The sequence below is a fragment of the Chrysemys picta genome, chromosome 3 (assembly GCF_011386835.1).
Source record: "Chrysemys picta bellii isolate R12L10 chromosome 3, ASM1138683v2, whole genome shotgun sequence".
Classification (NCBI taxonomy): domain Eukaryota; kingdom Metazoa; phylum Chordata; order Testudines; family Emydidae; genus Chrysemys; species Chrysemys picta.
Genome location: NC_088793.1, coordinates 48,592,221 through 48,736,399, shown reverse-complemented (window position 1 = coordinate 48,736,399; position 144,179 = coordinate 48,592,221). Strand labels below are relative to the sequence as shown.

General features: G+C 41.7%; 3 protein-coding genes across 8 annotated transcripts in view; 1 reads left to right on the top strand and 2 right to left on the bottom strand.

The window, feature by feature from the left end:
* HMGCLL1 (3-hydroxy-3-methylglutaryl-CoA lyase like 1) overlaps nucleotides 1-58,566 on the top strand; it is a 128,263-nt gene extending 69,697 nt beyond the window's left edge. For 2 of the 6 annotated variants that reach the window (XM_024101610.3, XM_005300202.4), the window contains exons 8-9: nucleotides 25,601-25,726; nucleotides 30,021-30,706. In XM_024101610.3, coding sequence (XP_023957378.1) covers nucleotides 25,601-25,726; nucleotides 30,021-30,122 — 228 coding nt within the window. In that variant the 3' untranslated portion in view covers nucleotides 30,123-30,706. Of the gene's footprint in view, nucleotides 1-4,066; nucleotides 4,196-20,567; nucleotides 20,743-25,600; nucleotides 25,727-30,020; nucleotides 30,707-56,491 lie in introns of those variants that run through there. The other 4 variants (XR_002888141.3, XM_065587839.1, XM_005300203.4 and 1 more) reach the window with 4 other exon arrangements.
* On the bottom strand, nucleotides 36,282-71,094 carry GFRAL (GDNF family receptor alpha like). Its single transcript, XM_024101608.3, has 10 exons — nucleotides 70,650-71,094; nucleotides 65,620-65,754; nucleotides 61,833-61,985; nucleotides 59,940-60,353; nucleotides 58,405-58,461; nucleotides 55,480-55,810; nucleotides 52,226-52,476; nucleotides 47,418-47,513; nucleotides 40,183-40,264; nucleotides 36,282-39,147 (listed from the first exon to the last, which is right to left on the bottom strand). The coding sequence occupies exons 1-10, from the start codon at nucleotides 70,669-70,671 to the stop codon at nucleotides 39,075-39,077; spliced, it is 1,614 nt and encodes a 537-aa protein (XP_023957376.2). The 5' UTR covers nucleotides 70,672-71,094; the 3' UTR covers nucleotides 36,282-39,074.
* Nucleotides 71,095-76,637: 5,543 nt separating this feature from the next.
* HCRTR2 (hypocretin receptor 2) lies at nucleotides 76,638-143,680 on the bottom strand. The gene is made up of 8 exons (XM_008163760.4): nucleotides 143,232-143,680; nucleotides 110,200-110,378; nucleotides 108,448-108,691; nucleotides 100,660-100,775; nucleotides 93,016-93,236; nucleotides 91,143-91,264; nucleotides 86,464-86,664; nucleotides 76,638-77,892 (listed from the first exon to the last, which is right to left on the bottom strand). The coding sequence occupies exons 1-8, from the start codon at nucleotides 143,455-143,457 to the stop codon at nucleotides 77,699-77,701; spliced, it is 1,503 nt and encodes a 500-aa protein (XP_008161982.2). The 5' UTR covers nucleotides 143,458-143,680; the 3' UTR covers nucleotides 76,638-77,698.
* Between the last annotated feature and the right edge of the window lie 499 nt (nucleotides 143,681-144,179).

The following is a 144,179-nucleotide window of genomic DNA, read 5'->3' as shown; positions in this document are numbered from 1 at the left end:
TTGCAAGGAAGCCAAAAAACTTCGTCAATCTTGCTCAGAAGGAAAAATGTTCCTGATCCCCAAAACGGGCAATCAGGGAGTCCTCGGGAGGGTTGAGGGCAATGTTTCTCACAATGCTGTAGGGGGAAAGAAGGTTTTATAGGTAGGTGGCTGCCTATATTCCTGTTTGAATGATAAACCTAATCCTGGGATTAGCAGCCTGAAACCTTGTATAGGCATCTTTTAAAATTATTAAATGTTAAAAAGCAAAAATAATTAGAGTAGGTTTAGTGAAACTATTGGCATTATGTTACACGTAGGTTTTTACACCAGCAGGGAGGCATTATGCCCAATGCATGAGGCACAAGCAGTCATAAGAGCTGGCTTCTATTTCTGGCTCTGCCACTGACTTGCTGTGTGGCCATCGGGAAATTACTTCTCCATTTCCCCCTGTGTAAAATAGAGTTGATACACATCTTCCCTTGTAAAGTGCCATTAAATCTATGGATGTAGAGCACTGTAGATGTGCAAATTATTATTATTAGTGCAGTACCAATTCAAAGGCTATTTTCAATGCATAATGTGGAAACTATAGGACAAACTTTTCTGAAACTTACGGGGGGTGTTTTTTTGAATAAATGTAATTTTATGATGAAAAGAGGAAAGAATGAGAGGAGGAAGGGCAATAAAAAGCAACAGAACTATTAAGTTGTGTAAACATGCCAAGTGACCTAATTATCGTCACTCTTGCCCTCCTTTCCCCTCCACATTCTTGTTTGTTTCTGACCTTCGCCAGTGTTGTGTTGAATGTAAGTTGTACAATTTTGGGGGGAGGGCATCTTGTTTTGTAAAGTATCAGAGGTGTAGCCGTGTTAGTCTGAATCTGTAAAAAGCAACAGAGGGGTCCTGTGGCACCTTTAAGACTAACAGAACTATTGGGAGCATAAGTTTTCGTGGGTAAGAACCTCACTTCTTCAGATGCTTGTTTTGTAAAGCATCTAGCTCATTGTAGGGTGCTTGAAAAAATACAATAGTATATCTGCTTTGGGAAAATAAGTATAGAAGATGGACAGGTTTTAATAGACAGTATCACAATTCCACTTTGTTCAGTAAACTGCTATTTAAAACGGAAAAGCACAGCTTGAGTAAGAATAGCCAATATGGGATTCAGGAAGGGATGGTCATGCTTCACTATTTCACTGGAATTCTTTGAGATGGTTACTGCCAAAGCAGACAAAGGATATATAGTGACCATCGTCTGCTTTGATTTTTCAGAAAACAGTTTACAGTGTTCTTTACTGGAAGTCAATGTTAAGGCGTGGAAACATGTAATAAGTGGAAAGTTGGCTAAATGGCAGGAAACAAATGGGAGCTGTAAAATGGAATTTTTTCAAGCTGAAAAGAACATACCAGCAGGGTAGTGGAGGGCTCAGACTGTGGATCCCAGGTTTTATTACTTAAACAAATGACTTACAGTATCATTGATGCTGGTATAGAGGGCAAGTTTTCAGCCATTAAACTGTGAATAATCATAATGAGAAATGAGAGAGTTGGACACTTAAGTACATAGACGATTAGTATTCTGCAATATGCCAAATAAAACCAATTTTGGAGCAAAAACATAAGAATAGGAACATATGCCGTTTTAGAATCAGTAAAAGACCATTTAGTCCAACACGCTTGTCATTTAAAAATTGTATCTCACCCTCACCTTTCTGCTTTTTAGCTTTCTTCTCCAGGAAATGATCTCGCATAGGTGCCTTGTAAGGCCCAGCCTAAATTTGAAATTGCCTTAAGAATCAGCTTAAAAAAGATAAAGCTTATGAACACGGACTACGCCTTTACATTTTCGCTAGCAGATTGAAGACGTAATTAGCAAGATAACAGCATTTCTCAGAGAACATGAGGGAAACAACTTTTTTTCCTACCGTTCAGCAATTATATAATAAGCTAGGAGTTTATTTGGTTTAGAAACTTGAGCTGAAATCAATAAGTAACATGAGATAGGGAAAGCATCCTTAAGGTTTCTTAACACCAGCAGTTAACTAAGCAAAGAAGAGTAAGACTATATCCAGTGAAAGTGGAAATTGAGAGGAAAACAGACAAGACAGACAAGAAATGGCAGGTGAACTGTGAAATGAAGAAAAGGCTCCAGATCATAAGGTTCCAGTGAAGAAAACCAAAAAGAGGGGGTGGAGTGCAGGAAACCAGAAAACCACTGGTACCAGGAGACCTAGTAATACCTAACCAGGCAGCTACTTTTATAAGTGAAAAAACCCACACTAAAGCAATGAGCAAAGCAGACTTAATTATGGAAAAGATTGGGAAATATGGAAAACACAGGTGTTCATATTCACAATAGTAGAGATGTTTGCAACCTTTCTCCTGCTATTTGTGTGTTGTTCTTTTTTGTAGGAACTACTTTTTAAAATGGAAGAATATGTTGCCACAAAACTCTGTAAAGAAAGGGAAAGAGCCTTTCACCTGTTTGTTTGTTTGTTTTTAAATAAAATTTGTGATTATAGCAATAAGTCACTGCAGGTATGTATTAGTAGTCAATTGGTGCTCTTCTCAAGTGGTCAAAGCCTTTGGCCCCTGTGCTTCAGAGCATACCAATAACCTTCTAATACACACATCCATTGCTTATTGCTATAAGCACAAACTTATCCCTAAAACTAATTATGTAGATTCAGAGAGGTTAAATTGTGAGCTCTTCAGGGGAAGGTTGTTTATTTGTATTAAAGTAGCCTCCAGAGGTCTGAACTGAGACTGAAGCCCTATTGTACATACACATAGCAAGATGCAACCCCTTTTCCCACCCACAATCCCAAAGAACATACAATCTAAATAACATGCTTCTGGTTCAGTGCCCAGCACCTTGTTAGCACTTAAAAAGTAATAACAAGCCCTTTTTCTTCCAACACCACCCACAGTTTAATGATTGTGTCTCAGAAATTTGGAGCCCTGGCAGTTACTGAGCCAACAGACCTGCTGACTAGTTCGGTTTCAGTGTACTATTCGGACAAAGAGATTCTGCAGCCATTATGGATTATCCTGATCTTCAAATTCCCCTCACTAGACTTTACTTTGAGCTGTAGGCGGAACTGCAACTCTCTTTGGCTTAAGTTCAAACCTCAACTGTTTGTCTCAATGGTTTTTCTCATTCTAGAATTTCTCATTCTAATATATGAGAGAGACACACACACACAGAATGCACCCAGGGGAATTACAGTGGCAACTGGGAGGTCGAATCTGTAGTGTTTAGGGGATTTAAAGGCTAGAGGTCAAATACTTCCCTGCTGTAATTTCACTGAAGTCAACAGATTTACACAAAGGATGAATTTGGCTCTTTCTCTCTTCGTTTTCTCCATATCTGCTTAAATTGTTTTCTCCTGGAATTAAATTTTTATTGTACCCACGGTTCCATATTAAATATCTACTCTTTCCCTACTGTGAATTTCCCATGCATTAAGTGCCATCAAGTAGCATGTCTCACATTTTGCGAGGTCTTCTTTTCTGAATTCCAGTATTTTTGTGCAGTTGTCTGGTCAGCAGCCACGTATCAGCATTTAAAACCTGATAATATGTTCTTCAACTTCATTTATAACTTTCTGGTGTGTTTCTAGTTATTAGATCCAGAACACTCAGGTCATTCTGATCTAGTTGGCTTTTCAGCTAATATGTAATTAAGCAATCTTGTACTACTTCCATTAACATGCTTCCTTCCTTCCATCTCTTCCCATGAAAAAAACATAAAGAATGAGACAATGTACGTCAAATGGTATTTAGCTTCCAAGCAGATTCTCTTCTGCTACATCCTTTTTTGAGATACAGATCTGGGCAGGTAGCTAGTGAAAGGAACAGAAACCATGAACTCATAGTATTATCAGAGGACAAACCTGTCGACCTTGGTCAGTCCACACTCAAGATTCCTGGCTCCTTATCCCTTTTTCCTCACTCATTAGTTACATGTCTTGCGAAGTTGCTGGTGCAGCCAATGTTTGCACCATTTCCATCTAACACTTTTTGGTTTCTCTGTTAGGATTCATATGGGCCTTAGAGTAATTTATGTATGTTTTACCAGCAGATTTTTTGCCTTTTTGAGGGCAACATGCTCCATAGAATACCACATTCTGTGCCTCTTCCTTTCTGCTGGTAACCTCCAATCCCTTTTTGCTTTATATTGCCTCCGTCAACATGTAAGTGGAGTGGAGAGGATGCCAGCAACTCCACAGGGAGGTAGGGAAATCATAGTAAGCAGATGTCTTTCCCATACATTCATTCCCTCCACTCTATTTTGCATGGCACTTGTGTGAATTTTCTCTCTTCCACTGTTGTCTTCCTAGTCACCATTTGGTAGTTGTAATCCCATGTGCCCACAGCAATGGCCTTTTTAGAGACCTCCTTTTATCATTTAAACTGTATCTTGTTAAACTTGACTATTTAAATGACTAAGAGTCAGTATAATCCAGTTCTGAAGTGGGATGGGCAGTAATCCAGCTCTTTCTCTTAGGGACAGATATTCATTTTTTGGACTAGAAATTAATTACTTCCAAATGCTGAAAATGCAGAAAGACTTTTTAAAAAGTTGATCGGGTGCTTATAGAATCAAGTTAATTTGAAAAGTTTTCAGAATGTAACTTAATCACTTCAAAAATATTTAAAAATTAACTCTTTAGTATTTACAGAAGGTGCCAAAATTAAAAAAACTGAAGTCCAATATGCACAGAATAGTTAAAGAATAGGGAATGGTAGGGTCAGCTTCTCTGCATGCCACTTTGCCATTGAGACTTAACTGATCTTGCAGAGGTGAAAGGGTACTTGACTGGCTTCTCAACTGAGATTAACAACATGGCTGATAGTAGGTTTGGGAACACGTAATTGGACTATTTATTTTACAACTTTTAATCAAGGGCATCTTGGTTAGATTAACCTGGAAGCAGATGGTGGGGGATATTCTGTGTATTACCAAGATACATGTATTTGTTTTATCTTGGGCTTCACTCACTTCCTGAATCAAGTGAACAAAAATTTATTGTTTTGACATATTGTGTATATATTACACACACACACACACATGCACAAATATAGTTAAAATAATATTATTCAGGTTGCAAAGTCAAATACTCAAAAGTTAGGAAATGCCGGAATTAAGGTTGCCTATGCAACCTTAATTCAGCCCCCTTGTGCATGTGCATTATGATTCAGTCTTTAATTATTTAGTGTTAGTTAAGGGTTTGTTGGCATTCTTTCATATGCAAGAGATGGTGGGAGTTGCAACCTATGATGTAGATGGTTTGCAATGTCTCATGTGACTGAATAGTCCAATCTGAGATTTGCATGATCTTTGGCAGTTATTGCAAACGTATGTATCTTGGTTGGGGGCTGCTTGCTTCCTACAGCTCTTTTCTCTTCAAGCTGTAGGAGCCAGCTTCTGTCATGGACTTTGATACCCTGATGCAGACGATGGTGCCACTTCTTACAATCACTTGCCAAGATTTCCTATTGGTCAGGATCAATTCCAAATTCCTTCATATCTTGCTTGCATGCGTCCTTATAGTGAACACTGTTGTTCTTGTTCCCTTTGATAGCTCCCCATATAGCATGTCCTTGGGTATGCGTCCATCTTCCACTTACTCAGATGGCTCAGCGAGTGCAGTCGTCTTTGCTTGAGCAGAGCTATCACATTTGGTAAATTTTCCCTTTGAAGAACCTATGCAGTGTTGACTTTATCTTGCCATTTGGTGTGGCGTATGCGGCGTAAATAACGTAGGTGGAAACTATTTAACCTTTTCTCCTGATGAGCATAAATTGTCCATGTTTCCCCACCATACATGAGAGTGCTGAGAACACAAGCTTGGTACACTAGCATTTTGGTGTTGATGGTAAGCTTTGAGTTGTTACATGCTCTTTTAGTTAGTCTGCTAAAGGTGGTGGCAGTCTTTCCAACATAAACATTTAGTTCTTTATCCAGTGAGAGGTTGGTGGTCACTGTAGAACCTAAATAGCTGAACTTTTGGACTACTTCTAGCTGGTTTGCATTTAAGGTAATTGAAGGATCTTGTGGAACCCCCTGTCCAAATCAACCATTTTCTTGATGCCGTTGGTGAGAACAAATGCCTGACAGCCACTTAAAAGGCAGTCCATAAGTTCTTGTTGTAGATGTTCATTGTGAGCTATAAGGGCAGCATCATCAGTGAATAGAAGTTCCCTGAATAGCACCTTTTTTACTTTGGTCTTTGACTTAAGTTGAGACAGGTTGAAGAGTTTCCCATCTGATCTTGTGTGGAGATACAGTCCAGCTTTCATGTCCTTAAACACACAGTTCAAGAGTACTGAGAAGAAGATTCCAAAGAATATAGGGGCAAGAACACATTCTTGCTTCACTCCTCATTTCATCTCAGAGTTGTCCAATGTGGATCCATCAAACTGGACAGATTCTCTCATGTTGTTGTGGAATGAAAGTTTAACAGTTAATAAGGTCGGTGGGCATCCTGTCTTTTCTAGTATTGCAAATAGACCTGCTCTGCTGACTGTGTTGAATGCTTTGGTTAGGTCCACAAAGGCAATCTACAATGGTTGGTTTTGCTCTGTGCACTCGGAGTTGACGCAGAGAAAATTTCATGTCTATAGTTGATCTTCCAGCCCTGAATCTGAACTGTGATTCAGGGTAGACATGATTCACCAGTTGCTGTAGGCGCACTAATATGACATTTGCTAAAGCTTTTCCTGCTACACTTAGTAGCAAGATCATAGAATCATAGAATATCAGGGTTGGAAGGGACCTCAGGAGGTCATCTAGTACAACCCCCTGCTGAAAGCAGGACCAATCCCCCAACTAAATCATCCCAGCCAGGGCTTTGTCAAGCTTGACCTTAAAAACCTCTAAGGAAGGAGATTCCACCACCTCCCTAGGTAACCCATTCCAGTGCTTCCGAATCCGCCTAGTGAAAAAGTTTTTCCTAATATCTAACCTAAACCCCCCGCCACTGCAACTTGAGACCATACTCCTTGTTCTGTCATCTGCTACCACTGAGAACAGTCTAGATCGATCCTCTTTGGAACCCCCTTTCAGGTAGTTGAAAGCAGCTATCAAATCCCCCCTCATTCTTCTTTTCTGCAGACTAAACAATCCCAGTTCCCTCAGCCTCTCCTCATAAGTCATGTGCTCCAGCCCCCTAATCATTTTTGTTGCCCTCCGCTGGACTCTTTCCAATTTTTCCACATCCTCCTTGAAGTGTGGGGCCCAAAGCTGGACACAGTACTCCAGATGAGGCCTCACCAATGTCGAGTAGAGGGGAATGATCACGTCCCTCGATCTGCTGGCAATGCCCCTACTTATACAGCCCAAAATGTCGTTAGCCTTCTTGGCAACAAGGGCACACTGTTGACTCATATCCAGCTTCTCGTCCATTGTAACCCCTAGGTCCTTTTCTGCAGAACTGCTGCCTAGCCATTCAGTCCCTAGTCTGTAGCAGTGCATGTACCCATGTAGTTGTTGCAGTCGCCCTTTTCGCTTTTGTTTTTCTACAAAGTGATGATGCTTGTGTCACAGGTATTTTTAGTAAAAGTCATGGACAGGTCACAGGCAGTAAACAAAAATTCACACCATGACATGTACTATATACCCCTGACTAAATCTTGGGGGCGGCGAGTGGCAACTTGGGACCCCCGTGGGTGTAGAGAGGGTGGCTCGGGACCCCCATGGGTGCTGGGGGGGTTGGCAGGCAGCGGCACGCAGCCCAGGACCCCCGCTGATGCTGGGGGAAGGGGGATTGGCAGGCTCCCTACCTGGCTCCACACCTCTTCGGAAGCAACGACATCCCCCTCCTTCAGCTCCTAGGCAGAAGCGTGGCCAGGCACTCTGTGCGCTGCCTCCACCAAGATCGCAGGCTCCAGAGCTCCCATTGGCCGGGAACTGTGGCCAATGAGAGCTGGTGATGCGGTGCCTGCAGGTGGAGGCATCACGAAAAGCTTGCTAGCCATGCTTCCGCCTAAGAACCAAGGGACGGAGATGTTGCTGCTTCCAGGGAGCCTCCCGATGTAAGCACTGCCCAGAGCTCTCACCCCATGCCCCAACCTCCTGCCCCCTCCCACACCCAAACTCCTGCTGGGGATGGGGGGTGCGGCTCCAGTAGTGGCAGATATTGAGCAGCCACGGCAGAAGTCACAAAGGTCACGAAAAGTCATGGAATCTGTGACTTCTGTGATCTCTGTGACAAACTCACAGCCTTAATTATATGATCACATACTGTTTTTTCCACAGAACCCCATCCTCATCCAGTGCGGAGAATGGATGTTGCTCACTTAACAAGCAGCAATTCCGTATTTTGTTTTCTCCTCAGTGTGTGGCCCTATGCCTTATTTACTATTCAAACCCTTCTCTGAAGACAGAATCATTAATTTCCTCATGGGATTTTCATTATAATATCTGAGTGCTACACAAATATAAATTTATTTTCACCAGACCCCTTTGAGATGAGGGGGTATTATAATCTCCATTTTAGGAATGGAGAATTGAGCCACAGAGAAATTAAAGTCCGAAGTATCTACTAATTATGGGCACCCAATTTGAGACACCTAGGAACTGGCTTTTCAGAGTCCTTAGCATTAAACAGCACTTGATATCTTCAAAGCACAGTTCCTATTGACTTCAGATGCAGCTGAGAATGCTTAGCACCACTTCTGCAATCAAACCCCAGGATATCAAGTTGGGCACCCAGAAAATGAGAATCAGAGTTAGTAACCATCTCTGAAATGTTTGGTTGGTGTTACCCCACCAGCCTCCATTCCCAGTTGTGTGCGCCCTCTCCCAGCTCCTTATTCCAATCTACTCCCTCCCACCCCTCCACAGCCAACACTTACCCCTCAGCATTCAAATCAGGCAATTTCTCCTTCATGCTAGGTGAGGAGCTGCTTAATCTAGCCAGTGGGTGATGCTGAGGTGAGGGGTGTGTCCTAAGCCTTGCCCCTTTCATCGAGATAGATGCCTAAATCCAGGCTACTGCAGGAAGGTGCCTATCTCTACTAGCCATCCATAACTAGGAATCCTTCTCCTGGAGTCAGTCTGCTTAGATGCCTAAGATGTGAGAATGAGTTTGGTGCCTGCCTCACCGCATCATTCCCCTCAGGACACCTAGAGCCATAAGCCACTGTGTTACCCCTCTGCCTCAGCAAGGGAGAGCTTTGCTGAGACTTAAACTGTGTGTCAGGTTCCTGCCACACCAGTCTGTCCACCACACCATCAAACTCGAGAATCTGCGAGTCTTAACCTTCCATTGCAGGTAACAATCAGTGAACCTCATTTCCCACGTTTCCCAAAGACGTCTCTCTGCTGTGTCTAGTCCCTCTCACTGGACACTCACTGAAATTAAGTTCACTGCCACAAGAGATAAATACACACACCAGCCTGTTAGGTTAGCTGAAGACTCACTCTATACTTCAGAATAACAGCACTGAGATGGTTTATAGTAAAATGAAGAATAAGTTTATTAATAAAGAACAGAGATTTGAATGATACTAAGAGAAAAAGGGACAGATGTGGTTACAAACAACAGACAACAAAACATGCTTTCCAGTGACTAAAACTCAATTTTTGCAGTTACAAGCTTTACCTAAGATGATTTCACTCTTACATCCAGTTACCAGCACCTCTAGGCCAGAGAATCCAATCTTCACAGAATGAGAGGGTGCTGTCTCCTTTGTTCCCTAAGTTATTGATAATTAAGGGCTTCTCTCGTTTTCTTTTTATAGTCCAGTAAACTTCTGAAATTTATTCTTTGAAAATTAAACTGGGGGAGGGATAGCTCAGTGGTTTGAGCATTGGCCTGCTAAACCCATGGTTGTGAGTTCAATCCTTGAGGGGGCCACTTAGGGATCTGGGGCAAAATCAGTACTTGGTCCTGCTAGTGAAGGCAGGGGGCTGGACTCAATGACCTTTCAGGGTCCCTTCCAGTTCTATGAGATACGTATATCTCCAAAGTTCCTCTCCTGACTAGCATGTAGATGCCATGCCATCTTCCTCCCATTCTAGTTGATTTGCTTTTTCAGTTGGCTTAATCACTTTGTTAACCTTAGTTGTAAATGAACTTCCATTGTCTCTGGCCTCAACTTGTTTAATTTACATTGGAAACACATGCAAACAGGTGTAACAACAATCTTTGTCTATGACAAACTTGTTTATCCACTCTACTCATATTGCTTGGTCTGAACATATTTTATGAACATATTTCCAGTGTACATACATAATTCTTTACATTAACCATATATATATCATACAATAATATTAATGACCCAGTATGTCACCAGTTTTTATGAGATATCATACAGTACATTGTTTGGCTAAATATTCTGAAAACAATATATTGCATGTGCCCCTTGCCAGTTGACATAAAGAGGTTCTTAAGCTCACACTCACTCCACACCAAATGGTGGTAGTGAGGCCCAGCTTGTAACTTCTAACACAGTAGTTAGAGCACTTAGCTGGGATGTGGGAGATCTGGGTTTGATCCCCCCCCCCACCTCGTTTAATAAAAAATGCTTTTCTCTCCCTTGTTTTTATGTGAAAAAGTCACACAAATGTGAGAAACTGACTGTAAGTAGAAATAGTGTATCTAATTTATCACAAAATTCTGTCAAATGTGCAATATGACAAAAATAATATGAGAAAAATGTTTTTTCTAATCCCTTCAGTTATAGAAAATGTAGCTGTTACTTGTAATAGACTTAAGCACGTGCATAAGTGTCTGCAGGATCAGGGCCTATGTTAGTAAATATGTAGAGTACTATAGATAGCATTTGTGTACTGATAGAATAATCTGTTGATTTCATTTCATAAGATACTGTACATTGCAGAATAGAATCCAATATTCATACTTGGATATGTAAAACAGAAATACCTGATTGTATGTTCTCCAATATTTGAACATAATATAATGTCTGTTACAATATTGCCATGGTTTTTGGTTAACAAAATAGAAATCTAGTCTACAGTTCCCCTATAAAATGAAGTATTCTATCATAAATGTGTTTGGGTTTTTGCCATGATTTTCAGAACACCAAGTATCAGTGGAGAAAAATCAATAAATGTAACTATTGAAAATATTTTAGAAATTGTCCATCTGAAGTCCCTCGACCTTTGGTAATTAGAGGCCATACTGTGGAGATTGACAGGGTAAATTAGAAGTTAATATTTACACAACAAAACATATGCCCAGTACAATATCCTACACTGATGTTACTGAAACCAGAGTCCAGAAAAGTACGGTGGAAACAAGACCTGGTACTTTTCTTGTGCCAACACAAACAGCAATTACAGCACAGTGTGAGAGGAGTCGTAAGAAATACTACTGCGTATCAGTAGTTCAACAAAGTCAGCACTTTTGTGTAATTGCGGGAGTGGGGGGGGGAACATTTCAGATCCCAGCAAGAAATGGCCATTTATACTTTTAAACTGCTCCTTGATAAAACAATGCTGGGGTCACAAGAAGGCTACTCTGCCAATTTTGCTTCACTGTGGGATCCATTGACATCTGGCTGAGCTGCGGAAGCTGGGAAATTTCTTTAATATTCTCTTGACAGTAAAATGGACATGTGGAAAACATTCTAATCTGTTAATCTTTGGTGCTTCTGAAGAAAAGACATTTGGTTTTATACTTTGTACTGATAAGTATTAAGTCTCCAGATCTAGTTGTAAATAAGTTAACAGCATCTGACTGGAGAATGCAGTCCTTGTTTCTCAAATATGGCAGAAGATAAATATGCACCTGTATAATCGACATGATGTAATAAACGCCAAGAGTTATTTTTGTTTGAGCATATTCTTTGGCAATTTACTTCTCTTTATAGTGAATATGTTTTATCAATGAATATCAGTGAGCAATAGTTTAATTTCTTCTTACATCCTGAGTGACAAAACAGACTACTCTAATGCACAGTTTCACACAATCAAAGGAGTACGAAAATGTAATTAAACAATGTAATAACAATTGTACAAAAAAACCTTCTAAGATACCTTTTAGTTGACATATGTAATTCATTACATAGTTTGTTTAGCTAAGACTGAAAATAATTCTTGCATGTAAATATATAATTATGATGAATAATGGGGATATATATTTTATATGGGTACAGATAGAATATATGATGTTTGGTTTCTGGCATGACATTTATCTTCATAAATGAGGAAAGGAATAATAAATCACTTATGAAGAAAAATGTGAGCATATACTGTATATGGTGAATACAAAGCATACAGTATATCTTTTAATTAAAAATAAGTGGATGATACCATGCAAAATGGAAAAGTATTAAACTGGAGTTCAGACTCTTGCAGATTCCAGCAGTATATTTGTATTCATCTGAAAAAAGTTGGAAAATAAACAAAAAATAACGAATTTATGGATTAAATTGAGTTTAAAGTGGTTCCCAAATTCTAAGTAGTGAGTTATATGGTTATAATAAGTTTCCTAGTGGAAATATCAGTAGGCTCCTTTGGCATACTTAATGGAGCCTCTATTGGTTTTGGTTGTAGAACAAGTAGCTCCAGGAACTAATAGTCCTGTTCTTTTTTCCAAAACTTAGTTGCTGACTGAAACCAACAGCAACCAACTGAAGTTTTGCTAGGTCAGCAAATTGTCTCTTATACAGAAGAGAATCTGACTATTAATGAGAGTGATTTAATACTTCTCTGCTCACTAGTGCATCCTGGTATTTCATTAGTGTTGATCTGCTAATAAGAGCAAGAGGAATGATATTTGTCCAGCATCAACTTCCAGTTTGGGCACTATTTAAACAATCAGTTCATATTGTCATGTTCATCAGGCCCAATCTGCAGTTGTTACTCAGGAAAAAATCCTAATGAATGGTAACTTTAGCTGAGTAAGTAGAGCAGGATCAACCCAGATTCTGATAATTAATGAGTGTTAAGGTAGCACTGGTGAACGAACAGATTCTGTGAATGAGCTAATCCAGGTTGGTGGTGCTTTAAATCTAGCTGCTTCAGAAGCAGATATTTGCAGGAATGAGAAGTGCAGGAGCAAAAGAGATGAGCTGGGGGCTGGGGGGAGATACAAGAACTAGATACTTCTGTTATAATAAAAACAGACATGTTTTAAATTAGAGAGCAGAGAAAATGCTTGAGTTTAGTTCTTATGGCTTGTCATCTCTACAAAACTGTGACCGAGTTAATAACCATGTAATTTACAGTTGCCTCATTGATACACAGACAATATAGTGACAGAAAATTAAATGACTTCCTCAGTCCAAGACATTATCTAGCGGGCCCTATGGTTGGGTCACCAATCCAGTATTGTTTATTTCCTGTAATATTTCTGTAAAGAATTGGTGGCATTTTTTAAAATGGTCTTTCAATAGTAAGATGAGCTGTGCTGCAACAACTGAGGGAGAAGGGTGGCTTCAGGGAGGACTGTCATGTAGCCCAACAGAGAACAGAAGAAAACCTAATTCTCTGAGCATAGCCTGAGGTGGAAAGAAGGGATGTTGCAATCTGGGAAGCATGAGAGGTTTCGCCATCAGCGTATTCTTGGCTCCTCAGCAAGAGAGAAAGGGTGTTGGCATACATTAAAACATCAGATTGCACAATAATATGCACAAAGAGTGACCATTCTGCAGATAGCTGTGGCTCAGCAGCTATCAATCGGTTGCTGCAGCAGGCCTGATCATCAGACACCTTCTCACATTACAACTGGCTGCTGGTTTCTCAGGCAGCTGTCCACAAGGAAAGGGATATAGCTCCCCACCTTCAGGCAGCCCTGTGACTTCTCTGGGAAAGAAAGATCATCAACATTGCTGTCTCTAACCATGACAGCTATTTACAGGAAGCTGCCTGTGTTTCACTATGAAGGAGCAAGTACAGAAGAGAATGTGGTGATGAGATTTTGAAAATTAACCCATAATTTTGTACGCTTCAGCTTTTGGGAACCCAATTTGAGACACCTTTAAAGGGGCCTGATTTTCAGAAAATGCTGAGCATCCGCTTTCTGGAAACCTTTATGGTGTCTCAACTTGGGCATCACAAACAGTGAAGTGAATTCTATCCTTACTTCTGCCACAGACTTCATGTATGATGCTGAGAAAGTCATTAAAACCAAAGATGTTAGACGTGACCACTGAATGTTACATCTTTACTTATTTTTATAATATGCACTATCTTAAAAATGATGAAATTAATGTAATATCCTCTTTAATTCACATTTGCAACTAAAATTAGAAAATAAAATGAATATCAATGGAAACAGTAATTCGCATTTTTAAAATATACGGTAATGGGCTTCACATCCCCCACTGGCTGAACTGCAGGTGGGTGTAGTTTGAGAGAGAGGCTAGGGGATCGGAGAATCAAAACAACATGTTCTTTTGGTGGGTTGTGCCACCTGTCACCAGCTCTAGGGGAGAGTTCTGACTGTGTTAAAGTTAGCTGGATTTTTTAGACAATGTGGTCTTGCCTCATTCCTTCGGTTACCTGTGATGTTACACTCATGTTAGAAAACCAGCAGCAGGACTGAGATAGTCACCTGCTTTTGTGACATCAGACCACTGGTGTACCTCTGCTCCTTTCATGTCAGGGAGGGAGCTTAAGAACCACAACAGACCAACTGCTAGGGACACCACCTGGGGAGGATAAGACAGAACTTGGGTACCTTCACCAGCTGCAGGACTGAATGGAGCTGATCCATTAACACATCCAGGAGAAGTGGAAGTGGCAGAAATGGCAGTTCAATGTACAGGTCTTGGGGAGACACAGTTTGCTCCAGGTGACTGTCTGTTCACCCAAGAGAAAGAGGGGACGACTTCCAAATCTCATGACTGCCTGGGAAGGTCGTTGCACCATGCTAGAGAAACTATTGGATGTGGTGCATTGAGTGGAGCTGAGTTGCTGGAGGACTGACTAGCACCATATCAATCCAACAGGGGACTTGGCATGAGATCTACAACGGGGAAATAACATGGAAGAAGAGGGACTGGAGCCAGTTTGAGTCATCAGGCTACTGAGGAATCCAGTATTGTTCCTGAAGTCATACTTCCAGTTCCCTCAACAAATGGACACCTGCTGAGCAATCCCTGGCCCTCAGGCCACACCCAGAGGATTTGCAGGCCACCCAAGGCGTACCTGTGTTTTGTGGGTTCTCAGGGCCATGCCTAGCCATATGGAACTACTGGTTCTACTGTGGGAGGCCAGCACACCACAGTCAGAGCCAAATGTGTCTGGGGCGGGGGTAGGGGGGAGTCTTCCTCTCCCCACTGGCTATATGGCAGGTGGTGAAGTTTGAGAGAAACTTGGTGCACGGGGAGGGGGGAGGGAGTGAAAATCAGGAAGTGTTTTTGTGGTGTGTGTGGTGGTGCTGGCACAATCTCTAAGGGTAGCAAGTGCTGCTATGTGAGGTCTCTGGCTGCAGTGTAGTCTCACCTCATTCTTTTGGATATTATGATGGTACAATATTGTAATAATAGTAATATGGAATGAAAGAGTACTGCTGTGCTTTTCAGTCCGTTTTTACACAATGCTTGCAATGTATTTAAACTTTCAGAGTCTATTCTACTAAATAGATTTTTTTTTTCACCTCGCTAAGGCAATTCATAGGAAAAAGTTTCTTCTCTTTAATATACAATTATAAACTAAAAATATTAATTTGGCATTGTTTGCATCTTGAAATTAATATCCTATGTGCAAGTGTAAATAACAGTATTGTCAAGGAATTGTCTATATGTCATATTTAACCAGTATATACCATTTAAAAAACAAGGAAATTCCCATCAATTAAAATTCCCATCATTAGGGATGCTTAAGGAAACATCCATCCACATAAACCCTTAAAAGCAAGGAAATGTCCAGTTAAGACATCCTTTCTTTAATACACCTTAACTCCCCCACACCACATTCCTCACAGTCACACTACAACACAAAACCTTAGCTTTGGCCTCAAACCTCCTCCTGGGAAACTAACACATCACATAGTTCAGTGATGCATGGATGCCAAATGCATATGTATGATGATGAGTTTAGCATTAAAGTTCGGGGTTATGGTGTGATCGTGAGGAATGAAATGTATGTGATCTTTTGGCACCATGTAATATAAGAACATAAAAATGGCCATACTGGGTCAGACCAATGGACCACCTATATCACCCATATCTTGTTTTCCAACAGTGGTCTATGCCAGATGCTTCAGAGGGAATGAACAGAACAGGGCAATTATTGAGTAATCCACCCCTTGTCATTCACTCCCAGCTTCTGGCAATCGGAGGCTAGGGACACCCAGAGCATGGGGTTGCATCCCTGACCATCTTGGCTAATAGCCATTGATGCACTATCCTCCATGAACGTACCTAATTCTTTTTTAACCCAGTTATACTTTTGGCTTTCACAACATCTCCTGGCAATGAGTTCCACAGGTTGACTGTGTATTGTGTGAAGAAGTATTTTGTTTGTGTGTGTGAATATAATCTGTAGGCAGCTGGTATACCATTCTTATAGCGAGATATTGATCACTTACTCCCTATCAAAGCCTCTCCAGTTATGTCTCTGTCCATAATCCACAATTTGAACTCTCCATCCATTCTCTCCTCTTCTCTGCCACAGCCCAATCAATTCACTGCCCCTTATTAATTCCCTGCTGTCACCCCTGATCTCCAGAAAAAATCTCTGTATTTTTGTCATAGAATAAATTAGCTGCCCCTACCTCTCCTCTGCCAGCAATCCCAGTCAGTCCACCCTCTGCCCACCAACACTCCCCAATACATCCTCTGGCTCTAGCTCTTGGCCCCTAATTAATCACTTCTCTGTAGCTGCTCCCCAAGGTTCCCATACAGTTTCTTCTCTACCTACATCCCCCCATATGCTCCTAATCAAATATTTGCCCCCAAACTGAAATTTACCAATAATCAGGCCTCCAGTTCGCCCCACATCCCACCTTCTTTAACAGGTCATAGTCTGCCCCACCACTCATTCCAATTCTCACCCGCTCATTCCAGTTCTCACCCCTCACCATCTCCCATCTTCGAGCCTGCCACATCCACTGCAGTTCACTATAAACTTCCTAGCCTCACAACTCAGTCCATCCTCTGCAATCTACTTCCCACTCAACTCATCCCTGTGGCCCTAGTCCCCACTCAGTCCATTCTCTGCAAACATCCCTTAATCCATCCTGCATGACCAACACCCTTGTTCTGTTATATCGGACTGACACCCATGCCCTTCTACTCAGTCCATCTGCAAGACCCTTCAGTCAGCTGATTCTGTTTCCACCAGCAATTTGATCACCACCAACCCCAGTTGTTCCTCCTCCTCCTGCTGACTCAGCAAAGTTATCCTCTACCAAGGCTATCCTCAGCAAATTGATCATCACCAGCATTTAAATGAGTTTAAATTCCCAGCCCTCAAACTTATCTTCAGGGCTTGATTTCTTTGGTTGACATGAGACTGGGGGTGAGGGGGAAGAATGGGTCCCATGGTTGTCCTTAGTTGCTCTTTAGGGAAGGGAAACATCTTGGGGTGTATATCTTTTACACTCTACTAGCTGTGCCTAAGCCATGGTATCTCCTGCTCCTCCTGTAGGCTTCCTAGTGTTCTGATTGCCTGGCAGAGGAGCAACCATAACTGTTCTCTCCTCCACAGTAGGAAGGTAGCAGGTGAATAAGACAGGGTCTTCTGGACCAAAGAGTCTGCCACATTGTAATTAAAGACTGTATCACAGTGCACACTCACAAAGGGGGACACATTACATCTGCACTTGCAACCTTAATATTGGCATTTCCTCATTTCTGAGTGCTTGACTTTGCCAGTTTAATGCTCCTGTAGTGTGGCTTTTTGTATGTCATTTTCAAGATTTAAAAAAAAGCAAACTGAAAACCCCCCAAACTCCATCATATAGAATCATACTGATCCCCATCCCTACCCATGGGATATCAGCAGAGTTGGAACCTTTATATCCACAGCACAGACCTCTACCACTGGCGCTATGGAGTAATAGTAGGCACAGGGCGTCTCTATGTTTTTTGCCACCCCAAGCACGGCAGTCAGGCGGCTTTTGGCGGCTGTCCGCTGGTCACATGGATTTGGCGACATTTCTGCAGGTGATCAGCTGGTCTTGTGCCTTTGGTGTACCCACCGCCGAATTGCCGCCGAAGCTGTGGGACCGGCAGACCTCCCTCATGGTGACCGGCACACCACCCCCCGCGGCTTGCCGCCCCAGGCACGCGCTTGCTGCGCTGGTGCCTGGAGCAGTCCTTGAGTAGGCACTTCTCCTCCAGGTGGACCAGCCATTTAAGGGGGATGAGACACACACTTTACCAGTGGGTCTCACAATCATTTGCTCTACAGCAATTGCCGGGAAATACTTGCCAAGTCCTTACTGTCCTGGGCTGGATGTGCTCAGTGCAGATAGCATCTACAGAGAGCTGCCAGACTGTATGTAAGTAACCTGTAATCATCAAATGGTAATTTTCAAAGGCTTATAACTTGGCCCAAGCTCTGTGAATTTTCATTGAGAAAATAAAAGGCATCTCTCTGATCTCAGGGGTTCCCCAAGTTTCAAGTTCCTTCTCAAATCATGGACCTTTAAGAAATATTTTATATTAGCAAAACCTCATATTTTTTCAGCAACTCATTCTCAGATATGGTTGAACCTATTTTTACTGAACCTATCCAAAACACTTCAGCCTGAGGCAGAGACCTAGTGTGAAAAATGTTGGATCCAGTGTTTAAAGTTTGAAAAGTAAAAAGCAACTGAAAATAAGGTCTTATGATTTAAAGCACGAGGCAACCTTAACTATAAGTGTCACTGCCAGATTCGCCTATAATAATGGGTCAGAGGCTATATGAAAAGATGTGTGCAAGAAGTTAAAAAGAAAGTGCCATATTGACCAATGTTTTGCAGTACTGTTTCCCGTGGCTTGGTTGAATATTAAGTTTCCTTCGGGAGCAAAAACAATTTGTTTCTGAATGTATTAATTTCTCATAAGTGACTGAAACAGGAGCTTTGTAGATTTTAATGTAACAGTGACACCATGTGGCCAGTGGCATATTGGATTTTGCATTTCAAAACTTATTTTCTTGGTCAAATGTAAGCATTAGTATCCCAGCAGAGAGAAAAAGCAGCAGAAGGAAAAACCAGCAAATGACAACTTTTGCCATGAAAAGAGATGCAAAGAGTCCTATTTTATTGCTTTGCACTTTAAAAAAATATGTTTAAATTGCTGAAATGCTAAAATACTATCTGTTGTCTAATTACTCTTCTGTTGAAACAAAATACATGGCAGGGAAACAAAATTAGCTAGACAATTCCATAAGGCTCAGTCATGGCAAGGTCTCTTCTTAGGGAAGAAGCTCACAGAGGGGGCATTCTAGAAACCTTGGGTAGCCCAGGGATCAGATGAATAATCAAATCTATAATGTCAGCATGCAGAGTGATTCCCTTTGTGCTGTAACCTGGGCCATTCTGACACCCTAGCTTGTTTGGGGGCCCTACAAACTGGCTCTCCTCAATGACTACTCTGAAACAATGGAAGGGAGCTATAACTAGTTATAGGAAGATTAATTACTGGAAAGGCTTATGCTTGGAAGTACTCCATTGATAGATGGAAACATGCCATATAATAGCAGCTGCTCCCAGTTCTGCCTTCCGCAAGATATGCTCTTGTCCCCCAAAGCCAGAGGAGCCCCACATTATGTTGGAACTCCACCAAGGGCAAAACCCATCTTGGTGTTCATGTGTTAAATTCTAATTTGGTGAAAATGCTGGCAGTGGACCTGCGTTTCCTTTTATTTTTGTACAGGCCAAACACTTGCTGTACCTGATGGGCTATGCATTTCCCAAGTGGCAAATGGATAGAGCACTGGACTAGCATGTGAGAGTTCAATTACTGGCTCTGCCACAGAGTTCATGTGCAATTTTTTGGCATCTCACACTGCGCCTCAAACAGTGTTGCCAACACGCATCATTATATTATTGATAGTTTTTTAATATTTGATATTTTTCTTAAAGGCCTATTTCTGGACCCACGTAATTATGAATCTCAGCTTTCATTTAAAATTTTAGTAGCTGCTGTGGTTGCAGTGATAAGCTTGAAAATATTTTCAAAATCTCATGGTTTTAAATCTTTATTTAGTAAAGGCCAAACTAATGATTTTTCAACACTCGGAATTGAGGATATTGCATTCACCATCTTGAAATGTGAGATAACAATACATCTCTACCTTACAGCAACATATTAATATTTGTAAGGTGTTGGGAAACTACAGTCAATCATTCAGAAACCTTCAAACTTGTTCAAGCATCAAACAATCATCAAAAAGTCTGGATCATGTACATTTTCACTACAGGACAAACTTTTGGTTACACACATGCATGTTTGGCTATAAACAGCTCAGTGAGTGCTTGTTACAAATATTTGCCACGAAATAGACACAATTCAAACTCTCATGATTCCCTAGCACAATTTAATGCCTGTCAGCAAGTGACCCATAGCATGTGCACCTTTTAAAGGTCTGCTATTGGCAGTGAATATGTTTCAAAAACTGCATGTTCAGATTGCTGAGTTCCTTAACTCATGATCTCTTCTGTTAACAGGGTAAATATTTTTCATGCGATGAAGAAAAAGGCCTTGTTTTAAATACTTGACATCCACTTTTAGCCCTTCTTTATGGAACCCAATATGCCTTACAAGAGCATCAAAAGCAAAACAGTTTTGCAGCGGCTGAAGTTTACTAAGAAGTTACTGATTGAGTATAATTTTAGCCTCTCTGTACGTGGACAGTGTTTGCAGCTATGCTAACCCCAAAAATAGCCTTTGGTCTTTAACACTATCAGAGTGAAAATTATATCTATGTTTTGTCTCAGGAGCTTGTGAATGGGCCACTCAGGGTATGTCTACACAGCAATTAAATGCCTGTGGCTGGCCCCTGTCAGCTGACTCAGGCTCACAGGGCTTGGGCTCGGGGGCTGTAAAATTGCAGTGTAGACATTCGGGCTTGGACCCATCATATGGTCCCAGAGCTGCCGGAACATCTAGCCCTGCAGCCCGAGTCAGCTGACATGGGCCAGCTGATACGGGGTATTTAATTACTGTGTAGAAAGCCCTCAAGTCATGAGCTGCAGTGATTCTGTGTGGAAGCCAGAAAATTCATCTCATGTACTTGCCTTTAAAAAGAAAAAACATATGCAAGAGCAGATGGATGGATGCAGCTGCTGATTCTACTGTTGTTAATTTTACAGACATCTTGTTAGAGATGTTTATAAATAGGTTTTGAAGGATTACATTTTTATTTGTAAATGTTAGTAAACTTCAATTTCACCATACACAAACCAATGAAAAAATATTTCCATCCATCATAACACAAATGTACAGATAGGCAAAATAAGAATAATGGTGCTTGAGAACTTATTAGAGTTTGATTTAAGGATAGTTACTTGGTATATTTTGACATGTGATGTTAACAGTTTCTGTTTTAACAAGTATAAAGCATTAACTTTTTTAATTTTATGTCTACTGTCATTAAATAATTATTGTCTGACCTCCCCATAACTTCCCACAACTGTGAAAATTTAAATTGATAAAAATAAAAAAGCCTAAAAAGATTATCCATCAAAATTATTTAAAAAAAAATCTAATTCTGCCAAGCCTATTTATAAAGGATCTTTATACATAATACATTGAAGACCAGGAACCACATCCTCACTATAAATTTAGTGCACTGATTTAAAGACTTGCGTCAAATTCAGCAGTTAGTCTAAGCCAGGGGTCTCAAACACGCGGCCCGCGGGCCGCATGCGGCCCGTGGGGCTCTTTCGTGCAGACCGCCAAGCTCCCTGTGCTCCCCACCCCCTGCCCACCCCGTGTCGCCGCAAGCCCCGCGCTGCTCCCTGAAGCAGCTGAACTACTGTATGTCCTTGCAGTCCTGAGCAGGGGGGTGGGAGGCAAGTAGAGGGCTCTGTGCTCTTGCAGTTCCCATTGGCCGGGAACTGGGAACCGCAGCCAATGGGAGCTTTGGGGGAGGTACCTGGAGGAGCAGCAAGAGCAGCACATGGAACCATTCCCCCCCCGCCCAGGGACTCCGGCTGCTTTCTGGATCGGAGCGGGGACAGGGCAGGCAGGCAGGGAGCCTGCCCTGGCCGTGGGGCACGGCGCTGCCACCCCACTCTAGATAAGTGGTGCCGGGCTGGAGCCCGCACCCCTTCTGCACCCCAACCCCCTGCTTGGAGCCCCCTGCCACATCCCACACCCCTCCTGCACCCAACTCCCTCCCCTGACCCCCCGCCACACCCTGCACCCCTCACCCCTCCTGCACCCCAACCCCCTGCCTAGAGCCCCCTGCCACACACTGCACCCCAACCCCCTGCTGCACCCCTCATCCCTCCTGCACCCCATCTCCCTGCCCTGAGCCCCCTGCCACAAACTGCACCCTCACCCCTCCTGCACCCCAACCCCCTGCCTGGAGCTAACTGCCACACACTGCACCCCAACCCACTGCTGCACTCCTCACCCCTCCTGCACCTCAACTCCCTGCCCTGACCCCCCCTGCCACACCCTGCACCCCTCAACCCTCCTGCACACCAACCCCCTGCCTGGAGCCCCCTGCCACACACTGCACCCCAACCCCCTGCTGCACACCTCGCCCCTCCTGCACCCCAACTCCCTGCCCTGAGCCCCCTGCCACACACTGCACCCCTCACCCCTCCTGCACCCCAACCCCCTGCCTGGAGCTCCCTGCCACACACTGCACCCCAACCCCCTGCTGCACCCCTCACCCCTCCCGCACCTCAACTCCCTGCCCTGATCCCCCCACCACACCCTGCACCCCTCACCCCTCCTGCACCCCAACCCCCTGCCTGGAGCCCCCTGCCACACACTGCACCCCAACCCCCTGCTGCACTCCTCATCCCTCCTGCACCCCAACTCCCTGTCCTGAGCCCCCTGCCGCACCCTGCACACCTCCTGCACTCCCTTCCCTGAGCCCCCGCTGCACTCCTCACCCCTCCTGCACCCCACACCCCAATTCCCTGCCGTACCCTGCACACCTTCTGCACCTCAGCTCCCTACCCTGAGCCCCCTCCTGCACCCCCTGGGGTGAGGACTTTGGGGAAGAGGTTGGAATGGGGGCAGGGAAGGGGTGAGAAGAGGTGAGGTGGGGCGGGGGCGAGGCCTCATGGAAGGGGTGGAGTGGAGGCAGGGCCGGGGGCAACGAGGGGGGGGTGTCAGTGATGTGGCCCTCGGGCCAATGCACTAGTCCTCATGTGGCCCTTGAGGTCATCTGAGTTTGAGACCCCTGGTCTAAACTGACATAATTGCTCTCTCCAAATGTTTAAATCTGCATCCACACATGAAAGATGTGTTCCTTTAACTATGCTTGCATAGTATAAAGCATAAAAATGATTACACTGCTATAGCTTATTCCAGTTTGTGAGGCAAAATAAGCTATACATTTATAAAGTGCCTTACACTAGTATAACTGCATCCACACTACGGAGTTTGCTGGCATAACTATGTTGGAAAAACATCATACCTCTTACTGACATAGTTATGCTGCCAAACATTTTAAGTGTAGACTAGGTTACAACTCCCTTACTAGCTCACCCATGGGGCCCAATCCATGAGGTCTTCTCAGAGGTTGCCACAGAGCATGTCCACTGAAGGAGGTGGTGGTGTGTGTCCCCTCCCCCACCCCCCTAAATAACCATTAGCCCAGTAATTAAAGCACTCATCAAGACTGTAGGAAGCCCAGGTTCAATTTCCCCTCTATGTTTGATTTGGAGCAAGGAGTTGAATGCACATCTCTCACTGTCCAGTGAAGTGCACCAAACGCTGGGTTATGGGGGTGTTCTCCCTCTATCTTGTCTGTTGATGCTGCACCACTTTGTATAAATCATTAAACAGACATTGGACCACAGAAAATAGTGAGAAGGACTTTGCAGTTCAGATTTGAAGAAGAGCTCTGTGTAGTTTGAAAGCTTGTCTCTTTCACCTAAATAAATTGTTCCAATAAGAGAGATTAACCCACCCACCTTGTCTTTGTAGTTCAGTGGCTAGAGCACTTATGTAAGGTTGGAGGATCCCAGTTCAACTACATTCCTAACGACTTTAATTATTTATAAATATTGGAACAATTTCAGCAGGCGAAACTGAGAGCATCTAGGCAAGCATAGCCCAGTGATTAGGGCACGCACCTGAAAGGTGGGACATGGCGGTTTAACTCAGATGGGGAGAGGAGGAATTGAATCAGGCTTCCCATGTGCCAGGAGAGTGCTCTAACTCTGGACTAAAAGTGGTTGTTGTTATTTGGGGGGAGGGGGAAAGAGGGTGTGTCTCTCCCTTGGCTTTTTGTGAAAAAGGCCTTGGGGCCTAACTCCAGGAGTGGGGTTCAAAGGCGTGAATCCCAATGACACTAAATGAAGCATGGAAGCATGGCAGATGTGACATCCATATGCTCAATGGCTGCTTCAAGTCCTATGGTGAACTTGTGGAAGAGCATTTGACATTTCTCCTGTAGGCTAGGGACACCTCTGTGAGTAAGAAAGAAAAATGTAGGAGTTCAGATCTTGACTTTTCTAACTGCTGTTTAAAATTTCCATATACTATCTTTGTAATTGGCATGGGGAGGGCTAGATTCACAAAGGACTTAGTCACCTAACTACAGCAGTGGTGGATTAGCCACTGGGTCAATGAGGCCCCGTGCCCAGGGGCCCTGGCCAACTGGGTCAGACCCAGAAAAAAATCTGCTGCCAGGTGGTGGAAGCCCAGAGCCTGGCTGCTGGATGGGCAGGAAGGGCAGGGTGGGGTGGAGGAAGCCCTCGTGCCCCGACACCTCTCCCCAGCAGAAGCGCTGGGTGGGCGGAGTGGGGGAAGTCCCCAGTGCCCTGTCCCCGGCAGAAGCCACAGGGCAGCAGGGGAAGTTCCAGCACCCGGATCCCCCGCTGCAGCCGTGGGACTGGAGGAGTCTCGCTACCTGCTGCGGCCTCAGGGTCGGGGAACTCTCACTACCTGCTATGGCTCGGGGCCATGGCGGGGGGACAGAGCTTCTCTGGTCTTGGGGCCACAGTGTGGGGGGGCGGAAGGGAGGAGACCATGTGTGGAACAGGGGCATGGCCCCGGGAAGGGGCAGAAAGGGATGGGGCTGTAGGCGGGGCCACAGATGGAAGAGACAGAATGAGGGCGGGACCACAAGCTGAAGAGGTAGGGAGCCCCCCCCCCCCACTTGCTCTGACCCAGGGCCCCAGGAAACCTTAAGCCACCTATAGGCACCTAAGTCCAACATTTAGGCACCACTGACATTCACAAAACCACCACAGCTCAGATGCAGGTTACTGTGTTGTTTTTGAAGATATAAAAAAGTAAAAAAAAAAGTGAAATTGAACACCCTCCGCCCCCATAAAAATAACTTTCATATCTGCCAGAATCATGCAGTAGGCTGTTCTCTAGTCAGGACCTCCTGAATACTATCCCATAAGGCCCAGTATATGGAATGTCAAATAAAGAATAAAGTCCATTGGTTGGAAATTTATCCTTATCTTGTATTACCAATTGTAACTACTGTGTGCTGGTTAACATTGTAATTTATGAATAGCACTATGTGATAATGTTGCATTTGTATGTTATTGTTTTCCAGATGGGAGTTGGTGTTGTGGACTCTGCTGTTGCTGGATTAGGTGGCTGTCCATATGCGAAAGGTGCTACTGGAAACGTAGCCACGGAGGATGTGCTATACATGCTTAATGGGTTAGGGATAAATACGGTAAACTATTGCACATTTATGTTAGCATAGCTACATTTCTAAATACTGTCAGTCACAGTATGTTTGAATACCATAATAGTGTTGCTGTCAGGGAGCTATTTGTTGATCATTTCCGAAGATTATATTTGATTACAATACACTGAGATTTGTAGCTGAAAAGCCCTTGAATATGACGTGCAATAGACTGGTGAGAGAGAAACTGCTGAACAGGCAGGCTTAACCGCTCAGGAGGCTGATCCAACCTTGACTGATAGCAATTGGAGTCTTTCTACTGACTTTACTGAGCTATGGATCAGGCCCATCGTGATTATGGGACTAGGGAGTAGTTTCCTTCATCTGGCTTCAGATGTGAAAAATACAGTTGTGTTTGACACAATATTTGGGACTGACCTGTCAAACATTTACCACCTGGACTAATTCAATATCCCTTCAAGCCACTGTAAAACTATCACATTATTGTTCACAAAGGTGAGTTATGTGACGGTGAGATTAACTTGCTCCCCAGCTGAAGACCCAGTATGTTGTGTGTGACACTGAGTTTCTACTAACTGGAGCAATAGGACACACAATTTGACTTTGGAACACAGATGTAAATGGTAGCATAAAAAACACAGTCACTGTGGTTTCAGATCTAGTATGGTACACAACCTGTCCTAACTGCCTCCGTCTGTGGTTCAAGGCTGTCTCTTTTATTTCTGTCTATATGCAGGAAAAACAGTTACAAAGTTTTCTTTGAGACCCCGGCTTTATATGCCTATCCATGCCTTTGTCACCTCCAGATTAAACTACATGGTGCGCCTTGCATAGGGCCATGTCTTGGGACCATTCAGAAATTGAAGTCAGGGAAGAATGCAGCTTTCTGTTTATTAAGTTGTGGTGCACACACAGGGCTGGCTCTACTGTTTTTGCCGCCCCAAGCAGTACGCCGAATTGCCGCTGCGGACGGCGGGGGCAGTCTGTGTGCCGTTAGGGTGGCACGTGCGTTTCCACGATGGCAATTCGGCGGCAATTCGGCGGCAGCTTCTATGTTCAGCCAGAAGACAGAAGCCGCCGAATTGCCGCCGCGGGCAGCTGAACATAGAAGCTGCCGCCGAATTGCCGCCGCCGCGGAAATGCGCATGCCACCCTAACGGCACACGACAGTCCCCGCCATTCATGGTGGCAATTCAGCGCGCTGCTTGGGACGGCAAAAACACATGGACTGCTGCCCCCTTGCAGATTGCCGCCCCAAGCACCTGCTTGGAATGCTCGTGCCTGGAGCTGGCCCTGTGCATACAAAAAGCACATTACACCTGTCCTTAATGAACTGCAGTGCCTCTCAGTTGGTTTCCAGAAGAAGTTGAAGGTGCTGATTTTTATCTATAAAGCCCTAAATGATTTGGGATTTTACAACCTGCCTTCCATTTGTAATCTGTGGAGATGCTCACACTAAGAATACCCTGGTTTAAAAGAGGGGGTGGTGGTTAGTCTTTGGGGCAGTTTTGCACTACAGATGTGTCTTGACTAATGTTCTAAAACATCAAAGTCCTTGGCTTCATTTCTACACTTCTTGGGCAAAATGCCCATTGACTTCAGATTTTGCCCATATAATATTTTACTATAGCTCTGCCAGGGGAATTATTCAAGCAAAAATATTCAGCAAAGCCCATGACCGTATGAAATTGGTCACAAACCTTTTGAGCAAATGTATCAGTAAGTAAGTCTGAGTCATCTTAAGGGAGTTTAACTGGCACCATCTTTGTATTTGGCCCAAAATATTTACATGGAATCCTGTGAAGCAAAATTTCCAAGTTTCTCAAACATCCCTCTAAGCCTTTTCCATATTGCAACCCCTGCTGCAACAGAAAAAAGTCCATTGCCCTTCCACCTTAGCCGTAAAGAAAGAGAGGACGGTTATAGGCCCAGGTTGAAAAACCATTGCTCGGATAGGCTCTCATCTTAATGTGTAAAGATTCTAGTCCCCACCGAGTACATATTTGCATTTGTTTCACAGTACCCTATTCTGTGGTGTGGGCTCATCACCCTAATAGTCTGCTAATATTTCACTATTTTTATGACAGCACATATTGACATTATGTATAACCAAATGTTTCTCTGTGCAAAGAAATGCTCTGTTTTCATTTCAGCTGTGTCCTCATGCTCTCATTTTGTTGACTAAAATGTGAGCCAATGGATGAATGGCTATTTGAGGCTTCATTAGTGCTCTCTCATTGGCCATGTGCATCAGAATAATAATTAATGCTTGTTTTATAGTGTTCTCCAGAACGATTAAACAACATGATAATATGAAGTGAATCTGTAAGAGTTTGTCCACAAACACGTTGCTTGGTAGTACAATGATAAATGGGCAGTTCAATGTCACACGTGATTAATGGTCACAAAGGTTTCCAGCGAGACACGCACCTTATGCAAAGAAACAGTTTTTATATGGTTCAGATATAATTATAATAATAGTACCTGCTCTTATGATGCCTTCCCCATGCTTAACAACCAGTAAGCCTTAAAAAACTTCTGAGAAGAGGTAAGTACCATTATTGCCATTTTATAGATGATGAAGCTGAAACTCAGAGAGATTATAGTCCTGGTCCTAACAAGTGCTGAATAAGAACTGATTTACTGGAGTCAATGGGAGTTGTAGGAGTTTGGCATCTGGGCGGAGATGTTTCGCTTCTTGAAGGATCAGGCTCTATGTCACTGCCCAAAGTCAGACCGAAAGATCAGGGAAAAGCAGCAGACTGGCTGGTACTTCATCCCTCTCAAGGTATACAGTCATCTAGTTTAGGCATATGGCTGGTCCCACAATCCTCCTGCACACATGGCGTGGTCAGCAAGCATACATATATGAATTCTTCTATATCTGCCCTGAGCTATATTGTCCTAGCTCAGAGATCTGACATGCATCTATCCCTGCCCTTTCTCTCCTCTCTGACCCTCACACTCCTTTATGTGACTCATGAGAGTAAGGTCAGAGTTTTGCCCTCTGTGTGTAAACCATCTCTTATGAAGTATTATTGTTCATGAATGTCTTACAATATAAATGTAAAACAGAAAAGAGACCATTTGAACAGCACAGGCACTAGCCTAGACACCCCATGCAAAATGTGCATGTTGTTTTATTTAACACATCTAAGCATGTGTTTCTTGTCAACACCTACTGTACTATTAAATATTCATTACAATGTTGTGAATTTGGTATGTTGTTGGTCTCCACAGAAACCTGCCTACCAAGTCTATCTATGATGACATGTTTCTTATTTCTATCACATATAACAAAGACAGATGGTGCAAGGCTGATTGAAACTTTATTCCAGTTAAAAATGGCTTTTTGATTAAATGGAAATTTCTATGAGAAAATTTCCATTTTTGTTGAAAATTTTCACTCATCGAATTGACTATTTAAGGCAAAGGTTAATGCAAAGCATGCAAGTAAATAGGCTAAAACGGGGTGTGCATGGTTTAAGGGACTGGTAATGAGGCAGGAAACATTTTACTTCTAGGTCAGTGATTTTATTCTACCCTAACTGAATAGTAACCAAAATCACCAATGTTTTATGGGCTCTTTCTTTTTGTTTGGTTTGGGGTATTTTTGTTTGTTTGTTGGGTTTTGTTTTTTTTTAGCCTATGTAAAATGAGTTGCTTATACAAGAAAGAATGTGTCTTAGCAAGGAGAGATTAGTCAGTTGTGATTCTCCATACAATTGTAATAGTAATATAAATGGTAATTTTCTATAGAAGAGAGAATCTCCAGGGAAGAGCTGACAGTTATTATATATGTATTGGAATGTATATGTTATGTTATGGAATCCCACTTTCTGTAACTCCATGCCATTTTCCAAATCTGTCAGTGGGATACTTTTCTTACAAATTTGATCCTTCAAAGAGTACTATGAGAGGTAAACAAAGACATGTTTATATGAATTATTCAGCAATTTCATTTTGAGATGTATTACTAGAATCCCTCGCTAATCCCCATTTTTTTTCGCATGGGGAATTTTTTGCAAAGGAGAATCTTTTAAAATGGGAAAAATAATTTGTGTGACTATTGTAGTAAGCATTATGAGGCAGAGCGTCACCTAGTGTAAGTTGGCATAGCTCTACTGACCTCAGTTTACGCCAACTAAAGATCTAACCTTTTTTCTTCAAAATAAAAGAATGGATTGCAATGAAGAACGAAGTGGGTTTCTTCTAGAAATTACAGCCCTGGAGAGCAGTTCACCAGTGACATAAGCATTATCAATGTACATATTTTAATACTATAAATTAAATTAACTTATTTTCTCCCCCCATGTTTTAGGGAGTGAATCTTTACAAGGTGATGGAAGCTGGTAACTTCATCTGCACGGCTTTGAACAAGAAAACAAATTCTAAAGTTGCACAAGCTTCCTTCAATGTTTGAACTGTATATTAAAATGTTCTTTCTGCAATACACATTGTCAAAGAGCATTTACATAAAGAAAATCAATTGCAAAACCTTTTCAGTCAAGAAAAAAAGAAAGCATGCTATAGCTGTTCTTTATGGAAAGAGTAACTGTGTGTTAGAGTACTACATCTTGCCAAATGTTATTTTGGGGAAAGAATACAGCATTGCAAATAATAAATATAATGTCTATCAATACAAATTCATGTACTCGATACTTTTAAAAGTAAGCAAATCAGCAACTTACTGTCTATTTAAATGGCCTTTTAGCTTGCTTTAGAAAAAAATAATTACAGAGTTCCACAAAAAGTGAATACATTGGTAATTCTTAATCAAGCTGACTTTTAGTACAGTACAAATATTTGAAGTAGTTTATGAGATCCCACATTGTGTGTGGCCTGGCTATTATGTGTTTTATTTCTCTGAATCTCCACTTTTCATTTGCCAAGTCAATTATGTTATGAACGTGGAGCCCAATCTAAATTTACTGTAAGTAGTTTCTAGCAATAGCACTTTTGTATTTTTACAATGGTTAACATCTGTTAAATATATGAATGATTTTATCTTGTTCCAAGAGTTTGTGATGAATAGCAGCTTGCCATATCCTGCAAATCTAGTGCAACCTCTCTTATTTGTTACATACATTAAATTCACTGTAGTTGCCTTTTTCATCAGCTGTTTTAAAAAGCTGATTAATTATATCAAACAATGAAAAGAAGACAGGATATACTCTTTAGTGTAGCACACTGGGGGTAATTAGATTTTTGTGTAAAAGCCTCATGCACCAGTTGACATTTTATTTTATGATCCCCAGATTATCATTCTCACTCATTATCACAGAATCTGTCTTTCTGGGGATGTTGACACCTATGACTGACTAGTTTACACAGAGTGAGCCATCCACAGCCTCCCTCTAAGCTTTTGTGAATTTACTGTACCTGTAAATGTCTGAGTGCAACAAAATGCCAGTAAACTGCACCATCATCAGTAAATCAGCAATGGACAATTTAAAATAACTGCCTCATTGTTTTTGTAACCTGTTCAAATCATCCATGAAACTACTGTAATCTTCTTGCCTGAAACTTCAGTTCTTTTACTGTGTCTGTCTACACAGCCTTCTTCAGTATCTGTATCTTCATTATGTATCTGCTCTTGATCTGAATTTTGTTAGAAAGCAAGCTCTTAACACAAAACCCAATAACCTGGGCTATGATTTTTTCCCCATTGATATATACTTAGCTCTTCTCAGAAACATGAAAATTTGGAGAAGGATGAGATTTTAAAAAAGTGAAAGATTTACATGAAAAGAAAGAAGAAGGTAGGCTCACAGTTGTGTGCAGCCCAACTCTGTCAGACTACAGCACCCTTACTTGTGCCATTATCGCATGTTCTGGGGTTGTGCCATGGTCCGAACCAACTTGATTATGAGACATCCAGGTTGTCGGCTGATGTCACATATGGTTGGAGTTTGGTGGCTACTACTCTCCAAATTATTTTGCCCAGGAATGTGGGGGTTGGAGACAGGGTAGTCATTGGAGAGGTCTTCTTTGGAGAGGTCTTTCTGGCAAGTGTTGGCTTGCTGAGGACTGGTGAACTATTACTTTTTTCCAGGAGTTTGGTAGCTGTGCTTCTCTGAAGCAGGCATAGATTATTTCCATTAGTAGTTCACATAGTTCTTCTTCACTGTCTTTTACCAGCCTGGAGTCTCCTGGATCCATTTCACAGACTGTGGCTTTAATATTTTTCAGGGCTACCCTGCTTTGCATCAGATACAGTTCAGTCTTTACAGGTGGCTGGAAATTGGCCTTGAGTTGGCACATTTATATGTTAGTTTAAAATCTAACCAGACATCATTGAAAATAAGATTCAGGAAGGACCTGTAATACGAGTGCTCAATCCAAGGGTTGCAAAACCAACAACACCCCCCCATCCCACCCCCAACACATGGGCTCATGAACAGGGCTGGGGGTGGTTGTGATCATCTTTCCTTACTTTATTGCTAGATGGGAGAGGTTGATAACATTTGCTCACCATTGTAATATGGGATCATGGAATGCAGCTTGAGAATCACTGAGGTAGAATTACTACTATTTTGCTCCATGCTATAGAAATGAACCACTTCTACGGCAAAGGAATAGTTTATGTAAGATACGACTGTTTTCTCAGAGGGTTATTTTAAGGGGAGGGAGTGTGGCCTAGTGATCAGATCTGTGGTCTGGGAGCTAGGATTCTGTTCCCAGCTGGCTCACTGTGTGACTTATCAGGTTGCTCACCTAGTGCTGTGAGGTTTTCATTAATTATTTTTTGTAAAGCCAGTTGGAATGTTCAGAGCACAGAATTTAAAAAAGTATCCAATCTGAGAACTGTCCCAGCAACATTTCCCAGGCTTGGCTTGTTAATTATTTTTATTTACGCATTTATTTATACTATATTTACTAAATGGAAACATTTTTTCTTCAAATCTCCCATTTCCTGTTTCAGTTAGCATCTGCCATCATGATCCTAATGTCCTAGCAGGAGGGCATGATTAAAACCAATGTTAATGTAGCCCTTTGGGTCATCCTCCAGAGACACGGTATATTTGCTGAAGAACTGTCACCAGCATGGTTGTACTGGTTAAATGCACCTATTATTTTGCAGTGCATGGCATTAATCTTAAAGGTGAAATAAAACATATCTAAATGTTTGTTGAAACAGATATCCTGATGTATTATGACATGCTAGAGTTCAGCAACTCCAGTTAACTAAGTCACACGTAAGGCGTTAGTAAATATCAGCTGTCACTCCATCACACACTCTAATGTTTATGCCGGTAAGGTGTAATCCATTCTGAGTGCATTTGCTTGTGATTACCTTTATTATCAGTTGTTCCAATCTGCTTTAATGGAAAATGATACGCAACTGATGAATCTCTTCTACGTTACCATAGAAACATATTTCTTCCCTCCATTAACTAAGCATTAACTATGAGATCTTTGATAACTCAGAATATTCCTCTGTAAAGAAATATTCAAGTTATGGTAATCAAAGTTGATTCAGAGTACCACTCTCAGATCATTTAAATTTTCTTTTCAATTTTTATTTTTGAGCTTCTCTCTATATCACAAATGCAGAGCAAACATTTTCATTCCTGTTTTTATATTAGCTAAAATCACCCAAATTACCATCTGAGCCTGTACCGAGGGTCATCAATGGTAAAAAAATTGTAGATTGCAGTGGGTGTCTGAACACATCCTAATACTTTATACTATACACTGAGGTGGAAAATATGTTCTGGATCACACGTGTGACCTTCTTACTGTATTTTTTTTTGCAATTACTCCAAAATTGCATGCTCCAAAAACTGCATGATGAACAGCTGCACATAAGGATAGTAAGGTGCAGACACTCCATGCCCCATACACATAGAATGCCTTTCCTGAGCCGATCTGCAAAAGTCACTATCAACTTCTCTTTCAAATCCTTCCTGGAGACCCACTTTTGCTGTAATGTCTAAAAGACAGTAGCCAGCTAATTATCATTAGATAAAAGAGCAGTTGGTGACAGATTACATATACCACATATTATAACATTTTAAAATATGTACAACTATGTACAAAACCAAATCTAACAATATGTTTATATTAGCCATCACTCTGACCGCTGTGCTCATGTGTTACATCCCTGTCCCTCACTCTTCATCTGTTTTTCACACTGTAAGCTCATTGGGGCAGGGAGTGTGGTTTCCTGTATGACTGTAAAACACCTACCACATGTTATAGTATGCTATAGTACAGAAAATAAAAATGTACCAGTACATAATAAATTGCAAAGGTACTTCAGGTGTCTAAGGGACTTTAATACCTTTAAAACTGAAATTGCTGCTGGCTGGGATTCTCAGTTGATTATCTATTACTAATGTATTTAATATAATAGATATTTAATATATTTAAACTAGAAGAAGTGGCATTAGGAATCAGTAGCATGGTAAATGCCTAATCAGTGTATTCTCCTGTTGATGCATTCATAATTCCCAATAAAATGAATAATTATTTATGTTTTGCATACGTCTTTATTGTAGAAGACAATAGAAAAGTGCACATTTTAATGGCACTTGAAATAGGAATCATTAAAATCTCCAAGAAGCAAGTTAGCAAGGAACCCATTTTCAGGAAATCATCAGGGCCAGATGGTTTTCACCTAAGGGGTTCTTAGGAAAATAATATATGAAAAGCACAGGAAATAATTCTAAAGAAAACAAAGGACAAGAATTATACAATGTAGTGAAATGCACCTCAGTCCATAGGGCTTGAACAGGGCCCTGTAGAACATGTAAAACCCATGATGGAAAGGATAAATTTTTCATATCAGATGGGCCTAAGTGGTATGTAGGGCCCCCAGCCTTGAAGACTGGAAAATCTCTAAAACGGTCTATATCTTTAGAAGGCAACTAAAAGAGATCACAGGACTGTCAAAACAGACTGTATCTTGCCACCTTTGCATTCAACAGGAAGGTTTCCACTGACTTCGGTGAAAGACAGAGGAAGCCCTAGAGTCCTGGAAACTAATTAAGGAGAGAATAGTAGACTACTTGGATAAATAAGCTCTGCCATGGCCAAACAAATATGGTGGCCTGGATCCCCAGTTGGTGTAAATGGTCATCATTCCATTTAATTCAACAAAGCTGTGACAGCTTACAACAACGATCTCCCTTCACTTCTCTAATGGAAAATCATGCTTCTCTCACCTGTTCTTTGAAAGTGTTACTAAAACAAAATTTTAACATAGGTGACCCAATAATGTAATGCTAATTTTCAAAACACTTTTGATAATATTCTTTAAACAGGGACAATGACAGATAAAAGGAAAAAAGTCTTATTGAGTAAAAACATGCTACATAATAGGAAATAAAAAGTCATAGTGAATGGCTAGTCCTCACAGTGGAGAGAAATTAATAGTGGGCTATGACCAACTTAATATATTTATTAATCTATCTAGGGCAGTGATACTCAGACCCCAGCGGTTCAGGAGTCAAAGTAGCGATCAACATTACTCAAAAGAGCCACAGTAGTGTGAATGACAGAGAAAATATTTAGTTTATATATATAAACTTAGATTGGTTAATAATTAAATCACTGTATTTTAATATCATGTGCTGCAAAGAGACATTAAAAAGCCACTTATGGCTTGAGAGTTACAGTCTGAGTATCACTGATCTAGGGTTTTATAAGGTCAACCATCACTGTGATATTTGAATGCCTTAATAGACTTGAATTTTCAGGGACAATATTTGAGTCATTGTGGGACAAGTTAAAAAACCATCCAATGCCTGGTAATATTCGAAAAAAGGATCCAAAGCAATACAAAGAATATTGTAATAAGATTGCAAACAACCATATACCCATACTTAGAGTATTGTGTCTGGAAGTCAATCTTAAAATGCTTCTATTCATTTGAAAAACTTTCTTGGCTGAGGGATGTTTTCTATCCATTTAAGTACTTGTAGAACTGGTAAAAATGTACAACCCAGAAGGAATAGAAATTGTATCTGAAATGCAAATTTTGAAAAGGCCTGGAGAAAAGCAACAAATGCGTCCAATATGGAAAACATGTAATATGGCCTGAAAAGCAGGAATGTTTAAAGGGATCTAACCGAGATATTTGCAGGCTATGGCTGCCTAGGTTTTATACCAAGCTCACCATTGTGCTGTCTGAACATCTATCAGAATTATGAAGAAAAATCTATCAGTCCCTGAAAGTAGTATTTGCTTGGTGTGGCTCTGCAAATTTTCACTTTAGGAAAACTTGATTCTGAGTTTAAACTGCCCAGTGACAGTTTTCAGATTTAAGCTACTCTACAGCTGCACATGCAATGGTCTACATGCCAGGATAAAAGTCTACTAATGAAGTTACAACTTTCACTCAGTTTTTATAGGCTTTAAGTGCTGAATATCAGGGATCTGATGACCAAAGTAGGGGACACATGATAAAAAGGATCTGATTATTGTTACCATGCCCTTGGAGCATTGCATTCACTGTAATCATGACCGGCCTATCCCCTACTCACAATCAAACAGCAATCACAAGCTGACCCCAAAGGACTATTATGCGCTAGAGAATGGATTGAAATGATGATTAAGCTACTGGAATACCTGTGTATACAGCAGACATTTGTTTATTTAATAATTTATCCTACTCTTCAGAAGTTTACAACCAGAAAAGATACAATTACCCTAACAAAGCATCAGGCTAAATTACAAAGCCAAAAGAAGCATGATACAGAAATTTCATACGCATCTCATGAAGATACTGTAGTCTACTATTAAGCATTTGTGACAGCACTAGTTAACATATCCAATCAAGTTATCAAAGTAACACAATATCCACTAAACTTTTGGTATCCATTCTAAATAAACTGGGGGGGGAGGGAAGGCAGATAAAGGAACATATTCAGGTTGCTTAAGGCCCTAAAAGTAGGTGGTTTTAAATTTAAAAAAAATTACAAACCTAAAGCTTAGCAGAAATATTTACATGGTTCTTTTGTCTGAATAAAAAGAGATTTTTACAATCTGAATTTAAATGTAGCCCTGCAAGTTTTTGCATACATGCTCTTCAGCATGTCCTGAAGTCCAATGTCCTGTGTAACTAGTGGATGGGAGGCAGACAGTCAGATTGGAAACAAAACTGAGATATGTGTCTTTCCATATGTGACTCCATTAATGCATCATTTCTTTTCTAAAGTATGGAAATATTAAATATGCTAATACTAGTGGTAGCATAGTTCTGAGCTTGGTCTTTTTACACCATAATTTTAAGGCAACAGTGATATTCTAATATGTAATGCCCACTTCGTAAATGCTGGTAATTGATGGATTGATCTATAACTGTCTTTTAATTAGCAAATTAACTACCTTTCCTATCAATTTGTGTTTCTGTTTGTGTATCTGTATTAGTGTTGATTTAATAATATGATTGTATTTAATTCAAACTAATAAAATAGGAAGGAAATTATTACTATACAGGCCTCAAAGAGAGAAAAAAAGGATGGCTAATAATTAGTGAAACTTCTACAGTTACCTAACATAGGTTTTGCATACATAATAATTTTGCAGTCTTCTGGCCAGTCATTTCACAATCCACTAAAGCCAGAAACAAAAGTGTGTTTGAAAGGAAGGATTCCTGGCTTTCTAATAATGGTAGAAAGCTCTCATTCCTAACCCTGATGGGTTGCAAGATATCGGGCATAAAATCCTGGCTCCAGTGTAGTTAATGGCAACACTTGCATTGAATTCAATGGGGCCAGTATTTCAATCCAGATGTTAAACTTGTCACTGTATATTGTTGTAGTGGGAAGCAGAGAAAGTCAAAATGCATGATAAATACACTTAATTTACCACATGTATATCACGGCCACATAGACTACATATGTGGTGGCAGTGTCATAGAAACCCAGGAACTCCAGAAAAATTTGATTTTGTGGAAACCACATTCAAAAAAACCCATTTCAACGTAAAATTACTGTTCAGCTCTATTTATCTATGTGATAAGTTGTAGAGAGATGTGATAAACTGTATTTATCATGCAACTTTGAACACCTTATCTACACTCTGCTTACTAATCCATCTTTGCAAAAACTAGTTAAATTTACGTTAGCAATGTCAAGGAACTGCCATTTAAAAATAAAATTACCACAAATTATTAAACAAATTATCTTGGCCCGAGGCCTATGCCATTATTCAGTTTGCAGTCAGTGAGCGGTTTAAGGTGTGATAGCTTGTTTCCCAGGTGTGCCAGAAACAGGAGTACCTGATAACAAAGATTTCCAGGTTCTACTCCTATGAGTGGAGTAGACCTTACAATCTTGATATTATTATGTACAGAATAACTAATTTTAAAAGTTTAGACATTTCTAATGTGTATTTGTGATTAATTTCTTTCTCAAGGGCTGGACATTTGCACTCATAGTGCTAAGGTTGTCTGGGTGTGGGTATACAAAAAATAGTACCAGTAACATTCATAGATTCCAAGGTCAGAAGGTACCATTGTGATCATCTAGTCCAATGTCCTGTATAACACAGACCATAAGAACATCTCCTACATAATTCCTGGAGCAGATCTTTTAGAAAAAAATCCAATCTTGATTTAAAATGGTCAGTGTTGGAGAACCCATCCTTGGTAAATTGTTCTAATGGTTAATTATTATCACTGTTAAAAATGGACATCTTATTTCTAGTGTGAATTTGCCTCACTTCAATGCCCAACCATTGGGTCATGTTACATGTTTCTGTGCTAGATTGAATAGCTCATTGGTAAATATTTGTTCAACATTTAGGTACTTTTAGACTGCAATCAAGTAACCCCTTAACCTTCTTTTTGCCACTCTCAGCCATGTAGCTAGCCCAGATTCATGCTGATATAATATTTTTACCACAAACCATGGCAGATGCTCAAATGGAAAATTAAACATTAAAGATTCTCCAGTGTGCAACTGTGGTCACCCACAACAGACCATGTAACATATAATAACTCAATGCCTCAGTCACAAATACAAAGGAGGCATCACAGCTATACACTCTGCTACTCTAGACGCACTTATCTGGATTAACCATCTGAATCTAAAATTATAATTGCTGTTCTACCTTTCCACCAGCCATACGAAGAAGAAGAATATTTTACAATCATATACTGACTGTCCAGAACTATGACAAATAGACATAGACCGTATAAATCAATGAGCATGCACAGGGGATTGAGTGAGTGCAGTTTTAAAATTTTTCCATTTGGGAAAGATTTTGTACATGTAAGTAAATATAAAACTCATACTCTCAACCACAAAATCCCATCACAAACTAGACTTTATAACATACATTTTATTATGACATATCCACAACAGTCTGACTACCAAGAATAGCCTTAAAGAGAGTTTGCCACAATGTTGATTATCTATGACTGTTAATGGACCATAAGAATCTCAGATGAATGAACTGGTGAGGGATTTCTTGATGGATACGTTGCTCTGCAGGCTCTGAAAACAGAGAGTATACGTTTATTTAATAGTGCAGTTATACGGCTTTTGGGTGGAATCTTGGTTCCTTTGAAGTCATTCACAAAACTCCCACTCGAGTTCAATGGAACCAGGATTTCAACACTTATATTTGCAATGAGCATTGGAATAAAATCATTCCCTTCACAGTAATTAATGTACTTTCTTTTATATTGTTTGTACCCGTCTTTAATCCCATTTTATTTATACTCTCATTGACAGTCTCCAGTCACTGCAAACCAGAGATATGAAAATAAATAAACTGTATTCCACATATCCTTGACTTGTCTTTTGCAGCTTTCTACAAAATTCCTCTTTGATCTCTGTCTCAGAATTTAATAATGAAATTTCATGCAAACTCTACCACTATATCTCTTGCCACCTTAATTCTGTTCCCCATCCTTTGACATTGTGTGTCTTGAAATCTGGCCATTTAATGTGGCCCAATAAAATGCATCATATTTAACTTGTGTATTTAAACAACAAAAGTTTGTGCACTTGACAAAGTTAATGTGTATTTTTTGTTTTGTTGCCATGTTGTAAGATACAATGTGGTACATCCTTCACTCTGACAATTTGCCACAGAACCCCCATTAACAATAATGGGACCTGCACTGATAAAAAACTCCACTCATGGGTTTGTGAATTTATCCCAAGGTGAGTATTCAACCTGTTCATCCCATTTGCCAGAAGAGTAGGGAAATATTCCTGCTCTCCCCCAACATTTTGCACACAGGTTTCACCCTCACTTGAGATGGAAAGGGAAGCTGGAAAATGGAGTCCCTTTTGCTAAGCACAGTGCATTATTGATGTGCATAAAACAGCTTTCCATGCTGAGTCTCCTACCTCTGACAGGGTGGACCAGGTGGGTACCAGAAGGACTAATTCATTCTATCACTGGGATACACTGTACTGCATTTTAAACACAACTACAAAGGTAGAGTCAAAATGTGAGGAAAATAACTCTCATGAACGCCAATTTCCTAATACCAAAGATTTGTAACTTTGTCAAATTACCTGGTCTTTAGAAGAGCCACCAGGACTATTCCCAAGATGAGTACTATGCAAGAGGTATACGCAATAATATAGATTGTTTCACCTACGAATAAAAAAATAGAAAATTACACAAGAACTGTATTGTTTTAGTAGTAAGGATTCTTCCCTCTCCTGCTGTTGCAAAAGCTTTCACACCCACCCTGCAGTCAGTTGGCAAATATCCACTCCAATAGAATTTCATATATATAGGGCTACACTCTATCCCACGTGGAAGTTTATGGTGGTGCAGCATTTGACATCCTGCTAGGTAAGTGGTGTTTTTCCATGAGCACATTACACCTGGCTATCTGTTTGATTCCAGGTTGTTGTTAAGATGTTGGTTTTAACCTAAAAAACACAAATGGCCTGGGACCTACCTATCTAATAGACACCCCCCAACTCACCATGGCATATTACCACAGTTGCAGGGGCACCAGAGCAGGAGCCTCATTGGTATAAAGAATTCATGGGCGGCTGGCAGGGTATTCTCTATTCAGGTCCCGTGCCTTTGGCATTCTCTCCTTCCCATGAGCCTCTATCCAACAAATCCCATAAGCATGTATTTAATGTGACTCCTTATGTGCTGAAAATTAAATATGTGCATAAGAGATTTGCTTGGATCAGGGCCTGGGTCTGTAAAAGCCTATGTTCAATATTGCTAAACCCAAGCATTCAAAGAGAACACATCAGACCACCTCCCAAATCATAAGATTGCTCAAAAATAATGAGCTTTAAGAAAATAATCCATTTTGCATTTTTCTTATTTGCTTTCTGCTTTCATAGCCAATTTTGATTTTTTGAATGAAAAAATTCAAAACAAAAAAAAATGCGCTTTTTTGGTCAAAGAAATCCAAAAATTAGTCATAACTGAACCGTTTTCATGGAATAGTTCAATTCTGGTACAAAAAATGTGGACAAAAAGATTTGGTTAAAAATGTTCAGTTAGCTCTACTGGCAAAACGGCATAGTTGTTAACCTTGAGGTCATTCTGCAAGGCCTAGCTGTTCTCCTGGGTTTCCAAGAAATGGGGGATTTGGGAGTCTGGGTAGTGGCAGGGTACTCTTCAGTGGGGCAGAGGGGTGGTTGAAGAGCTTAAACTTGGTTCTATATGTTTGCTGTGGCTTGGGTGTTATACTGGGTTAATTGCGGCTTTTAAAAAAAGTTGTCAAGGGTGCCCAGAGCCTGCGATAGACATTCTTTTGAAAGGATATATCTATTATATATACACAGTTACCCTCCCCCATAAATATACTTTACAGAGAAGTCAGATTCGAAATATATGTGCAATTAACAAACAAAAAAGCACAATAAGAGGGGAAACAAATTGAGATTAAAGAAATATGTGGTTAAATTTCCACACAGAGCTCTCATGCGATGTCCCCACTCATTGTCTACTAATGGGCAGACAGGTATATCATTGGAATTAAAACAAGTTATGGAACTTTTCACATCATGAACAGCAAATGAAAATGTCATAGATTATGCATACGTGCTGGTTCCAGCCCTTACTCCATGAAGAAATAATAGTCTCCGTTTCAATAAATATTGGGGGGGAGGGATAGCTCAGTGGTTTGAGCATTGGCCTGCTAAACTCAGTATTGTGAGTTCAATCCTTGAGGGGGCCACTTAGGGATCTGGGGCAAAATCAGTACTTGGTCCTGCTAGTGAAGGCAGGGGGCTGGACTCAATGACTTTTCAGGATCCCTTCCAGTTCTATTAAATAGGTATATCTCCATATATTATATTATACACTGGTATCTTCAACCTTGTATGTGTAGTATAGCTGGGATAAAGTTGTAAATCTGGTTTGTGTCTGTAGGTTGGTGTTGCCAGCCATACTAGGAGGATGAGTGAAGTGAGTACAGGGATTTCTATTCTGTATGTGGAAAGTGAATGGAATAGATTGCATTTACTTGTTCATAGTTGAATGGTGGATAGGGGAAGGTAAAACGTCAGCTGTTCTGATCTCAGCTATTACAGTGTTTGGAGTAATGTAAGTACCTACATAGACCTAGTGCTGTGACTCTTTTTGGCCAAAAAATGCAGAATTCATGTCAAATTTGCTGAATTGTTTCAGCTGAAAGAGATTCTGAAAAATCTGACTGTTTCATTTCAACATTTTTGAAAGGAAACACTGCGATTTTCTGAGTCAAAACAGTTTTGTTTGACCTCATATGATTCTTTTTAGACTTTTCAGCACAGCCAGCAAACCAAAAAAATACATTATTTGCACCGCTTTACATAGATTGACCGTTTCCTGAGTCATTACAGGAGGCAGGGTTGTGAATGACATGTGTCTGCTGCCCTGTGAAATGTTGGTATCTCTAACCACAATAGGCTGGTGAAGTGGCAGAGAATCTGGTCTGTAGCTCCCTTTCTGTGGTTGTGTGGTAATTCTCAGGGCACTTCCAGCATGAGTAGGGTGACCAGATGTCCTGATTTTATAGGGACAGTCCTGATTTTGGGGTCTTTTTCTTATATAGGCTCCTATTACCCCCCACCCCCATCCTGATTTTTCACATTTGCTGTCTGGTCACCCTAGGCATGGGCTACATACCTTCACTAGCCATCCCCTTGCACACTTCCTGTTTGTAGTGTGGGAGAGAATAGTGGCAGTATGTAGACTGTATAGGAGGAGTTAGTTGTATAGATGTAAGAAGACATCTGACTGCAGAAAGAGGAAATGAGTTTTTCTAGTGCATGGAACCAATCCTCAATGGTATTATTAGTGTGTGTAAAGCTGCTTATATTTGTGTACATGAGAGGATGATCTTGACTATTCATTGGACAAATTAGTGTTTATGAGGGTTCCTCACAACAAGTTGTCTCAGGGTCGCCCTCCCCCCATTTATAAAGAATGAAGTTTACAGTTTTATAATTTACAAATTAAAGTCAGTGAAGCTGAACTAATCTCAGTTCCCACAACATCTATTCTACTTATAAACCATGTCAATTGCTTGTTTATCTGGACACTCACTACTGCAGAGCTACATATTAGGAAACAACTGATATCTCTGTATACTAATAGCAAAATAATATTAATTTGCCAAGCACCGTTTTTATTGTTTCCCAGATAGATCAAGTTTCTGCATTCTTAACTTCCCCTCTTTACAAAACATCCTTTGCACCCAAAGCTCTGGATCGAGCAAAGTAAAATTTTATCTTCACACATGAATATTTTTTCAGATTAAACAGTAATCACTAATCTCTTAAATGATCTGGATCTACAAAACTGTGGAGGACAATTTGCATAGGTTAATGTATCAGCCATGCCAGTGAACTGTATTTCAACAAAGTGTGTCTGCTGGTGACAGTAACAACCTTTTATAAATTGTTTTTTGGGGGGAATGTTTTAAATTCAGATACAATGGGTGAATTCCTGGCTCCATTGAGATCAATAGAAAAACTCCCATTGACTTCAGTGGGGCAATGATTTCACCCAGTATGTACCATGATAATGGGGTAGAGACTCATTTTGAAGTTTTGTTAACTGTATATAATATACATAATGTTGTAATTGCTTTTAAGGAAGTATGGGATTAAGTCAATATGTTTTAATAATAACATGCGTAGTATATATGGAGCAAGAAAACTTGCCCTCTTTTATCACCACAGAAAAGTTAAAAATTCAGTACAAGACAGGTAAGAAAATTAACAAGGTTCCAGTACCATGAAGTTAAATGTGAAATTACTGCAACTCATACGGCGTGAAAGAATTTTCTTTACCATCCTTAAATACTGTTGCTAGACAATGCAGGGTCTGGAAAGCCCCAGACTTGTACTGCTGTTTGCACCTGAGGGGACACTTATGTGTGCAGGTGTAACGTCTCAAACATAGTTGCCCACTTGTGGAGTCACTGTAGGGAAACAGTCTTCAAATTGCACAGTATGGTTGAAATGCTGGTAAATTAAAAACTGTCCATGCTGGTGATAAGTATTGTGTGGTGGCTGATGAGCACCACTTCTAATATGGACCCAGGGAGTGTTATTTAATTGGATTATGTTCTGTTTCACACCTAAATTTCCTGTGGTTATAAATGGAAAGATTTGTTGCTCCAGACCAATGGGGGCTGCGGGAAGTGGTGGCCAGCACATCCCTCAGCCTGCGCTGCTTCCCGCAGCACCCATTGGCCTGGAGTGGCGAACCGCGGCCAGTGGGAGCCGCAATCGACCGAACCTGTGGACGCGGCAGGTAAACAAACTGACCTGGTGCTTACCCTGGTAGGCCGTGGGCCAAAGGTTGCCAATCCCTGCCATACAGTCTGGCTCGATTTACTTGGGCTTGCGCTGCAGGGCTAGAAATAGCAGCGTAGTTGTGCCTGGCTAGGCTAGAGTCCGGGCTCTGAAACCCAGCAAGAGGGGAGGGTCTCAGAGCCCAGGCTCCAGGCTGAGCCCAACCACCTACGCACTTATTTTTATCCCGTCAGCGTGAGCTCGAGACAGTTGACCCAGGGTCTGAGGGTACCGCTACACTGCAATAAAAGACCCGTGGCATGGCCTCACCTGGTCTGGGTCAGCTGATTCAGGCTCACAGGGCTCGGGCTGCGGGACTAAAAGTTGTAGTGTATACCTAATGCTGACAGACCCTGGTCGTCGGCGGGCGGAATTGAACCTGGGACTTTTGGAATTTAGTGCATGAGCCTCCACTGCATGAGCTAAAATCCATATGGCTGTTAGCTAAGGCCATAGAGCAGACTCATTAATCTCTCTCTCTAAGTGGTCTCCGTGCCACTTGATGGGACAGAGCACCACACCCAGGAGGTGTGTGGGTTACATAGACATTCAGGCTCAGGCTGAAGCCAGGGCTCTGGAATCTAGCGAGGGGCTGGGTCTCAGAGCCCAGGCTCCAGTCCAAGCTTGAGCATCTACACTGCAATTTTTAGCCCCACAGCCTCAGCCCTGTGAGCCCAAGTCAATTGACCTGACTTCTGCTGCAGTGTAGCCATACCCTGAGACTCACAGCCATGGTTGTTTTTTGGATTTTTTTTCCCCGTATAGATGTACCTTTGGTCAACAATAAGGGTTTCGGCACTTGACTATTGCCTGCCCAGGCACTCCCACTGCATCTTCCGTTATTCTCACTCAGTTTTCAGAGATCTCAGCAGAGTTGCTGTGGCAGGGGAAAACAACTCAGGCCACCCAACTCTTTCCTATTCTGGCTCGAAGGAAGCCAGAATATATTAATTTTAAAGTGCAGTCAATTGGGACTGTAGATGCTAGGGCAGTCCCAACATAACCAGAACCATTGGCAACTGTGCCCAGACAGTCCAAGAGTAGCTTTCAAATTTATTTAACCTAACTCAGGCTGTGTCTACACTGCGCACCTTACAGCGGCACAGCTGTGCCATAAGTTAAGCACCGTAGCTGCTCTTTGTTGGCGGGAGAGAGCTCTCCCTCCGACAAAATAAAACCACGCCCAACGAGGGTTTTACCAACGAAAGTGCAGGGTAGACGGCCTCAGATGAGATTCTTCCTCTTCCTGGGTCCTTCCCTGATCTCCCTCTCATATTTTATGTGCATAGGGTATTTGCTGCTCAGTTAGCATTAGAACCAACATCATCACTGGAGGGTGAAAACTGAAGCAGTGTCAAGCAGTCTGCAGGAGTTCCAGTCATCCCAATGGATGGATGGGGAAAGGCAAAAGCTGCCAAACTGTGGGATTCTATGGGCAGAAGTGGTCCCAGCCTTATTTATAAAGTCCTGTAACAAAGCTGTTTATCTGATTGCCACCAGATTTATTGACTAGATATGTTATTGGGAAGCAGCTGAGATACGTTCTCACTTAATTTCTCACTTATTTATGGGGATTAGGTTAAAAGAAAAGTGTTCCTTGAATTAAACAGGATAAATCCTGGTGATAAGGAAGTATTTTAATAACAAAAGTTTTAAAAGACACCCTGTGATTTTAAAGTCCATCTCTTACTTCATAGGGGAAACATTCACTGATTCCCTCTCTCTAGACTGAATCACCTTTCCATTTTACAGTTTGTAGTGAAACAGAGATGAATGAGCTAAGTGTTACTATTCAAGGTATCATACAGAACCCCTTGAAGTTTGCAAGACTTCCATTGACTTCAGTCAGCTTTTGATCAGGCCTTTGGTTGGTTACTGATTGCCTTCTCTCGTTGCTGTACCACAGAAAGGAGAAGGGAACAGCTCACACCTGCTAGCGCAGATTTCTTGCAGATCAAGTGGTAAAGGTCTGTGTCCATTTTTATCAGCAGAAGGAGCAGGGTTCTTGTCTCTGCTCCAAAGATGTGATTTATATAGCAATTGTGTCTAGTCTCTACCAGACATGGATTCGTGACCCATACTTCATTGTAATCAGATTTTCTTATTTTCTTATTTCAGTCCACATAGTTGTTTTGAACTCACATTTAGACTCTAGAGTAGCAGTCATTTGTCATTACCACTAGTCTACATAAACATAAATACAAACGTATCAAGTGATGTTTGATTAATATCTCTGACAGAATCAAAGGTATGCATGGTGCTTTCCAGATGTCGAAATAGGACCAGATCCCTGGCCAAAAGAACTTGCAAGAATGTCCACTGTAACTTGGCTACCTATTCCACCATATGAGCTATTTTTTTAAAAAAGACAACCTTTAATTTATGCCTATCTCATCTCCTGGAACCCATGACAACAACAACAATACCTAGTTATTATAGAATTCTTTTCATCCATGAATCTTTAAAGACTTAACAAAGTAGCCGAGTATTAGGGCTTCTCTTCACTATTGGGGTAAGTTGACCTAAGTTATGCTACTTCAGCTATGTGAATAACGTAGCCGGAGTCAACGTAGCTTAGGTCAACTTACCCCAGTGTCTTCACTGTGCTCTCCGGTCGACTTACCTTACTCTTCTTGGGGAGCTGGAGTACCGGAGTCGACTGGAGAGCAATTGCCATCAATTTAACGGATCTTCACTAAACCCTCTCAATCTACACCCGCTGGATCAATTGCAGCAGCGTTGATCTCCCCAGTAGTGAAGACAAGCCCTGAGGTCTGTTTTATAGAGGGGCAAACTGAGGTATAGAAAAGTGTAGTGGCTTAACCAAGGATACACAGCATGCCAGTGCCAGAACCAGAAATAAAGCTCAGGTCTCCTGATAGCATTCCAGGGCACCATCCATTGGGCCATACTGCATGGTGTCTCATGGATGAAATTTCAAAGACTATTTCTGTGAAAATCATGAAGTTATTGACCAAACTCACCATTAACTAAAGAATGCAACCTTGTTATGGGAAGCTTTTCTCCTGGCGTATCAGTATGTATCAGCTGAAGGTCTGTCTTTCCTCTTGAAATCTGACCTGAAAACAGGAAAAAATATTTTGATACAAGTATACTTTTTTGTACAGTAGATCAAACTGAAAGTAGCCACTATTTATAAGAGATAGCTGTTAAATAATATTGTCCCGGCAGTGAACACATGAACTAAATAGTTTGGTAAATATAAATTATTGATATTTTTATGTCTCAATCATAGATTATTATAGATGACTTACAGGGCTTTATGGAAACAGAAATAGAAAAGTTCTCTGCCTCCAAGGTGCTTACATTCCATTTGGATAGAAACAAGACAAACAATTTTAGGGTTATGCATGTGAGTGGGAGCATACAGTCAGAGGAGATCAGGAATGGGAGTTGGTTTTTAAGCAGCTTCCCAAGGCCAAATTCTGCTCTCCAAACCCATCTCCAGACTCTTGCACCTGCTCAAAACTCGCAATCTTGGAAGGAGCAATTTCACAAATAGAGCAGAAAATATGTATATCAGAGTTAATGGGCTCAGTGCAAGCACAGAGTGCACCAGAGTGCATCAGTTTACAGAGTCAGAGGCTAAGGTACCAACAGTCTCTAAAGGAGATACCGGAGCAGGCTGATGAGCCAAACTAATTTTCCTGGGAGGAATGCAAAGAGTCTGAATGGCATGAGGAGGAGAATCTTTGTCATGGTCTAGAAAATCATTCAAATATCATTTAAATAAATCCAGCACTGGCATTTTATCTCCATCAGATGCAATTAGTAAGAAACATAAACATTTAAAGTTTAGAATATTTATGATACTTTTCTAATTTTTCAATTTTGGCATTGAGATATGCATTCTCTCAGATCAGTTTATGATTCTGATTCTGTACTGGTACTAATTGATGTGGTTCCTATAACACTGAAGTGGTCATTTTCAGCCCCTGCCCCTTTCCTCCCAATCCTGATCCTGATGCTTACAGAGGCTATAATCCTGCAGATGGATCCCATGGGCAGACATGTATGGCCAGGCACAGTCTCATAAACCAGTAGGACACCATGTGGGCTGCTTAGCCATCTGTGCAGGCCCCTTTTACAGCAATAGGGCCATGCTAGCATCTACCGTCTCCTCCATCTACCTTCTCCTCCTTATGTTTTCCAGCTTATGATCTTATGTTCATTCTCACTAAATCTAAAGCCTGAGATTTCTTTTGTTGGCCCTATGCATTTGTTTATTTAAAAAAATCCTCATTGTAAATAATCAATAATAATGAAAGTTGTTTAAAACCCGCACACTGACCAGACTCCGAACAGAAAGCAACATGAGCTTTAACAATTAATATCTCCATAATTCCCCCACCACTGAGGGTTTTAACATGGTTGCCTAACAATTTAAAATATAATCATAAAAATATCCCTCTTTGATTTAATACTACAACTGCTAGAGGTATAGAAAAATGAAAAAGGGAGATATCAGTCAGCAACAATACCAGATCAAATCCCAAAGAAGCCATTTCGGCCTAGCTAACATGGAAATGTTGTTATAATATAGCACCAAGGTGGTGACTCTTCATGTCCTATCAATTTGGTTAATCAAGTTTCCATGGAGGTTTTATCCTGATGCTAAAGGAAATGCTGCAGGGAATGGCAAAAGCTGATGAGGTGTTATTTGATTATTATTATTGTGAGCCAGGGACTGTCTTTGTGTGAGTGTGTGTATATGTGTGTGTGTGTGTGTGTGTGTCTGTGTGCACGCCAAGTGGCTAGCGCAATGTGGCTATAATCATTGCCTGGAGCCTTTGGGTGCTACCACAAAACAAATTATCAGTAATTATTATTATTATACTAAGAACCACTGCTATAATTATGAATTTGTTAGCGTTATCAACACTTCTTTTCCAGGGGGTACATAACTCATTGTAAAATCTTGCTACAGTCTGAAACTTAGCAATGAAAGTCTACGCCTTGGGGCAGTGTTTCCACAATTTTATTTTGTTAGGTAGCCTGTAAGTCGTATGAGTGCAAATTAAAAACAAACGTTTTGTAGTTTTCAGCATTATAATCTCTGCTGATATAACTTAATATCTGCCAACAGTTTAAATGAAATTTTTGTATCCAACTAGTCAATTTTTTTTAAATTACCTTCTTTTCCATTAGAAAAGACGCCCCTTCAGTTCAAAATGCAGAAGAGTCACTACTTCTCATTAAATATGTTATAAATATTTTATTTTACAAGGTCTGTTAGTACATGGGGCTAGATTGTATGCATGTATGTACCAAAGCTGGGCCAATGGATTTTGGTTCAGTGTATCTTAATTCTCCAGCTAAAGTATACTGTAGCAATAATTTTTTATATTTAAAAATATATAAATGGCTGGTCACATGGTCTTATGGCTCTGAGGGAATTAATACAGCACATTGAGCTAAATCCTGAAATTCTTACTTACGACCAGATTCTGATGCCTTTCCTCATGTTGTGTGGGATCTTACTCTTCTAGAAGTCCCATTTGAAACAATGAATTTTCTTCTTATGGAATGAATTTACTTCACTGTTCAATGTGAGAAAGGGTATCAGAATCTGGCCCTTCATTTTTACTCATCCAGTACTAGGCTAAATTGCCACTGAACTAAATTCTGACCAGTGCAGGCCCTTTGCTGTCACACATAGTGGCACTCAGGTTCTGTATTGGGACTTTGTACTGTTTGATATATTCATAACTGATCTGGAAAAGGGGGTAAACAGTGAGGTGGCAAAATTTGCAAATGATACAAAATTACTCAAGATAGTTAAGTCCAAAGCAGATTGCAAAGAGTTACAAAGGGATCTCACTAAACTGGGTGACTGGGTGATGAAATGGCAGATGAAATGCTGATAAGTGCAAAATAATGCACGTTGGGAAATATAATCCCAACTACACATACAAAATGATGGGGTCTAAATTAGCTGCTGCCACCCAAGAAAGATCTTGGAGTCATTGTGGATAGTTCTTTGGAAACATCTAATCAATCTGAAGTGGCAGTCAAAAAAGCTAACAGAATATTGGGAATCATTAGGAAAGGGATAGATAATAAGATGGAAAATATCACATTGCCTCTATATAAATCCATGGTATGCTCATACCTTGAATATTGCATGCAGATGTATTAGAATTGGAAAAAGTACAGAGAAGGACAATAAAACTGATTAGGGGTATGGAACAGCTTCCATATGAGGAGAGATCAAAAAGACTAGGACAAATGATTAAGTGAGGGATACAACAGAGGTCTATAAAATCCTGAATGTTGTAGAAAAAGTGAATAAGGAAGTATTATTTACCCCTTCACATAACAAAAGAATCAGGATTCACTCAATGAAATGAATAAGCAGCAGGTTGAAAACATACATAAGGAAGCACTTCTTCACAGAACACACAGTCAACCTGTGGAACTAATTGGCAGGGGATGTTGTGAAGGCCAAAAGTATAACTGGATTCAGAAAAGAATTAGATAGATTCATGTAGGACAGGTCCATCAATGGCTAATAGCCAAGATAGTCAGGGATGCAACTCCATGGTCTTGGTGTCCCTAAACCTCTGACTGCCAGAAGCTGATAGTGGACAACAGAGGATGGATCACTTGATAATTGCCCTGTTCTGTTCATTTCTTCTGAAGCATCTGGCACTGGCCACTATCAGAAGTCAAGGTAGTGGGCTAGACACACCGCTGGTCTGACTCAGTATGTCCATTTTTTTGTTCTTAGATCTGTGCTCAGAAATAAGAAGAAAATTTGTAAAGGTCCTGATTCAAAAAGATATCACATATTAGACTCTTCCTTCATTTCTGTTGAGAAACTATTTGAAGGTAGGTTTCAGAGTAGCAGCCGTGTTAGTCTGTATCCGCAAAAAGAACAGAGTACTTGTGGCACCTTAGAGACTAACAAATTTATTAGAGCATAAGCTTTCGTGGACTACAGCCCACTTCTTCGGATGCATCTAATAAATTTGTTAGTCTCTAAGGTGCCACAAGTACTCCTGTTCTTTTATTTGAAGGTAGATGGTGATAGATAGAGATTGTAGAAGCTCTCTGTGGAATTATATAGTTTCACAGGCTACTTGAACTATACTTAAAATCCCCATCTAGATTCCCATAAGTAAATGTTTTAAACAATGCACTTCTAGCCAATCTGAAGCTATCCCTAGCATTTTCACAAAAATCTGTAAACTCTGATGAAACAACAGAAGGAGAAGGTAATCTACTATAGCACTGAAAAGCATGTACAGAAACATACTGACTGACTGCTAGCAGAAATGCTTTAGAGCCCTGCTGATACATGTATGATTAGAAGCTATTGCTTTCACGGTGATTCCACTGACTTCATTTAACCATTTCAATTCACAACTTAACTAATAAGAACAGGAGTACTAGTGGCACCTTAGAGACTAACAAATTTATTAGAGCATAAGCTTTCGTGGACTACAGCCCACTTCTTCGGATGCATATCCGAAGTACTCCTGTTCTTCTTTTTGCGGATACAGACTAACACGGCTGTTACTCTGAAACTTAACTAATGACTCTTAGTAGGAATATAAAATGTTTGCAGACACCAAAGATCGCCACATTGCATATGCAATTCAAATGCATCCTGGGTATAACTTTACTGAAGCCAACAGTGTTACACTAGAGATAAATTTGGCACAGTGAAATATTTTATCGATCTCACGATCTAATTCATGTAATAGATTTTCTTGTATAAAACAAGCATGTTAATATTTTACAGTGCATTTTTTCTCACATAACTTACTGAAGCAGGACTTGCTGTGAAGCAGGTGATGGAAGAGCTTGCACAAAGACTGTTCAGCTAGTGGAACAGTATTACAGGTGCATTCCACCCGAAGCATGGTCCCCCAGTTGTCAATGTAAGCTGCTCTGCAGTCAGCACTTCCAGAGCAAATCAGATCATCCTCAATTAAAGTTTCAAGGCAAGCTTTATCATCATAGCATCTTTTTGTCACATGTCTCCAGCACTTTGACCGAAACACTTCATATTTTTTCCTGGAGGAAACATACAAGAAAAGCTTTGCTATATTATGATTAAGACAACTTGACATGGAGAGACACACAAAAAACAAACAAACAAACAAACAAACAAAAACAAACACAAGAGAAACTAACTTAACGATGACCAGAAATATGTTGGTAAAAGAAATTTTTAATCAGAAATTTCTCTATGAATGCTGACTATGGGTCCTGTAGGGCAGTAGCTTTCTATACAAAATCAAGAGGAGAGGAGAATAAAGGAAAGAGTGTTTTCATGGTATGAAAGGCTCTCCCAGAGAAGACATTTGTCATTCATTCGGGCACTCTTCAGGATTTGATGTCTCCCGAAGTCCCTTTCCTGTCAGATCCTGTAAAATTTCAAATGGTAGGAGCAGGCTGACAGTGGGTTCAAAAGCCCTCCTGGTCCTCTGATTCCATTCTTGGGAAGCCATGGTATCAGTAGGCTTGGTAGGGCACAATAGTCCCCCATCTCTATTGAGAGTAAAAAAAATCTATCACGTCATAAAGGTATAATGATAGAGAGATGCGTCAATAGGTCCAAATTCTGCCCTCCTTAAATCTGTCCAATTTCATTGACATCAGTGGTGTTGCATAATTGTAACTGAGGGAAGAATCTGGGCTTCAGAAATGAATTTCTTTGAAGAAAATCAATTTTGATCAATTTATAAACAGCAGAGATTTTCCAGGATTCAACAATACGTGGTGAAAGTAACAATCATCTAAGGAGACACCCAGAGAGGACAGCTTGCAGGAAAGTAGAATAATCAGACTGGACATCATAATGAAACCAAAGCAAGTAAATTTCTAATGGATGTGGCAGGTGTGTAAAATCATACGTCTGGGCAGAACACTGAATTGGAGTGATATAAGATAAAGACTATCTAATCCACACAGCAAAACATTTTACAGGCTAAAAAAGAAAACAACCTAAAAACAAGTTAACCATAACTATAAAACTGCATTGGAAGAGGGTTAGCAGTGATCAGATTAAATGAGGAATAAGTAGGACTAACTTGGTTCCTCTTTTTCAGTTCAATGATACCATATGACAGTTTATTTACTATGTTGGGTAGAATAAAAATAGCCCTTGATGAGCCAATGCTTAACAATGATAGATTATCTATTTTCTTAACAGGACTGTTGTAAAACCTTTGATAAATATCTTTCTAATCAATATCTATTATATTAAATATTAGTGGATTGGAGGGGCGATGGGTTATTGGATCAGACTCTAAAGTGTTGGGCATTGACCCATTAAAATATGGCACCCCATACAGCTGGAGACTATTGTATGAATTAAGTACCGATTTCACAGGGCTGTTAAAAAATAGCCTGTCTGTAAGATGATACCTTATTAGGTTCAATGTAGGACCCAATTACACAGCACATAAGTTACACAATTCAAGGTTTCAGTCAAAGGAGCTGTCATTTCTGTGCTAATGGCACAATTTTTTGTTCAGGCTCATAATTTATAGGAACAGCTAAATATAATTCACAGCGTAATTCTGATATTTATCTCTACTGATTGTTAATGTTAGCAAACATTAATGTTCAAGGGTAATGGGTAATTCAACAAGTTTCTGCTAAATATGGTTTCCAGTTAGACTCCTACAAACACAATTCAACCTGGCATAAAAAAGTGCAACCCCCAGTGACGTCAATTTGAATTAAACTTGCTTATGGCAGAGCTGAATGTGATCCTTGGTCTCTTTATTGAAGGTTAATTTACAGCATGCTTAATTTATTAGATGAATTTCAGGTTTTGTCCCATAGTGCTAGAATGACCACATTGAAATCTAAAGTGAGCCAGTTGCCCACCAAGTTATGGTCATATTTAAGTGGCGCTGTATGTACAGACCAATCCTACAGCTGTTTCTCACTTAGCTATTTTGTAAAATAATATGAAATAAAATCCAAAAGCTGGCTCACTCTACGTGATTGATTGTTTATGGACACACCGGGTTTTTATCACATACAGAAGGTTATCATCACATAGTCTGTTTGAAGGAGAAAAGGACAAAAATAAATAAGTGAAAATGTTTTCTTATTTAGATCATTTTCCTTATGCAACAATTGTGTGCAAAGGGTCAGATTACTGGGTTAATGGATAATTGATTTCACCAAACAAACTTTGCCCAGTCAGCTGCATGCTTCGTGCAAACCATTTGAAGGCAAAGGGGCATTCCCCAGGACAAAAACTGGAGCGAGTGGGGTTGAAAATCTCTGAGCGCATAATTTGTCTGTCGGAAACTTTGCTATGAGTGATGATAGACAAGAAATATAAAACCCAGACTGCGTTTTTAGAGCTCACAGTTAGAAAGAACCCTGCATTTTACTTGCAAAATGAATGCAGCTGATATGGAAGTCTTCGAGAATCATAAGGAATAGAACCTGCAATGCCATTTTTACAATCACTTTTCAGAACAGATCCATGTTTTCAGGAATTGCTAAAGCCTGTGCCATGTGATAAAGAACATATTAATATTCCTTTTTAGGGAAGAAAGTGAAAACAATTCAGATAAATGTTGTAGTGAACTGGTTAATCTATATGTTTTGTACTTTCCTTTCCTGGACAGAATCAGAACTGCTCAGCTGTGTGTCATAGTCCTTATATTACTAACTGAGTTTTCCCTTATGATCATGTGCTTTTTAGTAGGATTATCTGAGTTCTAAACCTACTGTAATTGTGAAGTTTTGAGTGTCCATTGTGTATAGTAACACTCAGGAAGTGCTCAGCTGTCCAGGGATTTATTTTAATAGGAAAGTTAAAAGATCGCAAACTCTTCCATTGTTGTTGCTTATAAGGTTTAGAGAAATATTTCTTTGAAGGTATACTTGTTCTCAGATACCATGCCATCAAGTAACTATAATGAAGAAAATCATTCTGTGGTGTGTGTGTGTGTGTAAAGAGCTATTATATTTATCACCTTTTTTCATTGTTATTGACATACACGTTACCAGGCAAAAGGTAAATAAAGTAATAATTATTTTACTTACCTGCACAATTCATTGTCTTGGCACCTGTGAATTACATTTAGACATGAAGGAGGGGGAACTATGTTGACTGCACATGGCTTGCCATGAAGAAGTTCTTTGGCTTGCTGACAAGATTCATCAGGCTGGGTGCAGTCACAAAATGTCAACATCTGGGCAACATTAAAAGGCATATTTTGATAGAAGAACCTTATGGCTGCTTGGCATTGTTCCATGTTGCACTGCTTTCTAGTTACTGAACAAACTTTAAGGTACAGAGATAACTGTTTATTACATACTTCATCTTCAATACATTCCTTGTTTACATCAAAACAGGTTCCGTTCTCTGTGTATTCTAAAAAGAATAATACATTTAAAAAAAACATGAAGATAAATATAAAGACAAATCTAGTGGTTGTTTTTTGTGCTTCTGGATTCTGAAAGCAGTTGCAGGATCAAGTCTTAACTATACAAGAAAGATTTATAAAAATTAGAGCTGGTCCAGAAAATTGATACACATTAGTGCAATATTTCCCCCCTCCTCCGTACCCCATTTTTATTTGTAATTTTTTTGGGGGGGGGGGACTAAAACTTCTCTACCAGCTGTAGAGATGACTGATTAGGACATAAATACAACTCATCTCACTATTCGTTAATAATAAAATGCTGGAAATGTGTAATGGGGATGTGAAGATTGGGAAGGTGAGATCCAGAGGGCCTTGTAAGGTTTCTCTACAGAAACGTCCATTTCAGCCTAAGGGTCAAATGCCCATCCTTTTGCAATCAAGGCAAGTTTGCCATTGATTCCTCAGGGTTAGAATTTGACACTGAAAGCATTCTTTTCCTAATTTAGACCTGCTGTTGGGCAGGATACACAGGAGTTAAGGTTACTTTATAGAGCTGAATAATTAAAAATCCCAACCCATCAAAAAGTCTGAAGGACATATGGCATTTTCACTAATTATTGGCGTGTACTGTAACCGTTTTCAGAAATTTAAGTTTGAATGACCTCATCTCTTTATTTCCCTGTTTTCAGAGATCTGAGCTTTGCTGACCTCAACCTTCTCGAAGAGCATGAGACACTGCTGGGCAACCACTAGCTGTCACCTTCAGCCCCCAACTAAAACCTCTCCAGCGCATCATCAGAGATCTACAACCGATCCTGAAAGATGATCCTTTACTCTCACAGATCTTGGGAGACAGACCAGTCCTCGCTTACAGACAACCCCCCAACCTAAAGCAAATACTCACCAGCAACCACACATCACTGAACAAAACCACTGACCCAGGAACCTATCCTTGTAACAAAGCCCGATGCCAACTCTGTCCACATATCTATTCAAGTGACATCATCATAGGACCTAATCACATCAGCCATACCATCAGGGGCTCGTTCACCTGCACATCTACCAATGTGATATAGGCCATCATGTGCCAGCAATGCCCCTCTGCCATGTACATTGGCCAAACTGGACAGTCTCTCCGCAAAAGAATTAATGGACACAAATCTGACATCAGGAATCATAATACTCAAAAACCAGTGGGAGAACACTTTAACCTGTCTGGCCATTCAATGACAGACCTGCGGGTGGCTATCTTTACAACAGAAAAACTTCAAAAACAGACTCCAACGAGAGACTACTGAGCTGGAATTGATATGCAAACTAGATACAATCAACTCAGGATTGAATAAGGACTGGGAATGGCTGAGCCATTACAAACATTGAATCTATCTCCCCTTGTAAGTATTCTCACACTTCTTATCAAACTGTCTGTACTGGGCTAGCTTGATTATCACTTCAGAAGTTTTTTTCTCTTACTTAATTGGCCTCTCAGAGTTGGTAAGACAACTCCCACCCGTTCATGCTCTCTGTATGTGTGTATATATATATCCTCAATATATGTTCCACTCTATATGCATCCGAAGAAGTGGGCTGTAGCCCACGAAAGCTTATGCTCTAATAAATTTGTTAGTCTCTAAGGTGCCACAAGTACTCCTGTTCTTTTTGCGGATACAGACTAACATGGCCGCTACTCTGAAACCTGCTGGGCAACCTTAACTCTGCCTTAATGAAATTTTTTGTTATCTGAAACATTGAGGGTGAAATCCTGTCTCCATTAAGTTAATGGATACTTTGCTGTTGACTTCAACGGAGCCAGAACTGCAGCCATAGAAAGTAAGCTCTTCATTTCAGAGCCTTTGTTTACGTATCCATCTGTGAACGCCCAGTGCTCTTCTCATACTATCTTTATAAATCGTAATATCACAGTTAGGGTCCAATCCGGCAAGGTCCTGATTGTCTCCAGTTGAGTTTAGTATTATTTCAGAGCCCCCAGCACCTCATAAAGGGCACCCAGGTCCTTACAGGATTTGGTCTTTATTTGCAATGCAAAGTATAGGGACATGCCATAGTGTTGTGACTGTTGATAAATAAATATTATTCATGTATTTTTATTACAATAGTCTAGAATGCTGTCATTTTAGTGGTGACTTCTGTAAGAGTGAGATATCTTTCTTAACTACTACTTATGCACCTAGTTCTAACCATGATATTTAATGGATGGGGAAGCTAATTCAGATAAAATTAGAACAATCCCCTGTTAGTGGAACTTGCATCTATTCTTAGACAGATCTGAACCTAAACCTTTATGTTCTGAAATGTTCAGATCATTTTTTTTTTAATTTAAAATTTTTGAATGGGACAAAATCAGAAGAATTGCCATTGGCTTAAATGGGATCAGGATTTTTTATTATGAACTTCTATATCCTTATCTAAACAGAAATCTATCTGCAAATCTTTGGGGTTCACTAAATCTCAAATTTTAAGTATGTTTGTTAAATGTTGTTATTATTATTTAATCTATATGTGGCAACATTGCCCACTATCACGGACTGAAAGAAAAACAATAAATATGATTTATAAATTAATAAAATAAATTCAAATTTACCATGTTTGGAAAGAGCAGATAAGTTCCATTGTAACTTAGTTTCCATGTTAATATTATCTAGAAGAAAAAGATACACACAGAGAATATATGTAACATTGATAAATTACATGTCAGCTTTGTTGTGAGCTTTAATGTAAAACTTTATTGACTCTAATGCTAGCAAAACCTTTCAAATAAAAGTAAAGAGAAAAAAATAAATTAGGTTAGTCAAATAGACTTGCCAATTTGTTTACAAGCTCTAAAAGATTCATTGTGTTTATTTAGATCTAGTAAAACAAATCTGCACATGATCTTTCTTCATTGCTATTGAGAATATCACTCTTCTCTCTGAATATGTGACCTAAAAGTGTGGGACCTCATTGAGAACTGTTGGGTGCTTAGCACCTCTGAAAACCCCTTATGGCTATATATAAATATGGTAGCCAAAATGTATGAATGTATACAGCAATTTTTAAAAATATTGCCCATTAATAATACATGTATTTCCATGCAAAATTATATCAATAATTAATTATTATTATGTATTAGTAGTTAGAGATGGTTGTTACAGGTTTACCAGTAAATGCTGATTCTCTGAACTGAAATGTTTCACTGAGTCTGTTGCAGATTTGATGAAACTTTTACTGAAACACAGTGTTCCAGGGTGCACAGCTCCACGAAAGAGAGCCTGCAAACTGGGACAGCCCTGAGTGTCTTGGAGCTGATTGACTCTGTGACTTCAGAGCAGATCTCAAAGGTGGACTACCCAGGGCTGAGGACAACAGTGATACCAGGGTCCATGGCTCCAGGGCAGCTCCCCCATGCCAGGGTTTCCAGGAACCTTGTTGTATTCTTGAAGCTCTGGAACCCCTGACTCCCAGGGCAGTCCTTACTCAGGGGGCTTCCTTGGAGCCACAGGCTCTGGGAACCCAGCAGCTGCTGAGTGAAATTGACTTTCTTGTCAGTTTCACTGCAGCTATTGCAAGAATGTCAATTTCACTCAGCCAGGGTTGATCAGGGGAGCAAATTTTGTTTGGAAACATCATGCAGAAATGTTTCTGAAATGATGTTTTAGGTTTCTCCTTTCAGGGATCAAAAACAAACAAACAAACAAACAAACAAACAAACAAACAGTTTCAGGCTGACCTGAACTGAATATTTTTTCCTCAGTTTTTGGTCCAGACTCCCAACCAAAAAAACAATTACTCACTTAGTTCTAGTACTATCAGTGGCTCTGAAAGACACCACTCAGGACCAGAATTCCCCTGTGCTAGGTGCCATACAAACACATATTAGGAAATTATTCCAATCATTCAAACTACAATTTCACCTACCACTTGATAAGCTATTGAAATTATTCACATGCATATAATCAGCTTCCTACAGTTCTCCTGTTCCCAACATTCAATTGCAAATAAGTAATAAAATATACAAACGGTCCCACAGATGTGATAATACTGGATTCAAGTACGTATATAAAGACACGGTTTTACACAGCTTTTGAATTGTAATAAAACATAATTTCAACTTTAAAGGTATCTCTGAATAGCACTAACCTGGATGAATGCCCGGATTTCTCTCATCATCATAGTCTTCTTCCCTCATGGCAAAAGCTTGATTCTCCTGCATGTACTGTAAACAAGTGTTATTAAAGATACTCTGCCATATTTTAGCACATCTTTTTTGAATTGGTTCTGAACACTTGCAGTTCCACAGCACTGTTTTCCTCAGCTCCTTCCACGCTGACAAACATTGTTGCCCAACCATTTGGACGCTGCATTTTGCCACCTCTGCTCTGCAAACTCTTTGAAAGTTCTTATATATCATAAAGCAGTTATGGTCTTCTCGACAGTTTTGCTTTGCAGTACTGCAGTCATTTTCTGATTCCCCGGTGCGTTGCATGCCTTTGGGTTTCGAGTGCGACATGAAATTTAATTGGATATCTGGGCTTAGTGAAGGCTCCAAATGCCCTGTACAGATAGATTTTGACAAAGACCTATGTTGGAAAGACTATCTGTAAGGCTGAATCCTACAATTTCTTTTATAGTCATATCTAAACAAATTTGGTGACAAAGTTAATTCTCCTAAGAATCAGTACAATTAACTGAATTATACAACACTGATTATGGCTTAACTAATTTGGATGATTCCTATGGAAGCTGGTCAATAGCAAGTAACTACATACTCATTTCAGGTTCTTGAAGATTACTTTACGTTTAGTATGTTCCCAAAAGTCTGTGTAATATAGCCTGTGCTCTAATTTAGCACATAAATGGGCCTTAGGTAATATACTCAGAGCTCTGATTGAAATTACTGCATAGTCATGATAGAATTATGGTATATGGGCAAAATTCAGCCCAGATGCAACTCTGCTAATTTCATTTAAATTGCACCAGAGAGCAATTTGTCCCTTTGGCCCCAAATAATTAATCAAGAGGGGTACAATCATCCTCCCATTTGACTGAGGCAAAACAATCATCAGTTTCAAAGTAGTCAGTTTCAGGTCTTAAATTTCCAATCCTGCCATCTTGAGTAAGGAATGCAAGATCAGGTCCTTAGCATTTACTTTATTATTTTATTTGATTTGACACACCACGTGTCAAATCCTGTAGTCTTCATTTAAGGAGACTTCTTGGGCCAGAGTCTCCAAATCTTACTCATATTGAATAGTACTTACTCACACAAGTAGTCCAGTTGAAATTTAAGGGATTACTCATCACAAACAAGGATTGCTAAATTGAGCCCATTGACTTCAATGGGAGTTCAACAAGGACTGCAGGATCTGATTCTATATGTTGTTATATGTTCTTCAATGTTTAGGCATATCCGAACAGGTTAAATGAAGAGTTATCAGCCTTACATTTGAATTTCCTGGTTTTTCTCTGGCTTTCCTTGGTATTATTGATTTTAAAATAGCTATTTAACATAATTTTCATATATACTTAGGAATGTGAATACAACACCTTGGGAAAGGATGTTGTTTGTAACTCTGAAACATTTGTAACTCTGAACAAAACATTATGGTTGTTCTTTTAAAATTTTACAACTGAATATTGACTTAATACAGCTTTGAAACTTTACTGTGCAGAAGAAAAATGCTGCTTTTCATTTATTTTTTTTAGTTGTTTGCATTTAACACAGTACTGTACTGTATTTTTTCTTCTGTCTCTGCTGCTGCCTAATTGTGCACTTCCGGTTCCAAATGAGGTGTGTGGTTGACTGGTCAGTTCATAACTCTGGTATTCATAACTCTGAGGTTCTACTGTATTTCAGAAAAGGCAAAATAACATTAAAAAGTCTGTTGGGAGATTTTTAGATATGAGACTCACATACAGGAATTGGAATCTATAAGACTTCCTTATGATGAGGGATTACATTCTATCTTCAGACATAATTAAAATTCCATTTCCATTATTTTGTATTATTAAGGCATTAGGTACATAAGTTACCTTTTTTAATGGCACATTGTTTCCCAAGCAACAGTCTGATGCTACAAAAATCATCTTTGGTGCAGATACAGTCTTTAAATTGTGGATACTGGTCAGCCAGGAATTGGATGGTTGTATTACAGCCAACTGAATCTTTTGCCTTGCAGCTGTTACCTAGGTTTGTCATCAAGAATATAATTTTGTTAATACTTATTCAATAAGGCTACATAAAACAAGTCAATTGCAGTACAATAAGAGAGAAGATGGTTTTGTTTCTAAATATATCATAATTCACAAATTTAACATCATCTTTGGGATGACATGATGAAGGTGTGGGTACAATTCTATCTTCATTTATATTGATGCATATTTTTGACCCATTGCCAAAATGTCTATTTTAAGTTCTCATTTCGTGGGCATATAATCTGTTTGTAACAATTACTTTTGACAAAAATTGTGCATACTTTACTATATTTTTGGCTTATAAATGTAGTACACTTATTGGATCAGTTTCACTGGCAGCTTAGCATGCCAGTTGTGCTTATCAGGAACAACTGAAGAGTGAGTGACAAAGGTGGGATTTGCAGGAGCAGAAGGCACAGACTTCTCACTAGCTGACCCGCAACTATAAACTCCCTACTACAAGTACTAAGCATGTTGGTATGTCATTGCCACATTTAGGAATACTGATGATAAAAGATAAAATAACTCCAAAATCTGTGCTCTTGGGAAGCAGGGAGAGAGTTAAATCATGACTGGTGTGGAGAAAGTAAATAAGGAAGTGCTATTTATTTCTTCTCATAACACAAAAACTAGGGTTCACCAAATGAAATTAATAGGCAGCAGGTTTAAAACAAACAAAAGGAAGTATTTTTTCACACTACATATAGTCAACCTGTGGAACTCCTTACCAGAGCATGTTGTGAAGGCCAAGACTATAACAGGGTTCAAAAAAGAACTAGCTAAATTCATGGTGGATAGGTCCATCAATGGCTATTAGCCAGGATGGGCAGGGATGGTGTCCCTAGCCTCTGTTGGCCAGAAGCTGGGAATGAGCGACAGGGGATGGATCACTTGGTGATTTCCTGTTCTGTTCATTCCCTCTGGGGCACCTGGCATTGGCCACTGTCGGAAGACAGGATACTGGGCTAGATGGACGTTTGGTCTGACCCAGTATGACCATTCTTATATTCTTATTAGAGCACTTGGGACATTTTTGCCCAAGGGTAATTTCTGTAAGGCATTCAGCTACCATGACATAGATAGAAATATCAGATACCAGGGTGAAATTCTGGCTCCAATGAAGTCAAAAATCATGTGGCACAAAAGGATTAAGCAGGCTTTGTATAGCAAGTTAGACCATGTACTAAACAAGTATGTTTCTATTATCAGTACTGTTGTGTTTATACAGAGTATTGATTCAGCTGTGTGATAAGTATGCAAAAATATTTTTGAAGCTGTTTTTTCATTCTTGTTCCTTTTATTACTGATTAGCAGAAGATAACACATTCCAACTATTATATAATTCCAACTATTATATATAACTATTATATAAAAGTTGGAATTTATATATATATATAAATCATTAGTAGGTGCCAAAGCTGAAATTATGCTTAGATTTTAAATCAGAGGGCATTTTTGTAAGTGCCCTTGTAATTTTTATATATATATTTAAAATCTAAGCATAATTTCAGATTTGGCACCTACTAATGATTTATATATATATATATATATATATATAACACAAAAACTATATATATATATATATATATATATATATACACACACACACACACTTTGTATAAATATGACTGCAAAATTCCTGACAAATAGCTGAGACTGACACTTTCTAGGACATAATCTGTGTGGCGACGAAAAAGGAAGGAGACAGAGCGCCAGGTTGTGGTAGCCGAAAAAGCCTCCCAGGGACTTTCCACTGGGGTTTTTATTACCTTACTTCTCTATTTACAACACTTATGAGTGGTTGAATTTTTGCGCATAGGAGGAGCATACAATACCCATCAACATGACCTAACAAACCCATATCTTGTGTATTTGAAAGCGAGCAGCGAGGGTGATGATCAGGTCAGCCAATAAGTTTCTCAATCACAGGCGTGGGGGTGTAGGCCGCTCCGGCCTCGCAGCCACGGGCGCAGTGTGCCGCAGCCGTGAACTAGCGATTCGGGAGCTGTGTGTCCCTACAAATCTGTTCCCCAGCCACAAGCAGAATATCATTGTCAATGGGAGTTTAATCTGAAGATGAAGGACAAAATACGGTTCTAAATCTAGTTCACAAAGAAATTCCCTGACATGTGATGTGCTACTCCACTGGTAGGGCTCTCACTCATGTTTGCACTCACTCATGGCTTTACCATTTATCAGCAATGAAGGTCAATCCAAACTCATGCCAATAAAGCCTTTATAGCACACCTCCCCATCATTTATTCTCTCTTTTTCCATATCCACTCTATTTGGGGAGCTAACACTGAATGTCCTCACAGAAGAAGTGAGTTTTTAGGATAGATTTAAAAAGAAATGGGTTGTTGACTGACTCAGAAGGGATTTTATGTGGTAGGTTCAAGAAGTCAATAAGCAGCAAGAGGGGAGAACTTTTTGATCTGAACTATTTAAAAGTTTCATGTTTGCTTTACAAAAGAGATTAGGCTGAGTTTCAGGCCAATTATATTACTGGTAGTAGTCAGACAAGTATTACTTGATTCATCCCCAATTACAAATTAATCATATTTTATTAAGATAAGATGTACCTGGAGCAAAGCTCCATGAGCCTTTGGATGCACTAATCATATATGTTAGAATTAGTCAAAAATGGTGATTGTTTTGCACCAAAATAGTTCTCCCCAATTTTTTTAAAATGAAAATTGTTTGGCTTTTTATTGAAAACCAAAGATTCTCAATGATTCCACCAAAATTTTGATTTAAAACATCATTCTTCATTCTTCATTGAAAATGTTTTCAAACAATCTTGTGACTGGCTCTAATATGAGTGTTTTATGTATATAAACAATACTGTAGAAAGTATTAAACTGTTTATAAAAAATGATTTTCCTATTCCATAAGGTAATAAGCAGAGACAGTGAGACTGATTTCCTGCTCTCGTGTAGGTGAAAATCTGTGTTATGCATTAAACAATTGAAGGGAGATCAGTCATATTCAGCACCTGCAATTTATTGTATTATCATTCCCTAGAAATGATTCATTCTGACATATTGGTGCAAGTTAACTGAACAGCATTAATATGACACCTCTGCATATTTCTTTCAGGCATATCAGAATTTATTTATTTCATATGCTAATATTACTTCAAAATTCTAACAATTACATTGCCTGAAGTGTAGTACTGCATTATTGCTGAATTACAGAAGATGGTATTTTATTGGAAAATGATTCTCAAGTTTAGAATGTTGAGGGCTAAATTCTGGAATCGCTACTTTGTTTTTACTCAGCTCTTATATGGTATCAAAATTCCCTTTGGATTGAACTTGTTGACGGGTTCACATTCTGATCTCTGAAACCTCATTCACTGCATTGAAAATGAGTTTGCATGAGTGAAACTGAGGGCAGAATTTGATCCCTACTAAGGACTTCACAATTGTAGGCCTAGTCCTGAAATCCCTAGGCATGTAATTAACTTTGATTCTGCTGTCACATGCACAGGTTTTACACCTGTGGAGTCACTCCAGTTCTACACTCATGTGAAACCAGAATATGATATAAAATAAATGGGCAAAGAATTTTGTTGTATTTATATCAATCAAAAAATCATTGCAGTATACACTGTAACTGTTACCTGAAATATTACAGGCATCTTCAATTACATTCCAGACACTTTCACATCCATTTGCAGCACGAATGCATTGCTCTCTCAGGTGCAGACAGTCAGTGGTCTGGGAAGCAGATGTGTTTTTGAAGTATACAACTAATACTGTAAAAGTAGATAATAATGATTAGTTAGTACTACAGGTAACCATCTGCCTCCTTGTATTCATGCTATGAATTGTACAATGCAATTTATTGTAGCTTGCATGTAGTGACAAATGAACAAGGTAGCTTTTTATTACTTAGCAATATACAACATTTCCTATTATTTTTCCAATCACAAAACAATTGTGATTAGGCAGATTTTGCACTGATACAACGCCAGTATCTTAAGTTTGTTCCAATGTGAGCTCTCAGGGTAAATCCAGAGTAACATCATTGTATTCATTTGTGTCATTTCAGATTAGTGTTGGCATAAGTGAGCCCAGAATTTGACCCAGGATCTTCTGTCTGACCTAATGGAAAAAAATAATGTTATACAAGCTTTCAAGAACCACTTTCTTCATCAGTTCGCGGCAATACAGAAATGTAAGGGCATTGCAGTCTTTAAACAAAGGGTTAAAGTAAAAGGGAAGTATTAAAGTCAGAGGAACACTGGATTTCACTTCCACTGCAAAAACAACGAGGAGTCCTTGTGGCACCTTAGAGATTAACAAATGTATTTGGGCATAAGCTTTCGTGGGCTAAAACCCACTTCATCATATGCATGGAGTGAAAAATACAGTAAGCACTATATATATCAGAGCACATGAAAAGATGGGAGTTACCTTACCAAGTGTGTGGGGGGGAGGGGAGGTCAGTGCTAACAAGGCCAATTTAATAAAGGTCAATTCAATTCTTGTCAACTGTTGGAAATGGGCAATGTCCATCTTGATTGCATTGGCCTCGTTAGCTCTAGAAAAGTAATTTTCCCTCTCTTGATATTCACCCCTTCTTGTCAACTGTTGAGAATAGACCACTTCCACCTTAATTAAATTGGCCTTGTTAGCACTGACCCCCCACTTGGTAAGACAACTCCCATCTTTTCATGTGCTGATATATATATACTGCTTACTGTATTTTTCACTCCATGCATCTGTTGAAGTGGGTTTTAGCCCATGAAAGCTTATGCCCAAATAAATGTATTAGTCTCTAAGGGCTTGTCTTCACTACCCGCCCGGATCAGCGGGTAGAAATCGATCTCTCAGGGATCGATTTATCGCGTCTTGTCGGGACACGATAATCGATCCCCGAATTGACGCGCATTCTCCACCAGCCCAGGTAGGAGTAAGCGCCATCGATGGGGGAGCCGTAGCGGTCAATTTGCTGCCGTCCTCACAGTGGGGTAAGTCAGATCAGATACGTCTAATTCAGCTACGCTATTCCCGTAGCTGAATTTGCGTATCTGAAATCGATCCCTCCCCCCCCCCCCCGTAGTGTAGACGTAGCCTAAGGTGCCACAAGGACTCCTCATTGTTTTTGCTGATACAGACTAACATGGCTACCACTCTGAAACTTCCCCTGCAGTTTGCTAAAGCCAGATGCTACAGGATACTCACTCATATCAAGTAATATTAAAGATTTTTTGTCAGCTGTAGAACTGAACGATGATACACTGTACTTCTTATTACATAAAACTTTTCTTTCTATTTACATTTTTTGGGGGGGAAATGCATGAATTTTGGGTAAAAAATAAAATTTCCAATAATTTTTCAGCGTTACCAAATATACTGAACTTAAAGCCTGTTTTTGAACTGCATACCTAGCATGAAAAACTGAAGACCGAGGTGTCAGTCGCGTGGTAGAGACTTATATCTAAATGTCTCCTGTTGCTTATCTTATCAGCAGGAAATTAGATTGGCCTTGCTGGAGGAGAAGAGACAGGTCTGAGTTAACGCTTTAATCAGCATTCCTATGATAAAACTACCTTTACTATGATAATGTGTTTTTTTAATTTTTCTGTTAAATTAACTTTCAGACACTAATTTAGGGCCCAATTGGGCAAGTAGCTGAGCACTTCATGGAAGTGGTTTCATTGGCAGTTCCTCAGAGGATCAGAGATTACTGTTCATTCCAGGTCACATTCATGGAATTCTATGTGCGCATTCGAAGACTAATCCAAGACTGAAAAGGACAATTAATGCTTTCTAGGGGCTTACCCAGGCCCTCTGCACTGGGATGACTTTTTCACATTTAACATGGTTCTATAAGAGAACAATTTTAAACAACTGCTACTGTTTAGCACTGATATCATGTATTGTGGAAATGGTGCTGTGTTGTGAGGCAATGTTATTACTGTAGGGAATGTTTGGGTTTACAAGTGTATTAACATTTAACTTTCCATCACTGGCAGGTGCACCAATATTTAATATCTCGTTAGTGACGTCACATACATTTACCTTAAGCTAACAGACCTGGTATTGAGAAAAGGAATTCATGTACATCCTTCCCAGCTGCTGGATCCAATCTGAGTTCATAGCCAGGACAGCTACCTCTGCTTGGTACCACCCATTCAGTCGTCTTTCTGCAGCTTGTATTCAGCCAGAAGGAACCCAAGCCTGTCCCTGGGACAAGGCGGATGATGCCACCTCCCCTGAGGGATAACCCAACTGCCATATATACCAGCTGTGGGTCAGGGATCTGTTTATGGTCTTCTGCTTGTGAAGTCATTTACACCTGTGCATTTAGACCTACTTCTGATTTGAAAGCATTTTGCACACACTTTGATGGGGTAAGCCAGTGGAGAATCAGGATCACAGAAACTTCTCTGGGAAGGGGGCCTAACTGAGTGGACAATTCAGACATTACCCTGCTCCTCCTGCAGTGGGGAGTGGGGGGAATTAAGACTCCAGCTGGGTTCCACGCCTCCAAAGCTCTGTGAACATGGCCATTGTATCTTTAACCTCCCTCCTGCTGACCTAGCCCTTCAGAACCCAGCCCGTTGCCAGCCCGTTCTGGTTCCTACTAAACTGAGCTGCCTTATCAAAATCTATAAAGCCATTAAACCTATCACAGGGCTTCTCCATGTCTAATGACATGACAGTGGCTCTAGATTATCTCTTGACTCCACTGTGCTATGCAACGTTAGGGCCAGTAACTGTAACTTTCTGATGTGCAATAGACCCACCTAATTTTGTTAATTTCCCTAAACATTTTCCCAGCCTGTTGTCATTGTTATAGTAAGTAGTGAACTCCAGATTTTTTGGATATTCAGGGATAAAGTCCCACCACAACCTCCTCTCTTAGTAACTTGAGGGGAATCTAGCTGGAGCTAGATTACAACTAATACAATTAATATTATTTGTATTACAGTAGCACATAAAAGCCTCAAACAAAATTCATATTTCATTGTGCCTGGTATTGTGCATGCATGAAGTAAGAGACTGTCCATGCCCTGAAGAACTTATAATTTAAACAGACAAAGGGCAAGAGAAAGGAAATAGTATCATCTCCATCTTATAGATGGGAAACTGAGGCACGGTGAAATTAAATTATTTGCCCAAGATCACATAAGATATCTCTGGCAGAGCTAGAAATAGAACCTGGATCTCCTGAATCCTGGTCCAGTGCATTAGCTATACAAACATCTAGACAGATAGAAAAAAGTAAGGCTAGGCTACAAAAGGGAGTGATGTACCGTATATTGCGGACATAAAAATGTTAGCGGGAATCTTGAAGCTAGTAGATCTAAGGCCAGAAGTAACTAACTGGAATGTTGTTTTAAACAGCAGAATAGAAAGTTAATGGCTTTGAGAATACTGATATGCAGAACATAGTGGGAAAATGAAGGATAAAAATGAGCAGGAACAAAGAGTTAAATGTATAGGAACAACATTTCATCTTATTCTCTTCAATCAGCTTCCTATATACCTGCTTTATTGATTTCTTTTTTTCCATTCAAAACCAAAGGGAAATGTCAATAACTCTTCTTATGGTACTACCTGCACTTATGCTTTCCACTCAGCAAACAAGTGACTGTTTGTTTAGACAAGGCATCCCATTTGCAGGTCTTCTTGATGGCTGAGTTTCTTATCAATGCTCATGCTAGGTCACAAAACAACACTCTTGTTCCTGTGTGGTGTTTACAGACTTGAACATATTACCAGGGACTCGTTTGAATAAGTTTGTTAGGTGCCCTATTCAGCAAAGTACAGCCCTAGAGATCACACTTGAGTGTGAAGTGAGCACCTGCTCATCATCCACACCTTGCAGTTTTCCAGCAGCAGCAAGAATAAATAAATAGGGATCAAATCAGGCATGAGCTCCAGGAAAGGGAAATTCATCTAACACATGAAGCATCAATAATGGTGTGTAGAGAATTAAGCTCACTTCACTGACGGCTAGTAGCATAGTTCACAAATCCCATGTTCAACACAGAGAGAATTTGAATAGACTTCTTAAACTGGAAAGGATAAAATACAAATCTATACGAGGCAGGGAAAAACACATCTCTGTGTTCAGTTCGCGCCCATACCCCGTTTTTAAGATGCTATTTCTACGTTATGTTATTTCATTCAAAGGCAGCCACAAGGCATGATACTAGTAATAATGGTTTGAAAAGCTACATGCAATCAGAGTGAGGACTTTGGAACACAAAGGTAAAACTACTTTTTACAAGAGAGCAAATCTTCTCCCTTCTAAAGGCAAGCCACGCACACAGGTGAGCTGTTACCATCCCGGGCGGATGCATGCACCAAGGGGAGATTCTGACAGAACAGATGGATACGGATGAGATGACTAGATGGGAGCTGATGCACCCAAATGAGGTGCATACACCCGTGGGTGCCCCACAGGTGAGAGGCAGGCCCGCGGAGGAGGTTAATTCATGGGCCAGCCATGCACACGAACCAGCTGTGCATCCTGGCGCGATGCAGAAAGCTCGGGAGCCTGCAGGTGAGCTCCATCCAGGTGAGACGGGGCAGGTGCATGTACCGGTAGGTGCATGCAGATGAGCTGCAGAAATAAGTTGGCTGTTAGCAGGTTTTGTCTCCTCCCAAGCACTTACAAACGGGGCGAACTTACCTAGGAACAGGAGAGAGCTCATTGTGCGGCTGTCGTGGCTGCAGGGGCTGAGCGGGGTCGATTGCAGGTGGACGCCAGGCACCGGCTCAGGTCTCAGGCTGTTTTCAGCACTGCTGGTGGTGGAACAGCGCTCGGCTGCCAGCCCAGGGCGGCGATTGGGCAGCAGGGCGCAGCGCTCAGCCCAGCAGAGCGCACCAGGAGATCCCACCCCCCTTTGGACTCCAGCTGCCCAGCTCAACAGGTGTGGGTGGGGGGCGGATCGCTAAGCACCTTGCTGCCCCTTCCTCTGGATCTATGCGCCTCTTCCCCCGCTAGGGACACGCTGGTGAGGATGGGTTTTTAATCAGATCAAATCCTGTGCCAAGGAGATAGCGAATGATAATGTGGGCGGCTTGATCCAGCAAAGGGAAATGGCTCTTGGATGCAAAAAGCCCAAGTTACTTTCTACAGTTGCAAACCATGAAAACCAAAGTCAAGTCCGTTTGCCACTTAGGAACAAATGCTGCACATGCTTTAGATGATATTCTGCTGTGGTGGTGTTTGAAAAAGAACCTCCTGACACTAGTCCCTAGCAGAGAACAAGTTTTAGAAAAGAAACATGCTGAATGGCGCTGAAAGAAATGACCGCGGGTGCTAAAGGGAAAGACTTGCAGCAATTTGAGCTCTGACATAGAAGCAGATTAGGGAATTCCCCACAGCAGCGCATAGTGAAAGGTGCAGGTTGTAGTGTAGCGGTTGTATTGTGCCCACAGGACTTCTACACCGTGGAGGGATACACTTTTCCAGGGTGGCTAGTATAGCGCAAACCTTAGAGCTTGACTATAAAGATTTCATCTTTTACTTTACATCTGCTTTTTTTTTATATCTGCACAAAGAACATCCGACCTGGAAGGAAGGGACTTGGAAAAGAGGAAGAGGAAAAAGAATGATAATTTAGCTTGGTTAGTTTCCCCTTAAGCTAGTGTGCTGTACTGATAAAACTTGAAATGCACTGAATACACTTCCAGGCAACATATCAGATGTTAAGGAGACAATGTCTGGAATTATTATAAATTAACAGTGAAAAGCCAATTATTGCACCAAATAAGCTCAATTTTAAATCTAATGCAGCATAACACATGCCAGCTAATCCCAGTGCTATGGCAGCTCTTGTATCTGAGCTCTCTTGGGTTGTCCCTGGGCACATACCACCAGCCCCATACTTAAGAGAGGCTCTTTAATGCATGGGAGGTTCCTGATCTTCCCTTGGAACAATGGGACAGGAGAAATTGGATTAGAATGGGTAAGAAAAACTTTCATGGAACCATTTTCCATCAAAGAATGCAATTCTGTCTAAATCAAATGCTTAATGTGATTTCCGCGCCCTCCCCCCCCCCACTCCCCGCCACACACACACACTGAATTTTCTTTCATGGAAATGTTGTTCTGAATCAGAACAAAAAACAAAATTTGAAATCCCTCTACACAACAGAATTTCCCTTCTCTGACAGCTGTAGGCTGAATGCTTGCTCCCAGATCTTCTCAATAGCTGCAGCATAAGAGAGGAAGGCAGTTCACAGCCTAGTTTCTTACTCTTTCCCCTGGTCCAGCAGCTCTGGGGCTCTGCAGATCCTTAGTCCAGTCTACAGCTATACACAAGAGCTTTGCTAAAGTCTTGTGCCTTGCCTTAGTATTTTTGTCTTCTCATTTTTCCCTTTGTTAACCTGATCCATTCTTTATTCATTTTCCCATTTTTTGTTACTACTTTCCTGCTCCTTCCTTCCACAGCCCTTTGATTTGATTTTTATCCTGGAGGGGTGAAGGATTGGGGGAAGTGGTTCTTACCTGTGTTTAGTCACATTTTGGAAAATCTCTGAGTAGTTTTCCATAGCCCTTTCATATGATATTATTAGTACAGGGTCTTGTTTCACATCATGTAATTTGTAGAAGCCCCTCCAACCCTCCACTCCTGCTTGAATATTGTCTTTGGTAATCTTCTGTCAGCAATTTGCATATGTTAGGGACTGAAATCAGTTCTCATCATCTTGGAATATCCCTCTTGGCCTATCAACCAGGAGTGAACAATAGGAGTTAAAGGGCAGCATTATGAGCAGATATAAACAAATGAAACCAATCTGACATTAGTGTGAGGTTTGATGGAGTTACACCAGGAATGAATTTGGCCTAACGAGCAGACAATTGAGGATTTCCTAGGGTACAAAACAAAAAGACAAACATGTTATTGACAACACATTAGCCTGGGCTGTTCTTCTGTAGATGAATACAGCTGTAAAGAAATGAGGTCAACAAAAGATATTTTCCTCTTCCAATGTTGACTAGGTTCAAAATAAAAGATGTTTTCCTCTTCCCATGTTTAATGTATTCCCTGAAAAGACTAGGTCAAAGGAACATAACGACGTATACACACAGCTGCATGTTTAGTTCATTCTTGTTGCTGAACAATCCTCAGACAACATAGCCATTTGGCAATGCATCAAAAGGACATCAAAGTAAAATTCTAAATTTGTAAACTTAGTACGTAGTTGCAATTACAATATCGATGCATGGGGCCAGTTTTGTTTTCCTATACTACATGTTTTGATTGGATTTAGTGCTCAGATGCTATGATAGAGGATGCTCGAAAACACCTAGAGCAGATGTAGATGTACAGTCCCCATCGAAATCAATGGGAATTTTCCTATTGACTTCAATGGGACCAAGAGTTCATCCATTTTGTATGCACTTGAGAACTCCAGATTATATCTAATCTCTTCACTCTATTCATTCTGAATTATCCTGATAGAGATTTTATTACCAATTGTGTTTTAAACTCCAAGTTCAGCATATGTTTGTGAGGAAATATTCTCAGCTTTCCATCTTTTTTTGGATTTATTACGTTGCCACTCATGTTTTCTATACCTAAACAACTCTTAGAAGAGTATCCTGTATATTACAGTTTCATGTTACCACTGCGGGCATTGGTGATTACAGACCTATATACACAATGGCATATCTGCCTGGAGCAAAATGTGATCCAATAAAGCAATATCAAAATATTAACAACTTGTTAATTACTGGGCTCCGGGACTGCCAGGTGCTGAGCAGCACAACGCGCTCAGCACACTTCACATCTACTGGGAGTGTGCAGCACTTCCCACGATCAGGCTGTAATCTATGTGGGGGAATGGAGGGGAGAGAAAAGAGCTAGAGAGTGTATTGGCTTTAAATTATGGTGGAGTTGCAGTGTAAATCAGGAGGAACTGCACTGAAGACAACTAATTTACACAATTGTAGCACTGATGTAAATAAGAGGCTGGCCAAGCCCAATGTGATAGGCACTTTATAAATACTCACACACATATGATATATATACACACACACAGCAAGAGAGAGAGAGAGAGAGAGTGCACCACATTATCAGTGCCTCTGTTCAGAACCATGGCTAGAAATATTGATTATCAGGAGTAGGGCTGGTTTAAAATTTCCCCTGTTTTTCAATGGAAAAATGGGTTTTTGACAAAATGAATGTTTTTGTGAAAAGTGTCTGCTTTCTGTGTTCAATTTTGATTTTTCACTGAAAACCTGAATGCCCCCAAATAAAACAAAACAAAAAAAAATCAGTTTTCATCTGACAACTGAAATATTTTGTTTCTGAAATGCAGCCATTTCAGTTGTCAGATGAAAACTGATTTTTTTTTGGTCACTTTTATTGGGGTAGCCAACATTAGGCACCCGAGTTTGAAAAATCTGGCCCCAAATTCTCAATTTAGAATTACATTGCAAAAGCATCACATACTGTGCTTTGGGTTCATGTTTGAGGAACTTAGCCATGCTTAGAAACATAACTGTACATATCACAATCCGAACAGAAATTGCAAAAATGTGAAACAGAATTTATCCTGGTTTTAACAGCAGAAAATGACATCTGAGTTTAAAGCCAGAAGGGACCACCAGATCATCTAGTCTGACTTCTTCTGTATCACAGGCTCCCAATACCACTCAGCACCAGCACTAAAGCCAACAACCAAAACCAGACCAAAGTTTTACAGGCCACAGGAGATTAAACTATTATGTGCCACAGGCAGAGAATAAGCGGGACTGAGGTGCACGGATGCCTGAAACTCCTGCAATTGCAGGGAACTGATTACGTGAGATACACCTCAAATAATCCCAGCAAGTGATGCATGCTCCCTGCTCCAGAGGAAGGCCAAACCCCCAAAGTCACTGCTAATTTGACCGGGGAGGAAGCGGAGGGGAATTCCTTTCTGACCCTGCATATGGTGATCACAGACTTCATAGACTTTAAGGCCAGAAGGGATCATCGTAATCATCTAGTCTGACGTCCTGCAAATTGCACACCACTTAACCAATTAACCCAGTCCTATAATAGGTACACCAACATCTTTCTCCTCCTCTATCACTTCCAACTGCTAAGTCCTTTCCTTATAGCAAATATTCTTGTTAGCCCCTAAAAATACTATTAAATTTCATCCCATTTCTATTACTCAAGTTTTCAAGATGTCCAAATCTTCCAATATGATATTGAAGGCTCCTGCATATTGGCAATACCTCCCAACTTTGTGAAATCTGGAAATTTTGTTAGTACAATCCCACTTTTTGTGCCAAGGTCATCAATGAAAATGTTACATAAAACTGGTCCCAAAACCAATTCCAGAGGAACTCCACTAGTAACCACTTTCCAGCCTGACAGTTCACCTTTCAGCATGACCTACTGTAGTCTCCCCTTTAACCAGTTCCTTTTCTGCCTTTTAATTCCCAAATTAATCCCCACCTTCTCCAATTTAACTAATAATTTCTAAATGTGGAACTGTATCAAATACTTTACTTAAATCCAGCTAGATTAGATTTACTGCATGTCTTCTGTCTAGAAAATCAGCTAGACCCTAAGCAAGAACCAGCCAGCTAAACACATGAGAGGTAGAATGCTTGGTGCCACCTGAAAGTGCTGGCCCACCTGTCCAGTTTCCTAGCTGTAACCATCCCTGATACGTCAAAAGAAGGAAACCAAAAAGATGGCAGAACACATTGGGAGTAAAATAATCTCTTCCTGACTCCTGCAGGTGCCTGACTGAAGTCCTGAAGCATGAGCTTTAGGAACACAAGACATAAACCAGTAGTGATGACCCAGTGCTGCTGAACCCTGCCCCCTACCGTCACAACCAACTCGATCATACAATCCCGTTCAAATTTATTGAGTTGTCTCTTAAAACTAATTAAGTTGGTTGCCCCCACAACTCCTATTGAGAGGCTGTTCCAGAACCTCACTCCTTTGATGGTCAGAAATCTTCTAATTTCCAGCCTGAATTGTTCATGGCCAGTTCATACCAATTGGTTCTTGTGCCAACATTGTCCTTTATCTTAAATAGTTCTTCTCCCTCCCTGATGTCTCTATGCATCTGAAGAAGTGAGGTTTTTACCCATGAAAGCTTATGCCCAAATAAATCTCTTAGTCTTTAAGGTGCCACCAGACTCCTTGTTGTTTTTGTAGATACAGACTAACACGGCTACCCCCGATACAAGGCAAAGTATTTATTTAGTTTTTGGGCCATACCTAAATTAGTTTGAATCACCTCCCCAGCCTCACTCATAGCAGCCCAACCTCATCCTTCCTTATTCCCCTTTTATTTATGTAACTAAAAAACTCATATGATTTATTTTTAATTTCCTTTGTAAGAGCTAATACATTTTGACTTTTAGCAATTTCTGCATAGTCTAACCTCCAAGATGTACCTTTCTTTGCTCATTAGTCCCCTTTACCATTCCTTATAGGCTCTCTGCTTACTCCTATTAACCTTCTTGAGGTGGTTAGTTGTTCAGCTGGGGCTGGAGTATTTCCCTTTGATTTTTTCCCCTCTTACACGGGATGCAAGTTACAGATAGCTTTTGTATAGCTGATTTAAAGAAATTCCAAGCCAGTTGACTTCTTTAACTAATTCCCTGGATTTCCCAAAGGTCACCCTTTTGAAATAAAAAGACATAGCTGACAACTTTGTTTTATTTATCCTTGCATTTAATTTAAACTTGTGATCACTCAGTCCACGGTAATTTCCTACGACCATCTCATCTATGATTTCCTCACTACTTACAAAAACCAAGTTTAAAACTGCATCACCCCTTGCTGGTTAAGCAACAATTTGATGAAGAAAACTGTCATCTATCATAGCCAGGAACAACTGGGTCCTACCAGTATTAAGAAGCATTTATTCTCTAATCTATATCTGGAAAGATAAAGTCTCCTATTATGACACAATTCCCAGTAGTGTTTTCCTCTCTAATATTTATTGTCATCCTCAAAAATGGTAATATTATTAGAAAGAGACATACTACTATCCAGATCTGAGTCCGACCCTGGGGATCTATAGCAGACCCTTATTGCTGTCCCAACAGAAGCTCTTTTTCAAACCTTCCCGAAAGTGATTTTGACCCAAATAGCTTCTGTTTTGTCTATATTGCCACTTTTTTTTTCTTTACAGTTTACATTGGTGTACAATGTCTTTATTTCTAGCTCTCCTAAACAGACATACCTTTCAATACTAGTCATGGGTGCTGTTTCGCCATGTTTCTGTAATCCCTATGTCTGGTTTAATCTCCTGCACTAGTATTCCAGATCCTCCATTTTATTGCCCAGACTCTGTGCATTTGTGTATCATGTGTAAAGGTAATTCCAAAATTCCACTAATGCATAGGAGGAGCAAGTGTTCTTTGCAATTAAATTAAAGTCATTAATGGTATTAGTACATAAAAGAAATGTTAATGACTCCTTGCTTTGAAATACTCAGTTCTTTACATGATGCATTTGAGAATGTTACATGGCATCTGGAATATATTAAAAATAAATATATACAGGATTTACAAAGTGTGATGCAATATATTCTTTAAAAAGTCTTGCAAAGATGTGAATTCTGTATCTTTAGCTCATCATGAGGTAAGTAAGTTTCCATAAGACTGGGAATTGAAGCAGCAGTCATTTTGGAGGAATCCCTTTGTCCAACTGTTGTGTTATCACTGGAGTGCCATTCACAGGTTGTTTTAAATGTACAGGGCAAAACTCATCCCTGATGTAACTCCAGTAAGGTCAGTTTGGTTACAGCAGGAATGAATTTGGCCCACTCTGTATTCTCTGTTGTGCCACTGTCTTCCACAGAAACTCCTTCTGCTTCATCTAAACTTGAGGTCGTGTTCATCCCTGGTGTACGCAGGTGCAATTCCACTGACTTCAATGGGCTGAGTTTGGCTGTGACACCTGTAACATATAATATGGATTTTATTGCTTATATACTGGAGTCTTCAGTCGATAGTATAAAGGCAATCAAAGGTCTATTGACATATAATAATATATGGAGATATCCTATCTCCTAGAACTGGAAGGGACCCTAAAGGGTCATTGAGTCCAGCCCCCTGCCTTCACTAGCAAGACCAAGTACTGATTTTACCCCAAATCCCTAAGTGGCCCCCTCAAGGATTGAACTCACAACCCTGGGTTTAGCAAGCCAATGCACAAACCACTGAGCTATCCCTTCCCCCAAACAGCACTTTGGAGAAAAGTTTCTAAACACTACCATCATTTTTTAAGCAGCATCCTCCATTGAAGTCTATGGGGAATTCTGCTTAAAAACTCATGTCACAATATTTCTCTCTGAATTTTCAAACATTTAAAACATTTGAATGATGATATTGACAAGTAATGGCTGTTGATTTAGAACCCTGATTTGCTCTTACAGTGTTATATTTTACCTGAAAATATCCAATACTCAGATCCCTAGACGATGGGTGCATTGTAAGAACTTCAAAAAGGTGGGATGAAATATTACCTTTGCTCAAGCCAGCCACTCTCCCAATTGTTACATGTTAGTTGCTATTTATTTAACATTCAGCCAATAAGTGGATTCATCAGTAGATACACTGGCCTGGTCCTTATCAGGATTCCATAGTGTACCCAAAGCACTTCTGACTTTTATTAAGTGTGTGGCACTCAGACACAGGCACAGAGTTGAGAATGATGAAAAATAATGAACACAGGCAGAAGCCGCATCTGCAGCGACACAGTTAGACAGGCTTCCCCAACCAGATCTCACTGGTGTAAATGTGTAGCATCGATGAACCCCACCCGTGCCACGTACGTAGAAACAGCCACAGGACTGAAGATGGGCAAATTAAAGCTTAATAAAATAATAAACTCTGGTAGGAGCAACAAATAAACTAGCCTTTTCCATATCTGCTTTTCCTCAAGAATACAGCAGTTTTTTTCCAGAGGACCAGTGTTTGAGTCACCACCCTACATGTTGTTTGATACTAGGTAGATCTGGGAAATTTATGATATACATGTGCACAATAGGTTTGTAATGCTTGCAGGTGGTATTGACATACATAGCTCATCCTATGCCTATGTTTGGGATCACGGGACTATATCCCTCTTTTTGATGCTACTGCCTCATTGTGTTTGGAGCTTTGTTCTGAAATAAGAAATCAACTCTGCTCTTCCATTTTTGAGGAGGTCTCATATCAAAAACAACATGACACGGGGAACAAATGACACATGGCAGATGTTAGTCACATTGCTTAATGCATTACTGGAGGGTGCTCAGATACCACGAGGAGGAGCACAGTATAAAAACCTATATAGCACAGTTTAAGATAATATCAAACAACAAAAGATATCCCAGGCAGTAACAACTAGAGGCTTCATCCTATACCTGCTGTCTTCAACGGCTGCAGTATCAGGCACTAAAAGAATTTCAGACAGTAGGTCTAATAGTTTGAGGAGTTTTTGTAGGAGCAGACAGGAATCTGAGTGTGACTCCAGAGAAAAATTCTGATTTTTTTGCAGTGAAATATCCCTTCACTGAACAAAACTTAATCATGTGAGGCATAGATAGTTCCATTAAAATAAAATCTATAATGCAGTGTCCAAGTACGAACAATAGTGATAACTGCCAGTAGGACTATTAGACTAGTGGACAAAAGTCCTTCCTTAAACCTCATCCCACAGACCTAGACACCTGATTTCCCTTTCAAAGCTACAATGGGATATAAGACAGATAACAAAATATATAGCAGGGTCCATTGTCTGAGGGAATTAGGGGCACTTAAAAGCACCCTCTCTCTGAGAAACTGAATGATAATGTCTTTGCCAGTCCTCCTCAGCACCTAGGGTAGTCTCAGACAATCTGAGAAAGAGAAGAAAATACCATATGACTTCTCCACATGACTCAGCCAGCTCAGATTCAAACCCGTTTATGAAAAGATACTTTGAAATTTTCATTGACATTCAGGGAATGCAAAAGATTTGCATCCAAGTTTGGTGAGAATATCTGTTCTAAAAAATTTCTGTTATACCCTGGCATAGTCGGAGAATCAACACGAAGCTGAATCCAGGCTGATTTCATGCACACATCCCAACTCCAAGGCAAATATTGTATATATCTCCAGATACTTGCTCTTTACTGCAAGATCAAAACTAGTAGAAATCCAATGAAAATATTTAAATAACATATTACCCTCCCCTGAAATTACAATTTATACAGTTTCAAAGCAAATGATATGAAATTGTAACTCTAAGTTTATAAACAAAGTTGTGGGTCAATTTGTCCTATATTCTTTGCCTGCAATCTTGTGGTCACTGGTGTGACGGAGCAGGGAGCAGGGCAGATTGATGTGACGGAGCAGGGAGCAGGGCAGATTTGACCTGGGAATGTTGCAGGGGGGTTGCAGTGGGGATGTGGGACTTCCCTTGAAGGAAGCTACCTGAGCTGTAACCTGAGCCAGGAACGGGGATGGGGAGAATTAACACCTTCTGCCCGGGAGACTGAACAAAGGAGAGGAGCAGCGGGAGGGGCTGAGAGTTTAGTTTCGGTTGGGGCTGGGTGGTGCAACGCAGGGAACCCCAAGCTGGGGTCCAAGCTCCCTGAACCTCCCAGAGGGACCTAATTGAGGGGGTCTGGTCGTACCTACACGCTCTGCTTGAGACTGTGTTCCTGTCCTTAAATAAACCTTCTGCTTTACTGGCTGGTTGAGAGTCGCAGTGAATCTCGGGAAGAGGGGTGCAGGGCTCTGACTCCCCCACACTCCGCAACAACTGGTGGCAGCGGCGGGATCTACTGCACCCCGTGGACGGCGCTTCCTGCAGTAAGTGACTGGGGAGCAGTAAAACGAAGGGGGATTGACGGGGACCAGGTGTGCTGAAGAGTGAGAGAGAGACGGTTATTACCCCTGGGAGTGTGTGACCAGCGAGAAGGACTTTTGCAGTAACAGGGTCCCCCGGGGGGATCGCAGCGAGTGGTCCCAGGGGCGGAGGAGTCTGCAGCTCGACCCTGGCAGAGAGGCGGTGACCTCGAGAAGGGCTGGCACACTAGGGGTCCCCCTGGGAACTGGGGGGAGCTGTGAGCACACAGGCCGGTGAGTGGCCAGCAGGAAGATGTATGCCAAGCGGCTTAAGAGCGACCTGGTGGAGCTGTGCAAGCAGAGGCGGCTGCGCATTGGGAGGCTCACCAAAGAACAGCTCATTGCCCAGCTGGAGGCGGAAGATCGCGCGAATGAACTGATCCCTGTGTCTCAGGGAAGCAGCCTGGCAAATGCAGCGCAGGCACCAGTGTCTGTCCCAGCTGGGAGTGGTCAGCCGGCTGCTGAGGGCTTCCCGAGACCCCTCCTTCCTATGCCTAGGGGAAGGGTGGGGAGGAGCCCAGCAAATACCGAGGGCGCCGTGACCCCCCCGGCCAGCAGGGGATCCCCCCGGCGAAGCTCGCCGGCCAGCAGAGGATCCTCCCGGCGACGTTCGGCATCCGTGGAGCGGAATTGGCTGGAATGGGAGAAAGAGCTAAAACTGAGAGAGCTGGAGGATCGTGAACGACAGAGACAGCATGAACGGGAGGAGAAAGAGAGACAGCATCAGCGTGAAGAAAAACAGAGACAGCATGAACGGGAGGAGAAAGAGAGACAGAGACAGGAGAATGAGAGACAGCGTCAGCATGACCTGGAACTGGCGAGATTGAAGGGCAGCCAACCCCCGGCTGCGGTGAGTGAGGGGGGACCCAGGACTGCACGGAGCTTTGATAAGTGCATCATGGCCCCATAAAAGGAGGGGGAGGACATGGATGACTTCCTGGAGGCCTTTGAGACGGCCTGCGAGCTGCACCGGGTTGATCCCGCGGACAGACTCCGGGTCCTTACCCCCTTACTGGACCCCAAAGCCGTGGCATTGTACCGCCAACTGGGAGAGGCAGAGAAAGGGGACTACGAACTATTCAAAAAGGCCCTGCTACGTGAGTTTGGGCTGACTCCTGAGATGTACCGGGAAAGGTTCCGGAGTCAAGATAAAACCCCTGAGATCTCATATCTGCAACTAGCCGTCCGCATGGAAAGATACGCCAGCAAGTGGGCTGGTGGGGCCCAGACGAAGGAGGACCTGATTAAACTGCTGGTACTGGAGCAACTGTATGAGCGGTGCCCATCCGACCTGAGGCTGTGGTTGGTGGACAGAAAGCCAGAGAACCCGCGACACGCCGGGCAGCTGGCTGATGAGTTTGTAAAGAGCCGGTCAGGGGGTGGCAGGGAGGAGCCCCAAAGGAACAGGCCCGCCGCGATGCAGAGAGAGAGTCACCCTGGCACCTCCCAAAGGGGGAATATGGGGAATCCCCTCCCACGGGGAATGCCCAGCATCAGGGACAACCGACCGGCTCGAGGGGACCCACGGGACCTGAGCTTCTATTACTGCGGCCGAAGAGGCCACGTTCGGGCCCAGTGCCCCAAGCTCAAGGACAGACTGAGCAGACCGAACCCGCACCGGGTTAACTTGGTAGAGGCCCAGACGGACGAGGGGCAGGCTTCCCACGCAAGAGGGGCTGGCAGCTTATCAACTGCTCAAGAGAGAGAAGGGCCCCCGGCCAGCTTCTCTGGGGGGCCAGATGCTCCGGATTCAAAGTTCTCCGTTTACAGGGTTGGCGCGGGGCTGTCCCTGCGGAGCGAGTGCCAAGTTCCCCTGGAGGTGGATGGGAAGAAAGTTTATGGATACTGGGACACGGGCGCAGAGGTGACACTGGCCCGGCCCGAGGTGGTGGCCCCAGATCGGGTGGTGCCCAACACCTTCCTGACCCTGACCGGGGTGGGCGGGACCCCATTCAAGGTTCCCGTAGCGAGGGTACACCTGAAATGGGGGGCCAAGGAGGGCCCCAAGGACGTGGGAGTGCACCACCATTTGCCCACTGAGGTGTTGATGGGGGGGGACCTAGAGGACTGGCCAAGCAGCCCCCAGACCGCCTTAGTCGTGACCCGTAGCCAGAGCCGGCGAGGGGCACTATGCCCTGACCTTGGGAAGGATGTCCCACCGGAGGCACCGAACCCTTCCCGGGTGGGGAGGGAACACCCAAGGACAGGCCGCGGGGTGGCTGGGGCTTCCGACCCAGCCGACGAGAGGGAGCAGGTCCCCATCCCTTCCCCAGCCGCCGAGTTCCAGGCCGAGTTGCAGAAGGACCCCTCCCTGCGGAAGCTAAGGGGCCTGGCTGACCTCAGTGTGGTACAGACCATGAGGAGAGGATGCAAGGAGAGGTTCCTGTGGGAGAAGGGGTTCCTGTACCGAGAGTGGGCTCCCCCGGGGGAAGTGGAGTCGTGGGGGATCAGGAGGCAGCTGGTGGTTCCCCAGAAGTTTCGCCACAAGCTACTGTACCTGGCCCATGACATCCCTCTCGCAGGGCACCAGGGGATCCGGCGCACCAGGCAGAGGCTGCTACAGAACTTTTACTGGCCCGGGGTCTTCACCAACGTCCGGCAGTACTGCCGATCCTGTGACCCCTGCCAGAGGGTGGGGAAGGCCCGGGACAAGGGGAAGGCAGCATTGAGACCTTTGCCCATCATAGAGGAGCCTTTCCAGAAGGTGGCCATGGACATAGTGGGACCTCTCAGCAAGACGACCCGGTCTGGGAAGAAATACATCCTGGTGGTGGTAGATTTCGCCACCCGCTACCCCGAGGCAGTGCCCTTATCGTCCATTGAAGCAGACACTGTGGCGGATGCGCTGCTGACCATTTTCAGCCGAGTGGGGCTCCCCAAGGAAGTCTTGACGGACCAAGGGTCCAACTTCATGTCGGCCCTACTCCGGTGCTTGTGGGAGAGATGTGGGGTCCGGCACAACTGGGCCTCAGCATATCACCCCCAATCCAACGGGCTGGTGGAGAGGTTCAATGGGACGCTAAAAATGATGCTGAAAACATTTATGAATCAGCACCCGCAGGACTGGGACAAGTACTTACCTCACCTGCTGTTTGCGTACAGGGAGGTACCCCAGGAGTCTACCGGGTTTTCGCCTTTCGAACTGCTATATGGAAGGCGGGTAAGGGGGCCCCTGGACCTGATGAGAGACGAATGGGAGGGGAAGGCCACTCCTGACGGAGAGTCGGTGGTGGAGTATGTCCTGACCTTCCGGGAACGACTTGCCGAGCTCATGGGCCTGGCCAGGGGGAATCTGGCCAGAGCCCAGAGGAAGCAGAAGGTCTGGTATGACCGCACAGCACGGGCCCGCGCCTTCGCCACTGGGGATCAGGTGATGGTCCTCATCCCCGTGAGGAAAAACAAACTCCAGGCCGCCTGGGAAGGGCCCTTCAAGGTTGTCAAGCAACTAAACGAGGTAAACTATGTGGTGGAGCTGTCGAACCGGGCACACCACCACCGGGTGTACCATGTGAATATGATGAAGCCATATTATGACAGGGGGAATATGGTGCTGGCCGTGTGTGGACAGTGGGAGGGGCAGGGAGATGACCCTTTGGTAGATCTATTCCCTGGGACAAGAGTTGGCTTCCCCCTGGAAGCAATTCCCCTCTCTGATCGGCTAACCCCTGCCCAGCGAGCTGAGATCGGAGGGGTGCTGCATCTGTACCAACAGCTGTTTTCCAACCAGCCTGGACGCACTAATCTGACTGTCCACCGGGTGCAGACAGGATCGCACCCGCCTATAAAATGCTCCCCCTTCCGAGCCACAGGGAAAACTGCTCAGGACCTGGAAAGAGAGGTCAATGACATGCTGGCTTTGGGGGTGATCCAGCCGTCTTCCAGCCCTTGGGCCTCGCCGGTGGTGCTGGTCCCCAAAAAGGACGGGTCGATCCGGTTCTGTGTGGACTATCGGAAGCTCAATGCCATCACTGTAGCCGATGCCTACCCCATGCCCAGGCCGGACGAGCTCCTAGACAAGCTGGGAGGTGCTCGGTACCTTACCACCATGGATCTTACAAAGGGCTATTGGCAAGTGCCGCTGGATGCAGATGCCAGGCTGAAATCGGCCTTTGTCACCCCTCTGGGGCTCTATGAGTTCCTGACCCTGCCCTTCGGCCTCAAGGGAGCGCCGGCCACCTTCCAGCGCCTGGTGGATCAGCTACTGAGGGGGATGGAGAGTTTTGCCGTGGCGTATATCGATGACATCTGTGTCTTTAGCCAGACCTGGGAGGACCACATATCCCAGGTTAGACAAGTGCTGGACCGACTCCAGAAGGCTGGGCTGACCGTAAAACCGGAGAAGTGCAAGGTGGGGATGGCTGAGGTATCCTACCTAGGCCACCGGGTGGGAAGCGGCTGCCTAAAGCCGGAACCAGCCAAAGTGGAGGTGATCAGAGACTGGCCCGCTCCTCAAACCAAAAAGCAGGTCCAAGCCTTTATTGGGATGGCAGGGTACTATCGGAGGTTCGTGCCCCACTTTAGCGCCATAGCCGCCCCCATCACTGAGCTGTGCAAGAAGGGGAAGCCAGACAAAGTGGTCTGGACCGAGGAGTGCCAGGAGGCTCTCCGGGCGCTGAAGGAGGCTCTGGTCAGTGGCCCAGTTCTGGCAAACCCAGACTTTGACAAGCCCTTTATGGTGTTCACCGACGCCTCAGACACAGGACTGGGGGCGGTGTTAATGCAGGAGGATGAAAAGGGGGAGAGACACCCCATCGTGTACCTGAGCAAGAAGTTGCTACCCCGGGAGCAGAACTACGCGGCCATCGAGAAGGAATGCCTGGCCATGGTGTGGGCCCTCAAGAAACTAGAGCCATATCTCTTTGGGCGTCACTTCACCGTGCACACCGACCACTCTCCCCTGACCTGGCTGCACCAGATGAAAGGAGCCAACGCCAAGCTCCTGAGATGGAGCCTGCTCCTGCAGGATTATGACATGGACGTGGTCCATGTGAAGGGACGTGACAACCTGATAGCGGACGCATTGTCCCGGAGAGGGAGCCCTGAACTTCCCCAGGTCACTGGTCAGAGTGACCCCGCTCAGTTCAGTCTCAAAGGGGGGAGAGATGTGACGGAGCAGGGAGCAGGGCAGATTGATGTGACGGAGCAGGGAGCAGGGCAGATTTGACCTGGGAATGTTGCAGGGGGGTTGCAGTGGGGATGTGGGACTTCCCTTGAAGGAAGCTACCTGAGCTGTAACCTGAGCCAGGAACGGGGGTGGGGAGAATTAACACCTTCTGCCCGGGAGACTGAACAAAGGAGAGGAGCAGCGGGAGGGGCTGAGAGTTTAGTTTCGGTTGGGGCTGGGTGGTGCAACGCAGGGAACCCCAAGCTGGGGTCCAAGCTCCCTGAACCTCCCAGAGGGACCTAATTGAGGGGGTCTGGTCGTACCTACACGCTCTGCTTGAGACTGTGTTCCTGTCCTTAAATAAACCTTCTGCTTTACTGGCTGGTTGAGAGTCGCAGTGAATCTCGGGAAGAGGGGTGCAGGGCTCTGACTCCCCCACACTCCGCAACAACTGGTTAAAAGACTGTTCGATGTAAGATCAAATTTTAATTTACAAAGGCATCAAAAGACAGGGACAAGTATACTACCAGTTCTGAATAGGTCCAGTACCATTTGCTGGGAGTGTGCTCATGTTGGTCAGCACAACATGTTCTGAAAGTTTTGAAACATTATCAAAATTGCTGATCTGGGTGGTCAAGGATTTCCGACTTTCAGTGCTTGCACGGCCCCTGGTGAGTCGTTCATCCTGGTGATGGTGAATGTCAAGCCAGCAGCAAGAAAATGCTGCTTTAAATTCTTCTCTAAATTTTCCTGTCAATAGAAAAAGAATGCATGAAAACATTATTATACAAGCCATGTTACAATAAAGCTAGCATATGGAAGAGACATGGTTAGCTAGTGCCAAAGTGAATCCAAAATAATCAAGTACTCTTCTAACATGACAAAAGCAGGAAAGAACAGTTTTAGTGATTCAGGACAAGGCAACAAAATTCCACCTTTTAATAAGGATTTATAGTAGGTGCAGCAGGAATACTAAACTAATTTTTACAAGGCAGACTAGAATGGCTCTTAAGGCAATGTTCCAGTTTGTTTGCTGAGTAAATAAAACACATGAAAACAAATAATTGAGTAGGTTGATTGGGCTATTACTTGATGTGTGAAATACGAGGACACAACTAATTTTTGTTTTACCTTGCACATTTTATAAAGAAAACCAGATGTAAAAAGATAAAGAAATATCTGATCATCTGTATATTACAGTGATCATTTAAAGAAGCTCCTATTCTCTCCATTTTCAGGACCTTTGAAATAATTGGGGGCACATTGAAATTGTTACTACAATGAATTTCACTACAAGAAAGATGGTCTATATTTAAAGAACAGGGCTGGAAGTCAGGAGTCCTAGGTTCTATTCCCCATTCTGCCAGATTTCCTTGGACAAATTATTCACACCTCAGATTCACATCTCCCACCAGTTTCACAGTTGCTTCAATGGGGACTTGATTTACACCCATGTAAAATGAGATCAGAATCACACTCTTAATCTCTCTGTGTCTCAGTTTTCTCATCTGTAAAAAGGGGATATTAAAACTTACTTTCCTAACAGGCTAAATAAATGAATGCTTGTGCTCAGATACCAAAGAGATGGCACAGTATAAGTAAACACCTGGTGAAACAGAACTGAGATGCTTGGTATGAAGCCATTTGGATAGCATAAGAGCTCCCAGACTTCCATGTAAAAACTTTAATTTAAACCCCAAACGCATTCAGAAAAGTCTGGCTAACTCTTGTATACCTTTTTTTTTTTTTTTTTGATGTGGTCTCTGTGTTAATAAGTTTAAGCTAGGAGAAGAAACAGATGTTTTGGAATAAGAGTGTCCCACATCCAAATACCCTGAATGTTAGTGTTCTAAGCCTCTAGATCCAAATTTTGAGGCTTGAACCCATAACTGATGTTGTGTTAATTTAGATTGAATAAATGGCCCTAAGAGATAAGGTGTTACCATGACCCTGAAACTGTCCAACATTAAAAGGTTTAAAACAAAGCTTGGGATTTGGTATATAGAGACCACAGCCTCCTCAGTGCCAGGACAAAGATGCCTTTAAAATGTTTTAAATCTTTTATATAAAAGATGCAGAGGAAAACAAATTAAATCATTTGAAATGTGAAGTCTTAAGTAAGGGTTTCATTTTAACAGCATCTCTTATTCCCTTTCCTTTTGGCTGTAATGAGTTTTAGAAGGAAAACTGCTTGTTTGACTGTTTTTGAGATGGTAATAGAGATGGTAATGATTGTCCTTTCAGGAAAAAGAGAAGAGCTTAGTAGAGATGGGCTAGAGCTATTGCTGCTGCTGTTAAAGTCTGATTCTGTTTCCTAAAAGATAAAACAACACACACACACACCCCTCATTGCTGGGAAACTGCTTGCAACCTCACTGCAGGCACAGCATAGTCTTATTAACCACTCCAAGACCTGGCAAATGTTTACCAGCATTGAGCTGTTTAGGGCATTGCTTTTAGGTGCTTTTCTGGTCACAGTTACAGCATTGTTGCAGAAAAGACAGTTCTGGCTGGTAAGCCAGACTCTTATTAGACAGAAAGAATAAGGGAATGGATAGGAAAGAAAAATAAGGTAGGGAAGGAAAAGGACAAGTTGGGGTGTGGTATGGGGGAAGTCTCGCATCCCGGGTGGTGTTTGGGATTTAGCCAAAGCCATTGGAGATGTCATTTGGGTCCCTCTCTCTGGCCTGATCCACCTCAGGATTAGGTCCCAAGAGATGGTGGGGGGTGGCAGCATGGTGGTGAAGCTCATTCCCTCCCCTTCTCTCGTTTTTCTGTCAGCAAGCATTCACATTCCCTGCTTTTGGTCAGCCAGCATTGACTTTCTCTCATTTTCTTCTTTGGAGGCAATTCGGCAGCAATTCGGCGGCAGGTTCTTCCCTCTGAGAGGGACCGAGGGACCTGCCGCCAAATTGCCACTGAAGACCCCGATGTGCCGCCCCTTTCCCTTCCCCTTGGCCGTCCCTAGCACCTGCTTGCTGAGCTGGTGCCTGGAGCTGGCCCTGCCCCAAGTGAGTAATGGATGGAATAGCCCATCCCTTCATTATTCTGTCCACCAATTAGGCCTAAACGCTAACAATTTTGGTTCACTGATTTCCAGTCCCACACTTCTCTAGTTTACCAGACATGATCTTAACACTGTTCTTGAATTATATCAGTCGGTCTTTTTCGTTTGTACTAATTCAGTCTGTCTCCCATTTGCACCTTTTCTCATTAACGGTTGTTGTTATAGGTTATTGTGACATTTTATGAACTTCCATTCCCTTTTCACAGTTGAGCTCACAATTAGGGTAAATTTGTAGGCCCAATTGTCACAACACTAGCCAGAAATCTTGGTTAACAGGCCATTGTTTGCTAGATATCGTTGAATTGACTGGAAATAACAAGAACAGCAAATCCTATTTTCATTAGATTTCCTGAACAGTTTTGCAGACCTTGGATACCCAGATGAGCATCCAAAGGTTTATCCAAAGCTTATCTGAACCACACCTCTAAACTTCATTCATCACTAGCTGTGACCAAACCTGCAACAAACCAAACTAAATGGTAAGAGGGCTGAATAAATGTTTGGTGATTTTTTTTTTTAGGTGCTATATTTCTACTGAAAACAGTCTGATACAAATAATACAGAAAGATCAAAGGTAATAGAAGAGAGAATGGTAAATAAATGTCATTTAGGAATATTTTCAGACTATTTATACATTATTATATTTTTACAAAGGCACAGTATCATTACACAAACAAGCAGGTAGATATTAAAAATATAAAATTGTAATTTGTAATATTTTTCTACTGCTTCATTTATCTTTAGAAAATAGCTCTTTTACCACAGACTCAAAAATCCCCAGCAGTAAAACAATAAAAACACATAGGTTTTTTTTTTTTCATCTAGGTAGAGAATCTTCTGAGATTCAGCAACTTCCCCTTCTTTATCTCCCTCACCCAAGGCCATGACTTGCAGGGGGATTCCTGCCATTTGAGGCCTGGAAAGGATTAACTGAAAGTAACAGATAATTTCCTCCTTAATTGTGCGGTCCTCACAATACTTGTAGTCCTTACTCAGAGCCAGATTCTGCCACCCTTAGGCACCCTCCTCTGCCCTGAACCCAGCCCCAAGCTCTCCCCCACCACTCTCTTGCTGCTTCCAGCCCCACACATTACTCACTGCTCTGCACCCTGACTCGCGCTCTCCTCCCTGCCCTCCTGATGCCCCTAGTCCTATGGTACTCCCCACACATTGCCCCACACCCACCTTTCAGCTCTCCTCTCTGCATGGGGTCACAGCTCTGCTCAAATTTGGCCCCACTGCCCTGACAGGGAGTGGCATTGTGATGCAGTGCATGGGGTTGCAACACCACTCAAATTTGGCGTGATTGCCTCCCATCATATGGGGGAAGCTGGGTCAAATTACCAGCTCCAAACAGGCACCAAAGGAGGGCTAGGCCCCTGACTCCATCCCTCATCATTGCACCCCAAAATCTACACTTCAAACTAGTGGGTTAAATTCCAGCTTGAGGAGACATACTCACCTTAGCTCTGTTCAAGCTAGCCTGCTAAAAATAGCACGAGCATGTTAAAAATAGCATGAGCAGCAGGACGGGACAGCCACCCTGTATATGTGCCTAGAGTCTTGGATGGGTACATTCTCGGGCCGGCAATTCCTTCCCATTGCTCCCACTACTGTGGCTATGCTCCATTTTTAGCTTGCTAGTTCGATTAGAGCTAGTGCAGGTATGTCTCCTCGAGCTGGGATGACACCTTCAGCTTGAAATGTAGACCTACCCTGTGTTTTGAGCATTGGCCTACTAAACCCAGGGTTGTGAGTTCAATCCTTGAGGGGGCTATTTAGGGATCTGGGGCAAAAAAACCTGTCAGGGATAGTACTTGGTCCTGCTAGTAAAGGCAGGGGACTGGACTCGATGACCTTTCAAGGTCCCTTCCAGTTCTATGAGATAGGTATATCTCCATATATATATATATATATATATATATAAATGAACACTCCCGATAAAATTAATGGGGATACTTGAGAAGGCAAAGTGCTACTCAAGAAGTGTAGGAGATTGGGAGGATAGAGGGACTGTTATCAGGACCTGCACCTAGAGCCCAGTGATTCAGTAGTGCTGCTGCTCAATTTTCAGGTCAGGCTTTAACCTAATTGGTTACTATGCATTACACTTTAACTACATATTTTTAATATGTAACACAGTGATCATCTGGAAACTCACCACTGAGAAAGTTATAAATGATAGGGTTCACTGCACTGTTGGCATACACAAGCCAGTGCGAGAATGTAAACCAGGCATACACAGTCTCTCTGTCATCAGCATAGTTAAACATCCCCAAAACCCTGCAAAATAAAGAGGAAAAAGCCAGTCTGAAAGACAGCGCATAAGACAGAATAAAAGTACAGCATTTATATTCAATCTGTGATATCACATAAAGCCCTGATTCAACACATCCAGCTTTCCCAAGAAAATACAAACCTCTTCCCACCCAACAACCAGCTTCCATGAGGGTTTTGCACAGCGCAGAAGCCACAAGCAGTTTTGTCTTTAATGCACACATGTCATCCAGCTAGATAACAAAAGGGCAATTTATATCATCCAAGGCAAGGGTGGGAAAAGGTGTCTTTAAGCCAATATGACAATCTCCCAATTCTGGATCCAGCCTCTCAATTCTGGGCCCAGCTCCTAGTGCAACGGGGCTGCTGTAGAGTTAGGGTGGCATTGACTGGCTGCCTATGGATTCTCTGCTGGCCCAAAATAGCTGGACTGCAGTGGCTCCAGCAGCATCCCCTCATGTCCTTGTGCAGGAGGCTGCTGCATTTAACCACTATGGATTATATAAGAAATGTCCATGTTAACTCTCTGATTACAAGCTTCCCTCCAATATATTGCAGTAGGACTATATGAATACACTGAAAATAGAGAAGTGGCACCATCCACATGGCATTTGCCAAAGGACTTTCAGGTAGACAGTGCTGTTGTAGCTGTGTTGATCCTAGGATATTATAGAGACAAGGTGGGTGAGGTAATATCTTTTATTGGATCAACTTCTTTTGGTGAGAGAGACAAGTTTTTGAGCTTCCACAGAGCTGAAGAAGAGCTCTGTGTAAGATCGAAAACTTGTCCCTTTCACCAACAGAGGTTGGTCCCATAAAAGATATTACTAATCCACCTTGTATGTCTATCTTTCATCAGGGCAATACAATCAGTTCTCTTTGGTTACATTTTACTTAATGTAATCCTGCCAAGACAGTGACACTATGCTCATCACCTTCGCAGCTATAAATGTTATTGGAGGTCAGACAGTATAATTTCTTCCCAGTTTGTCACTCTGTGTGTGTATGTGAGTGTGAGTGAGTGAGAGAGAGAGAGAGATAGAACACAGAGTGTTTACTGAATATACTGTTTGACAGACATAATCACACATATAATTCGTTGATTTGTCTGTTATTTACTGATTCATTGATTACTCTGATATCAATATAATAAGTCTTCATAAAAATTCTCTTTTGACTTTTATTATATTCTAGGAGCATCGTCCAAGCTTGGAAGAATTGAAACACTTTATATTTTTGCGTTTGTTAAACAATAAAAGCTTGCTTGCTTCCCCGATTTTGGTAAATTTCTGCATAGTTATATACAGAGCAGTTATTAATATGTAAAACACCAGAACACAATCCTTTGGGCTTAATTCTGCTACACATGCTCACACTGAGTCATGCCATACACCAGGGCAGTCCCACTGAATACTAACCCACCTAGTGTTCTCCATCAGATACTGCACTCCTGGAGTCTATTCACGCAAAAATATGTTTGAATGTGTAGGTCAATGAGATTTCTTGGATGAGTAAGTAACCGCCAACATGAATATGGGTTTTACAATCTGGCCCCAAATTTCTGCCCTGATAATTGTTTAGCTAACAATTTGCTTACAGCTGCACACTGAGCTTCAGTTTCTCTATTGTAAAATATGTCGGTATCTATTTCAAAACTAAAAACAACAAAAAAAGAATATAGCAAACCATGTCATAGAGAAATGCTTTTAGACAGAAAACTTTCCCCAAACTCTTTACTGCTTGTGGACAAACTTTACCTTTTTAAGACATTGAGGATACTAATTGGTAGATAGCAAAGTGCAAAAACCAAGAGAACCACCATTAGCATACGTGCTGTTTTCCTCCTGGCTCGAATCTGTTTTATTTCAGCTGCTACCCCACCAATCCTTGACTTGGTTGATTGTCCCAGCCCCCGGGCCTGTGCTAAAGAGGGCAGAGGCTTCCATTTTCTTTGAACTACTGAGGAAGTTCCTGGGATCTAAAAGAGTAAATAGTCAATGGAATCTTTGTTAATGCTGTTTAAGGGAAATTCATCACCATGTAAAAAGAAGCATTGTAGGGAGTTAATACAAAAAAAGATAGACAGGCTGAAATAAAGCCCATAATAACACAGTACAGTTTAGTAACTTGTCAAACACTTTAATCCAACACTGCTGTTCATTTAAGAGAAACAGGTTTTAAAAGGTATTACTAAGTCATGGCTGGGATTGTCTGTATAAGTATAGAACTATGCACATAACTGTGTGCATACAGGGCTTTATATGCTCATAGCATTTTCAAAGATGTGTCCTAAGTGTCCATAAGGCAGCTGTGCTCTCTCTATTTATTGGGGGGCGTGAACTTATTTTTTCTGCATTGTGGTCATTGCCCAGAGTATTCCTTACAGAGATTTGCAAATGGTGTGTGTGTGTTGGGGGCAGTGGGGGAATCATAACAGGATGTATGACAAGTTAGGCTATCCCACGACATGTCTAAATGGGTAGGTGCTGGCCCACCATTGCTCTCTGGAGATTGGCAAGCACAGAGAGCCTGCTGGTGGAGAAGCTGCTCATGGAGGAAGGAGGGCCAGTGGTAGAAAACCCAGACAGTGTGGTGAAAAAAGGACATTTTAGCTAAGAACGGGTTACAGAATAAAGGAAAGGGGCACCAGGTTAAAGGCTTCTCAGTGAGTATAAAGGTGATCTGTGGGGCAAGAGATGCTCATTTTGGCCTCCTCAGCTTTCTGACTGATGCCTTGATGGGACTTACTGAAAGTACATCTGTTGGGCACCTCGTCATGTACAGACACCCCATGGAGACTGAATGGGAGAACTTGGCTCTCTCACTTCCTGTGGTGGGTGGGGTTGGAACAGATTGCATTTCCTTAGTCAGAGCAGCTAGCCGGGGGTCCGTGGTCCCAACACCAATGCAGACATGGACTCACTGAATCCCTCAGGAGTGGGTGCTGTGCCAGGTGGAGCTTGGACATCTAACTTCTGAGTAAGCAGCTGACTAACTGCAAAGAGCTCTTGCAGAGACACAGCTACACTGGTCAGGGCCTCTGTCACAGTACACTGGGTCAACTCTCCACTGCTGCCTAGCACTCACGTGGGCCCAGTTCGCTATTTCCCCAGTTCTCCTTCAGACCAGGCAGCCCACATGTCTCATTGCTTTAATTTCCTGCAGCAGGGCATCAGAAACTCCTCAGCATTTGTTAATGTCTCCTGTGAAGGAGGTGTTGGTCCCTGCCTAGAAGAAGAATTGCTCCGAAAGTATTAAAAATCCATGAGGCGGACTCCAAAAATCATAAAACTGGGCTGATCATGAGATTAAAAAAATCTTTGTTTGTGTCAGCCTTCTCCTTTCTGAGACAAAGACAAAGCTAGTCCCCCCCCCCACCCCAATTTGTGTGTCATCCTTCTGGGTTGAAAACACACACAAAGCATGGCTACTCTCCAGCTTCCAGCTGCTCAGCCTTCTCCCATTCTTCCTCTCTGCTTCCCCACAGTGTCCTTTCCAACACCTGCTTCCTTACTTCTCACTCTTTCCTTTATAGCCTCCCGCCCCTCACATTCTCCCTCTCCAATCCCCCCACAACTAAAAACTTTGACTGTCCTGTTCGCAGGAGACAGGCTTTGGTTTTGTTTTTAGTAAGTATACATGCTGTGGGAGACCATACAAGGGAACTGAGGCCAGGGTGAAAAGCAGGCGTTTTTACATTTATCTCTAAAGCAGGGACTGTTTTCTCCCCATCTCCTTCACCGCCCCTCCCAGGAGGTTTTATGCTGGCCCTCTGAGCTGCAGGTGAACTTCATTCACAGAGAATTCATGAGCACATATATAATGAAAATCTCAAACTGTGCAGGAACAATTGTTTCTATCTTCAATATTTTGCCACTGTTTATATCTCCATTTTAAACCTGCTTAAAGCACTGGTCACTAGGAAAGTTTCAACTAATTCTGTAAAGTTCAGCAAGAGAGTTTCTGGGTTTATTTCCCCCAACTAGTTAAGTTGTCATGTACCAAAAGGCTTTTTTTTTTCACCCTCACATAATTCAAACATGTAAAAGGATTTTGCTTCAACTTCCCCAAAATACTCCAGGGGTGAGACCACAAAAGCTTATGCTCTAATAAATTTGTTAGTCTCTAAGGTGCCACAAGTACTCCTGTTCTTCTTTTTGCGGATACAGACTAACACGGCTGCTACTCTGAAATGCTTCAAATTGGCACCCGACCTTACTCTGGAAAATTTCCCTGTGTAGACAAGCTCTTAATTTAGGATTTATTTATTTTTTTAAACTTGATTCAAGTTCGCTGTAATCTTCCAGTGAAGATCCATAATGACAAACAGGAAACCAGTGAAGCTGGTTGTAGGGAACTGTGGGACATATGATAATATTTAGTATATTACAGGTGTTTTTATAAACACAAGAAATAAAATCTGAACTCTGACATCACACCACTGAGGATTCACAGCCTTTTGGCCAAGATCCACAGTCTTGTCAATTTAGTATCCGAAATCAGTATGTCCTATTTACGGAGACTTATCCTACTCTAATGGCAGAATTGACTCTGATTTATTGTACTGGATCTTTTCCATCTCACTGCAGAGAAACTACACAGAGAGATGCTACACAAAAACCTGAATTTGGGCTTTGGGAAGTATTTTGATGTTCTGTTCTTCTAATTCCAAAACTGAAGCTTTTCCTTCTACTTCAATCTTATCTTGCTTTCTGAGTTATCATATTAATAGCAAGAACTGATCAGAAAACAAACAAAAAAAACCCCAAATATGTTGGCAATTTCCTCTCCTCTTGATTTTATTAAAATTTCATTTCAACAAATTTTTTCTGACAAGCTTTATTGATATTTGCATCCAATTTGGATACAAAGAAATGGAATCTTGCCTCAAGACTTTGTATCGCTTGTTTCTAATGAAACATGAGACATGATTGATGAGTCCGTGGTTAGAGATGACCAATCTGCTTTTCAAATGCTTCTAATAGCAAGAGGGGATCATAGATACAGATTGTGGTACAAAGTTGATCTCCTTGTACATCCTATAAAGCTGCCCGGTGTTCTAGGAGTTACTACTGAGAACTTACCTAAAGAAACCTGTTCCTGTTCTATGTCCACTTTGGAGATAAGCAAATAATTCATAAGATGTTGCAGGCAAAAAATAAAATAAAATAAAATACATACTCACAGTTGGGTTGCTAAAGTACTATGGCCTGAAGAGAATAAAGCTAGGCTTACATATGTACTACTGATGCACATTTTAATCACATACATACCAGCACAACACACACTTTTCCCAATTATTACTATCCAATGAATTATAGGGACACATTTAGCTGAGACAATTTGCAGAACACAAATAAGCTTTACATCAGCATTTAGAATGGTCAGAACTGGCGCTAGAAGTTGTAAAACTGCTGTTTTCATCCCATGTATCAAGCTGGAAAGCCAAGCATCATAATCTTGCTTTTTAAACTTGGAAAATTTTTGTAAACAAAACCACAATGGGCCCAATAAATCTAAGCACATGTATGTGACTCTCTAATTATTGAATGTGTGTCAGCATGTCCAGCATAAAGCCATTCAGTCCTATGGAGATTGTTCAGCTCTTGCTTTATCTCTTCTCCATGATTCATAAAGGAACAAAATCCTTTTGAACAGGAGGGATGCCTGCCTATTAGTAATCAATGTAGGTTAATCTGAAAGCCAGGCCTCTGATGCTGTTGCCCTTTGTCTTCCATAAAGCTCCTAATTCTGAGATGATAAAACCATGTTTGCAAAGACTGGGAGCAAAGACATGATCGATAGCTTGGAGAGCAGACAGAGGGTAAAACACAATAGGAATGTCATGGGAGTCATGGAGGCTAACTTTTAACCACCCGAAGATTCACTTTAGAAACAGCCCTCATTTTAAAACAAACTGCTTCAAGAAGTTTTCTGTCAAGGCCTGGGAATGCCATGGCTGTTAGTACTTTGAATTTCATCATGTATGTCTAGCAAGATCACTGGTACATTGCAGTACTCAGAATATTTTAGATGGCATTCTGATAAACAGCATGATTCCTTACTTGGGGCTATTACCAAAGATTTAGAATAGGGCTGTCGATTAATCGCAGTTAACTCGCGTGATTAACTAAAAAAATTAATCACAATTAATCACAGCTTTAATTGCACTATTAAAACAATTGAAATTTATTAAATATTTTTGGATGTTTTGCTACATTTTCAAATATATTGATTTTAATTACAACACAGAATTCAAAGTGTAAAGTGCTCACTTTATATTATCATTTTTATTACAAATATTTGCACTGTAAAATGATAAATAAAAGAAATAGTATTTTTAATTCACCTTATACAAGTACTGTAGTGCAATCTCTTTATCATGAAAGTGCAACTTACAAATGTAGATTTTTTTTGTTACGTAACTACACTCAAAAACAAAACAATATTAAACTTTCGAGCCTACAAGTCCACTCTTGTTCAGCCAATTGCTATGACAAACAAGTTTGTTTACATTTATGGGATATATTACTGGCCGCTTCTTATTTATAATGTCACCTGACAGTGAGAACAGGTGTTCGCATAGCACTTTTGTAACCAGCATTGCAAGGTATTTACATGCCGGCTATGCTAAACATTCATATGACCCTTCATGCTTCGAATACCATTCCAAAGGACATGCTTCTATGCTGATGATGCTCGTTAAAAAAATAATGCATTAATTAAATTTGTGATTGAACTCCTCGGGGGGAGAATTGTATGTTTCCTTATCTGTTTTACCCGCATTCTGCCATATACTTAATGTTATAGCAGTCTTGGATGATGACCCAGCACGTTTTTCATTTTAAGAACACTTTCACTGCAGATTTGACAAAATGCAAAGAAGGTACCAATGTGAAATTTCTAAAGATAGCAAGAACACTTGACCCAAGGTTTAAAAATCTGAGAGGGATGCATGCTTTCAGAATTCTTAAGAGAGCAACACGCCGATGCAGAAACTACAGAACCCGAACAACAACAAAAAGAAAATCAATCTTCTGCTGGTGGCACCTGACTCAGATGATGAAAAAAGAACATCCGTCAGTCCGCACTGCTTTGGATCGTTATCAAGTAGAACCCGTTATCAGTATGGACGCATGTCCTCTGGAATGGTGATCGAAGCATGAAGGGACATATCAATCTTTAGCTCAGCTGGCACATAAATATCTTGTGACACCAGCTACAACACTGCCATGTGAACGCTTGTTCTCACTTTCAAGTGACATTGTAAACAAGAAGCAGAAAACATTATCTCCTGCAAATGTAAACAAACTTTTTTGTCTGAGTGATTGGCTGAACAAGAAGTAGGACTGACTGGACTTGTAGACTCTAAAGTTTTACATTGTTTTATTTTTGAATCCAGTTATTATTTTGTACGTAATTCTACATTTCTAGGTTCAACTTTCATGATAAAGAGATTGCACTACAGTAGTTGTATTAGGTGAATTGAAAAATACTATTTCTTTTGTTTTTTTACAGTGCAAATATTTGTAATAAAAAATAAATATAAAGTGAGCACTGCATACTTTGTATTCAGTGTTTTAACTGAAATCAATATATTTGAAAATGTACAAAACACCCAAAAATATTTAAATAAATGGTATTCTCTTATTGTTTAATTGCGCAATTAATCGTGATAAAGTTTTTTAATCGCTTGACAGCCCTAATTCAGAACAATGCATTTCAATTACACTAAAAATAGATTGTGGCACACCTACCTCACTTAGAAGGATCCCTGTTGTCTGCAAGCCAATTCAGTCATTAATAGATGTGAGTGGTGTTAATTTCCCTTCATATGACCCCTTGTACACTTTGACTACATCTACACTTGGAAAACTTACATCTGTAATTCTCCATCAGTAGTAGCAACAATACCTTAGTGATGCTTTCTTTTTGCTACATAATCAATTTTCAAATCAGGATCATCCTCACATGTGTTTTCAGTGTGGACAAGGTAAAGCATCTGAAAAATGTGTTAACCTGATTTAAACAACAGGGCCAACTAGTAAAAAAACATTTCTTTTGTTGATGGAGTCCACATGATTCACTCTTATTCTAAAGATTAAATACCCAAATACTTGAAAAAATATTTAAAAAGTTTTAGGATCTTAAATTATGAACATTGAACATGGCTAGACTTAAAACTACAGATAACACATTTGTAAACAGAAAGGTTAAAAAAACCAAAACCTAACAACATCTGAGTCCAGGATAATCCATGTACCAATGACATCACAAACCTCTGTGCTGTGCTTTTGTGATTTCATCAACCCTTGCAGGTAATATATGTCCTGGGAATATGTGAAAAAATTGATTTTTATACATTTTTTGTTTTGACATGGATACACTCGAAAATGTTAAGTCTACATGTGATAGATCCAGATGGAGCTGCATCTACTATGTCCCTGATCTGATATTATATCTGTAACAGGACATCCCATCTCCAGATCTCATCAGAAGTAATCACAGGAGGGAAATTATTCATGGTTAAGTGGTGATGTAAATGGTAGATTCCCACATGAAAGTCTGGAATATGGAGTCTCTCACCTCACACCCTACGTCTTCAAAATGCTCACTTTTATGGGGTAGCAGCAGGGGCTGGATAGGGATCTAGCAGGTCCTATGTAAAGCATTGCAGCAGCAGGCGAAGAAGCCTCTGCTAATCTGCACAGTGTACTCATGTGCTGAAAATGATGCTCCAACACAGTGTTAGATGAAAGTGTGAAAATGTTTCTGAAAATTTTCACACCATTATTCAGGTGATTTTGTTGCTGTTATTCTGTTTTCCAATCACTCCAATGCAAAATTTGAGAAAATGGCCACATTTGCAAACTTTAGATTTTTAAGGCAACCTTTTCTCAGACTGGGCCCATTATTGCTGGAAAATGGTGGCACATTTTTCAGCAACAAATACATGAGCTGTTACAAAAATTTCAGTTCAGTTTTGAGTTTGTAACAAAATGAGAAAAAATGGCGATTTTCATACACCTCTGCAGCTCAAGGAGATATAAAACATCTGTAAAATCAACCTCAGAGCTCAACAGCTATTCTCTCGCAATAGGAACCTTCAATCAGGACAACTGGGGATCCATCTTCTTCCCTTAATTGATCTTTTTGCTTCCTCTGTCCCCTAAATCCTCCATGTCCTAGATGGCTCCCCTAGAGTCGAGCACAAATAGTTTTTCATTCTGCTTGGCTGCCGTCATTAATAAATGAAATAGTCCACATCCTAGTCTTCCATAGTTTGTTGGGTACAAAAGGGTGTATTGATCAGGCCCTGAGTGGCATTATTGAATTTATGGAGAAAAAGGTTGTCTATTCAAATAGACAAACATAATAAGCCACATAAATCAATGACTTACCTGGCGGCACCATAGTTTTCGAAATATTTGTAAATAGGCCAACACCATAAGACACAGCGGTGCCACGTATGTCACCAGAAAAAAACAGGTGTGATACATTTTGGGGTAGACCTCACCTGGAAAGAGAATCAAAATAGAAAAAGAATGTACATACAAATATAGTTTAAAATTTACTTTAAGTCACATTATACCTGCAGATACTCAAGTGCAGGCCGCATTGATTATAATGGGAGATATAGACATGCATCTGATGGCAGAAATTAGTCCATTGCCTTTAGATTCATTCCATTCATATATTTTAAACAGGCTTTTGCTGCATAGTAATATGTCACATTGGTGTGTGAAGTGCTATGTCACATTCCTTTGTTACATGTGTGTTAATTTTTAATCAATACAGGACGCTATTATCTAAAGGGGGGAGGGATATTATCTAAGGGGGGAGGGATAGCTCAGTGGTTTGAGCATTGGCCTGCTAAACCCAGGGTTGTGAGTTCAATCCTTGCAGGGGCCACTTGGGGATCAGGGGCAAAATCAGTAGTTGGTCCTGCTCGTGAAGGCAGGGGGCTGGACTCGATGACCTTTCAAGGTCCCTTCCAGTTCTAGGAGATGGGATATCTCCATTAATTTATTTATTTATAAAAGGTGTTATCCAGGTATTCAAACTCTGTCTGTTACAATGCTCTGTCTGCACTGAATATTGTAATTTAATACATCATTGAGAGGAAGCATGGTCTAATGCTCGGGTGCTAGCCTGGGCCACTGGAGACCCATGCTCAAGTCCCTGCGCTGCCACAGACATCATGTGCGACTGTGGGATGTCACTTAGGGCTTATCTACACACCCTATGGGCGTGTGGTTTCTAAAGTGCACTAACATGTTGTGTATTAACTGGTCTGTGTAGCCCTTGATGGTACACACCAAAGGCTCCTTTGTGCTCTTTAACGTAGCATTTTTTCAAACAGCACCAGCAGGGTCTCCACAGACCCTGTTAATGCACTAACATGTTAGCATGCTTTAGAAATCACATCCCCCTTGAGTGCAATACTACACCACATAGTCTCTCTGCCACAGTTCTCCATCTGTAAAATGGGGATAACAGAATTTTCCTACCACACAGGCATGTTGTGAGGATAAATACATTCAAGACTGTAAGGTGTTCAGGTACTGAGATGGCGATGAGGGCATATAAGTACTTAAGGTAGACAGATAAAGATGTCTTTCTGCTCCTGAGATAAATTTATAAGATATACTCTGAATTGTGGCACTTAGGTGTTAAGTATATAATGGTGCCACTTTAGTGCTGCACACCCTTTCTGCACACCCTTTCTTGAGTATCCTTTATTACCAGCTGTCAAGTCTTGTAAGTGTACCCTGCATGTTTTGGTTTGTGGTGCTCACATCAATTATACCATCAACACCTTTTCTCTAGTAGTTTGAACATTTATTTTATTGTTAATGATAATTTGCACTTGTTTAGCTGCCATGATCTCAAAAATGCTTTACACATGATGAATTTAAATGAATTAAGCCTCACAATACTCCTGTGAGACAGGGAAATACCCTCATTCGCCTTTCACAGCTGGAGAAATTAAGTTTATGTGATTTATTGAGACCACAGGAGGTCAATGAGAAAGCTGAGAATAGATTCTTCCTACTCCCAAGGCATTGTCACCTGCCTCATCAGAGCTCTGCAGGCAGCAAGGTATCATCAGGAGTTTATGGCTTCCAATTTAGCAGTCTGAGTAAAATGGAAACATTAAAGCAGGCTAGCTAAATACAAAGCACTGATGGGTGAGGTTGGAGGAAGAAGCCAGCGTTCTCCTTTGAAGTTCAGCCACCTGCAAAGTGCTAGCGGCTGAACATCAAAGGAAACCTGTGTTACTCCTCCACCCAGGGCAATGTGCTTTGCAGAACTTTTACTTAAGAAGCTTGAATCTGTTTAGCTTCTCAAGCTAAAATAAAGCTTTCAAGCTGCCTAGTAATTATTGCAGCAGGCAGGAGGAGGGACTGGTCTGGGATGCTGGTCATTTATCAGATGGTTTAGTCCCTGCCACCATACTCAGACTGGTGCTGAATGGGAACATCCATCAGTGTTCTGAATAAAGATCAGTGGTGACATTTCAGCTGCCTAACTGAAAACACCGATCCTTCCCACACAAGCCAGGGGTGGGGAATGGCCAGGGGGAGAGAAAAGTCCTTATCTTAGATGGCCCACTACATGGGCTTTCAGACAGGAAGGCGGGATATACAGGTGTGGTGGTCCTCTCTCCAAGGAGAATGGGAAGATCACCATATCTAACCCCCTTTGCTGAAAAGAGGGGGGAAAACTCAAAAGCATTCATGGGGGTAGAATGAGGAGACGGTACTTGCCAATGTGCTTATCCCACACCTGAGATCCTTGATGACAGATGCAGAGTCTCACCCCACTCCACCTATCACTCAACTGGCGTGTGTGTGTGTGTGAGAGAGAGAAATGGAATGAAAGATTTTTGGATTTGAGGAATGAGAGATGGACAGCCTGTTGGATGGGAATGGAGGAAAGGTCTGAAAGGACAGGTTAGAACAAAAGTAGTGGGATAGAAATGGTGATGATCTAGCAGTGATATTACAGAGGACGTGGCTCAGCTCTCTGATTTATCAGCTTTTCATGGACTTTTGGTAAGTTTGCCCCACACATTATCATTTCTGGAATTATCAAACATATAGTCTTTAGTCAACAACTTTAACTCTGTGACACATAATTCTAGGGGTACCTGGTACTCCACTGCAGAATTTACTGCATGCATATTCAAATCTAAAGCAATGCGCCCTTGTTGTGTATTCATAATTGCAGCAGATCAGTGACAGAGGTGTGCCCTCAGCTGACATGGCCAAGTTGTGTGCATGCGTGTGTGTGTGTGTACACACACACACACACACACACACACACTTACACATATATAAACCTCTCTCTTCAATCCATATCAACATGTAACATTATTTTTCCTCCTCATTTTTGCATTTCAGGGTCCTTTGAAAACAAGCTGTGGATGCTGCTGGAACTTTTCTACTCCTCAGATTCATTTTTGCCAATTTCATTTTGGACATCAGAATTCTAGCAAACTTCTTGATGCTGCCCCATGTAAAGCAATGTTTTACATTACAGTAGGCAGCCGCTGAGAAAGTTAATTTGAGAGGGCTTAGCCAGGGAACAAGCTTTACTGGACAATTCGCAGAATCAAAAAACAAAACCCCAAACCCTGCACCACAGCTGACAATAAGCATTTATTTTAAGTGTTAACTGCTAAACATTCAGATAAAACAGAATTTATAACTTATCTTTAATAGTGCCATCTAGTGACTTCCCATTTTGTTACAGTGTTCAGATTTGGAGGGCAGAATGCTGCCCTGTACTGTGAGTAACCTAGGAGGAAAAGGAACCCAAAGTCTTCCCTTCACCCATGCAGTGTCAGAGAGGATTCTCTCCATATGCTCTTGAGTGCTTGGAGGGGGGTTGGTTAGCTAACATTGGCTGCTAATCTTTTTATCAACAGCACCAAAAGAGTGTGGTTAGCTGATTTGGACACATGTTGGAGTCATTTTAATTTACATTTCTTTAACTGTGGGTCTTTATCATCACATTCATCATATGGTAACTATGGACTGTTATAAAATTCATGGTCAAAACAGGTTCCTTAAGTGACTCCACACAGTTCATAGGTGGGACTATTTTGCATTCCCAAATAAATTATTATTATTAGTCTGGGCTAGGCCTGAAAAATCCTCAGCCTAGAGTTGGCCGTGAATGTTCCTCTTTTTCTGGAGTGAAAGCCCGAAGCAATTAGAAAGAACTTGGATGTTGACAGAGGCTGAGCTACTGCGGCCCTTGCAGTTACTAGCAATACTCCAATAGGCACACACAGAGATCTATTAATAGAGGTTGCCACTCATTGTCCATTGTGAAGGAGTTCAAGCCATTGTGGGAAGGTGCTGACCAAAATAGAGTAGTGAGAGGATTATTATTTTATTGTATCTACTGTTTGCCAGTAGACTAATTAGCACTGAGATGACATCATCAAATTTCAGTGGTGTATGACTTCTGTTTGATGGAAGTGAATGTCCTACGGTTAGATGTATAATTTCATGGAAAAGACAGCAGTACAAACTAGCATTGTGTGATCTTTAGGTAGAATGAAAAAAGCTTCTGGTTTCAAAAAACTTCCAGGCATGTTTTATATTTTATACCCAGAAAAAAATACCTGTTTTGGAGATGAGGCACCTTTGACATCATTAACAGTACAATCGCATAAGAAATAAAGATAGCAACTTCCCCTCACCCCAAACCTGAAAACAACTATCAGAAATTATTCAGACACAAACCAAACCTTGTTCTATGCACAAATACCAGCCATTGTCAAGTCCCTTCCTACCTTTCTCCAAGCCTGCGAAATGTGGCAGGCTTTGGAACATACCACGAAGGTCAGCAGATTCTGGATATTTTGGACCAAAGGAGGGAGGTAATTACATACTATGAGGCCCTTTTTGGCGAATGCTCTCCAGGCAGCTCCCTATCATTTCTACTGAGGGGGCTGCAGCTCACGGGTCTCTGTGGATTACCTCTGCAGCGCAGCAGCCAGGCATGGGGTGAGAAGCAGTCTCTAGAGTAGGCTGCTCCCGAGCCATTTAGGGCCCTACAGATTAATATCACACTTTACATTTCTCTTAGAAACCAACAGGCTGCCAGTGCAGATCCTGGAACACAGAATTACGTGCTGCTGGCAAGATACCCTAGATAATTATTGAGCTGCTGCATTTTTTTTTATCATTTTCTATTTCTGGGTTGATTTAACGTGTAGATCTAAACTTGAAGAGCCAAAGTAATGGATTATGATAGTCAGGTCTGCAATTATAAGCAACAATTAGGATCTCCAGGGGAGATGAATATTTCCAAAAATGTCCTCAGATGGAGAAAGCTAGTAACAAATGACAAGCGTGCTCCCTCAGTTAAAAGTGCTGGTATCATTCATGCCACATCTGCTGACGTTTCCCTCCTCCTATGAAACTCACTGCAGTTTTATCTGGATTGAGCCAGCCAGCTCTCATCTCTGCCCCTCTGGCAAAGGAATTGAAGAGAAATGGCAGGGTTGGAAGAGATAGAGAACTGGAGTTGGTATCATCAACATACTGAAAACACCATGGCCCTCCAATGGCCCTGCATACACGAGAGAGGGGGACCATTGAATTAATTTTGATGGAATGAATGGGCCCAAAGAGTCAGAGGTGTTAACTTGACCCTGCCACTGTCCAACATTAAACAGTTTCAAACAAGGTGCAGGATTTGGTATACAGAGACCTCAGTCTGCTTAGTACCATGGCAAACATTAAATGTAAAGTGTTGAATAAGGCTTTTATTTTAGCAGTGCCCCTTGTTCCCTCTTCCCTTTAGCTGTAGAAAATGTTCATAAGGAACATGAAACACCTCCACCTCTATCTGAGAGTCTTTGGTGTTAAAGATGGTAACAACTGTCCTTGTGGGGGAAAGGGAAGAAGTTAGTTGAGATGCGCTGGAGCTGTCATTGCTGTTGTTGCTAAAATCCCATCCTGACTTGGCCAACTTATAACAGTATTGTGTTATTTAGGGCATTGATTCTAGGCATCTTTTTGGTCACAGGATTACAGCAGTGTTGCACAATATGCAGTCTTGGCCAACTAAACTACACACTTCCCAGCCAGAATGCAGAGAGGGGAAGGAAAGAGAAGAAATAAGGTGGGGAAGGAAATGGACACACAAGGGGGAAGGATGACAAAATCCTGCATTCCAGGTGGCGGTTGGGATTTAGCTGGAGCCAGTGGAGGTCATGATGTCATCTGGGTCTCTCTCTTTGGCCTGGTCTAGTTAGGACATTTTTCAGAATTAGGACAATAAAGGTTCAACTATGTTACATGGGTCCCAGGAGATGGTGGGGGTGGCAGCCAGAATGGTAAAGCTTGCTCTTCTAGTTTACTTGTCCTTCAGCCAATAGTTGCTATTAAACAGCTTGTTATTCATCCACCAAAGTCTTTTTTTTTAGGACTCCAAAGGGAGTGATGGGTAGAATAGCCCATCCCCATATTATTTTGTCCACCAGTTAGGCCTAATTTCCTACATTCCAACTTTGGTTTATTAACTATCAGTTCCACATTTGGCTTACACTGGCATGATTTTAATACACTCCCTGGGTTATATTAAAAGACTTTTCTGTCTAGACCAGTGGTGAGCAACCTGCGACCCATCAGAATAAGCTGATTGATTGTGGGCCACAAAACATTTTGCTGACATTGACCATCTGCAGGCACGGCCCCCCACAATGGGAGCTGTGGGAAGTGGCGGCCAGCACATCCCTCCAGGTCACCACTTCTCACAGCTCCCATTGGCCAGGAATGGCGAACCATGGCCTCTGGGAGCTGTGGGGGGCCATGCCTGCGGATGGTCAATGTCAGCAAAATGTCTTGTGCCCCACAATCAGCTTATCCTGATGGGCTGCATGCAGTCCGTGGGCTGCAGGTTGCCCACCGGTGGTCTAGTCTAATCCAGTCTTTGAGACATCCTTTTGTACCTTTTCCATTAACATTTATTGTTATAGGTTACTGTGATATCTTATGAATTGTTACACACTTTTTACAATTTGAGTTTACAATTAGGCTCAATTATTACACCAGGACCAAGATGGAACCTTCAAAACATCACATCAGAGAGCCCTCATCAGTTAAGGCCCAATGTTGCTTAAAGTAACCAATTACAATAATACATGAAAACACAATCTGATTACAATGTAACAAAACTGATCACAGTGATGGACGACTTTTTTAAAAAAAATTACAACCTTGAGAGACAATCTGATTGTATTTTAGTCTGACTTGAAGATGTTAACCAAGTTTATTTTAGCTATGTCTTGGCAATCCTGCCATTACTTTCCCAATTGTGAATAATTGTATTATTATGGTAGTGACTGTATACAGTGTCAGAGTCTCAGTGCGCAACTCACATGCACATTAGTGCTGGAATTATTTCAGGGCCCACCAGAGTTGAACCCCAATAGTTCCAGGAAGTGGCCAGGACTAACTGCAACAGGAAGTTGGACTACATGAAAGTAGCCCAAATTCCAACACTGCTCAGTGCAAGAGTAATCTGGAAGGACTGATTTATACTTTTTGGATGCAATCATTTGTAATAGATCATATTTTCCAAATAGTGTTAGTAATGCTGTCCAGGCCAAATTCCAAACTGTGGAATGAACTGCTTCCTATATTGCTGGCAGGTTTATAAATTCTGTAGTTGTATGCAATTTGAATTGTAATTCTGGGAGATTTCTGAGGAATTTATATAATGCAGACAACTGCAAAAGTCAGGATCCCAGGAAAATGGACCAACAGTCTATTCTCTGGAGATAAATTCTGCAGGCCTGATTTCTGCAGTCCTTGTACACTTCTACCTTCCTTTGATCAATAAGAGTTATATAAAGATAAGCATTACAGGATGGGAACATTTGTTCCAATGGGGAACATTAACATGGCCAAGACACAGAGAGCCTCTTATTGCACATCCATTTGAACTTGGCTTCCAATTTACTTTGAACATTAGCAAGGCAGAGAAAGATGGAATGTAACTGTTTCTAAAAACCAGTAGTTTCAAGAACCACCATATAATTAAGAAAGAGCTTAAAGCATTGCGATATGCGGATACAGCCCTACTGTATATTAACATGCCAAGCTATTTTCATTATTTCCTGGCAGTATAAGTTCCATTCTTATGATCAATAACACACTTACCTCCCCACTGCTCATCACAAACTGTGAATAAGATAGTTTTGTTAGCTAATCCTGGGAACATACTGCTGCACTCCATAACAATAGCCTGAGGAATCATTATAATGCAGGACACAATCCAGATAACGATAATGCTATTCCTTGCCCTCTTGGCTGTGCTTTTAAACATCAAAGGATGACAAATTGCATACCAGCGATCCAAAGCGATGCAGCTAAGTGTTAGTACTGACACAGAGACTGACACAGTCTAAGGAAACAAGGAAACATTGTGTAAACTTTTCTGATTTTTAACCTTGAATACAATTTATATTTTCAACACCATCAGAAATCTATTTAGAGTTGATATCCCATGATCAGGGGCTGTTGGACAGTGATTCTTCCAAGAAAAACAAATCCCTTTTTATATCACTTGTCACAAAATTAATATAGCCCTGAGTCTGCCAGCCTAACTCATTTTCAGAAGTACATTAATCTGTGTGTAATCCCATTGGAATCAACAGGACAACTCACAGACCACTCACTTTGAATAAGTGTGGCAGAATCAGGCCTCATAACAATAAACTCATCTGTCTTATACTTTGAAAGCATTATTTGTAAAAGCGTATATTTTTGCAATATGAAAGTAAAGCTTTAAACCCACTAGCTACATCTTGCTTTGTAGGAGACATTATCTCGTTTGATGTGCTATGAACCTGTATCTTCCTTGTGTCTTCCCAATTTTCACAAAGGCAATGGGCAATCACAGTCACATAAAAAATAATCCATTTGTAGTTGATAAAAATAGGATCATTGGATTTTTCCACTGGCTACAAACAATAAACAATTGCTCATTTTCTTCCGCTCAATACACTGGGTGACAGTTTCACGTCCTTTCTGCATTCAGTGGGGTCTTCCAAACCAGGTGCACAACAACAATCTCATGTAGCAGTGTTGTGGGCTCTGAAATAAGTTGGGCAATTTTGATTCTATGCAGTGGAGCAGAGGGCAACACATATCCATGGATCAATTCATGGTACTATTATACATGACCAATACTATGGCCCGTGCTGCACCCTTTGGAATGTTGTGTGCACTAGAGGGCTTGATTCTGACCTCAGTTACACCACTGTAAACCTAAATTTCCATTGAGTTACTTTGGATTTACACCAGTGAAAAGGACCAAAGATTTACCATACTGGAATGTCCCATTGGCCATTTAGTCTGATGAGAAAAGGAAGGCACAGTTGTTAATCACTTCACTGAAAAGGGCTTCAGAATTGATTTAACTTAATAATTGTGAATGGCAATAACTGATGCTTAACTGGGAGAGTATGAGCAATTTCCGCTGCCCATAGGGACGTTTGGCTATTTCTACATAGCACATAGTAAGGCGTATGGAATTCTGAACTCCACTTTCTAACTACAGAGGGCCAGATGCTCTGTCACCCGGCACCTTGGGTAGTCATTATGTCCATGCAAAGTGGGCATAAAATATCACTGTTCTGATATTTTAATATTTTATGTCCACTTTGCATTGATGTAAATGACTACACAAGGTGAAGAGAATCACAGAATCTGTCCCTGTGTGTTTATTGCCTAAAAAAAAGAGAAAAAATACTGAGAATAATATTTATTCAGCAAAGTATTTTATTTAATGTTATGTAGTTGGACATTGAAAGTGGAGTAGCTTTTAAATCACAATGTCACAAGTCCCAATTAAGCAGATTCTACTATACTGTTCCTTTTTGACAACAACAGTGGTATGGAGAACAATACCTGTAAATAGGGGATCACCTTGCAGAGGGTCTGCCCAAAGAACCAAGTTTCTGTGATATCCACTACTAACGTGGCTGGAAGACAAGTGATTGTGACAAGAACATCAGCCAGGGAGAGGTTTACTATGAAGTAGTTGGTAACTGTCCGCATGTGATGGTTCTTCCACACTGCAATACAAACTGAATTTGCAAAGAAGGGTTAGTACATTTGAAACAACATGTGGAAGGAACACTTCAATGGGACAACACTTTACAGGAGCAACTAGTAATCGGAGGATGCAGAAACATTTTCTGAAGGTTTTAAATATGTCAAATAATATAAATATGTAGGGACAGTTAATTTTCATTTATAGTGAACAGCCTGGAAGCATGGAGAAATAGCTAGAAACAAGGAGGAGCCAAAGTCACGTGACCAATCAATTCTCCACCGACTAGAATTTAGGAATTGTTGGTTTGATCTGTAGATCAGTTTATTTTATTTATGTTATTACAGGTACAACAGCATGCAGTAAATTTTATACAGTATAAGGCTCCCAGAAATTAGTTTGTTTTTCCTATTGATCCAAACTGTAAAGCTTTATAAACCAGGTAAATCACTCTGACTACATCTGAGTGCAGTAAATCAATAAATCAGTAAGCTAGCAAAATAAAAATTGAGGTTGTGGAAACCAGCTTGAGAAAAAATAGCTTTGTGTAATAACCTAGGACATAAAACCCTAAGAGACTGGGTTTCTGAATATTTTTGATTTCTCAAGTGTTAAAAAGATTTCCATTCCCTCTTTTAAAACTGACTCCTACAGTCCCCAATCCACCACCTCAACAATTTTACCACCACAGCAAATGTATTAATCCTTTGGTCACAGAATGTCCTTCTGTCTTGAGCAGAGATGGGTCATGTCTTCAAATCTCAAGCTGGATCCAAACTTTCCTTAATTTCAGGGATTCAGTGTTTGGCCCAATTTAGATATATTAGCTAGATGAGAAGTGCAGATCTGAATCTGAACTCTCCCAATAATCAAAGCAGGATTTCAAAGTTTTAGTCTGGAGACAGCTCTGGTCCTGAGCTCACTAAAACACACATTCAGACCTCAGGTTTAAGGAGAACACAGTCTTGAGTGAGAGTATTTTGTAATTTAAATTACAAAAATAAGTAAAAATAGTAGGGTTAAAAACAGTTGATACATACTACCAATGTATTTGTGGTATCTGTAGCTGGTAACCATGAAGATTATGGCAGAGGAGATGCAACAGGTTACAGGGCAAATGCACACTATGCTCTCTCATGAGCCTTATTCACACTAAAGAAATTATGCAAATTTATAAGATTGTTGCTGATACCACTTTAGATTAACTGGTGTTAACACCGAGGCTCAAGGTATTGTAGGTCAGTGGTTCTCAGTCAGGAATCTGGGCCCCCCTGGAGGGCTGCAAGCAGGTTTCAGAGGGTCCTCCAAGCATGGCCAGTGTTAGACTCGCTGGGGCCCAGGGCAGAAAGCCAAAGTCCCACCAGATGGGGCTGAAGCCTGGGGCTCTGAGCCCTGCCACCCGGGACTGAAGCCAAATCCTGAGCAACATAGCTTCACGGGGGCCCTGTGGCATGGGGTACCAGGCAATTGCCCTGCTTATCCCCTAACGCCGGCCCTGGCTTTTATATGCAGAAAACCAGTTGTTGTGGCACAGGTGGGCCATGGAGTTTTTATAGCATGTTGGGGGGAGGGGGAGGGCTCAGAAAGAAAAAGATTGTGAACCTCTGCTCCAGGCTATATGAATTTTACTTTCATTTTGTTATTTCCCTTAAACAAAATAGAAGTAACCCAGCAAAGTGGGGAGAAATTGCACTCTACAAGGACCGAACTTCTGACAAATTGATTAGTAGTTGTTTGTCTATTTGTCTGTCTTGTCTTTTTAACCTGTAAGTTCTTTGGGCAAAGATCCTCTTCCTTTCTATGTTTGTGTGGTGTCTAGCCTGATGGGACCCTGACTGGAGCCTTCAGGCATTACCATAATAATTAACAAGATCCCCAGGAACCTACCCTTGTAAATGTGCAAAGGAAACTAGTATGTCTGACAGGAGGTTGTAATGAAAAGCCTCTGGAAAAATATATACATTACATCTACATAGCAATACACTAAACTGGTGTCTGTTCTAAATGCTGCCATTGCCCACCTGCTCAAGTGTATGATGATGTTCTCTGTTAGATGTGCCCCAGAGAAGAGTAAGTCTGGACACATATACCCTCCAGGATTTTGCTTGTGTTAGTTACATTAACTGGACCCTGCTATTTGGAGGAGAAGACTGATCCCAGCACATTAATCTGAGCACTGGCATTCTAGATTACTTCTTACTGAATTTGACTGCTTTAATAAGTGTATCAGGTACACTGCCTTCCCCCCCCCCCCATTCTTGGTATCTGCCATGCCCAAGGTCTTCAAGGAGTGCTGGGTAGAGTCTCCAGCCATCTTACAGCTTCAGTGCGGCTACCAGGAAAGAGTCTCTGCCTTACAGTCCAACAAATATTTGTCTGGGGAGGCGAAAAGGAACATCAGTATGCCACTGAACAGGCTCTAACCAATAGATAGGGGAACTTCTTCCCACTTCCACTGCAGCCAGATCTACAAGGAGACTGGGGCACTTAGCACCCATATAATCCTCAAAGTAGTATGCTAGGGAAGTGAAGCCCTTGGAAACTTCAAAGCTAGAATGGTATGAATTAGGTAATGCTATCTGACCTTACTGCAGTGTACAGCTGGCTGTACAGCTGAGAGGGTATATTTTTGTCACCCCTCCCAATTGGGGAGTGGGGTGGGGAAAGCAGTGGCTTCTGTCCCCGAGGATTCTGGAGTTGGAAGAGAATGGATCTTACTCTGTAGCAACCCCAAAGTACAAGACAGGCAAAGGCACCATCCGGCCTCCCTGAAGCCTCTGGGAGAGCAATCTCTAGGTAGGGGCACAGAGCACCAAGCCACATAGTATGAAGATGAAAGAAATATGAGGCCTGTAGATGAATGAAGATTTGGAAGAGTCCTGTTTGGGGAGACGGGGGCACCAGCTATGCAATAAGAATCCATCCAACTCTACCAAACTTGTTTGGACTTTGGCTGATGATGATCAAGGATCCTAGAAATCTATTTGCCATAGGAAAACATGGAATTTGCATTTTTACAGAGAATCTTTCGTTTTTACATTTTGTGAAACAGTAAAAACATATTTATTTATTTTTTATTTATTTATTTATTTATTTATTTTTTATATTGATTATTCACTAAATTTTACTGGAATTTACATTTATTCAATGCGTGCAACCTCCTCTTGAGGTTGATTTTTGAATGTGCTTTAAATTTACAGTGGAGCCTCATTTATTCAATCGAATTAGGACCAGGATCAGATCTGCTAATCAAAATTGGGATAATCTATCCCTTATTTTAAGATGTGGAGGGAGGCGGGGGGGGGGGGGGGGTAGTACGCAGGCAGCAGGTGGTTTGGTTAATACGGAAAGCAGGATAATGGAAGCTCAGATAAATCGGGTTCTACTGTATATCAATAAAACATTCTCTTCAACTTATACCTATTGTGACAGACCCAGACCACTGGGGTAAAGGAGTCTGGTAGAGGGCAAATATACTGGTCACTGGATGAGTAGTTTTCTGTTCCCTGAGTGACCAGAGCAGGGGCTGCACTAGAGTAATCAGGAACCTGCTAGAACCAGTTAAGGCAGGCAGGCTAATTAGGACACCTGGAGTCAATTAAGAAGAAGCTGCTAGAATCAATTAAGGCAGGCTAATCAGGGCACCGGGGCTTTAAAATGGAGCCACTTCAGTTTGTGGTGTGAGGAGCTGGGAGCAAGAGGTGCAAGGAGCTGAGAGGGTGTACTGCTGGAGGACTGAGGAGCACAAGTGTTATTAGACACCAGGAGGAAGGTCCGGTGGTGAGACTAAGGAAGGTGTTTGGAGGAGGCCATGGAGAAGTAGCCCAGGGAGTTGTAGCTGTCATGCAGCTGTTACAGGAGGTACTATAGACAGCTGCAGTCCACAGGGCCCTGGGCTGGAACCTGGAGTAGAGGGTGGGCCCGGGTTCCCCCCAAACCTCCTAGTTGACCTGGACTGTGGGTTCTTCCAGAGGGGAAGGTCTCTGGGCTGTTCCCCAACCCATATGGTGAATCTCTGAGACAAGAAAATCTGCCAATAAGTGCAGGACCCACCAAGTTAGAGGAGGAACTTTGTCACACTATAGATACTCTGGCCAGGGAAACTAAAGTTAAGCATTTCATTTTAATTGCAGAAAAACATGGACTTTTATGGGGTTTTTTAAATCAGAGAATTTAGAGTTTTTTATCATGCAAAACTAGGATCCCTGATGATGATTGAAACAATAAAAGGATCCCTGAACAAACCATGATTTAATGTTATATACAAGCCTTTCAAACAGCCCTAGACATATTGCAGTGTAAAAGAAAAAGTTGGGAGAGACAGAGAAAGTGGAGAGGGAAGAGAGTTTCAGATGTGGAAAAAAGACAAGAGGAGAAGAGATTCAAAAAGGAGAGAAAAAAGGTAGGAAAAGGAATAAGTAAATGAGAGAAGTTCCCTTTGAAACCACAATCCTACCCAATCTGTAAACATCTCAGTGCTACTCCACTCGAATCTCCCTTGCAATTTTTTTTTGCTCTGTTTTAGTTTTGATTTTACAAAAAGAAACAAGATCTAAAAGGAACTCAATTCAAAGTGACTGCTGTTCTTATCTTTGCCACATCGTGTCAGTAAAAGCTTGGAAACTATAATGAGTTACCATGCTGTGCCCTGTTTAGAAGATGCGCTGTAGCTCTATCAAATGAATCCATCGTAAGACTGTTTTGAAGAGGGTTGATTGCACTGAGTTTGAAGTTTGGTGAGGAGATACATTGTGGATTCCAGCCATAATTCACACAGAATGCAAAAAACTTCACTGTCTTCAAGGGGCGCACAATGAAGGGAAATAGATTACTCGGGATGAATGCAAATTTTGCCAGAAAATATTTGAGTACAGAGAAAATGGCTTACAGGGAAATCTCATGAGGGATTTGACTAGAATTTACAAGTGCATAACAAATCCATCTCAAAGATTAAATTTGAGAAAGATAGTCTGAAGTCCATATTGTGTGAGTAAAAAAGGCTTCAGATACTTCATTACATTCTATTACAAAATCTCAGATGTGACAGTAAAGTGGGGCTTTTAGATCCTGTGTTCTACCACAAGAGATGTGCTCCCAGAAGTTTTAAATGTCCTGGGATATTTTAATGATAGTTGTGCAATGCTACATACTTGATTACTGTAGTGCATTGTATATGAAGTTGAATTTGAAAACAAAATGAAGACTCCAGGCTAACGTAAAATGCAGCTGCCTGCTCCGCCAAGGTTTAGACTGCTATCATTACACAGAGTACGGGCTATAGTCCCTCCATTGACTTCTACTATGCTTCTGCTGTTAGTGGGTGATCTAGACACTAATCCTAAACCAGTTCAGTAACACTTCAGAAGGGTCCAGCTAACCTCTCATTCAATGTGTTTCCTTCCAATTTGACCTCTAAACCCAAATAAAACCATAACCGCTTTGGCATATTTTTACCAGAATTGCCACAGTTTATATAATGAAAGGTGCAGTGCTGAGTTATTTTGTTGACCGATGCGATGTACAAATCTGGATACATATAAAGAATTATTATTTTCTTCTTTCTTTATCACATGCTTCCTTTACTTCCTCCTATCCAATTTATTCAGCGACATCACATTCACTGGTTGAGATTTTACAATAAACTCCCATGGAAGTGATTCTGATGTGGCATCTCCAAATGTATCCGTTAGGAAGAAAAGAGGAAAAGCTTCAATTTTACACACGTACATTTTGATAATCAGCAAGAATGGGATAAATGCATTCTGTTAGAGGAAGAATGCCTTTAGTGATACATTACCACCACACCATTTCCTGGTGCTCTACTCTAGGGACCCCTTGTAAGTTTCATGGCTTAGTAATTTTCTAGCTCAAGCTTGTTCTGCTTGTGAGATCTAACAAATCACATCACAAGGTGGCATGGCTGCAGTCTAGGCAATGCTTAATTAAAAAACAACCCACAAGCTTTAATAATGGTCACACTTAACTGGTCATCTGCTGTAGTAACTAAATAACACTATGTCAATATTTGCAGGATATAGAGAACACTGCTAATACCCAAGTAATATTACCTATGAAAGATTATTTGGAAAGATTGTATCATTACCTAAAATCATTTTAAGTGTTGTTAGTGCATATATCTCATACATATAGTATTTTACCACCTTTTTTGAAAGCTATAGTATGATTTTTCAGATTCTTACATAACTCTATATATTGTGTGCAAATATTTATATAAAAACAGCTCAGCATAAATCGGGATACATTTTTTAAAAAGTCTATAATATTGTGCCCATAATTATTGGTGCAAATGATTGTTTTTAGACAGCACAAGTTAGCTAGCTGTCTAAATGAAACAAAGTGTTTCTGAAATTGATTACAAAAACAAAATGAGATTTTGGATTGAGGCCCCTTCCATAGTTTCACCTATGTCTATTTATCTAAAAAAGAGTATTCAAAAGGCAGTTAATTAGTGGGTTGTTTTAAGGAAAGAACCCTTTCCATTCATTGTAATAAGAATCAGTGACTATGAAGTGCTTCTTGCTGGTACAAAATTATAAAGGAAAAAATAGCATTAAATCGAGAACCATAGCTCAAACCTCAAAACAGACCAAAGCTGTGTTTATTCACAAACATTTGCTGAACCATAAAAATTATAAGTTTTTGCATTTCCTGATGTGGGTTGGGGTGATAGTAGAATGTCACTCTCACCATTTATCAAAACAAGTTGAATCAAGAAGCATTAGAAACACTGCAAGAAAGTCTTCTCCAATGAGATTTCCATATGAACATTTTGGTAGTTTTACTACCAAATTTTCTATGCTTAGCCAAAGTGAACATCCAAATTTTGAGGTATGCTCATCATCATCTTTAGGTTAACTTTGCAAAATGTCTTTTTTCCCCCCCAATGAAATAATCAGATATACAGAAAGTGCTACAATGTAAAAAACATTCATGTTCCTGTAGTAGAATGTATGAAGACAGGGAGAAAGCGAGCGAGCGAGAGAGAGAGAGTGAGAGAGAATGAGCGCATGAGATACACCCACACCCACACATTACCAAGCTTTAAAATGCTCTTATATTCTCTTCTAAAAATAATTTCTATGGCCTTTTCATCCCATACAATGACACAACAGGAAAAAAAACCAAAAGTTACATGTGGAGGGAGCAAAAGTTACAGGAGGAGAGAGAAAAATTGTTCTTATCAACCTTTGAGGATAGGAAACGAAGCAATTGGCTTTAGTTGCAGCAAGGGAGGTTAAGGTTGGACATTAGGAAAAACTTCCTAATTGTCAGGGTGGTTAAGCACTGGAATAAATTGCCTAGGGAGGTTGTGGAATCTCCATCATTGGAGATTTTTAAGAGCAAGTTAGACAAACCCCTGGTCTAGATAATACTCAACCCTGCCATGAGTGCAGGGGACTGGACTAAATAATCTCTTGAGGCCCCTTCCAGTCCTATGATTCTATGTCTTAAGATGCAAAGTGTTATAAAGTACAACAAAAATTATGTGATGTTGTCATAACTATAAGGGGAAGGGTAACAGCTGTCCTGTGTACAGTACTATAAAATCCCTCCTGGCCAGAGACTCCAAAATCCTTTTCCCTGTAAAGGGTTAAAAAGCTCAGGTAACCTGGCTGGCATCTGACCTAAAGGACCAATAAGGGGACAAGATACTTTCAAATCTTGGGGGGGGGGGAGGCTTTTGTTTCTGCTTTTTGTTTTGGGAGGGCGTTCGCTCTCGGGACTGAGAGGGACCAGACATCAATCCAGGTTCTCCACATCTTTCTAAACAAGTCTCTCCTATTTCAAACTTGTAAGTAAACAGCCAGGCAAGGTGTGTTAGTTTTCCTTTGTTTTCTCAACTTGTAAATGTACCTTTTACTAGAGTGTTTATCTTTGTTTGCTGTACTTTGAACCCAAGACTAGAGGGGAGTCCTCTGAGCTCTTTAAGTTTGATTACCCTGTAAGGTTAATTTCCATACTGATTTTACAGAGATGATTTTTACCTTTTTCTTTAATTAAAAGCCTTCTTTTTAAAGAACCTGATTGATTTTTCCTTGTTTTAAGATCCAAGGGGTTTGGATCTGTATTCACCAGGGAATTGGTGAAAGGTTTCTCAAGGCTTCCCAGGGAGGGAATCCATTGGGAATGGTGGCAGTGGGACCAGAGCTAAGCTGGTAGTTAAGCTTAGAAGTTTTCATGCAGGCTCCTACATTTGTACCCTAAAGTTCAAAGTGGGGATACAGCCTTGACAGATGTTATGCTGCAATGGACCGTGACAATGTGCAGAAGCAGTTGTATATGGACTATAACACAACAAAAGTGGACTTGATGCTGGAAATAAGAGCGGTGTGGTCAGGGCCAAACTCCCGGTGATGCATGCTTTCATGCAAGTCAGGAAAGGAAGTAAAAGGATCACAAGTCACAGGGAGCCAATGAAACTGTAACCTGTCCCTTCTTTCCCAGTGCATCCTGGCTGTCTGCACAGAGATAATACTGCTGTGGTAACATTTGGCTCATGTTTTAAAGGCTAGAAACTTTAAAAAATGAAAGTTTAGATACTAGACAATTCTATGGCAAGGGACAGTCTATACGGCAAAGTTTGTGGCCACAGAATTGCAATATACAGAGGGCTGTTGGTCATGGTTAAAGATATTTGGTCCAATTCTGGTCCTTAACATTAGAAAATTCTGTTGAAGTGAGTTGTATTAGGTACCTGTGATGCCCCACACAAGCCCTGCGCTTGGAGGAAAGCCAGGGAGTGCTAAGGCCTAATTGTTGATGAAATCCAGCTGGGAGAGGAGCTGGACAGGGTTTATAAAGAGTGAAGGTTGGCAGTAGAGGGGGCTGCAATGAAGTGATCCTGCGGTCACACTCCCTGATACAAGGGGGGAGAGTTGGATCCTGAAAAAGGCAGGGTAGGAAGCAGTCAGGTCTGAGAGGGACAGACCTGAATTGCGGGTTTGGATTGGAACCCAGTGTAGAGGGTAGGATCGGGTTCCCCTAGCAGCTGCTGCGGAAGTGCCACAGTCAGCACAGTAGAGATGGAGACTTCCTGGACTTTGAGGAAGGAGACTCTGATGAGACCCGGGAAGGGTAAGATAATTGTGACTTGGTTGGAGGTTTAAGCCATGAAGGAGAGGTGCTGCAGCTCTGGACTAGCGGGAGAGCAGCTGCAGAACAAGTGCCTGGGGCAACAGGTTGACAACCACCAGAGAGGCACAAAAAGAGTGGCAAGCTAATTCCCCAGGTGAGCCATAAGGAGGCTCTGTGGAGCAGTGAGTAGTAGACCCCTTGACAGCTCCCCGCCTTCACTTGTCAGACAACCCACTGCTCACAATAAAAGGGAGGGTGGAGTGAGAATATACTAGGTAGCTTCACCATAGGACCAAATCTTTTGCACAGAAAATAAGCAACCACCGCTTTGCTCAATTTCCCTTGTCCCTCCTACATACACATGTGCATATGCAAAGGGCAATAGTAGACAGTGTGCACAAGTGTTTGATATAGTACTCACCATACTAGCCAAATGAATGTACTACAGCAGGAGCCTCACCCTCTGGCACCAGGAAATCCAGTTGAGACAGACACCACCTAGGATATGTCTACACAGCAATGTAAGTGCAGGCTTGAGCCTGGACTCAACCCTAACCCCCCTTGAGTCTACACACTAATTGTGTTAACCTAAGGCTTGAACCTAGGGTTCCAGGACCAGCAGGCCTGAAGGGTCCAAGACCATGATAAGATGGGACGTAAGGTCTGAGCCCTATTGCTTTCCTGTGTGCCACATGACGCCAGCTTGACTCCGGTCCTGGAAGTCTTGTATCCCAGAATTCCTTGGGGCAACTTCCTTAGTCCTCACTGTGCTAACAATCTGTGGTACAGACTGTTGCATGCTATTGCAAACAGCAGCAGCTCAGATCAGTGTTAGCTCATTGTCTGCTGAACACAGGTCTGCAAGCACACACTCGGAGAGCCTGCAGGGTTTTCAACTGAGACCGATCAGAAGAAACTTTTTGCAAAGAGAGCTGCTTCCTGGTCAAAAGAGCACAGCCTGATTTTGGTGCATGCTGCTCAGGTGCCAGAGAGCAGAGCCAGAACTAAGCAGCTGCCCGGCAGGGAGGGGGAGCAGCAGAGCTCCTAGCGCAGCATGCCAGGCAAGGGTGGCCCCCCAGCACACCAACTGCCCCCCCTCTCTGCTCTCTGGCCCCCCTGTCTTCCCTGGGGCTGCATGTGCAGGGGTTCCAGCGCAGCATGCAATGTCATAGTGACAAGTGGGAACCATCCCCAAAACCTCCTGTGGTGGGGGCTCCAGGTCCTCCTTACTGCTATACAGAGCTTGCCCAGACCATGGAATAAAGCTGACAGGCAGGAGGTGGCTCCCAGCTTCCAGGATGTTGGTGATCATCCCTCCCCCGGCCATGCTGAGCCAGGAGCTCTGCCACTTCCTCTCCCTGCGGGGCAGCCACTTGATCCCCACTCCAATCTGTGTCCCTTGCTCCTGGGCTGCCCGGGACTGTGTGCGCAGAGGTACCTGGGCAAAACTTCCCCACAACCTCCTGGGGATTCCTTATCCCTGCCTGCCACAGTGCAGGGATAATGGCTCTTTGGGGGGCACTGGAGTACACTGCACCCCAAGCCCTGGGGATGCACGTCACTGCTCTGCAGCCAGTAACAGCCACGCTGGGGAGTGTGTGCGTTTTTCCTCTGAAACTTACATCTTATGTCACGCTTCAAAACGGACAAACAACAAATAAAAAAACAGCCAAACAAAAACTCCTTCATTGAACGTCCCATTTTAAAAATGAAGAATTGAAAAGGTTCATTTTAATAGTTTAACAGCCCTGGAGACGAATGTCCTGATTGTCCTCAGAACAGGTGCACACGGGCATCTTTCTGCCAATGTGACTCAACCTAGAGGTGGAGATCCCAATTCTCAGATTAGATCAGTGGCGATCAGAGGGAACAGTGAACCATGGCCACTGGGAGCTGTGGGCAACCATGCCTGCGGACGGTCAATGTAAACACTGTCTCGTGGCCTGCCAGCGGATTACCCTGATGGGCCATGTGCGGCCCACGGGTCACAGGTTGCCTACCACTGGATTAGATGGTAGTTCGGTGTAAAGCCTTCTCAAACCGCAGTCGTTCTACTGAGACTGCCAGCAATGGAGCTAATTATGCAGTTTATGTTCTAATGTTCTCCTTATGGACACATGAGTCCCATCAATAGCACTGTCATAGTTAGGAAGCAAGTGGACAGCAGAGTTTTCCCACAGTGCACCATGTTCCTAGGGGTAGAGTGTAAACATTGGTGGGAGGCAGGGCCGGCTCCAGGCACCAGCTTAACAAGCAGGTGCTTGGGGGGGCCAAGGGAGAGGGGCGGCACCTGCAGCAATTCGGGGGCGGCAGGTCCCTCACTCCCTCTAGGAGCGAAGGACCTGCTGCTGAACTGCTGCAGCCGATCACAGCTTTTTTTTTTTCCAATTGCAGCTGCCGATCGCGATCGCGGTTTTTTTTTTTTTTTTTTGCTTAGGGTAGCAGAAATGCTGGAGCCGGCCCTGGTGGGAGGCGCTGGGTACTTTGGGATATGTTTACTTTGACTTAGGTCTGTGCACTGCAATGTGGATGCCAGAGCCCTAGGTTTGAGCATGGGTCAGAAAATCCTTTACCTAGGATTAATATGCAACGTAGATACTCAAGCCCAGGGTTCCCTGACACAGGTCAGCTGACTCGAGTCCCACTAAGCTGAGGCTTACATTGCTGTGTAGACATACAGCTAGTTACGCCACTCCATGACTTATCCATGAACTTAAAATTGATTAAACATGTAGTCCAATTTATGTATGTCAAGAAGTACAAATAATTAAAAATAAAGGCATGTTTAAGTAAAGGTACCCAAAAATACCTTGGGGCAGTAATAACAAGATTGTTATATCTGGAGCTGGTGCCAGAGACAGATATTACAAAAGCTCATTTTACAAAATTTGACCATCTCATTCAAAGCAATATAAAAGAAATACTGTGTGCTAATTAAACAGGGCATCCTCACAGCCAAATGGCACACAGATATTTGCAAATTCACTGATTCCAAGGCCAGAAGGTACCATTGTAATCATCTAGTGCAGAGGTAGACAACCTATGGCACGCGTGCCGAAGGCAGAACGCGAGCTGATTTTCGTGGCACTCTCACTGCCCGGGTCCTGGCCACCAGTCCAGGGGGCTCTGCATTTTAATTTACTTTTAAATGAAGCTTCTTAAACATTTAAAAAACCTTATTTACTTTACATACAACAATAGTTTAGTTATATATTATAGACTTATAGAAAGAGACCTTCTAAAAACATTAAAATGTATTACTGACACGTGAAACCTTAAATCAGAGTGAATAAATGAAGACTCGGCACACCACGTCTGAAAGGTTGCCGACCCCTGATCTAGTGTGACCTACTGTATAACACACACCAGAGAACTTCCCCCAAATAGTTCCTAGAGCAGATCTTTTACAAAAATATCCAACCTAGATTTAAAAACAGTCAGTGATGGAGAATCCACCACAACCCATGGTAAATTGTTTCAATGGTTAATTACTGTCTCTGTTAAAAATGTATGCCTTATTTTCAGCCTGAATTTGTGTAGCTTCTACTTCATTCATTGGATCAGGTTATACCTTTCTCTATTAGCCTGACAAGCCCATTATTAAATATTTGTTCCCTCTGTGGGTACTTATAGACTAATCAAGTCACTTCTTAATCTTCTCTTTGTTATGCAAAATAGATTGAGCTCCTTGAGTCTATCACAGTAAAACACGTTTTCTAATCTTTTAATCATTCCCATGACTCTTCTTTAAACCCTATCCAGTTTGAACTGTGGAACACTAGAACTGGACAAAGTATCCCAGTAGCTACCACACCAGTGCCAAATACAGACATAAATAGATCTCTCTAGTCCGCCTCAAAATTCCCCGGTTTTTGCATTCCAAGATCACATTTGCTCTTTTGGCCACAGCATCACACCGAGAGCTCATTATCCAACACAACCCCATATTTTTTTCAGAATCCCTGCTTCCCAGGTATAGCCCCCCAACCTGTTTATGGCTTATATTCTTTGGAGTCCAGTGGCACCTTAAAGACTAACAGATTTATTTGGGCATAAGCTTCGTGGGTAAAAGCATAAATCTATATTGGCACATGAAGAGAAGGGAGTTACCTTACAAGCGGAGAACTAGTGTTGAAGGCCAATTCAGTCAGGGTGGATGTGGTCCATTCCCAATAATTGATGAGGAGGTGTCAATACCAAGAGAGGAAAAAATGCTTTTGTAGTGAGCCAGCCACTCCCAATCTCTAGTCAAGCCCAAATTGATGGTGTTAAGTTTTCAAATGAATTGTAGCTCTGCAGTTTCTCTTTGAAGTCTGTTTTTGAAGGTTTTTTTGTTGAAGAATGGCTACTTTTAAATCTGTTATTGAATGTCCAGGGAGATTGAAGTGTTCTCCTACTGGCTTTTGTATGTTACCATACCTGATGTCTGATTTGTGTCCATTTATCCTTTTACGTAAAAACTGTCCAGTTTGCTTATGAATATGATGTAACTGGAATATGCTTTATGCAAAAGATCTCGTGTAAGGTATCATTACAAAGTTTATAACCTACTGAGTGTGTTCATCCTACTTGTTTGAATGTATTATTTCTATGTCTGGAGTTAGGATAATAAGATATAAACTTGTATTACTGATGTAAACATATTATGTGGAAGCCATTAAGGGTGCTTCAGAATCAATGAACTATAAATGGCTCTGTTTACAGACCTTCCTGTGTACGTATGGGCCAGCACAGAAAGAATGGAGGCTGGGTTCTCACAGGACATGTGACCATGTCACCTGATACTGGAATCCATCTTAATCCTTGTACTTTTCCAGTCAGAGGGAGTGGTGGGTGCCAAGCACAGACAAAGGACTTGTGCAAAAGCTATAAAAAGGGAGTGAAGCAGGACAAAGGGGCTGCCAGTCATGAGAAAACTCCTGATTACCACCTGAGATGTCTGCTGGAACTAACAAGGACTGTACCAGGAGAAAGGATTGGGCCTAGACTAGGAAGGAGTCTAGTCTGTAAAAAAAGCTTATTGGAACATCTCTGAGGGTGAGATATTACCTGTAATCAGTTTCTTAATGTATTAGGCTTAAACTTGCATGTTTTTTGTTTTCTTTTCCTTGGTGCCTTACTTTGTTCTGTCTGTTATTACTTGAAACCACTTACATCCTACTTTTTATACTTTTGTTTATTAATAAGCACAGAGTAAGTGATTAAACCTGGGGGAGCAAACAGTTGTGCATCTCTCTCTATCAGTGTAATAGAGGGTGGACAATTTATGAATTTACCCTGTATAAACTTTATACAGAGTAAAAGAGTTTTATTTGGGGTTTGGATCCCATTGGGAACTGGGTGTCTGGGTACTGGAGACAGGTAACCTGCTGAGCTGTTTTCAGTTTAGTCTGCAGCTTTGGGGGCGTGGACAGCTGGGTCTGTGTTGCAGCAGACTAGTGTGTCTGGCTCAACAAGACAGGGTTCTGGAAGTCCCAAGCTGGCAGAGTAAATGGGCTCAGAGGTAATTTCAGCACATCAGGTGACAGTCCCAAGGGGGTCTCTGTGTCACACTGTGTTTTTATTGATTTTCAAAAAGAAACAGACAATGAAAAGTACAAAAAGGTAAGTATCTTACAGCCTGTATGTCTCCAAACATTGCATGTTTCACAGGCTCTCTAACAGAATTATGCAATTACACAATTTCACAACTTGTCAAAGCTGAAAAACCAGATACTAAAAAAACAGACAATGCTTTATAGACCTAACATATTAGAGTGGGGGGCAACAATAGTAAAATAGGAGAAGAAATACATGAATAGGCAGAGGAAGTAAAGAGGGAACTGCGGGGAAGGGAAGAGGAGGGTGTAGGTAGAATTGAGGTCCAGCAGCTTATGAATCATTTCAAGATTTTTTTCCCAAAAAAACAAAAAGCCAAAAAACCAAAAGCAGGGTCTGCTCTTTCTTGAGCTTGTAATGCTGTTAGTACTTCATAACCCATTTCAACTTCTCTCATTTTGTTGATGGTATCAGTGAACAATTTTCCTCCCTGAAATAATGGAATAAGATAAGTTGAAAATGGGTTACAAAGTATCAGTAGCATGATAAGGTCAGTAAAGAGCAGTTTTACTCTATATTTATTTCAGGAAAGCCATCCGTGATTTTTTCAATATTTTTACTAATGATATGGAAAAAAGGATGAAGAGCACGTTAATTAAATTTGTAGAGGACAGCAAATTGGGAGGTTTTGCAAACAGCACTGAGGACAAAAGAGATAACGCCGAGACCTCTACTAAGGAGAAAAAGGATATCGACTTCTGGGGCTGTCAATCTGTCACCTTTTATGAGTAATGAGCACTCAACTTTTTAAATAACTAAACTTATCTAAAATAGGAGTGCAAAATAAAATGAGAAACAACTCAGAAAAGTAATAAAAACACAGATATGCAAAAGGAATAAGATAGTTGAAAAACAATAATGCTGAAATCCACAATAGACAGGATATGATAACCTTGTAATATGACATGCTGGCAAAAAAGGTTGATGCAATTTTGGGCTACATATACAAAAGCATCACATCATCAACCATGGAGGTGATCACTTTTTTTTTATATGGGCACATCCTGCTCTGGGGTTCTCAATGCTAGAAAAATGTCAGCAAATTGGAGAAAATTCATAGAAGGGTGACAAAGGAGTAAGTAGCTAGATTATGCTCCCTTTGCGCCAGAGAGAACATTAAAACATTTTAATATAAGTATTCCCAAGAGTTCTCAGCCAAGTCCAGATGTGAAGGAACCACTGCCTGCTTCTGGTACTTGATAGCTACTTATAGGATTAATGGAATGGTAAGACTGAATTAAAATGAATGAAGGGAAATTTAGGGATCTATTTTTGATTGCCAAGCTAACTGAAATTTATTACTGTGGAATAGTCCCTGATGTGACACAGTGGAATTCCCACTTACATTCAAAAATATAGATGCAGGAACAATCCTGCATTGGTGGTCCTTGGCAAGATAACTCCTTCAGTGTTTTCCATCAACTAATGTGTATAAATCTATAACTTTTAAAGAAAAATCTGATTTGAGATGTTGCTAGCTGCTCCGATGTTCTCTTATCTATCTATACTAGGTTCTTATATAGTGCCTCAGAAGTATGCTACGTGAGAGCTTAGAGACAAAAACCAAATTCTACATGGTGGAAGTCCTCCTCTGTTAATTAGAAATTAGAGTAATGGGATAATGATCTTTCTGCATAAAACTAGTTTGTTAATCGGTCAACTGGATAATCTTTGGCTATGAGCAAGCTAGGGAGGCTGAATGTATCAGGGGATTGGCTATGTAATATGGAGCCTCCCAAAGATTCATATGATGGTCAGGTTTGTAGGAACTGAAAGTTGTTACCATTTCACTGTTGTTCAGTGACTTCTGTGTAATGAATTGGTGCACTCAGAGATTGAATTTCAGCTTTCAAACAAGCTTTCAAATATGGTGAACGCAGTCTTTTAGGATAAAGAAAAGGTATGGAAAAAATCTTATATTAATACAACAGAGATTATCCTTGGATTTAGTAAAGGTAGGAAGGTTAATGGCAGATTTGTAATGGCACGTGGGACCTGTTGTAGAATGAAAACTGGCTAAGTTAAATCTACTCATAGCCTTTTGGCTAAGGCTATGTTTTAGTCACAGGTATTTTTAGTAAAAGTCATGGACAGGACATGGGCAGTAAACAAAGATTCTCCTTTGAAACTGTATCCTTCAAAATACGTCTATGTAGAGGCATAGGAGGCGGATAATGGGGCAATACTCAAATGTGTATTTAAGTGTAGCCAGATGGACCATACAAAGGAAGGTACACTTCTCCACACAAGCTGAGTGCTACTGCAGATATATCCATGCACAAAGCTTTGCATAAAGCATTTCAAGCTATGAATCACAAACCACATCACTGTTCAACATCATGACTACTCCTCTGACAATGAAGATTAAACAAGCCAAAAAACATGCTCCCAGAATTAGATTGAAACCCTTACAGTGCCCCTCCTTGGGAAGCAGCACCCAGAAGGCTATTCCAGATCTGAGAAACATAGAAAATGAAGAGGTGTAAATGAACAGATTACTACCCAACAAAAGTCTTGTTTCACTTGATTTCAAAAAGTTGTATAGGTAGTAAGAACTGTACAAGGATCTAGAACCGAGGTATATTTTGAAAAGCTGATGAGTCTGGATAAAGAGGGGTGTTTCTGTTCAGTTCCTGTTGGACAGGGATCCACACCACAAAGCCACCAGCATATAATGGTTTTAGCAATCTCAACAGAGAGGCCCAATGACTGAACAGGCATGGAGAATTAGCTACCTTGTTACCGGCCGAACTGGTTCCTCCAGAACAAGGTACGAGGTTCAGGTACATCATAAAGCTGCTATAAGGGAGCTTACACTGCCCTTGTCAATGCTTTATCTGTTCAAGGGGTAAATGGAGGATTTGGTCACTAGAACTGTCACTCCAACACTTTTCATAAGTCCTGTCAGAAGTCCCACATTGCTAAACATTGGCAACATATATGTAACCCAAACTATGAGAAGAGTCAAAATGTAATTGTAGCCCATGGACTTGTAACCTTTAGGAATGTGATCTTTTCAACTTGTTCAGGATTCAGTTTTCTTCGTTTGACATTGACCATATTTCCAGCAGAACGAACGACTTTCAGAACGACATTAGAGGATGACTAGCCAAATTGTTTACCATCCTACTCCTATAAAAAAGAATCCTGTTATGATATAGTCATTTTCTTTTGTATGACGTGTTCACTGCAGTAGTTGAATGCATGCTTGTCTTTTCTGACATTTCACTTTCAGTTTAATAACACCAGCAACCACTGTCAAAGTTACAAAAGCCACTTGCTTGTTTGGGTGGACAGATACCATCTTCAAATGGTGTTATTTACAAATGTGGGAAGTGACATGTTCTTGATTTACAGAGATTTTCATAAGTTGACTTTTTTTGTGATATGATCTCACTCCAAATACCCAGTAAAAAGGCAGGACTGTACATTAATTAACCTCCTAGACCACAGCTTGAAGTAGTGTCCCAGAAAAAAATACAACTATAGGCAGTGTCTAATTGCTGAAGTGGAAGAACTGGCTTTCCATACACAAATATTTTATTTTCCAGGTACGCCAGCAGGCAGATTATACCTCACCTATTATTATGCCTTCTGCAGTACTGAAAGATGTGCTGAAATTCATACGTTTTAATAGGCTTCAGGTGTAAACATATGAAAATACAGTAGGTTTGTTTAAAATTTTATTTTCCTGAACCCTACTTTCAAATAGGACACATCTGTTGCAGAAGTAATGGCCCAAAAAGTTAACTAATGTACAACCTGTGACACTGGCAAGCCAGCTAACCTGTGTATGACCCATGACAACAAGGGGCATTATAATTGTATCAGGACAATTCACTTCTATGTGAATATCAAAGAGCTGTACTAGACCAGCAATCACTAACCCATTCATTTTAATAATAGAAATCAAGGGTAGATGCTAAATGTGTTTGTCTGTGTATCTGTATCCTGTTAGAAATTTACCAATGTAACCAAATTAGCTTTTAGATGCTAAATCCTTTTCAGGTCTTAATTGCCTTATATTATGTATGCAACTGTGTTCAGTTAACCTTAAGGTCAAAGATGTGAGACACTGCAGGAAACTAATAATATTATGTATGTCTTCAGTTTATTTATCCCTGTTATCATGAATGACTGGCTGTTGCCTTCTGAGTATAACTAGATTACCTGTGTATGCATAAAAACAATGAGGAGTCCGGTGGCACCTTAAGGCCTAAGGGATTTATTTGGGCATAAGCTTTTGTGGGTAAAAAAAACCCCACTTCTTCAGATCCATGGAGTGAAAATTACAGATACAGGCATAAATATTCTGGCAATGCCCCTCTTCCATGTACCTCTCTGCAATGCATGTACAATGTACAATGCATGTACTCTGCAATGCCCCTCTGCCATGTACATTGGCCAAACTGGACAGTCTCTATGTAAAAGAATAAATGGACACAAATCAGACATTAGAAAAGGTAACATACAAAAGCCAGTAGGAGAACACTTCAGTCTCCCTGGACATTCAATAACAGATTTAAAAGTAGCCATACTTCAACAAAAAAAACTTCAAAAACAGACTTCAAAGAGAAACTGCAGAGCTACAATTCATTTGCAAACTTAACACCATTAATTTGGGCTTGAATGGGGAATGGGATTGGCTGGCTCACTACAAAAGCAATTTTCCCTCTCTTGGTATTGACATCGCCTCATCAATTATTGGGAGTGGACCACATCCACCCTGGCTGAATTGGCCATGTCAACACTGGTTCTCCACTCGTAAGGTAACTCCCTTCTCTTCCTGTGTCAGTATATTTATGCCTGTATCTGTAATTTTCACTCCATGCATCTGAAGAAGTGGGTTTTTTTTACCCATGAAAGCTTATGCCCAAATAGATCTGTTAGTCTTTAAGGAGTGCAACAGATTGGACTCACCACCACAGAGCCTCCTGCTGGTTCTTCCAGGAATTAGCTCTGTCCAGCTCTGGAGCGCCCTTTGCAGGTGGTGTTTCACCCATTGTTTGCTCTGCTGTTTCCTCTGTCTGGGGGGCCCACATCGCTCCCAGACCACGGCGTCCTTTTCAGGGCATGGCCCTCCGGCTGTGCCCCACCTCCGTTGTCTCCTACCCTTCCGGGGGAGCCGGCAGTCCTTCGCCTGGCTTCTTGCTGCAGTGGCAAACTAGAGCCCTTAGTCTAGCCCCTCGCTCAGGGCAAGCTGCAGTCCTTTGGCTCAAGCCTGCACTCAGGTGGAGCTGCAAATAGTCAATCGGGCTAGCCTCTTGTTCAGAGCAGGGCAGTAAACAAAGTCTCTCAGCTCCACCTATACTCCAGTAGGACTGCCAATAGTTAACGAGCACAAGCTCTGGCTCAGAGCAAGGCGGGAAACAAAGTTATTCAGCTCCAACCTGCACTCAGGTGGGGCTTCTCACAATTAATGAGCCCAAACTCTGGTTCCTAGCTGGGTGGGAAACAAAATCTCTCAGCTTGGGCCTGTACCCAAAGTCAGTTACCTCAGGCTTTCCTTCAGCTAGCCCGAGGAAGCGGGAGACTGCCACCCACCACTTGGGTGGCAGGTGGGACACAGGCCCTCCCACTCCACTGCATCCCGGCCCAGGGCCCTAAGGGTGGCAGAGGGGTCTGCCACCGCGTCAGCTGTGATCTAAGCCGCAACACGCTGACTCACCCTCTGCTAGCATTGCAGGCAAACAGGGGTCTACTACCCCTGGGCCACTTCCATGCTCCTCCTTCATGAGTACCCGCTGGTCCAGTGAGGTAAGGTGCTCTGCGGGGGCCTTAGTTGCTAGCAGAAGCTCTGCTGGGGTTGGGCCAGATGGTGGTCCAAGCCAGCCATCTGTCTCCTGAAGAGTCGGATCGTCCAGGGGTCTGGGTGGTCTTGACCAGTCTTCTGCTTCCCTCGAGGTCAGGTCAGTCCAGGGTCCAGGCAGTCCGGACCAGTCGTCTGCACTCTGTGGTCCTGCTACTGTCTTCCAGCGCAAGAGTTCAGGGAAAGCGTCTGTCCCCTCTGGTGGCTGGGCCCCCAATAAGCTTCCGGGTCCTGCCTTTATACTTCCGGCCCCACCTCTTGGCTTTGGGAGGGAGGGCGGAACTAGGGGGTAGGACTCTGCCCATGAGGCGGTGGAGCCACCCTCTTCCTTTGTGTCTGGGGAGGGCCAGTCCACCTCACTACAAGGTGCCACTGGACTCCTCATTGTTTTTGTGGATACAGACTAACACAGCTACCCCTCTGATACTTGTATATGCATCGGAAATTGAATGTTAACTTCAAAGTGGTGGGTCAGTGGGTACTCAGCACAGAAGAATCCTCAGTCACATGCTATGCTCAAAACACTTGACCGCCTGCTTCAGATAAAAAAGTGAAACCTAAGGTCTGATCCTGCATTTCTAGTCTGCTGAACTCTAAACAGGGAAAGATTCAAGCCGTAGGACTGGGATCTCCATGTAATATTTGGAATACCCTGGAAAATGCAAGGAAAGACTAACAGACACTACATCTAAGCTGCATTTGGATTCTAACCTTTTGGGATGATTGCAGAGAGACTTTTGCAAGCCAGCAGACTCATCTGTCACTGCTACAAGGACCTTGCAAGCATTTGTAATGTATATAATCTTTTAATCATTCAATAACACTCTTCTTTTCTTTTATTAATAAATCTTTAGTTAGTTTACTGTCAGGACTGGCTGACAGCGTAATATTTGGGTAAGATCCGAAGTACATATTGACCGGGGGGTAAGTGTCTTATCCTTTGGGATCACTAGAACCTCACATACAATGAATTGGGTTTTCAGTAACCTCTCACTATATTAGATCAATTTTTCTGGATGGGACCCAAGGGCTGGAGTGCCTAAAGGAAACTGTGTTTGTCTTCTTGTTAACCAGTGTGCTGCTATAGAAACTCTTTTGTTACTGGCTTGGTGAACCTAACTGTAGAATTAACCACTTGTTTGGGGGGATTGTTTGCCCTGAGGTGGTGTTCTCAGTGTGGTCCATTCCAAGCACCTGGTCACACAACCCTTACCTTTCAATTTGGGTATTTGATGTGGATGGGTACTGCATCTGCCATTGAATAAAAGAACATTTACTTCCATCTCCCACACATACCAAAAAACAATACATCCCAAATGCAAAACCCTGATGGTGACATCACATTCTTTTGCATCAACAATTTGACACACCTGAATGTAACATAGTGGATTCATTTGGAAAGTGATTCAGCTTTGACATTGTTGAAGTCACGGTTGAGGTTTTGGGTGAAAATCCTAACTCACTCTCTCACACCATTCCTCCTGGTGTCCTTCCCCAGTGTCACTAACACCTGGTAAGCCTAATGAGACTCATCAATTTGCTGCAGGAAGAAGGGTTTAGGGTGAAATGGCTTGGGGGAAAGTTGACGTGGGGGCATAAATATTTGATTCCCCATTCAGGAGACTGAGCCCTTCTCTGCCTCTGACAGCCAGGGCCAGTGGGGAATAACAATGACAACTTCTGCTAAAGTATCCCCAAGTATTGTCAACATTTAATACCTTGACCCGATTTTGTTCTCCACCACTGTAAGATGCAACAATTATTACAAAGTGCCCTGAATCTTCTCCTCTACTGGAAATCTTATCTGACCATACTAACCCTGTTTGGCTTTGTGTCCCTTTGTAGTGCCTACACCACATATTGAGGGTTTATGAGTCTGCTCCTTTAGCTCAAATACTAGAAGATCATGTTTTAAATGGAGGCCCAAGGTTCATTCTTCTGCAGATAACCACCTAACTCACCAGACTGAATCATCATAGAAACAAGCCTACATTCCCTATAACAATGCAGAATAGGCATTTGATAGGGTAGAATTGCCCTACTGGTTCTGCTATGCTTTCATTGGCAACTTATAGAATTCAGGGGTTCTAACTGATTGTATCAAAATTGTTCTCTTGCCTCTAAAGGGTAGCAGGTGATAAACAGTAACTGCCTGGAGGTGAAAATAAGAAGTTAACACACAACATGTTAATGATCTCATGGTGATCACAGCTTCATTTAAATTTCATAACCAGATTTGCATTCCAACACAATGACTTGATGGCAATTTCAAATGATTTAGTATTTTCAGTATTGTGGAATGTCTTTATCATCCCTCCTTATTAGAATTAGTGATGGATGGCAATGCAGACTATGTCCTGTTCTGAAGTTAAAGATGAGAAGTCCAAGAACTGTGGCACAGGTCAGCAAGGAACCCAGTAGAAGTCAATCACAGTTCAAGTCTCTGACTTTACACTTGATTGGTAATGAACCATGAGGATTATTCAATCCAGTCTAGTGCTAGTCTCTGAGGGATACATTGTGCCTTCTACTTGTGCAAGTGTTGAGGTAGGTACAATGACCCTCTTTGCACTCTTGAGAAAGTATAGAAAGTAAGGCATGACTTTAATCCCTGCACTCCAGGGGTAGCAGGGAGGGCTCTCTCATGGTACCCTAGGGGATACATGCAACCCTGAATGGGTGGAGGGAGGTGGGACCAAAGCTTTGATCTTCCTGCTCCATACTAGCCCAGCAAAAACAGCTAGGCATGGGGGAGAGGAAGGGGGAACACTACAACTTCCTAATAGATGGTTCCTTTAAGATGGCACCCTAAAGCACTGGGGGATTTTGGAGCTCCCCTAGAGCTGAGTGTTTCTGCCCATCTTACGGTTTCAGCAAAATCAATTTTAAAACCATGCAAGTCTGTAATCTGTAAAGATGCATCTTGTATATGGATGTGTCATATAAAGCTGAGGCAATGATTATTTAATTACTGTTAAAGCATCTGCACCTGGAGATCCAGCCAAAAGCTTATTGCCTGTAAACAGCAATCATTTCTGGTGTGTGAGGTTCCTGTTATGCTAAACACAGAGGAAGCATAAAGCAGCAAACCACATCAGCAGGAGCAGACACTCATGGTTCAAGGGTAGAAGATGGCTGGACAGTGGGAATCCCATCATGCATCCCTTGCATGCCCTGTAAAATAACAAGGAGCAACAACCCCACACTGGCACCAACATAAGCTGCATTCTTAATGCAGAAAGGGGCAACACTATTTTTGAAACAGCTTTCAGAGAAAAACATCCTGCAGTACAATACATAGGATTCCACAATGATCAGCTCTCCCTTTAAGAGGCTATCGCCACCTTTTCTACAGAGCATGTGAAAGTGAATAAGAACCATGTATCACACACAACACTACTAGTCTCTTATTGCTCAGGATCAGAGTAAATGATACTTTTCTTTTTGGTTTAATTTACTTAATCTTCTTTGAGAAGATTATATATAATTTTTGCTCTATCTGCCAACTTAACAATGAGCAATAGATGAGATAACCAGATTCAGATACTGCTAAGTAATTATAATGCAAACTTTTTGGCTAAAGAATCATTGTTCATTGTTTGCATCAACATGACTGTTGAATCTTCATCAATAATTAGCACATGATAAACATATGGTATTAGAAACCAATTAAAAGCCATACCAGTCAATTAAAAATTTCAGAGCCAAATTCTGCCTTTTGATTGCAGCCCAAGCTAGATAAATCTACATAGGAAGGTATATCACAACGACAACAAACAATGGTGACACACAAATCCCTGGAGAGACAGAACTGAAAAAAAAAACACCACATGCAAAATGTAAGAAGAGTCAAAAAGATAAACTACTTCTCCACTGTTCCCCAATACTGCTGCTGTTGAGTAAATGAAAATCCAGATAGACATGCCTCAAAGTGAATTGATCCTCAGAGCCTAATTGGGTCTCTGGCATTCATGTTGCATCTGTGCTCATTTATAAATATACAATTTATTAAGACTAATTTATTATCAGTTGATCTAACTGTAAAAGTAAAATGGAGAAGGAGTCTAAACTACTGAAGAAATTAATCAAGACACAGATGCCCTAGAGAGTGTGTATAAATTATTACAATCCCTGAGAAATAATCAAATTGGTAGTGATGGTGAAACATGAATTTAATTAAGTCTCTGATCTGAACTACAGTAGCGGAAGATAGAAAATAATTATCATAGTATTGGTCAATGAAGGAAGAATGTAAGGCCTTACTCCTTAGAAGAAAAATATGGGAAACAGTTGTTATTAAATTATTTGAAATACAAACTTGTTGGCCTTCAAATGTAACCCCATCTGGAGTTTGCCACTCTCTGGAATTCTGGACTGAGCCTCTAGGGGGCCTACCCTATGAATTATGATAATAATGGCTACCAGAGTCCTCTGACATCATTTCCCAGCACACTTGGTGTAACAGATGGCAACAGAATGGACTAGAAACTACTGCTGAGGCCAATAGGGAGGCTTCTGCATGGGTTGATATGGACAAGCAGTATGCTGGCCCAATGATGAGCCTGGGCTTTTCAGGCTCTCAGGGTATGTCCACAGTGCATCTGGGAGCGAGCCTCCCAGCCCGGGTCCGGATTTGTGTTAGCAGGGCTCACGCTAGCGCACTAAAAATAGCAGGGTGAATGTTGCTTTGTTGTTGCAGGTCTAGAAAGCTTGAGAGCCTGAGTTCCAGCCAAAACCCCTGTGTCTACACAGCTATTTGCAGTGCACTAGCATGAGCCCTCTGAGCACAAGTCTGGGAGTCTACCCAGGCTAGGAGGCCCACTCCCAGATGCAGTGCAGACATACCCCCAAGGGGTCGGGGCCAGCCTGGCTCAGAGGCAGAGGATCATTTTCATTTCAGTTTTGAGTTTTGAATTTGAGAGCTGAGAGAGAAGCAGAACATCTCAGGGAGCCTCTGATTAATTCCCCTTCCCACAAAGAGAGTCTTTGAACTGCTGTGGGATCTGGTGCATCAGACAGTTCCAGCCCTGTGGAGAGCAGTGTTCAGAGAGGTAGAGCACTGACCAGGCAAGGACTACCAAGAGTCAGCTGAGACCTACACAGGACTCCAGACCAGGAAGCCAGGAGAGGACCCTGCCCCACCTAGGGGCAAACCCATGTAAGAGGTTTTGTTTAAGCCAGCCAGCATTCACAGTTGCTGCAGCACTCATCTTCAGACATCCCCAGTTTCCTCCCTGCCTGGCAAGGGGGCAGGGAGGGAGCTGAGAAAGAGTTGTGATTGAAGGGAGGTGGGAAATTTGTTGATGTTTTAGTACTCAGTTAACCATAACCCTTTCCTTCCTCGGATCCTATTTTCCTGCTCCCAATAAAATCTCCCTTTGTTATACTGTTGGTTTTGGGTGTGTCATTTCTTTGATGGGATTTGTGTTCATGTACTTTATTGTTTCATGTGTACTGGTTTTATACTCCTTGCCAGTAGTGGTAGCATTATTCATTTCCCCAAAGGGTAGCACCCCTTGTGTCTCGGGCACATGAAGAGTCATCTTGCATGGAGTCACCAAGTGTCACAAATAAGAGCCAGTGACCAGGTTGTGGGTGGCGATGCGTAGTGGTTGAAGCAGGCATCAGGCAGCCAGAGATTGGAGCCCAGGGTCAGAGGTGGAGTCAGGAGCCAGGAGGTGGAGTCTAGGGTCAGAGCAAGAGTTCAGAGCCGAAGTCAGAAGTGAGGAATCAGAGCTGAGGGTAAGAACTGGGTCACTGGGAGTGAGGCAAGGCAGGTGCAGGGCTGGGGCCAAGGCTGGAACAAAGCGGGAGACTGCTTTGAGCAGCTGCTGGGCTGCCACTGCTGCTGGCTTAAGAGCTGGTTTTCTGACTCTTCCAACCAATCAGGTTGTGTAGCCAATTAGGCAGCCTGCTACAGGCTAGCTGCACTTGACAGTTTGCCCAGAGACTGGATCTGCTGCAGGCTCTGATTCCTGACACACCCAGGAGAAGGGAGAAGCGACTCCAAGTAGCAAGCACCAGGGAGGAGACTCATGCCACACTGTGGGGGAGGGGCTACAGAAATACAACACCACAGCATGATCAGAATGTCCTTTGCAGATGGTCTGCTCAATTTAAACATATCATACAGGAGATGAACTTTTTAACTTAATGGCAGGGAACAGTCTAGCTGTAGCAGTGATCAGTGCCCATGGAAATTTAGTGTAGGAGTTAAAAACAGTCCTATAGCATTATAAATCCACCTTCTCCTCCTTCACATTGCAGCACTACAAAAAAAACTGGCAGTTAATGATGGCTAGATTGAGGGGCAAAGGGGACATCTGCAACTAACTCTTCATGATAATAAAAATAATTATAAAATGCAAATACATAAACAAATTGTATATGTTTGTTTGTATTGCCCTTCCCCCTCCATTGCCATGTTATTTGTCTTTTTTAGACCAAAATATCTTTAGGACCAGGTCTGAACTTTCATGTATGTTTGTACAGCACCTAGCACTGTGGGTCCCTGATCTTGGTTGGTTCCTCTGAGCACAACTGCAATATAAATAACAATGCTAGAGCTATCTGAAATATGCTTCATAGTATGATACCCTTCATATTCATGTTCTCACTCTGGTTCTAGTAAATACATCCATTTATTCATGTCTGAATATCAGTGACATGATAGCAGAATATTCTAAAGGCTTCACGATCCATCACTAACTTCGAGCACTCAGCAACTGATCTTCCAGGGGTCTGCTGCACACCATCCACCCATTTCATCACTGGTCATTCCCTTCTACGATGACCCTTATAGATTCATAGATTCATAGATTATAGGACTGGAAGGGACCTCGAGAGGTCATCGAGTCCAGTCCCCTGCCCGCATGGCAGGACTAAATACTGTCTAGACCATCCCTGATAGACATTTATCTAACCTACTCTTAAATATCTCCAGAGACGGAGATTCCACAACCTCCCTAGGCAATTTGTTCCAGTGTTTAACCACCCTGACAGTTAGGAACTTTTTCCTAATGTCCAACCTAGACCTCCCTTGCTGCAGTTTAAACCCATTGTTTCTGGTTCTATCCTTAGAGGCTAGGTGAACAAGTTCTCTCCCTCCTCCTTATGACACCCTTTTAGATACCTGTAAACTGCTATCATGTCCCCTCTCAGTCTTCTCTTTTCCAAACTAAACAAACCCAATTCTTTCAGCCTTCCTTCATAGGTCATGTTCTCAAGACCTCTAATCATTCTTGTTGCTCTTCTTTGGACCCTTTCCAATTTCTCCACATCTTTTTTAAAATGCGGCGCCCAGAACTGGACACAATAGTCCAGCTGAGGCCTAACCAGAGCAGAGTAGAGCGGAAGAATGACTTCTCGTGTCTTGCTCACAACACACCTGTTAATACATCCCAGAATCATGTTTGCTTTTTTTGCAACAGCATCACACTGTTGACTCATATTTAGCTTGTGGTCCACTATAACCACTAGATCCCTTTCTGCCGTACTCCTACCTAGACAGTCTTTTCCCATTCTGTATGTGTGAAATTGATTTTTCCTTCCTAAGTGGAGCACTTTGCATTTGTCTTTGTTAAACTTCATCCTGTTTAACTCAGACCATTTCTCCAATTTGTCCAGATCATTTTGAATTATGACCCTGTCCTCCAAAATAGTTGCAATCCCTCCCAGTTTGGTATCATCCGCAAACTTAATAAGCGTACTTTCTATGCCAATATCTAAGTCGTTGATGAAGATATTGAACAGAGCCGGTCCCAAAACAGACCCCTGCGGTACCCCACTCGTTACGCCTTTCCAGCAGGATTGGGAACCATTAATAACAACTCTCTGAGTACGGTTATCCAGCCAGTTATGCACCCTCCACCATTCCTTCTATAATAATTTTCTCAAGGGCATTTCCATCTCTGCACCTAGCATAACCAAAGTACTTAAGTTTATGTCTGCTAATTTCCAACATCAGGGTCAGCTTCTCTCCAACAATATTTCTAACATAGGTACTTGTCTTTTTTCCCATTCAGGAGATACACAGGAATCTTTGCCAGCACCACATCTCAAAAGCTTTAATTCAAACTGTGGGTTTAGCTATGGCTAAATATGTCAAATCATCCCAAGATTACGGGCCAGATTCTGATCTCATGTGCACCAAGGTAACTCTCCTGAAGCCCAAAGAGTTAAATCAATGTAAAAGTAGTTTAGATGAGAGGGGAATCAGATCTTAGGAGTCTCCCAAGTATCTAATTCTCTGCCACTCCTAGCTCCATAGCTAACACCATGAACAAAAGTTCAACTGAAATTTTATTGGGTTTCTATTCAGGTTAAGAAGATCATAAAGAAACAGAAAAGAAAAAAAAACAATTTTTAATAAGAACATGAATGAACTATTGGCATACTTTCAAATGGTGTAATCTGGTGGTAGCTCCATCGAAGACAAGAGAACTATGCCAACATATATCAGCTAAAGACTGGGCCAAATATATGTCGCTGCAGATCACATGTGACAGCCTAACTTTTGTGGATACAATTTTTTTCTCTACAATCCCTAATATACAGTACAAGTTCTTCTTTAGAGAGAAAAATGTAATATAATTAAAGCATTAAAATAACTCTTAAATTACAGGGAAAATAGCTTTACAAACTAGCTTTACTTAAGATGGAAAATTTAGTTACTGTGAGATTCACCAAATCTCAGGCTTCCCTAGGCATTCCTAATTCAGATACTCAGACCTTCAGATCCAGGCACCCTTAAGTCTGTACATTACTATTCAAACTTTCTAACACTTCCTGGTTATTAATCTGGGTCTCACACAGCTTTCAAGCACCCCTTTTGAGTGCCCTCAGAAGAGATCCAGTGTCTCTTCAGTTGTTGCTGCAATTCTCTAATTCCCACTACAAAACATCATTTCTGTCAATGACATCTTATGTCCTTATGAAATGGGCCAAGAGACACTCATGCTAAGGTGAGGAAAAACAATTTTAAATGCCAGAAGGACAAGCTACTTATGCAGAACTTTGCTAACCACTGGCAGCTACAATACAGGGTGAATATAGGACATCATTTTAATGCTTAATACAGGAACATCTTAGTGGGCTTTTTTAGTGGATGCCACATGTCAGGGATGTGGCTATTGGGAAATGCACTGGATCCATAAAAGGATTTATTTTATAAAGTGGACTACAGAATGAAAAAGTCAATTATCCATGATGGAATTTCCCATACTTGGAATGGAAGTTACTTAAAATTTACCATGTTATCTGAATTACCAGTGAAAAATTACACAAAGGGACCTAGAAAAATTGAAACCATGAGGAGAAATTAAAATGAGATTCAGTATGGAAATTTTCTCCCCTGTTACATTACCTCTAATATATTAGTAACAATACAAAAACCTTTCAGATTCTTAACTCCTATGCCTAGCACTATTTTTTCTGTCCATAATTTTTTCCTACAACTCTTAATTATGCAGTTTTGTTTGGGTGGCTTCCTCCCCTTTCCTTTCTCATTACCCTAGCAACTTCTTGTTTCTGGCAGTCCTCCTTTCTTCTCTTCCCCCACTCTCCACCTGAGAAGTTGTGCCTTTATTGCAGTATGTTCAGATTGTTCTGCCTTCTTCCACAGTCATGATTTGACTAATTCCTCCCATTTCACTCTGTTCTTTTTTGAAACTGCTTTTTTGAAATCTAATCCCTTCGTAGTGCTAGCTTTTATTAACCCCTTTGTTACTCTGTTAAATTTAAGTAGCTTGTGAACACTCCTTATCGTTCCTCTATTTGCCTCACATTTTCAATCAGTTCCTCCTGATCAATAGCAAGTCAGTCCAAGATGATTTTTCTTATGGCTGCATTTTTTAGCTCATGGATTATAATCTTTTCCTGTGTGTAACTCAGGATACTTGCTGATGGTGTATGTTTGGTTGTAACTGACACCCAACAGACATCTGGGTATTTTAATTCCCCCCAGGAATCCGGTATCCTGTGGTTTCAAGTACTTAGAGCATCGGTCCCTGAATGCATCCTTAATTCTCCTCCAATTGTGTGGCATGATTTGCTTATCCTAGTAATTAAGCCCTGGACATAACTGCTGGCATGTTTCTTTATAAACCTATGCTTACATTAGATTCTAAAGAGTTATATATATTTTTTCCTTGATATTATTCAATAATTTCACCTGAGAGCTACCCTTTGGCTGGTACTTTTAGTTTCCAAGGATGTTGGCTCCTCATAAATCCCTTCACATTCTTTCTCTTCAGTCACTACCAGCTCCCCCTAAGCCTCCTCATGCTCCCCAGCTGCTTCTCCTTATTCCAAAACCATCTTCCTTCTTCCCCATCATTCTTCTCTCTCCTCTATCTTCAAATCTGCTAGCTGTGCACAAGCTCCTCTTCCTTCATCCTTCCTATCCCCCCAAATTTCCTCTCTGCCTTTACTTTCCAACCACTTTCGCTGTTCTCTCTACCTCCCGACTCCTGCCTGTCCTACTTTCTGCTCCCTCCACACCATGTCTCTGCACTTCCCCTACCTCCCTCCACCTCAAATTTATCAGCCTGTGCTACCTCTTCCCCCAACCTCCTCATTCCCCAGGCTCTCTTCACTCTCCTCTTGGCAAACCCAAGTCTGAATCTCACTTTACCCCCTTTCCACAAAGCCCCTTGCCCTACCCCACTGCTCCACAATACCCATCCGTCTCAAACACCTTACATGGTCCTCCTCCCAATTGCTCTGCAAAACCTCCCTCCCTCTCCCCGAATATTCCCTCTACTTCCAAATCTCCAATCTCTCCTCTTTCCCAACCCCACATTATCTTAAACCTCTCACCAAACATCTCTTCCTGACCCCCATGCCCTTCAGTCAACCTTCTCCTCTTCCCACTCTTCACCTTTCCAGTCTCTTTTCCCAAACTCCTCATTCTCTCTAATATCCACCTCTCTCCTCAAACCCCTCTTCTCCCCTCCCTACCTCAAAACTTCTTCTTATTCCCATACCCCCCCTCTTTCCACATCCCTTCAGTCACCTCCTCCTCCCAAAGGCCATTATCTCCCCCAGTTGTTCCAATCCCAAATCCTCACAGTTTTTCCTCCCTCCCCAACTTCCCCTGTCTTTACTATTTTAAGGTCCCCATTACTCTGTGCCCTAAGGTTTACTAAAACTTTCACTTGTGATGTTGCTTTTCTCCATCCCTTTCTTCACATCCTCCTTGCCTCCCTCAGTCACTCTGTCTAGTAAAGTGCCTCCAACCTCCCCCTTTGCTCTGCCTTACCTTCCTACCCTTCTAGATCCCTATATCTTCCCCCTCTTTTGTCTGCCTTCCCCTGCCCTCCAATTCACCTCCCAGAAATTACCCATGGTGCCTGCCTCCAAGTCCCACTCCCCGCCCCCCGAACAGCACCGTCTTCACCTTTTCCCTGATAGGTGTCTGCTGAGCAATTCTGCATGAAGCAGCAGCCACTGTTCTTTGCTTTCTACTGTGCTACCTCCTCTCCTCCTTCACAGATGAATGAAATGTGGGTGGTGATGTGTGGAGAGACAGACACAAATATTTCTGACTCCTCCCCCTCCCTGGCTGAAAGTTGGGAGTGCCCCACTCTCCATAGTTATACCCTTGGATCCTAGCATTCATTCTATGCATAGAAATCGATTCAAACTGTAGATATGAGAACAAGTTATCAATCTAATTTGTTTTCCACATTTATCAGTGCCAAGAGTAACTCCTGTCAGGTGAGTAATGACCACCTATGCATTTAAATGTCAAAGTTAAACTCTGCCAACTCGGTTGAGAATATCTGAATGAAAAAAGCAGCATGATGACCAGGCAGAGAAGTGCTGTGAAAGAGCAGCTGTCAGCACTGTATGAGGGAAAACATCTGTCTGTAAAGATCTGAATAGGGCTTGAGAATTTCAGCACCCCTGCCAGCTGGACAGAGATTAGAGAATTAGCATTTCATTGACACAACCTTCCTAGCTTGGATGAGCTCTTTACTTTGGGATTCTAATTACAACTGCAACTAATTGTTAGTAAACAGCTAAAAAAAACCTGGATGTCTTAGTGTTGCTCTCTAAATTAAAACACTCATAAAAGCTGCTTTTAGCCGTCTCAAATGATTATAGCACATGATGCTACCAGCCTGTTAAATACCACAAACATGACAAATGGCATGAAGAGTTAGCAATTTTCATTTCAAAATAAACTGTCAGGTACAAACACATTCATCTCATCTGTTTGTCTAAATCTAATGTTCACTCTCAGATGCAAGAAACAATGTTCCCAAATGCCACCACTACATTGCTGACAGTTTAAGCATTTCACAGTTTAAGCAGTTTGAAAATCAATCCAAACAGGTTATATTACAACTCTTCTGAGGAGGAATGCAGAGCAATACTCACCCAGGATGTTTCCAATGAGAGCCACAATGAACACAACAATATACCCTGCAATCAGGACCCATTCATATTCTTTGGGATGTAAATATTCCCTCCAAAGGTATCGCAGAAATTCCTCATCATTATAGTCAGCAGAGGGGATTGAAAAAGGCTCCTGAGTATCATTCAGTTCTGGAACAGAAGACCAGTTCCTGCAAGAAGGGAGATTGTCCAGTTTGGTCTCGGACATCACTGGTTGTAGCCTGGGTCTGGATCAAAACCTCTCAGTACTTCGAGCTTCTGTGAAGCCCATCCATTTACACTTGTGATGTGCAATGAAAAACCCAGAGTGGGGAGAGAAGGAGAAAAAGAATGAAAAGTTACAGAGCCAATGATGACCAAGGCTTTTACTCTGCAACTTCTCCTACTACCTTTGCAGCACTTCCCAGCAAAGATGCACGCACAGCAGCTCTGGGAGAGGGAATGAGGACTCGGCATCAGAGGCTGCAGTGACACGGGAGCCGGCACAGCACATGCTTACGAATGCATCATTCTGGCACAGCATTTGCAATACACAGCAAATCCTTGGGGGGAAAAGGAGGAACGGGCAGTTTGCATCCAAATGTGAGAGTATATGTGATCCAACCTGTAAGCAAGAGCATACTTGCCTCACTGCCTGTGTATACAAGTGTGCTCATGCAACGTGTGTCTCACATTTAGAAATCCTTAGACGTACACTTAAACCTGTCCTTGTTACTCCAAAACTGCCCTCCCTAGCTCCATGGCCCCTTCCCTATGCTACTGCCCCTCCCCTCTGCTTCCCCTTCTCATGCCCCTCTCTGTGACCCCAGTTTTCTTTCCTCCCAAGTTTCCCTTGCAGTCTGCTCTCTGTATCCCCACCACGTCTCCCCTGTCCTGTTCCAGCTTTAAACATCACTAAATTAAACTTCAATTTTGGAGAGAAAAGAGCAG

What these genes read in the sequence shown, in the direction of transcription:
- GFRAL (XM_024101608.3), bottom strand. Translation starts at nt 70,671, where the DNA reads ATGAGCTCTCTCCTGTTCCTAG. An exon ending in GAGCTCTCTCCTGTTCCTAG is followed by an intron (nt 65,755 to 70,649) that starts GTAAGTTCGCCC and finishes CTACTTTTACAG; the next exon opens with TATTAGTTGTATACTTCAAA. An exon ending in ACAATGTGCCATTAAAAAAG is followed by an intron (nt 60,354 to 61,832) that starts GTAACTTATGTA and finishes CTATCTGTACAG; the next exon opens with GGCATTTGGAGCCTTCACTA.
- HCRTR2 (XM_008163760.4), bottom strand. Translation starts at nt 143,457, where the DNA reads ATGTCCGAGACCAAACTGGACAATCTCCCTTCTTGCAGGAACTGGTCT. An exon ending in GAAAACTATGGTGCCGCCAG is followed by an intron (nt 93,237 to 100,659) that starts GTAAGTCATTGA and finishes TTACTCTTTTAG; the next exon opens with ATCCCAGGAACTTCCTCAGT. An exon ending in GAGCACACTCCCAGCAAATG is followed by an intron (nt 77,893 to 86,463) that starts GTACTGGACCTA and finishes TATATGTTACAG; the next exon opens with GTGTCACAGCCAAACTCAGC.